Source organism: Salmo salar, chromosome 13 (genome assembly GCF_965601325.2).
Source record: "Salmo salar chromosome 13, fSalSal1, whole genome shotgun sequence".
In the NCBI taxonomy this organism is placed as follows: Eukaryota; Metazoa; Chordata; class Actinopteri; order Salmoniformes; family Salmonidae; genus Salmo; species Salmo salar.
The window spans coordinates 85,433,507-85,577,685 of NC_138303.1; the positions used below are offsets into that span (position 1 = coordinate 85,433,507).

General features: G+C 42.6%; 5 protein-coding genes across 9 annotated transcripts in view; 3 read left to right on the forward strand and 2 right to left on the reverse strand.

The window, feature by feature from the left end:
- The first annotated feature begins 2,579 nt into the window (after positions 1–2,579).
- On the forward strand, positions 2,580–28,882 carry LOC106567852 (uncharacterized). Of its 3 annotated transcripts, none has more exons than XM_014137667.3 (10): positions 2,580–2,789; positions 19,862–19,897; positions 20,055–20,166; positions 20,360–20,500; positions 20,604–20,672; positions 22,893–22,955; positions 25,468–27,084; positions 27,351–27,413; positions 28,227–28,329; positions 28,471–28,882. In XM_014137667.3, the coding sequence occupies exons 2-10, from the start codon at positions 19,885–19,887 to the stop codon at positions 28,567–28,569; spliced, it is 2,280 nt and encodes a 759-aa protein (XP_013993142.3). In that variant the 5' UTR covers positions 2,580–2,789; positions 19,862–19,884; the 3' UTR covers positions 28,570–28,882. The 3 variants fall into 3 exon arrangements, with proteins under 3 accessions (XP_013993142.3, XP_013993143.3, XP_013993144.3); XM_014137668.3 differs by having other exon boundaries at positions 2,581–2,789; positions 25,465–27,084; XM_014137669.3 differs by lacking the exon at positions 2,580–2,789 and adding an exon at positions 3,419–3,638 and having other exon boundaries at positions 25,465–27,084.
- Positions 28,883–29,019: 137 nt separating this feature from the next.
- Positions 29,020–35,559, reverse strand: plp1b (proteolipid protein 1b). Of its 2 annotated transcripts, none has more exons than XM_014137672.3 (7): positions 35,429–35,559; positions 32,779–32,965; positions 32,347–32,503; positions 31,792–31,969; positions 31,597–31,670; positions 31,324–31,389; positions 29,020–30,318 (listed from the first exon to the last, which is right to left on the reverse strand). In XM_014137672.3, exons 1-7 carry the CDS (start codon positions 35,430–35,432, stop codon positions 30,244–30,246), a joined length of 741 nt encoding a protein of 246 aa, XP_013993147.1. In that variant the 5' UTR covers positions 35,433–35,559; the 3' UTR covers positions 29,020–30,243. The 2 variants fall into 2 exon arrangements, with proteins under 2 accessions (XP_013993147.1, XP_013993146.1); XM_014137671.3 differs by lacking the exon at positions 35,429–35,559 and adding an exon at positions 33,376–33,650.
- A 1,530-nt stretch (positions 35,560–37,089) lies between these two features.
- On the reverse strand, positions 37,090–62,110 carry LOC106567851 (neuroligin-3). Of its 2 annotated transcripts, XM_014137662.3 has the most exons (7): positions 61,897–62,110; positions 58,465–59,146; positions 56,922–56,972; positions 55,397–55,546; positions 54,419–54,604; positions 41,394–42,183; positions 37,090–39,463 (listed from the first exon to the last, which is right to left on the reverse strand). In XM_014137662.3, the coding sequence occupies exons 2-7, from the start codon at positions 58,946–58,948 to the stop codon at positions 38,593–38,595; spliced, it is 2,532 nt and encodes an 843-aa protein (XP_013993137.1). In that variant the 5' UTR covers positions 58,949–59,146; positions 61,897–62,110; the 3' UTR covers positions 37,090–38,592. The 2 variants fall into 2 exon arrangements, with proteins under 2 accessions (XP_013993137.1, XP_013993139.1); XM_014137664.3 differs by lacking the exon at positions 56,922–56,972 and having other exon boundaries at positions 61,897–62,109.
- A 3,205-nt stretch (positions 62,111–65,315) lies between these two features.
- On the forward strand, positions 65,316–77,149 carry cchcr1 (coiled-coil alpha-helical rod protein 1). Its single transcript, XM_014137661.3, has 20 exons — positions 65,316–65,521; positions 65,989–66,280; positions 66,388–66,555; positions 66,727–66,844; positions 68,304–68,498; positions 68,622–68,785; positions 68,886–69,000; positions 69,236–69,337; positions 69,500–69,643; positions 69,799–69,909; positions 70,355–70,461; positions 70,727–70,839; positions 70,992–71,064; positions 71,243–71,367; positions 72,379–72,567; positions 72,774–72,875; positions 73,034–73,185; positions 73,706–73,853; positions 76,314–76,411; positions 76,887–77,149. The coding sequence occupies exons 1-20, from the start codon at positions 65,455–65,457 to the stop codon at positions 76,899–76,901; spliced, it is 2,598 nt and encodes an 865-aa protein (XP_013993136.3). The 5' UTR covers positions 65,316–65,454; the 3' UTR covers positions 76,902–77,149.
- A 19,494-nt stretch (positions 77,150–96,643) lies between these two features.
- The window catches only part of LOC106567848 (glutamate receptor 3), a 116,955-nt gene continuing 69,419 nt past the window's right edge, over positions 96,644–144,179 (forward strand). Inside the window, exons 1-3 of the mRNA XM_082960406.1 lie at positions 96,644–97,111; positions 97,648–97,806; positions 138,197–138,436. Of these exons, the coding sequence (XP_082816532.1) occupies positions 97,024–97,111; positions 97,648–97,806; positions 138,197–138,436 (487 nt within the window). The 5' untranslated portion in view covers positions 96,644–97,023. The remainder of the gene's footprint in view (positions 97,112–97,647; positions 97,807–138,196; positions 138,437–144,179) is intronic.

A 144,179-nucleotide genomic window follows, 5' to 3' on the forward strand; every position in this document is an offset into this window, starting at 1 on the left:
AAATAAGAAACTTGTGCTCACCTCAGATTAGAGTGACCTTGACCACATGTGAACAGGAAATTCACCATTTGTGTAGTCACACAAAGTAACTATTTGATTTTTGAGATAGCATCTCTTGTGTTGGAGGTATGAACAGTTTGACAACTTACCCGTGTGACAACTTACCTCGCTCTCCTCTACTGAGTAAAGGGAAATTTGCTAAATTTCTAAAAACCTGTTTTTATTTTGTCATTGCGGGGTATTGTGTGTAGATTGATGAAGAAAAAAATAAACATTTAATACATTTTGGAATACCGCTGTAACGTAACAAAATGTGGAAAAGTCAAGGGGTCTGAATGCTCTCTGAATGCACTGTAAATCACTGGGGCCTAGCTCTCTGCCATCCAGACTCCAAACTCAAGCCACGCAAGCCATAGACTGTTTTCGCTGCTTCCACAAGGCAAGCGATACCGGTGAATCAAGTCTGACACCAACAGGCTTTTATCCCCAAGCCATAAGACTGCTAAATAGCTAACTAAATAGCTACATTAACTATCTGAGTAGACCCTGGCATTTTATTTTTGTCTCTATGCACACTCACACGACTCTACAAACTCATGCACACTGACAGTTAAACACACACACACAACATGCACACATGTTTATACTGACTCTACGCACACACACTTACATATGATCATCATATAGGCTGCTGCTATTCTGTTTATCATATATCCTGATGCCTACTCACCTTACCCCACCTCTATCACTCCAGTATCCCTGCACATTGGAAATATGGTATTGGAACTGACTGATCCCTGTATATAGCTTACTTACTTTCTCGTATTCTTCTTATTTTTATTTGTGTTTTTTGTTCTACCTTATGGTATTTTAGTGCTACATTGATATCGATTATTGCATTGTTGGGCCTAGTAAGGTATTTCACTGTACTTGTGCACATGACATTCAAACTTGAAAATAACAGAGACCAGATCAGAATGTCCCAGCCTTCTCATGTGTCATAAACAATCTTCATTGTGCTCTGTCTGAGACTGATTGGCCACTGACATGAATCATCAGTCCACAGATGCAGAACATTGTCTTCATATAGTTACGTTTTTTCCTTCTGTCTTTTTTGGATACGGTGAGGTGGATTCAAATGCTGCAAATTCCCATCGAAAGCCCCAGGGCAGAGGGAGGCAGAGGGAGGTAGACTGAGAGGGGAAGTTCTACTGGTTCCATATTGTGCTTAGACGGTGGGTAGGAATGAGGGGGTGTGGGTGGATGAGGGTTTCAAGCTAGCAGGCACACAGACATTTAATGAAATAACCCACAAAGTGTATTCACTAGAGTGTTAACTGACTCATGTTGATTGGCCTAATATTAAAGCTTAGCTATGAGGGCATGGCCAGAAACCTCCCAGTAAATCCACTTATTCATGGTGTATGGGTCTGGTCTATTTTTGCGTGAGTGTGACTGTGTGTGGTGCATACAAAGAGGAAAAGCCAACACCCCTTGGCCAAGTTCCTTATGTATAAGGGGGAGAGAGAGTGGTTAGTCAAAACAGGAATGACTGTGATCAGTTTTAGGTACTTAATCTCAACACATAACATCACCAAAAACAAGACTAATGCTCAATTTAATCTGGGGCAGTTGAATGGCTATACATGAGTAGTTTAATTCAACAAGGACAAGTCAGACTAACATTCTGATAGCTCCTCATCAAGACACTAATACCTACTGGTGTCGAAAAGCCAGTCTGATTTGCTTAATTTATTCACCTGAGCCTTTAGCAATTTACTTTCTAATGATAAAAAGTTATGTGTTGACACAGAGAGCACACCAGATGGGTTAGTGTCTTAGTGACTGTTTTTTATGACTGCTGGTTAAGCAATGCATCTGGGTTTCAATCTAAACGTTTTTGAAAGCTAACCTGGTCTCAGAGCATTTTGTATTATTCTGTAGTAAATCTGAGACACTCAATTTAGTATGATATGTTACGTTTCGTATGGTACGCATTAATTTGTGGATGTCCATCACTCATTTCTATGATATGTTACAAATTACAATTCGTATTATATGTTACGAATTTGCAAAACCTACTATATGTTACGAATTCGTAAAACGCATGATATGTTGTGAATTCTAGCTAGGTGGCTAATGTTAGCTAGGTGAGTAATGTTAGCTAGACTAGGGGTTAGGGTTAAGTTTAGGGTTAAGTTTAGGAGTTAGGTTAAAAGGTTAAGGTTAGGAGAAGGGTTAGCTAACATGCAAAGTTGCTAATTAGCTAAAATGCCAAAGTTGTCAGTAATGAGATTCGAACTCGCAACCTTTGGGTTGCTAGACGTTTGTGTTGTGTTTTTTGCCTTAAGTAAACATCTGTCTTATGTAACCATACCAAACGTAACATATCATACTAATTTGAGTGTCCCGGATTTCTGTTTACTATGTTACGTCTAATCTATGAGACCAGGCTGTGAAAGCAGGAATTAGTAAGAAAAAGTGTTGCCTCATGTTATGATCTGGTTTTATCTGGTATCCTTTTGCCTCTCTAGGAATGTCTTTCAAACATACAAAGAAAAAGGAAGTAAGACATAAATAAAAAATGACAGTCACAATGCTCCCCTCTGCCCCACTCTGAGATCACTGCATGGAATACTAGCATCCAGGGGTGGTACCTGTGGTGTAAGGCAGTCTCAACCTTCCCACAGTGAGAGGCATCTGTGCTGTGTGAGAGGAGGACCTGACTTGCTACAAACCCAGACCAGGTACTGCGGCACTGCTATCATCCACAGTACTGATTCCAACAGGTGAGTTCTGCCTGCCTTTGATCTTTTAGACAACAATCTGAAGACTTTATAAAATACTGGGAGGGAGAGATTATGTTGCTAATTCAGACTGCTCTCACTGCAGAACATTTAAATGATTTACATATGCATACACATTATCTTTAAACGGATATTTATGTTGTTGCTTTTGCATTCCTTGAGAAACACTTTCAACAGGTTTCACTACAGGTTCTTAGACTTACATTTGTTTTGGTGCTGCTAGTCTTGACCATCTGTAGAGTATGAATAATCCATTACTCAGTGGAGAGTGTGTATAATGTGAGTGTGTGGATGCATACACAGTTGCCCACAATGATTGGAGTGGCAAATTGAGAATATATTTTACAACTGGTTATAGATTAATGTAAAATTTGGCAAATTTCCATTCTTTGGAGTAGAACACATGATTCCAGCATCCTTGCTTTGTTGCAGTCATTGCAGATTGTAATAACAATGTCTGGACACTATAGAGCATACCTGTTAATACTGTGTCGGGGGTAAATGTATAATTATTCCATTCATTACTGGAACAGATTTTGCCAAGTGCATCTGCGCTCTCTGTTTAGCAACAGTGTCTCTGATCAGTTTAGCAGCTGTGCGAGTGGGAGGGGCAGTTCACCGGATCTTTTTCTGCAGTTAATTGAAGATCACTCCGCGACACACGATGCAGCGTCGTTCAGCAGCAGATGACAGCCACTGTCTTGTCGTTCTCACTCATCTCTGTCATCAAATGGACTCAAACTAGCCACATGTTCTGACTGAGCTCATACAGCGATACATTTATCTCTCTTGGTTTCATACACGTCCTGACCAAACGTCCACAGCATGAAGGTAAACCCAGGGAGTTATTTCAGAACAGGGCACAATGCTTCAGGAAAACGTGCTTCGACAGTGGAAAAGTAATTCAGCTAGCAAGGCATTGTCATTTTCTAACAGGTGATGATGATAAGCAGAAATAAGGAATTCACGTTACTATCGCTCATAGTACTAAAGTAGATGTGAGTTTATCTTTCGAACAATCCCCATGTACACAGCTAATAGCTAGCTAACGTTAGCCAAACCAAGTTAGTTAAAGTAGCTACTGTACTTAGTGCAACCCTACCTAAGTAACAGTACAGATGAAGATAATTATCTGAACTACTGTATAAATTATTGTTAAACCATTCCAGGCTGGAACTGTTGCTGTTAAAGTACAAGTAATAATTTTTATTCTGGAATAAACTGATTGAAGCAAGATCCTTTTTGAGGTAAACACACTCACACAGCTTTGAGTTGCTCATCTACAGCAGGAAGCGGTCCCCTGCCTGACTGAGAAAGCAGTAGATATTATTTTCCAGTTTGGCACCACATACCTAAGTCAGGGTTCTCAACTCTGGTGTACCTAAAAAATAAAAAAGAACAAGTACAGAAACAGACCCAATTCTGAGCATGACCTCAGGGTTGCACTGTCAAAAACTGAGCCCAGAATCGACATACTTGTTGAAAACTTCAACCAGCCACACACCTCTCATTATGACTGTGCGTGTTTGTTTTCTGGTCTACATCTGTGTGATGTGATCAAAAGGTTTATTCCAGACAAAATAAGAAAATATTTCTTGTATTTTAACAGCAACAGTTCTAACCTAGACCTTTTTTTCAACAATACTTTCTACAGTAATATGTACACTAGGCCTGATAATTTTTCAATGTACTGTTACTTAGGGTTACACTATCAAAAACTGATCCTGTGTGTGTGTGTTCTCTTATACATCTGTGTGATGTGATCAATCAGTTTATTCCAGTTCAGAATTAAATTATTTATTGTATTTTAACAGCAATAGTTCCAATTTAGACATATGTAAGAGTATTTTTAATGGGGAAAAATAAACCATTAATTGTTCTTTATATGGGTATTTCATTGTTATTTGTTTTTGTCTATATTGCATTTGTTTTAGGCATAAGGGCAATTAAATGTACTGATATTTATGTATAGTTTTCATAAGCTTGGGTCCCAGGAAAGCACAGCATTTCTAATTTGGGTCCCAGGCTGAAAAACATTAAGAACCCCTGTTCTAGAGGCCTATAATAATTGGTATGTTCATGTACATCTGTACATATTTGTTGTTACATAATTTTGTGGGTTTTGCATATGTTGGTTAAATGTGATGCCGATCATTCCTTTAGAGTCCCAGAATGCGGTAACACTGGTTGCTAGTAAACTGTTGGCCCATAAATTGTTTGTGAAGTCATGGTAAAAAGATGGATGACTGACAGAATCAAAGCTCTAGATCTTTCCCTCAGGGCTTTCAGCTCCACTGAGTAATCTAATATCTTAAAAACATTCCTTACCCCTGGATACTTCAACTGGTAATTATACAGGAGACGAAAGTAAAAGGAGCACTCTGTTTCTCAAGAAACAATCTGACCCTCCTCTGAGGCCTGTAGTCTGTGGTAATAATAGCCTCACTGAACCCCTATCCCAATTTGTATATTTTTTCATAAAGTTGGTTCCTTTCCTCACAGCTTTCTTTGGCGACACCACTGACGTGCTAAAGATCCTTGAGAATGTCAAAGATGAATCTAATGACATACTTACAAACATCCCCATGCAGGAGGCCTAGAAGCCCTCTCCCACCATATACACACCCTGAAGGTCTGCTGCCCACTTCTGGTTTTATTTTGACTTTACCCGAAATGGCGTTACCTATTAACTTTTTTCAATATGCGATGGGAGCGGCAATTGTGCCACGTTATGTTAATTTGTTTATAGCTTTCTGGAAAAATAAATTAATTAAAAATGCTGTATCTAATACATTATTTTATAATATTGTCTTGTGGCGCAGATATATGGATGATATTCTGGTAGCCTGTAGGGGCACAGAGGTTCACCCACCTGAGTAGATTTGTGTTGTATGCCAACTCCCCATTTTTTTGTTTACAGAAGAGCATTGCACTTCCTATTTAACCCTTATTTTACCAGGTAAGTCGACTGAGAACACATTCTCATTTACAGCAATGACCTGAAGAATAATACAGGGGAGAGGAGGGGGAAGAATGAGACAATTGGATGCTGGGGATGATTAGGTGGCCATGATGGTCAGATTGGGAATTTAGCCAGGACACCGGGGTTAACACCCCTACTCTTACGATAAGTGCCATGGGATCTTTTTTTAATTATTGTTTTTTTAGGGGGTAGATCAGCTTTAATATTGCAGATAGATTGTAGCTTCCATCAATGTAATTGTCTGCATCATTTCCAATCCACCATATATATATATATATATATATGTATATGTATATGTGTTCTGTATATATAAATATACAGAACCAGTCAAAAGTTTGGACTCACATACTCATTCAAGGGTTTTTCTTTATTTTTACTATTTTCTACATTGTAGAATAATAGTGAAGACATCAAAACTATGAAAATTCCATATGTGTTATATGTCGTAACCAAAAAAGTGTTAAGCGAATCAAAATATATTTGAGACTCTTCAAAGTAGCCACCATTTGCCTTGATGACAGCTTTGCACATTATTGGCATTCTCTTAACCAGCTTCACGAGGTAGTCACCTGGAATGCATTTCAATTAACAGGTGTGCCTTGTTAATTTGTGGAATTTCTTTCCTTAATGCGTTTCAGGCAATCAGTTATGTTGTGACAAGGTTGGGTTGGTATACAGAACATGGTCCTATTTGGTAAAAGACTAGAGGTCGACCGATTTATGAATTTTCGATACCGATTATTGGAGGACCAAAAAAGAGCCGATACCGATTAATCGGCCGATTGTATTTTTTTTTTAAAAACAAATATTTTTAATTTTAATTTTTTTTTGCAACATATTTATTTTATTTATTTATTTATTTGTAATAATGACAATTACAACAATACTGAATGAACACTTATTTTAACTTAATATAATACATCAATAAAATCAATTTAGCCTCAAATAAATAATGAAACATGTTCAATTTGGTTTAAATAATGCAAAAACAAAGTGTTGGAGAAGAAAGTAAAAGTGCAATATGTGCCATGTTAAAAAGCTAACGTTTAAGTTCCTTGCTCATAACATGAGAACATATGAAAGCTGGTGGTTCCTTTTAACATGAGTCTTCAATATTCCCAGGTAAGAAGTTTTAGGTTGTAGGAATTATAGGACTATTTCGCTCTATACGATTTGTATTTCATATACCTTTGACTATTGGATGTTCTTATAGGCACTTTAGTATTGCCAGTGTAACAGTATAGCTTCCGTCCCTCTCCTCGCTCCTACCTGGGCTCGAATCAGGAACACATCGACAACAGCCACCCTCGAAGCAGCGTTACCCATGTTTGAAACGCTATTAGCGCGCACCCCGCTAACTAGCTAGCCATTTCACATCGGTTACACCAGCCGAATCTCGGGGGTTGAAGTCATAAACAGCGCAATGCTTGAAGAATTGCGAAGAGCAGCTGGCAAACGCACGAAGGTGCTGTTTGAATGAATGCTTACGAGCCTGCTGCTGCCTACCATCGCTCAGTCAGACTGCTCTATCAAATATCAAATCATAGACTTAATTATAACATAATAACACACAGAAATACGAGCCTTTGGTCATTAATACGGTCGAATCCGGAAACGATCATTTCGAAAACGAAACGTTTATTATTTCAGTGAAATACGGAACCGTTCCGCATTTTATCTAACGGGTGGCATCCCTAAGTCTAAATATTCCTGTTACATTGCACAACCTTCAATGTTATGTCATAATTATGTACAATTCTGGCAAATGAATTACAGCCTTTGTTAGGAATAAATGGACTTCACACATTTCGCAATGAGCCAGGCGGCCCAAACTGCTGTATATACCCTGACTGCTTGCACGGAACGCAAGAGAAGTGACACAACGTCACTTCCCTAGTTATAAGAAATTCATGTTAGCAGGCAATATTAACTAAATATGCAGGTTTAAAAATATATACATGTGTATTGATTTTAAAGAAAGGCATTGATGTTTATGGTTAGGTACATTGGTGCAACGACGGTGCTTTTTTCGCAAATGCGTTTGTTAAATCATCACCCGTTTGTCGAAGTAGGCTGTGATTCGATGAGAAATTAACAGGCACCGCATCGATTATATGTAACGCAGGACACGTTAGATAACTACACATGGTTGATGATATTACTAGTTTAACTAGTGATTATGTTAAGATTGATAGTTTTTTATAAGTTTAATGCTAGCTAGCAACTTACCTTGGCTTCTTGATGCCCTCGCGTAACAGGTAGTCAGCCTGCCACGCAGGCTCCTCGTGGAGTGCAATGTAAGGCAGGTGGTTAGAGCGTTGGACTAGTAACCGAAAGGTTGCAAAAACGAATCCCCGAGGTGACAAGGTAAAAATCTGTTGTTCTGCCCCTGAACAAGGCAGTTAACCCCCCATTCCTAGGCTGTCATTGAAAATAAGAATGGGTTTTTAATCTGACTTGCCTAGTTAAATAAAGGTGTAAAAAAAATATATATAATCGGCAAATCGGTGTCCAAAAATACCAATTGTTATAAAAACTTGAAATCGGCCATTCCGATTAATCGGTCTACCTCTATAAAAGACCAAGTCCATATTATGGCAAGACCAGTCAAATAAGCAAAGAGAAACGATAGTCCATCATTACTTTAAGACATGCAGAGGATAAATTGAAGCCTAAATAAATGCTTCACAGAGTTCAAGTAACAGACACATCTCAGCATCAACTGTTCAGAGGAGACTGTGTGAATCAGGCCTTCATGGTCGAATTGCTGCAAAGAAACCACTACTAAAGGACACATATGAAGAAGTTACTTGCTTTGGCCAAGAAACATGAGCAATGGACATTAGACCAGTGGAAATCTGTCCTTTCGGTCTGATGAGTCCAAATTTGAGATTTTTGGTTCCAACCGCCGTCTCTTTGTGAGACACAGAGTAGGTGAACAGATGATCTCTGCATGTGTGATTTCCACCGTGAAGCATGCAGGAGGAGGTGTGATGCTGTGGGGGTGCTTTGCTGGTGTCACTGTCAGTGATGTATTTAGAATTCAAGGCACAGTTAGCCAGCATGGCTACCACAGCATTCTGCAGCAATACACCATCCCATCTGGTTTGTGCTTAGTCCCACTATCATTTGTTTTTCAATGGGACAATGACCCAACACACCTCCAGGCTGTGTATTTGACCAAGAAGGAGAGTGATGGAGGGCTGCATCAGATGACCTGGCCTCCACAATCACCCAACCTCAACCCAATTGAGATGGTTTGGTATGAGTTGGACAGCAGAGTGAAGGAAAAGCAGCCAACAAGTGCTCAGCATATGTGGGAACTCCTTCAAGTCTGTTGGAAAAGCGTTCCAGGTGAAGCTGGTTGAGAGAATGCCAAGAGTGTGCAAAGCTGTCATCAAGGCAAAGGGTGGCTACTTTGAAGAATCTCAAATATAAAATATATTTTGATTTGTTTAACACTTATTTGGTGACTACATGATTCCCTATGTGTTATTTCATAAACTCATCAAAAAATGAAACTTCATCTCACTGTCAACTGTTTATTTTCAGCAAACTTAACATGTGTAAATATTTGTATTAACGTAAGATTCAACAACTGAGACATAAACTGAACAAGTTCCACAGACATGTGACGAACAGAAATGGAATAATGTTTCCCTGAACAAAGGGGGGCTCAAAATCAAAAGTAACAGCCAGTATCTGGTGTGGCCACCAGCTGCATTTTATTTATTTTTATTTCACCTTTATTTAACCAGGTAGGCCAGTTGAGAACAAGTTCTCATTTACAACTGCGACCTGGCCAAGATAAAGCAAAGCAGTGCAACGAAAACAACAACACAGTGTTACACATGGGATAAACAAACGTACAGTCAATAACACAATAGACAAATCTATGTACAGTGTGTGCAAACGTAGTAAGATTAAGGAGGTAAGGCAATAAATAGGCCATAGAGGCGAAATAATTAACATTTTGCATTAACACTGATAGATGTGCATTAAGTACTGCAGTGCGTCTCCTCCTCATGGACTGCACCAGATTTGCCCGTTCTTGCTGTGAGATGTTACCCCACTCTTCCACCAAGGCACCTGCAAGTTCCCGGACAGTTCTGGGGGGAATGGCCCTAGCCCTCACCCTCTGATCCAACAGGTCCCAGACGTGCTCAATGGGATTGAGATCCGGGCTCTTCGCTGGCCATGGCAGAACACTGACATTCCTGTCTTGCAGGAAATCATGCACAGAACGAGCAGTATGGCTGGTGGCATTGTCATGCTGGAGGGTCATGTCAGGATGAGCCTGCAGGAAGGGTACCACATGAGGGAGGAGGATGTCTTCCCTGTATTGCACAGCGTTGAGATTGCCTGCAATGACAACAAGCTCAGTCCGATGATGCTGTGACACACATGACGGACCATGACGGACCCTCCACCTCTTCCCGCTCCGGAGTACAGGCCTCGATGTAAAGCTCATTCCTTCGGCGATAAACGCAAATCCGACCATCACCCCTGGTGAGACAAAACCGTGACTCGTCAGTGAAGAGCACTTTTGGCCAGTCCTGTCTGGTCCAGCGACGGTGGGTTTGTGCCCATAGGCGACATTGTTGGCGGTGATGTCTGGTGAGGACCTGCCTTTCAACAGGCCTACAAGCCCTCAGTCCAGCCTCTCTCAGCCTATTGCGGATGGAGGGATTGTGCGTTCCTTGTGTAACTCGGGTAGTTGTTGTTGCCATCCTGTACCTGTCCCGCAGGTGTGATGTTCGGATGTACCGATCCTGTGCAGGTGTTGTTACACGTGGTCTGCCACTGCGAGGTCAGCTGTCCGTCCTGTCTCCCTGTTGCGCTGTCTTAGGCGTCTCTCAGTACGGACGTTGCAATTTATTTCCCTGGCCACATCAGCAATCCTCATGCCTCCTTGCAGCATGCCTAAGGCACGTTCACGCAGATGAGCAGGGACCCTGGGCATCTTGCTTTTGGTGTTTGTCAGAGTCAGTAGAAAGGCCTCTTTAGTGTCCTAAGTTTTCATAACTGTGACCTTAATTGCCTACTGTCTGTAAGCTGTTAGTGTATTAACGACCGTTACGCTGGTGCATGTTCATTAATTGTTTATGGTTCATTGAACAAGCATGGGAAACAGTGTTTAAACCCTTTACAATGAAGATCTGTGAAGTTATTTGGATTTTTACAAATGATTGTTGAAAGACATAATTTCACTGTGACCTGATGCTGACTGTCAGGCAATGAGGCAGGCGTTTGCTGAATGAGTGAGTGGTGGGGAGGGCAGGAGTGGTGTGTGTTGAGAGAGCACTACATTACTCAGATAACATGTGAGAGAGAGGTTGTGAGCAGATGAGCTCCCACACTTTTCAGCATGTTTTTAAAAATAGATTTAGAGTTAGACAAACTTAGTTTTTGGGACGGACATATTCTGGATGCTACCCTAAACAACATAACCTTCACTCCAAATCAAAACTCCAAACCTACAACCTGATTTTGGATGGAATTATTTGGAAGGCTTCCTACATTCAAGGATTATTATTCCCAAACTATACGTCAAATGCTCTGGCAAACAAGCAGACCTGAAAACCCCATCCAACCTGGAGCTGAGTGAGGAATGCTTAGTCTGAAGCAATTCTTTTACTTTCAAAAGCCAAGAAGAAAAATCAATTTTAGATTTTTCTTAATTAGGACTGAATGCTCAGGCTACCAAACTTTGCTAGAACAAAAAGATACAACTTCAATTAGCACTGACGTGTGAAGCAAGAGGTGTCGAAGCCTTTGAGCCCAACAAATGGTAGGCTACCCCACCCAAATCCAGAGGCCTTGAAGCCCCGTCCTGCTGTTCAGAGACCAGCCGCTGGCATTTTCACAAGAAATCTGCCTCCAGAAATAAAGACTTCACCCAAGGGGCTGTGACACCTACTCCCGTTACCTGCTGCACTGCTGCTTGGATTCCACCTGGCGATCTGTTCACCGTCTGCCCTGGCCTATCTCCCCCTGTCTGGTACTGGTAACCCCCCCCTGCACCCTCCCGAGCTTTCGCTCACCTCCAGCATACGTGCACTGTTGGGGCGAGTGACTAAACTTACAATGGTTAGCCCCAAGTCGTTATATTGAATTTTTTTCTTGTGCATTTTTAAATATAACGTGATTTGACACTTTACCTGTGCTAAATGACCTTGAGCCTTCTTGGATGGGCACTAATAATGTAACTCTATGGCAGCACCCAAGGGGCTTGAATTTTTTAGCTCTACCCTTAGATTTGGTGGTGTCGTAGTGGGACAGAACACTGAGCTAATCACGGCACAACTAGAGAACATTACCAACTCCTACGCTCCGTATTTTACGCTGGCTGCCCCACCACCACAGAAAGCACTGAGCTAGGCTGGAGCTGCCTTGGAGCTGCCTTGGTCAAAAAAGCAAAAAAGAGACCAAGTGTGTATGCGGCTTTATTAACTCAATTATTATTATTTAAAAAAATTGCAAACTGATACTTGACACGTAAGGAGAGGACCCTTTTTTTCAATTTTCGCCTAAAATGTCATACCCAAAATGTAACTGCCTGTAGCTTACGACCTGAAGCAAGGATATGTATATTCTTGATACCATTTAAAAGGATACACTTTGAAGTTTGTGGAAATGTGAAATGAATGTAGGAGAATATAACACATTAGTTCTGGTAAAAGATAATGCAAAGAAAAAAAACGTGTTTTTTTGTTCCATCTTTGAAATGCAAAGGCCATAATGTACTATTCCAGGTTAGGCACAATTTCGATTTTGGCCACTAGATGGCAGTAGTGTATATGCAAAGTTTTAGACTGATTCAATGAACCATTGCATTTCTGTTCAAAACTGCCCAAATGTGCCTAATTGGTTTATTAATATATTTTCAACTTAACTGTGCACTCCTCAAACAATATCATGGTATTATTTAACTATAGCTACTGTAAATTTGACAGTGCAGTTAGATTGTCACGAATTTAAGCTTTCTGCCCAAATCAGATATGTCTATGTCCTGAGAAATGTTCTTGTTACTTTTTTTTTAAGGGGTGGATCATCTTTAATATTGCGGATAGATTGTTGCTTCCATCAATGTAATTGTATGCATCATTTCCAATACCCTATATTTATACACATTTTACAGACACAATCTATTTTAAAATAGTTCTATTTTGTTTGTTTTTAGTCCTTCCTCTATTTCTGATGTCCATCCAGTTTGATTTCTATTTGTAACTGTGCTATTTCACAACATTTCTGAACCTATATACATTTTACAGATCTTGTATGTTTTACATTGGTTAATCTTATATGGACATTACCAAATAAATCTATATCCACAGTAAAACGAGTCCTATATCGACATAACCTGAAAGGCCGCTCAGCAAGGAAGAAGCCACTGCTCCAAATCCGCCATAAAAAAAGCCAGACCACGGTTTGCAACTGCACATGGGGACAAAGATCGTACTTTTTGGAGAAATGTCCTCTGGTCTGATGAAACAGAAATCAAACTGTTTGGCCATAATGACTATCGTTATGTTAGGAAAAAGGGGAGGCTTGCAAGCCAAAGAACACCATCCCAACTGTGAAGCACGGCAGCATCATGTTGTGGGGGTGCTTTGCTACAGGAGGGACTAGTGCACTTAACAAAATAGATGGCATCATGAGGAAAGAAAATTATGTGAACATATTGAAGCAACATCTCAAGACATCAGTCAGGAAGTTAAAGCTTGGTCGCAAATGGGTCTTCCAAATGGACAATCACCCCAAGCATACTTCCCAAGTTGTGGCAAAATGGCTTAAGGACAACAAAGTCAAGGTATTGGAGTGGCCATCACAAAGCCCTGACCTCAATCTCATAGAAAATCTGTGGGCAGAACTGAAAAAGCGTGTGTGAGCAAGGAGGCCTACAAACCTGACTCAGTTACACCAGCTCTGTCAGGAGGAATGGGCCAAAATTCACCCAACTTATTGTCGGAAGCTTGTGGAAGGCTACCTGAAACGTTTGACCCAAGTTAAACAATTTAAAGGCAATGCTACCAAATACTAATTGAGTGTATGTAAACTTCTGACCCACTGGGAATGTGATGAAAGAAATAAAAGCTGAAATAAATCATTCTCTCTGCTATTATTCTGATATTTCACATTCTTAAAATAAAGTGGTGATCCTAACTGACCTAAGGCAGGGCATTTTTACTAGGATTAAATGTCAGGAATTGTGAAAAACTGAGTTTAAATGTATTTGGCTAAGGTGTATGTAAACTTCCAACTTCAACTGTAGGTGCCTCCCACTATTTTCCTTCTCAAGGCTCTGATGAAGGTGATTCAAGCCGAAAATCAAGCATATAGTTTGTTTGTCCCGTCAATAAATCTATCAGATTTACGCAGTACCAGAGTGCTCCTTTTTTTTTTGTTCTCCCGGATCATCACCAGTTGAAGTATCCTGGGTGTCAAAAGCTGTATTGGAGGCGAAGTCAGGTGCAGGAGCGCAGAGTATAATGAACAGGCGCACTTTTATTATAATTCCAAAAACGAGAGCACTACATAAATCAAACGCACTCAAAAAACGGAACATAAAAGTAAAGCGCGTAAACTAACACACATAACATGAAACAATTACACACAAAACATGATGGGAAACAGAGGGTTAAATACAAGTAGCTTAATTGGGGAAATGAAAACCAGGTGTGTATGGAAACAAGACAAGACAAATGGATATATGAAAAATGGAGCGGCGATCACCGAACGCCGCCCGATTAAGGAGAGGAGTGACAGTACCCCCCCCCCCTTGACGAGCGGCGCGCCGACACCGGCCTCGAGGACAACCCGGAGGACGAGACGCAGGGTGATCCGGCCGGCGATGGTGTAACTCCCGCAGCAGTTCAGATCCAAAACATCTGCAACCAGAACCCAGCACCTCTCCTCCGGCCCGTACCTCTCCAAGGTACTGAAGGCCCCCCACCCGATGCCTCGAATCCAGGATGGAATGAACGATGTACGCCGGGGCGCCCTCGATGTCCAAAGTGGGCGGAGGGACCTCCAGCACCTCAGATTCCTGGAGTGGACCAGCCACCACCGGCCTGAGGAGAGACACATGGAACGAGGGGTTAATACGATAATCAGAGGAAAGCTGTAATCTATAACATACCTCGTTCACCCTCCTCAGGACTTTAAATGGCCCCACAAAACCGCGGAACCAGCTTCCGGCAGTGCAGGCAGAGGGGTAGGTTACGGGTCGAGAGCCAGACCCGGTCCCCCGGTGCGAACACCGGGGTCTCACTGCGGTGACAGTCCGCACTGGCTTTCTGGCGACGCGCGGCTCGCTGGAGATGGACACGGGCGGCCTCCCATGTCTCCTCCGCGTGCCTAAACCAGTCGTCCACTGCAGGAGTCTCGGTCTGACCCTGATGTCACGGTGCCAGAACCAGCTGGTACCCCAATACGCACTGAAAGGGGGAGAGGTTAGTGGAGGAGTGGCGAAGCGAGTTCTGTGCCATCTCGGCCCTGGGCACAAATGCTGCCCACTCCCCCGGCCGGTCCTGGCAATAGGACCGCAGAAACCTGCCCACATCCTGGTTGACTCTCTCTACCTGCCCGTTACTCTCGGGGTGAAAACCTGAGGTAAGGCTAATCGAGACCCCCAGACCATCCATGAACGCCTTCCAAACTCTCGACGTGAACTGGGGACCCCGATCCGACACTATATCCTCAGGCACCCCGTAGTGCCGGAAGACGTGTGTAAACAGGGCCTCCGCAGTCTGTAGGGCTGTAGGGAGACCAGGCAGAGGGAGGAGGAGATGACAGGACTTAGGAAAACGATCCACAACGACCAGGATCGTGGTATTTCCCTGTGAGGGAGGAAGATCCGTTAGGAAATCCACTGACAGATGTGACCAAGGTCGTTGTGGAAGGGGTAAGGGATGTAACTTACCTCTGGGCAGGTGTCTCTGAGCCTTACACTGGGCACACACCGAGCAGGAGGAGACATAAACCCTCACGTCCTTAGCCAAAGTGGGCCACCAGTACTTCCCAGTCAGACAGCGCACTGTCCGACCGATCCCCGGATGACCAGAGGAGTGAGACGTGCGGGCCCAAGAGATCAACTGGTCATGGACAGCAGACGGAACGTACATACGCCCAACGGGACACTGGAGGGGAGCGGGCTCTGTATGCAACGCCTGCTCAATGTCCGCATCCAAATCCCACACGACCGGCACTACCAGGCAGGAGGCCCGGGAGTATGGGAGTCTGATCCATGGGCCGCTCCTCTCTGTCATACAGCCAGGGCAGTGCGTCTGCCTTCTTATTCTGGGAACCTGGTCTGTAGGATAGGGTAAACACAAAACGGGTAAAAAACATGGCCCACCTTGCCTGCCAAGGATTCAGTCTTTTCGCTGCCCGGATGTACTCCAGGTTGCAGTGGTCAGTCCAGATGAAAAAATGGTGTTTAGCCCCCTCAAGCCAATGTCTCCACGCTTTCAACGCTTTAACCACAGCCAACAACTCCCGGTCCCCCACATCATAGTTACGTTCCGCTGGGCTGAGCTTCTTCGAGAAGAAACCACAGGGGCGGAGTTTCGGTGGCGTGCCCGAGCGCTGTGAGAGCACGGCTCCTATCCCAGCCTCGGACGCGTCCACCTCCACAGTGAATGCCAAAGAGGGATCCGGATGGGCCAACACTGGAGCCGAAGTAAACAGAGCTCTTAGTTGCCCAAAAGCCCTGTCCGCCTCAGCTGACCACCGCAACCTCACAGGACCTCCCTTCAGCAGTGAGGTAATGGGCGCAGCAACCTGGCCAAAACCCCAGATAAATCTCCGGTAGTAATTGGCAAACCCTAAAAATCGCTGCACCTCCTTTACCGTGGTGGGAGTCGGCCAATTACGCACGGCTGCACTGCGGTCACTCTCCATCTCCACCCCTGATGTGGAAATGCGATACCCTAGGAAGGAGACGGCCTGCTGAAAGAACAGGCATTTCTCAGCCTTGACGTACAGGTCTTGCTCCAACAGTCGTCCAAGTACCTTGCGCACCAAGGACACATGCTCGGCGCATGTAGCGGAGTAAATCAGAATGTCATCGATATACACCACTACACCCTGCCCGTGCAGGTCCCTGAAAATCTCGTCTACAAAGGATTGGAAAACTGATGGAGCATTCATCAACCCGTCCGGCATGACAAGGTACTCATAATGCACTGTGGTGGTACTGAACGCTGTCTTCCACTCATCTCCCTCCTGGATACTCACCAGGTTATACGCACTCCTGAGATCCAGTTTTGCGAAGAAGCGCGCCCCATGCATTGACTCAATCGGCGTGGCGATAAGAGGTAGTGGGTAATTGTACTTCACCGTGATTTGATTGAGACCTCTATAGTCAATGCACGGGCGTAAACCTCCATCCTTCTTCACAAAAAAGAAACTCGAGGAGGCGGGTGAAGTAGAGGGCCAAATGTACCCCTGACGCAGGGATTCAGAGACATATGTAACTGTGACTCCTGGGAAGCGCAGCGTCTGCCAGAAGATTTATCGTACAATCCTCCCGTCGATGAGGTGGTAATTTAGTCGCCTTTTTACAGAAGGCGAGTGCCAAATCGGCATATTCTGGGGGGGATGTGCACGGTGGAGTCCTGGTCTGGACTTTCCACCGTGGTAGCACCAACGGAAACCCCTACACACCTCCCTGAGCACTCTCACGACCACCCCGTGAGAGCCCTCTGTTGCCAGGAAATAGTGGGGTTATGCAGAGCTAACCAAGGAAGGCCTAGTACCACAGGAAATGCAGGCAAGTCAATGAGAAAGAGACTGATTCTCTCCTTGATTAGCCCGGACCCTAATGGTCGACTATCTAGAGCGTGTACCGGGAAGGGTCTAACTATAGGAAAAATAGGGATCCCTAACCTAATGGCTAATGCTCTGTCGATAAAATTCCCAGCTGCGCCTGAATCGACGAGCGCCTTATGCTGGGAATGTGGGGAAAACTCAGGGAAACAAACAGGCACAAACAGTTGATCAACAGAGGACTCTGGATGAGTGTGGTGCAAACTCACCTGGGGTGACGCCAGAGTGCCCTGCCTGTTGCCTCGACTCCCAGAGGAACCAACACGGCACCGACCGGCAGTGTGTCCTCTGCGGCCACAAATGGCGCACGTGATTGCTCCTCCTCCAGTCTCCCTATGAGCAGCCCCTCCTAACTCCATGGGCACCGGAGCGGGGGTGCTGGACGATGGAACCAACAGAGCCCCCTCTGGACGTCCACGAGTGACCAGCAGGTTATCCAACCAGATGGACAAATCCACCAGTTGGTCGAAGGAAATGGTGGCATCCCTGCAGGCCAGCTCGCGTCGGACGTCCTCTCGTAGGCTGCATCGATAGTGGTCGATGAGGGCCCTGTCGTTCCAGCCTGCTCCGGCGGCCAAGGTCCGGAATTCCAGGGCGAAGTCCTGGGTGCTCCTCGTTTCCTGTTTCAAATGGAAGAGCCTATCCCCCGCCGCTCTGCCCTCAGGGGGATGGTCGAAAACGGCCCTGAAGCGACGGGTGAACTCCTCGAAGTGGTCTCGCGCCGTGTCTCCTTCTCTCCACACGGTGTTTGCCCACTCCAGCGCTCTTCCTGTGAGACAGGAGACGAGGGTGGCCACTCTCTCCCCTCCTGAGGGAGCTGGGTGCACAGTGGCCAGGTAGAGGCCTAGTTGTAACAAGAATCCCTGGCACTGTGCTGCCGTTCCATCATACTCCCTGGGAAGGGAGAGACGCATCCCACTGGAACTCTCTCCGGATGGAACGGATGGAGACAACCCCGGTTGTGCTGGTCGAGGCACTGGAGAGACTTCCTGTCTCTCCCAGCGGTCCATGGTCTGGGGAATTTGCTAACAATTTACTAAATTACTCACGATAAACGTTCACAAAAAGCATAACAATTATTTTAAGAATTATAGATCCAGAACTCCTCTATGCACTCGATATGTCCGATTTTAAAATAGCTTTTTGGTGAAAGCACATTTTGCAATATTCTAAGTACATAGCCCAGCCATCACGGGCTAGCTATTTAGACACCCTGCAAGTTTAGCCTTCACCAAAATCAGATTTACTATTATAAAAGTTTGATTACCTTTTGTTGTCTTCGTCAGAATGCACTCCCAGGACTGCTACTTCAATAACAAATGTTGGTTTGGTCCAAAATAATCCATCGTTATATCCGAATAGCGGCGTTTTGTTCGTGCGTCCCAGACACTATCCGAAATGGTAAATCAGGGTCGCGCGCATGGCGCAATTCGTGACAAAAAAATTCTAAATATTCCATTACCGTACTTCGAAGCATGTCAACCGCTGTTTAAAATCAATTTTTATGCAATTTATCTCGTAAAAAAGCGATAGTATTCCGACCGGGAATCTCCTTTTCGGCAAACAGAGGAAAAATCACAAAGACGGGGGCGGCCAGGGCACGCGCCTAAGCCCACAGTCCCTTGATCGGCCACTTGAGAAAGGCGATAATGTGTTTCAGCCTGGGGCTGGGATGACGACATTCAGGTTTTTCCCGGGCTCTGAGCGCCCATGGAAGACGTAGGAAGTGTCACGTTAGAGCAGAGATCCTTTGTAAAAGATAGAGATGGCAAAGAAGTTCAAGAAATGGTCAGACAGGCCACTTCCTGTAAAGGAATCTCTCAGGTTTTGACCTGCCATTTGAGTTCTGTTATACTCACAGACACCATTCAAACAGTTTTAGAAACTTTGGAGTGTTTTCTATCCAAAGCCAATAATTATATGCCTATTCTAGTTACTGGGCAGGACTAGTAACCAGATTAAATCGGGTACGTTTTTTATCCAACCGTGAAAATACTGCCCCTTAGCCATAACAGGATAACAGAGTATAATGAACAGACACTGGGGGAAGGAATGTTTTTGGGGATTTTCAAGTCCTTCAGTCTAGCAACTGATTCCCCTTTTTTGTTTAAACTGGGCTGAAGTGCCTTTGGGTATACCTTTTTCTAATGCAATATATAGTTAGTACATACAGACTTCTGTTCTGTACATACTATGACCCCAGCCAATTAGCCAACAACCGTGTTCTTTTTTTCAATAGGAAGCAAAGACTTGGACTGGACCATGGCCACCAAGGGTGTGTTGACCTACATAACTCTGTAACTTAACACTATGTAAAACATCACTGCTCCATCATGAGCAATAGTGGTATATCAAAACACAGAATAATATAAAGTGCGTGTGTGTAATGTGTGTGCATGTAATGTGTGTGTGTGTGTGTGTGTGTGTTGTAGAAGTTAACAGAGCACAGGTGGTTCGAACCATGAAGGTGCGTACTTCCCTCAAGAGAGATGGCAGCTGGATCCGTAGAGTGACAGACCCAGATGAAGAGAAAGGAAAACCACGGTAACCCATTCCAAACCAAAATCCACCCGCTTTATGTTTTAGGAGACAATGGAGGCACATTTATCTTTGTCTAAGACATTAAGGATTTATCTAAAGCATTAATTGCAATTAACAATTGAGTCAAATTTTATATTTATGGCGCTGGTCTATTTGGAACTAACATTCCACAACCCCACTATTTTCTTCTCTCAAGCAAGCCAGAACTTCCAAAGAAACCCACTGGTCTCTTTTCAGCTGAATCCAGCCCTGTTACCTCTCTTGCTCCATGCAACCCCTACAGTCCTACAGTGACACCAGATGTTGACCCACTGACCCATAAGGAAAACACCAAATGGTAAGAGAGAAATTACCTTTGACTGTGCATGCGAGGAATCAATATTGGACAGTTATTAAAGTGCAATAACATGTCATAACTTAATTACCTCTTTCTTCTGTAGGTCATTGACATCTAGCAGGGTCGGACCCCTGGCAAAGTCCTATGTCCTCTCAGCAGCTAAGAAATTTGAGTGGGTGTTTGTGTTTTAGTGTAGTGTTTTTTTTTTTTGTATGTATATTTACACTTTTAGATTTTTTTTATCTACACATAAAACTCAGTAACTGAGTCTTTTTTCCTTGTAAAATATGAATAACATATTGTTTATCGCTTCCCAGTATCATTGTGGAATCATGTAGTAACCCAAAAGGTGTTCAACAAATCAAACCAGATGGGGTGGTGTATCGCTGTAGAATGCTGTGGTAGCCATGCTGGTTAAGTATGCCTTGAATTCTTAAAACTTTGGCCAGGTGGAAGGTAGCATCCCACCTGGCCAAAATCCGATGAAATTGCAGAGTGTGAAATTCAAACTTTCATAAAATCACAAGTGTAATACATCAAAATAAAGCTTAACTTCTTGTTAATCCAGCCGCTGTGTCAGATTTCAAAAAGGCTTTACAGCGAAAGCACGCCATGCGATTATCTGAGGACATCGCCCCGCATACAAAAGCATGAAGAACATATTTCAACCAGGCAGGTGCGCCACGAAAGTCAGAAATAGCGATATAATAAATGCCTTACCTTTGATTATCTTCTTCTGTTGACACTCCAAAAGGTCCCAGATACATCACAAATGGTCCTTTTGTTCGATAATGTCCTTCTTTATATTCATAAAAATTCAGTTAAGCTGGTGTGCTTCAGTCAATAATCTACCCAGTTTCCCTCCATCAAAATGCATACAAAATGAATCCCAAAAGTTACTAATAAACTTTTCCAAACAAGTCAAACAACGTTTATAATCGAACCTTAGGTACCCTAATACGTAAATAAACTATACAATTTAAGACGGAGAATCGTTATTGTCTTTACCGGAGAAAAATACCAAAGAATGCGCTCTCTTCCACGTGCTTGGAAACACTACAGCCAAAATGGGAGCCACCTAGAAAAACTACAATTTCTGGCTCATTTTTACAAAAACCAGCATGAATCTCTTTCTAAAGACTGTTGACATCTAGTGGAAGCCCTAGAAACTGCAATCTGGGAGGATTTCGCCTTATAATAAAAGTAACAGCCATTGAAAACAGTGGTAGGATGAAAATTGTTTTTTTTGGGATGGTTTGTCCTCGTGGTTTCGCCTGTCATATCAGTTCTGTTATACTCACAGACATAATTTTAACAGTTTTAGAAACTTTAGAGTGTTTTCTATCCAATTCTACCAATTATATGCATATCCTAGCTTCTGGGCCTGAGTAACAGGCAGTTTACTTTGGGCACACTTTTCATCAGGACGTGAAAATACTGCCCCCTACCCAAGAGAGGTTAATAAATCACAGACAGTGTCACCAGCAAAGCACCGCCACACCATTACACCTCCTCCATGCTTTCCGGTGGGAAATACACATGCAGAGATCATCCGTTCACCCACACTGCATCTCACAAAGACACGGCGGTTGGAACCAAAAATCTCAAAGGACAAAATTCTACCGGTTTAATGTCCAATGCCTGATTCACACAGTCTCCTCTGAACAGTTGATGTTGAGATGTGAATAATTTATTTTGGCTGCAATGTCTGAGGCTGGTAACTCTAATGAACTTATTCTCTGCAGCAGAGGTAACTCTGGGTCTTCCATTCATGTGGTGGTCCTCATGATAGCCAGTTGCATCATAGCGCTTGATGGGTTTTGCAACTGCACTTGAAGAAACTTTCAAAGTTCTTGAAATTTTCCGTATTGACTGACCTTCATGTCTTAAAGTAATGATAGTTCGTTTCTCTTTGCTTGTTTGAGCTGTTCTTGCCATAATATGGACTTGGTCTTTTACCAAATAGGGCTATCTTCTGTATACCCCCCTACCTTGTCACAACACAACTGATTGGCTGAAACGCATTAAGAAGGAAAGAAATTCCACAAATTACATTTTAAGATGGCACACCTGTTAATTGAAATGCATTCCAGGTGACTACCTCGTGAAGCTGGTTGAGAGAATGCGAAGAGTGTGCAAAGCTGTCATCAAGGCTATTTGAAGAATCTCAAATATAAAATATATTTTGATTTGTTAAACACTTTTTTGCTTACTACGTGATTCCATATGTGTTATTTCTTAGTTTTGATGTCTTCAATATTATTCTACAATGTAGAAAATAGTAAAAATAAAGAAAAACCCTTGAATGAGTAGGTGTTCTAAAACTTTTGACCGGTAGTGTAGTTCCGACATGCAAGTTTTCTTAGGGTATGTCTTTTCTCTTACCTTTTAGATCTCTGGATTCCCCAATGAGCGCCCCACCATTCAAAATCAGCCAGTCACATTTCCCTATAAGGTAATGTTTTCCTGATAGAAAATATACTCTCTCTCTCTCTCTCTCTCTGAAATTGCATCCACTCCGATTGATGTCGCTGCTGTGATCCCAACTGAAACTGAGTATCCTTCCATCACCCTGGGACATAATATCAACTTATCTCTAGCACTTTACACTCGTACCCGTATAGGGGTCGAAAATGGTAGATTTGGACACTGATAAGTTCCTAAATTGGAAAGTAGTGGCTGTACAGTAACATACTATTCATGACGTCAGAGTCCAGGGTCTCTCATCCCTCCTGCTAATTGGGCAACTTTTGCAAATGTTTTGTTGTCTGAGTGAGGAAAATGCTTTAAATTACGAGGACTCTGTATTTTGAAAGATGAGACGTTGAGATTATAATAAATACTGCTTTGTCATACAAGCAAGCCAAACACCCGTGAGTCCAAATGTGCACTTCACATTTACATATGATAAAACTCATGTAATATACAGTATCACCATTTATGATCACTGTTTTGAAGTACAGTTACAAGGTGACATGGCATTATACCCTGGTTTGTCCTTAACAGATTGAGCCTATGTTTGTTGTATTGTGAAGAAAATGTTAAGCGGACCACACATCTAAATGCACACGAGTCATGACTCCATTCTATGCGCACCAAAATTATAATCTACTTCTCTGAATTTCCTTGTGAAAGCCTAGCACTGAAAGATTGTCTTTTATCTTTTAGCTAGTCATGTTGGTTAATATAACATGCTTTAAAATTATGCCCAGGAGACAGGACTGACAGCTGATCGTCCTCACAGTGGCAGACCACTTGTAACAACACCTGCACAGGATCGGTACATCCGAACATCACACCTGCGGGACAGGTACAGGATGGCAACAACAACTGCCTGAGTTACACAAGGAACACACAATCCCTCCATCAGTGCTCAGACTGTCCGCAATAGGCTGAGAGAGGCTGGACTGAGGGCTTGTAGGCCTGTTGTAAGGAAGGTCCTCACCAGACATCACCGCCAACAACGTCGCCTATGGGCACAAACCCACCGTCGTTGGACCAGACAGGACTGGCAAAAAGTGCTCTTCACTGATGAGTCGCGGTTTTGTCTCACCAGGGGTGATGGTTGGATTCGCGTTTATCGTTGAAGGAATGAGCGTTACACCGAGGCCTGTACTCTGGAGCGGGATCGATTTGGAAGTGGAGGGTCCTTCATGGTCTGGGGCGGTGTGTCACAGCATCATCGGACTAAGCTTGTTGTCATTGCAGGCAATCTCAATGCTGTGCGTTACAGGGAAGACATCCTCCTCCCTCATGTGGTACCCTTCCTGCAGGCTCATCCTGACATGACCCTCCAGCATGACAATGCCACCAGCCATACTGCTCGTTCTGTGCATGATTTCCTGCAAGACAGGAATGTCAGTGTTCTGCCATGGCCAGCGAAGAGCCCGGATCTCAATCCCATTGAGCACGTCTGGGACCTGTTGAATTGGAGGGTGAGGGCTAGGGCCATTCCCCCCAGAAATGTCAGGGAACTTGCAGGTGCCTTGGTGGAAGAGTGGGGTAACATCTCACAGCAAGAACTGGCAAATCTGGTGCAGTCCATGAGGAGGAGATGCACTGCAGTACTTAATGCAGCTGTTGGCCACACCAGATACTGACTGTTACTTTTGATTTTGAGCCCCCCTTTGTTCAGGGACACAATATTCAATTTCTGTTAGTCACATGTCTGGAACTTGTTCAGTTTATGTCTCAGTTGCTGAATCTTAGGTTCATACAGATATTTACACATGTTAAGTTTGCTGAAAATAAATGCAGTTGACAGTGAGAGGATGTTTCTTTTTTTACTGAGTTTAGTTGAAGACTCTTCTTTGAGTCATGAAAGTGCATTGAAATGACTTTGGAACTGTGCACACTTTGGAGAGGTGTGGCCACCAGTTAGACCTCACTCAAACTCTTGTAATTGTTTTGTCTTATGTTGCACCTACCCTAAATTTCCCAATAATATTCTTATCATGTTACTGAATGTATCCAGAGTATTTTCAGATTTCGTTATCATCAAACGCGGCTAAAAATACAGTAAATGTAAAATGCACATAAAATCAAGTGTAATGTTTGGATTCAGTCTTGTGTCAGGTTAACTGTTGCGTCCCCACCTTTAGCCTAATCATTTTTCCATAATCTCCCTTTGAATTACTACCATGGTTATGTATATAATTTCCATATTTTTCCTGTAAAAAAATATTTAAATCTAGCCCTATCCATATAGGCCATTTCCCAGGAGGGTAAGGGGTTAATGTATTCACTATGAAGTAGCCAAGCACATCCCCAGCTCCATTAAAATTAATGTTACCTTACTTTGTTTTATGCAATAATAGATTTGGTGCACATTTAGAATATAATTGAGGAGAAATATAGATAGCAGGTGCTGTTGTTCACCCTGCCAGAAGTAGTATAATGGGTGCTTGAATCAGTTACTGCCATAAAGCGTATTTAAGTGCTAATTCTGTGTGACTGATTTACAGTAGGCCTGAGGAGTTGTCAGACGCTGTGGAGGAGTCAGTGGATACACCAACAGCAGAATCAGAAGACAAATCTCTTGGGAAACCTGTGGAACAACCTGCGGTGGAGGATTCTGTAGATGCTGGAAAATCTGTAGACGCACCTGCTGACCAACCAGAGGCAGCAGAGCCCTCTGAGACAACGACTGAGGTACCTGCATCTGTGGAAGAAGCTGTTGGAGAACTCATCGCAAAACTCACTGCAGAACGCACCGTGGGACCCACAGTGGAACCAGCAAGTGAAGTTCAATCAGAAGAGGCTGCTGTAGAATCAGTCTTAGAACCTGTAGCGAAACCTGTTGACAGTGTTTCTGAAGAACCTGCAGTTTGGCCAGCGGCTGTGGAGGCAATTGAACTTGTAGTTCAGCTTGTGGTTGCAGTTAAACCTGTAGTTGAGCCTGTGGCTGCAGTTAAACCTATAGTTGAGCATGTGGCTGCAGTTAAACCTGTAGTTGAACCTGTGGCTGCAGTTAAACCTGTAGTTGAGCCTGTGGCTGCAGTTAAATCTGTAGTTGAGCCTGTGGCTGCAGTTAAACCTGTAGTTGAGCCTGTGGCTGCAGTTAAACCTGTAGTTACGCCTGTGGCTACAGTAAACCCTGTAGTTGAACCTGTGGCTGCAGTTATACCTGTAGTTGAACCTGTGGCTGCCGTTAAACCTGTAGTTGAGCCTGTGGCTGCAGTTAAACCTGTAGTTGAGCCTGTGGCTGCCGTTAAACCTGTAGTTGAGCCTGTGGCTGCAGTAAAACCTGTAGTTGAGCCTGTGGCTGCAGTTAAACCTGTAGTTGAGCCTGTGGCTGCAGTTAAACCTGTAGTTGAGCCTGTGGCTGCAGTAAAACCTGTAGTTGAGCCTGTGGCTGCAGTTAAACCTGTAGTTGAGCCTGTGGCTGCAGTTAAACCTGTAGTTGAGCCTGTGGCTGCAGTAAAACCTGTAGTTGAGCCTGTGGCTGCAGTAAAACCTGTAGTTGAGCCTGTGGCTGCAGTAAAACCTGTAGTTGAGCCTGTGGCTGCAGTTAAACCTATAGTTGAGCCTGTGGCTACAGTTAAACCTGTAGTTGAGCCTGTGGCTACAGTAAAACCTGTAGTTGAGCCTGTGGCTGCAGTTAAACCTGTAGTTGAGCCTGTAGCTGCAGTTAAACCTGTAGTTGAGCCTGTGGCTGCAGTTAAACCTGTAGTTGAGCCTGTGGCTGCAGTTAAACCTGTAGTTGAGCCTGTGGCTGCAGTAAAACCTGTAGTTGAGCCTGTGGCTGCAGTAAAACCTGTAGTTGAGCCTGTGGCTGCAGTAAAACCTGTAGTTGAGCCTGTGGCTGCAGTTAAACCTGTAGTTGAGCCTGTGGCTGCAGTAAAACCTGTAGTTGAGCCTGTGGCTGCAGTTAAACCTGTAATTGAGGAGTCAACATCTGAACCCATCATTGAAGCTGAAGCTGTGGCTGAAGCAGCTGTTGAAGTTGTTCAGGAATTATCAGCTGCTATTGAACTTGAGGCATTAGACGTGGAGCTACCTTCTGCTGAAGTCGTGGCAGATGATATAATAGCACCTGCATCAGAACCTACACCATCCCCTTGTGGGGGTCAGGTTCCATCACTGTGAGTTTGCCCTCATATTAAGTTGTCCTAATCCTTTCCTATTAGAGACAATACAATTATTTTAAAGTCATTTGAGCGGATAAGTTAATCAGTACAGTAAACAAGCACACATTTCAAATGTACATTTACCCTTTAAGTTATTCGATACATGCATACATACAGTCAATACATGCAGTAGTAATGCAGCAAGACACCCGCATAGTATGTGCATTTTCTACATTTGGGCAGTGCAATTTTAGTGTCTATTTGTTTCTGTAATGTTTCAGCATTCAGCAACAGGAGGATGCTGAACCACAGCATCAGATAGTCCATGGCTTTCGTCACACCAAGTAAGTGTTGTCATTCTGTCCATGTTCAGACTATAGTAGGCCTAAAAGGAGCACACCTTTACTATGAGTAAGGGGAAGACAGTTTTTTTTATATTACAACAATAATTACCCCAGCATAATACTACACATTGCAGAATGCGCATTTCTCCTCATAAAAGTACAGTGGTGTAAAAATACTTTAAAATACTACTTAAGTAGTTTTTTGGGTATCTGTACTTTACTATTTATAGGTTTGACTATTTTACTTTTACCTCGTTTTACCTCGTACATTCGTTAAGAAAATATTGTACTTTTTACTCCATACATTTTCCCTGACACCGAAAAGTACTCATTATATCTTGAGTGCTTAGCAGGACAGGATAATAGTCAAATGCACACACTTATCAACAGAACATCCCTGGTCATCCCTACTGCCTCTGATCTGGCGGACTCACTAAACACAAATGCTTCATTTGTAAAAAATATCTGAGTGTTGGAGATTGCTCGTGGCTTTCTGTAAATAAAAAAAACAAGACAATGGTGCCATCTGGTTTGTTTAATATAAGGAATTTGAAACGGTTTATACCTTTACTCAATTAGAACTTTACTGGGTGACTTTTACTTGAGTCATTTTCTATTAAGGTATTTTTACTTTTACTCAAGTATGACAGTTGGGTACTTTTTCCACCACTGTAAAAGTAAACTTATTTTGTGCCAATTGATAACAATCGAGTCTGTTTTAGCTATGCCAAAGGTTATAGTGTATTTTCTATACTTAAGAAAGAGATGTTTTGACCGTACTCGATAGTGATGAACTTCCCCTCTCCCCTGCAGGGATGGCAAAGCCCTTTGTTCATACTGTGACAAGTCAATTGATGGAAATGTCAAGATCACAATCAATTACCCACAAATCTACAGCCACCCAGACTGTTTTAAGGTACAGCACCCCCAACGCTTGTCCAGACACCTCATTGTTAAAAATAAAAATCTGTCAGTGAACTGAACATTATGACACTTGTTTTTTGGTGATATGGTAGTCCTCTCTCTCCATACTGAGGGGAATATTTCCTTTTTTCAGTGCGGGTTGTGCGGTAAGGCCTTGGGGGACATGACGACCGCCATGTTCGTGCATGGGAGAGTGATCCACTGTGATGGCTGCTTTATTAAAACCATGTAGGCCCCAGGGCTTCTCATCACCTTGACACAGAGGGCACAGCAGTGTCATCCCTAGAACATCCCTGTCACCAACACAACCATTTTGACAGATTACTTGCTAACATTGTTCTTTTTTTTTTGTAAGATGTTATATTTCCAGAGTTATCATCAATTTTTCTTCCCTGACACTGAATGCCATTTTTTTGTGAATGTAAGACTTTTTTCTGTAAACAAATACTTCGTTTTTTCCCCATTTATTGTGTTTTCACCATGTGGAGGGCATGTATATCTGTAATGAGAAAAAATATATAAATGATTTATGACAGTTTCCATAATTTATGTCAAGAATTAACTTCTAATAACATTTGTCTTGTTGTTTGTTGTTGTGCATTATATTACCCATGTGGACAACCTCACTGGAAGTTTTGTTTTACCGTTTGACATTTGCATGACATTGAAATGAAGCACAATATTTTAATGCCTTAAGGCTTTGATACATTTTAATGGCTAATCAATTCAACACAGCATTATATACACACCCAATTCAGTAAATAGCATAGCAGGCCACTCACCAGCCAGAAATCCCCTGGAAATCAAACACTACAGTTTAAAAGCAGAGAGCATTAATACATATGGAGAATGAAAACTGAGTATCTTATTTAGCTTATACCTTTAGCACGTCCATAGAATTGGGTTTCCTTGCATCCCACACACAGTAATCAGTCAAAAGGACAAACAATAGGTACTACATCAAGAGTGAGTACAAAAAAGCTGCCATAAGTGCTTTAACACCCTTAGACAAGAGCGACTCCCACATTACACTCCCACATTTCACTTGAGCGTTGTGGAGAACTTTGGCACATTCTGCTGTTTGCTCTAGTTACAGTAATGGACAGCTCATTTACTAACACAATCTAAAGCAACAGGAGCTAGATCATGTTCACAATCTATATACATATCAGTAAGCAAGGCGACTGGGGTCGGTTTCTTAGTTCTGATTAGCATGGAGAGCAGCCATCTCTCCAAGTCACTCAGATTTAGAGAGCTAAATAGAGCCCACAATCTGACAATAGCGTCAGTGACACTTTATAAAAGTAAAAAAAAAAGTGTGAACCAAAACCAGAGACGCTACATCCATTGTGAAAATTAGCAACAGACATCAGAGAGTCATCCTCCTGGACTGAGAACCAAGGGTATAAGACTGGTGAGCAGGGGGAGGGGCTTAAAGTTATAACGACCCAACGTGGTCTCAGGGCAATCTGTATTATTCTCAACGTAAATCTGTGACACTCCATTTAGTATGATATATTACGTTACATTAGGTTACGTTATGAATGGAATTGCGGTCAAACAATATCATACAGTCACGGATTGCGCCCACCCCTCCTCTTTGACCAACCTCCCTACTTTCGTTTCTGTCTAAAGTAACTAGACCATTAGTCGGTATCATACATCTTGGAGGTGCTCAGAGATACATAAAGTATGGCTCTGAGGCTAGGCTGAGGTGATTAACCTGCTGGCCAGATGAACGATGTGTCAGTAATTGGAGCCCTCCAGGGAAGCAGCCAGCAGTAGGTAGGGGATCCAGGTTGCAGGTGTGTCTCACAGGGGATGGATGGAGTTCAGTGGTGTGATGTGTAACTGCCCCCCTCAGGCCCAGTCTATGGGGTGATGGAGACGTGAAAGGGCACAGTTTTTAACAGCGCAGCCCTTTCCTGCCCAGGAACCGCAGGACTGCATAGTTATATGTGGTGGCTACCACATACATAAACTACAGAGAAAGATGAAGAGTGGGACAAAAGAGAAACTATTAAAAAAATCAAAGAATTCCAAAATATGTTTTTGCAAAAGTGCAGCTTCATTCAGATGACACAATTATTCAATAGCCTCACAAGCTGATCTCTCTTCATGCACACATTGATCACTTCCATATGGGGCGGCAGCGTAGCCTAGTGGTTAGAACGTTGGACTAGTAACTGAAAGGTTGCAAGTTCAAATCCCCGAGCTGACAAGGTACAATCAATCTGTCGTTCTTCCCCTGAATAAGGCAGTTAACCCACTGTTCCTAGGCTGTTATTGAAAGTAAGAATTTGTTCTTAACTGACCTGCCTAGTTAAATAAAGGTAAAATAAATAAAATATGCCCCCACAGTTATGCCTATATAACACTAAGTCTGTTCTCTATTGGTGAGCTTTTCTCTTATGACCTGGCTGGTCTTGTCATCTTAATCATTGTTGAAAATCAATAAAAACTTAGCTACATTTTTCTATTTCTCTGTTATTATTCTTCTATGCCAAAGAGCCTCAAATTAACCCCATACCTCTTTGGTGGTATGCCTTAAACTAAGCCAAATGGAGCTGCAAAATTCAAGTCGGTAATACTTTATAATAATATAAGCCATTTATAAATGAACTAAATATTACCAAATGATGTATACATCTTTAAATGATTAGTGCATTAGTTAAACATAATAATTTTTGTAATTTTTAACTAATATAGTTACTAGTAATGTACTGATATTTAACTATTAATAATCTGCTAATAGTTTATTTACTCATTTATAAATGGTTTATAAAGGATAGCTATTATAAACTGCGTTATAAATGATAAACTCTGAACTTAAACCAAGAGGTTGACAGGCCCCATAGATTCATCAGTCTCTGAACTTAAACCAAGAGGTTGACAGGCCCCATAGATTCATCAGTCTCTGAACTTAAACCAAGAGGTTGACAGGCCCCATAGATTCATCAGTCTCTGGGTGGACGTTCTTTCTCACCAGAGCCAAGAGAGCGATCCCTGCACCAGCAAAGGCAGCAATATATAGGTCATAGGTGACGAAGAACTGCAAAGACAGAACAAGCAAATATGATCAAATACATTTTAGTACACATTATAAAACGAAGCCTCATAGAGTGCATGTATTGTACATTGATTTGCAATGCGGAATGATAATTTAGCTATGTATTTTGTGGTTTAAAGGTTACATAATCTAGGAACTCTCATTCTTTCAAAGTAGTTTTATTGTCAGACAGAGCTACCACCAATTCACCTCTTTTGTTTTGCAAATGGATGCCAAGGTCATTCCACAAGCCTTCCCTGGCATTGCATTCCAAGGCAGCAGTCCTAAAGTGAAGCTTGTCTCATTAATGTGAAATGAAGTACAGTACATTTCAAATGTAAAAATTGTATTAAAAAGAAAATAACATAAGGTGGCCCAGCTGGGCCCATCATAAGCTAAACGTACCATACTGCCGGGCATCCATGCAGATCCAGCCATGCTGGTTGATGCTGGGTGTCGTCTCAGCCAGGATGTTGATGGTGTGGCAGGTCTGTGCCATGTTGAAGAAGAAGAAGACGGGTATGGCTGTAAAGGCAAACACCGCCAGCCAGATCACTGCCAGGACGTATGTCACAATGATGAACTGTGTAGCAGGAAGCACAGTAGGAGGTCACAGGAAGTTATTGGTCAAATTCCAGGGAATCAGGATGTGACACAACATGTCCCATGAGGCCTTATTACTGCAGTAATACCCCACCACAGAGGGTAAATACTCTAACATGAGCCTAATATCCCCAGAGCATAATATATGAGGGATTCATGGATAATTAACGATTGATTAATTAACTACTCTATGAATTGTTTATGGATTGTTTTTCAACCTCTATTGCAGTGGGTGGGTTACAAGCTAGAGTACAGTAGGCTATAGTGTCAATATTATTTTAGCAACCTAACAGCGAGGTGACGTCATTCCCTCCTCCCCCCTGCCCCCTCACCTCTCTCTCCCACTCCCCTACTCACCGTCAGACTAAGGCAGCGGCCACATCTGGTGCTCCGGAACTCTCCGAAGGTCTGCTTGACGGCACTGGTGGTGTAGAATCCCTCGGCCAGCAGCAGGATGCAGTAAAGGAAGAAGAAAGAGGCCAGGCCATAGATCACGTACTGGAAGTACTTGATACTGGGAGACAAGGACAGGTCATAACAAGGAGAGGTCAGATATAAAAATTTGCTGTTGAAGGGTGGCTGCTCTCAACCTACCTAAAGGAAGGGGTACTACTACTACTACTACTACTACTACTACTACTACTACTACTACTACTACTACTAATACTACTACTACTACTGTAAGAGTCTTTACATTTATGTTGCTTGATTTGCACAACCTATCTACAAATACAAACACTTACTAGGAAGAAAATTCTACTCATCAATTAAAAGGACCACTCAACTCACAACGAGGCCAGGACAACATAGTCTTGTATGTTACGAGCGAAGTAAGTCTCGGCGAGAACCTCTGTGTTGGCCAGTGCCTCGTGCCCACAGCCACAGAACAGTGCCATGCCGGTGAAGCAGAGCAGAGTGGCCACCAGGGACGGGTAGGGCACTGCCCCCAGGCAGCGGATACAGCAATCATAACAACCTGGTGAGGGGGCATAATACATCAACACACAGGCGGCACACACCGCACACACCAACACACAGCACATCTACGCCACAGTCCAGACACCTGTCAGTCACCCTACTTGGGGAGCTGTTGAAAAGAAAGACCCCACTGTTTCTGCTGAAAATCCATCAACATCCACCAACAACTTCCATCAACAGGCATGAAAGCAACAGAAACATTTTAGCGAAACACAACAGCGAAACCAAGTGCAGCAGAGCAGCGTATCCAACCAAGTAACGTTAAAGCGTCCATACAAAACCAGCCGCCAATGACTTCACAGCACTCTCATACACTTCCTCCAATGTAAGCTGTGCTGGGGAAGCAGATAGGAAACATCCAGACTGTTAATGGCTGTATTGGTATAGGAATCAGAGAGAGAGATGCACCTAGGGCTTTGCAAAGCCAAGGCTGTCTGACCGGAAACATTTGCTGCTTTCGATCTTGTGCTCCTCAACAACAAGCAAAGAGTTTATGAACCAGTGATGCTAAAGGCTCTTCTGCAGGATATTGCAACTAAAGAACAGCTCTCTGCACTGGTTTCATCCGTGTGTAAAAGCTCCTCAGCTCCTGCCAACAGCTCACAGTTCAGCCCCTCTTCTCTCCAGAGTCCAACCCTCTTTCACCACCACCCGCCACCACAGGCGTCACCAAGAGAGGAGAGAGAGAAGAGGGCACTGAAGGATGGGCTCCAGGGGCTTAGAGAGAGAGCCTGTCTTTGTGGCGGGATACACAGTGCCCTTTGTCTTAGCTAGGAGTGGAGGAGAACAAAGGCCAGTGATGTCAAACAAACAAAGACCACACTAGCACCACCTCACACACACAAAACAAGCGCCCCCCCCCCACACACCACACACACACACACACACACACACACACACACACACACACACACACACACACACACACACACACACACACACACACACACACACACACACACACACACACACACACACACACACACACACACATACATACATACATACATACACACACACACACACACACACACACACACACAACCCAACAATCTAATAAACAAGCCATCGGGCGCCTGGGCAGGTGGGGCGGAGGTCAGGGAGTACCTCCACCACCAGGATTCTCACAGTACCGCTGGCAACGTCAGTGCTATTCACCCAGTCCAGCTACAGCTGGCTGGGACTGGTACTATGGCACCGAATAAGTGTCTATGTCAGCAGGGGGTGGGGACTGCGGTTCAAGTGTTCAAGGGTGGGAGGAAGCACAATGAATGGGTGGGGGAAACTGAAATATCTTCACAACAACCAAGTGGCTCATCAAAGTTGTATGATCTACAAACCCCATTCGGGAATGGCAAACACTGTCATGATCATACATAATAGATGACTGAGCAACTATTGCACACTGACTAAATGTTCCTGTAATATTATGGTTTCTGTGATTTTACTTGGTAGGAAGGAACAAAGTATATTAATTAAATATACTGCCATTTAAATAAAAACAGCAACAGCTGGAAAGTTGTTTGAGTCCCTGAAAATTACATCAGCTGCAGACGCCCCCTCTTCAGCTGTGCTTTGAAACGCCACGATAACCTATTAATAAAACCACAGCACAGATACCACTGAAGGATCATACCAAACTAAGTCCTTAAATCATGCTACATCTGAATCAACTGTAGTGCAGAGAAACTATTTTGTTTGAAGAAATAGTAGTGAAGGAGGAATAGTTGGTCGACTTAAACTGACTCCAGAGTCAGATCTACCGCGTGAATCAAAGGATTCCATGCAAATGTGCTAATTATGCCCTGGACAAGACTGGAAGTGTGAGAGCCTTTGACGTGATCGACCTTGCATGACCTCTCCCTGACAGCAGCCTGCGCTGGTCCTCTGTCTCTCTGAACCCCAATGAGTTCAATCCACCTTTTAGAAAATATTTGACAGATATTAGCTGTGTGAGAGCTGGTTTGATTTTAATTTTAATCTTATTGATTAGATGATGATCCTGAATGTATTTGAATCGCATGTTTTATTTTCAAGGAATTGCAATCAATATTTTGAGTAATGAGTATCAATAAGCTTAGCTTATCTAAAATGTTCCAAATTGGCTATTTAGTCTACAATATTATCTACATGCAACCTGGAATAATATATGAGCAATCCTGCCTATGTTTCTAATGTTGCAATACTACCAATGTTGTGTTATGAATAACCCATGAGGTACCCACAAGTGGACATTATAATTTTATCAGACAATCATACAATCAACTTGCAATAAAACCAGCAATTAGCACAATATTAATCAAGCCTTCATATTGTTCTCAAATGAAGCAACAATTATATTTTCTAAAATATATATATATATATATATATATATTTCAAAAGTAGATTAAATATATTCCACAGACTTTTACTATTAAGATAGTCATAGAAAATATAAAAAACTCATTAGATAACCACTTACCCATGTTCAGAAAGAGGTATGGGGTTATTGAGGTTTAGCTTGGCGGCTTTGTGACTGTGATTTGAGAAGTTATTCCCCACCACTCCTATATGAATCTGACTCAAGCTTTTGTCTGACCAACAATAGACAGACCCCCAGCTCCCAGAGCCAGCAGATCTTAAAGACACAAAGTCCCTTTTCAGCCACTACCCATCACTAATGCAGCCCTGGGTTCAACATTAAGGACAGTGCAGGGGTCAAAGACCTGTAGACCCTTGCTTTTCAGTCACTCTCATGCATAACAAGTTCACACAAACACATAGCCTTTTCTGTGTAGTACACTTGCAGCAGACTTCATTGTAAACATTGCTGTGGCATGTCTCCCTATAAATTGGCTTTGGATTTTAGGAGTAAGTTATTACATAGATACAGCTTGTATTAACTTTACAGGCATGGGTGCCCTTGATTTATAACTTGTTTTAAATGTTAGCAATCAGATACAACTCAATGAGCAGCACTTCATATCATTTCACATTTCAAAAGATATGCCATATTTTTCTACATTTCTCCTAGACTGAGTATGACATCCTGTATTCACCAATCCAGAGCAGAAACCTTATAACAATTTCCCTAAATACAATCCTATTCCTATGTGTACGGATCTACTATCTTAATTTGAACACTCTGTTTTTGCGGAGAATTCTCCAGCGCAGGAAGAAATTCAAATTATAGTGTATTTGAGGTTTAAAAAGGCTTCTAAAGTTTGTAATTTCTACTTTGAAATGTCAAACTTGATTTCCCCTAACAAAAAATGTATCAACCCCTACAAATTTTTTTTCCATTACTTATAATCAACATAATAATTCAGATTTCCTGTTGCTGCATAATTATTTTCCTGCTGTGAGAAACAGAGTGAAATTAAGATAGCAGATCTGTAGGCCTTTTTACTGTATGTGTGATCATCATGTGTGATCATGTGTGGGCTGCTGCATGGGCAGTTTATTCTCTCTTAGTAGCCAGGCTATTCATGGTCTGCATAGTATGTGTGCTGCCTATCTGAGGTACGTAAAGGGCACCACATGGTCAATGAGAGCAAGCTCTGGCTGCTGGGTGTGTTCGGCTCTTCAGAGAAGCATCTTCAGGAAACACAGAGAGATATGAAGAATATACAGACCAAAGGTATAAAACAAAAGACCTACCATGGAAATGCCACTGGACTGACATTGATTAAGTAGACTAACAAGGGGACATTGAGGGCTGGATCCAGCTGCTACTCTCCCTCCCTCCCCTCCCTCATCCCTGACCCAGTTGATGTCAAAGCCCACTCTTTACAATGGTCCCAGTGTGCAGCTGGAGCAAACACCACACTGTCTTTTTGGAGTGTGCCTGTACCCTCTTATCCTCTTTGACTTTCCCCAGTCATAGCCCTTGACCAAAAAATCAACATACAGTTACAAATGTACCATAGATTATGATAATATGCTAAAGCTGTGTCTATGTAATCTCAACTGGTCCCAGTCATATATGGGGCATTGCCCCGATGCTGAAATCCAAGCTGAAATTGTGCTGTTTGTTTTCCGTTGAAAAATAATCTTGATATGTGATACAATTGAATTAGATTGGCCATCTAGCCATATCTGACTCATAGTAAAGCTGTTGATGGATTTTGACAAGAAGACAACTCAGTTCCAAAAAATCTTTAATCAGCCCATTGATATTGAACAGTAGTATTAGTCAATTGTGTTCTATGATCGTATCAAAGAAAGCAAGATGACAATAATTCTCAGAGCGATGTGCATTCTCCCAGAATAATACTGTGAAGTGTTCACATTGAATTCAAAAGAGCCTTTCATAGTAATGCTTCAAAACGTGTTATGCTGCAAAATCTGGGTTTTGTGTAAATGGGATGAAGCCTATGGGTGAAACTCAGTTTGCTCAATCTGCAATATTTTAAGCAAAACTCTTTAAAATCTGATTGATTCAGGTAGTTTATACATACAATTGTGATATACTTAATTATCTTACTGAATACCTTTATATTCATATAGACAAATAACAATAAAAAACCTGCTGGTCTAAGTTTATTCTGTACAAACAAGCCAAGCCAATGGAATCATATCAGTTGTTTAGAGTAGGTGCCATCTTAAGCTATTCTCTGTTTATAACAAAGCAGAAGTCGCATTCGCAGTACGTGTTTAGCAAAAGAAGACACAGTTAACTGAAAAATAACAAAGGTACTTAAACAGACGACCATAGATCGGAGTACAACACTAATATGATGAAAGCCAATACTTCAAACAAATGTCTTACCAATTTACACTTTTACATTACACTTCGCGTGTGCGCAGACACACGCACGCTCACAAACATTCGCGCACGCAAACAGACACAAACACACGCACACACACACACACACGCACACACGAACGCACACACGTTGTGCATATTCAAATAGAAATATTGTTTGGATAAATGTGATACTTTTACTACAAATTGTAATCAATGTTGTAGTAAAGGTTCAATTCATCACAGTCGCCGTAACATTATTTCTCTAAGCAGAGAATGTTACAGTAACAAGCCATTCTTTAGTCAGTAAGTAAAAAATACCCTTTTAAGTTGTGAGTAACATGAGGAATATGTATAAAATAGCTTCATAACACAGATTTTCTGCTTTTTACAAATGTTCTTTCAGTCAGGGATGAGTCCAGATGTTAATTGTTCCACAAAGAATTGTTGAAAATCAAAGCAGATATCATAGTAAGAAAAAAGCTTCCCGTACAAATCCAACTGTACAAACATTATACTGAGGTCGTACAAGAAAGAAACAAATAAATGTTACCCTCAAAAGACAAGAATGGGAAATAAAAAGCTTTTTTCCCATGTTTTAACCAGCTCACAAAGGCTTTGAAAATGATTATAAGAAAATGACACTGCTTATAGACCTCCTTCTGTGAGGAAGAGGAGGCAGTAGTATATTGGCGGCAATTCTGCACCCTTCGAGCAGAAAAAGCTTTGCATGGCTCTTGCAGCATGAACATAAATTCAAACTTATCTTACCCACGCATCCCATCCCAACTACTGTTTTGTATTCATTCCTAAACTACTGTACAGCACAGCACGCACCTCAACTCACCTCTACAATCTCTGTCCCCTGTGGTCTGTATGTCATCTGTCCCAGGCTGGGTCTATACCCGGGTGGTGGAGTGGGAGTGGGGCAGGCCTGTGGAGTTGTACCCAGCTGGGAAGGTGCTGTAGGGGTGCATATTGGGAAGGCCCATCAAGGAGTTGGGGATCATGGTGATATTGTTGGGTGTCATCAGGGGGATGTCATCTGGTGAGCGGCGCAGGGTCATGGTGTAGTCCATGTTGGTGGAGAGGTGCAGGGGGTCGTGAAGGTCATGGAGGTCATGGAGGTCATGGAGATCATGGAGGTCATGCAGGGTGTCACACTGGTTCATCTGGCTGCTCTGGGTCATCTGATGGGACAGGCTCTCGTCGATGGTGGTGGTGGTGTGGCTCACTTCGTTGCCATTGCTTTGTCGCTGGGGGCTGGCTTGATGGGGGCTGCCGTGGCCATCCTGCCGGCTGCGCTTGTCCTTACGGTAGTAGAGCGCGGCGAAGGCCAGCACATTGAGGAACAGTAGTGAGGCGCCCACAGCGATGGTGACACTCAGCTCAGTGGAGTAATCTCTCGGGTTAGCCACGATCAGAGGACCCGTTTCCTCCCCATCCCCATTACTGCTGTGGGCCGTGGAGACAGGCGGACGCTTGGTGGTGCCAGTCCTCTTACCGTTGGAGTTGGTGGTGTCCTGGGGAGGGACCTTGGTGGTGGTGGAGGTGTATTGGAACATGTCATGGAGGTTATACAGGTGGGGCACCAGGTGCTTCCAGAAAGCGACCTTGGTGGCGCGGTAGTGGTCACGGATGCGAGGCTTCAGGCCAATGTGAAGGTACAGCTGGTCATGGGGGTTGTACTTGGACCAGGCCACCTCCTCAAAGCGGTTGGCCTTGGTGTGGATGAACTTGGTGTCCTGGGGAACTGGCTTGTTGGGATCCCTGCAAATAAACAGTGAAGACAGGGATCAGAGATTAACTACCCATATAGAAGACATTAAGCTTTCATTTGTTTCATTATGGGGGATGTCAACAGGCAAGTTGCGAGCTGTGAGACTGGTTGATGTAATGTCACAGTCTCTCCTCAAGGGCTCAGCATTCCCTACATCAGTGTTCCCAACTTCAGTCCTCGAGTGCCCCAAACAGCACAAATCATTGTTGTAGACCCGGACAAACTCACCTGATTCAACTCAATGAGGGCTTGATGGTTAGTTGGCAAGTTGAATCAGGTGTGCTTGTCTGGGGCTACAACAAAAATGTGTACCGCTGAGGGTACTCGAGGACTGGATTTGGGAAACACTGCCCTACATTTTTCATTGAAGCACATTCAAAACCCTACTTCTACTGAGAATCATCTACAATTCTACAGTACCTTCAGAAAGCATTCATACTCCTTGACCTATTCCTCATTTTGATGTGTTACAGCCTGAATTCCTCACCCATCTACACACAATACCCCATAATGACAAAGTGAAAACATGTTTTTAGAAATGTTTGCAAATATCTAATTTACATAAGTATTCACACCCCTGAGTCAATACTTTGTAGAAGCACCTTTGGCAGCGACTACAGCTGTGTGTCTTTCTGGATAAGTCTCTAAGAGCTTCCCACACCTGGATTGTGCAACATTTGTCCATTATTCTTAAAACAATTATTCAAGCTCTGTCAAATAGTTTGTTGATCATTGCTAGACAACCATTTTCAGGTCTTGCCATTGATTTTCATGTAGATTTAAGTTAAAACTGTAACTCGCCCACTCAGGAACATTCACTGTCTTCTTGGTGAGCAACTCCAATGTAGATTAGGCCTTGTGTTTTAGGTTATTGTCCTGCTGAAAAGTGAATTCATCTCCCAGTGTCTGGTAGATAGCAGACTGAACCAGGTTTTCCTCTAGGATTTTGCCTGTGTTTAGCTCCATTCCGTTTCTTTTTTATCCTGAAAATCTCCCCAGTCCTTAATGATTACAAGCATACCCATAACATGATGCAGCCACCACTATGCTTGAAAATAAGTAATGTGTTGTATTCGATTTGCCTCAAACATAACATTTTCTAGTATTATTTTAGTGCCTTGTTGCAAACAGGATGCATGTTTTGGAATATTTGTATTATGTACTGGCTTCCTTTTTTCACTCTGTCAATTAGGTTAGTATTGTTGAGTAACAACGATGTTGTTCATCCATCCTCAGTTTTCTCCTGTCACAGCCATTCAACTCTGTAACTGTTTTAAAGTCACCATTGGCCTCATGGTGAAATCCCTGAGCGGTTTCCTTCCTTTCCGGCAATTGAGTTTGGAAGGACGCATGTGTCTTTGTAGTGACCGGGTGTATTGTTACACCATCCAAAGTGTAATTAATAACTTCACCATGCTCAAAGTACAGAGATGAGGTAGTCATTCAAAAATCATATTAAACACTATTATTGCACAAAGAGTGAGTCCATGCAACTTGTTAAGCAAATGTTTACTCCTGTACTTATTTAGGCTTGACATAACAAAGGGATTGAATACTTATTGATTCGATATTTCATTTGGAAAAATAAAAATAATCAGAATTCCACTTTGACATCCTGGGGTATTATGTGTAGGCCACGGACAAAAAAATCTAAATGTAATCATTTTTTAATTCAGGCTGTAACACAACAAAATGTGGAATAAGTCAAGGGGTGCGAATACTTTCTGAAGGCTCTGTACATGTGAAGTGTGTCTATACTGTATATCTATAAATATTGGTTCTTCTGCACAGGCTTCAATGCGCATCTAAATATGATTAGGAAAACATTTTGGGAAAATACAGGGACACAAATGGGAAAGAATGACCCCATTATTTTACTATACAATCAAGGCTGACCAGATCTCAGTGTAATGTACTCACCCACTCTTAGCGAAGTTTGTCCAGTAGGTCATGACCACAGCGCTGAGCATGATGTCATTCCTGGAGAAGTTGCACGGGAACAGGTCAGTGGCTCCCACCATGGGGATGCCAAACACATAGGGCACCTCGTCCCCGTGGGCCGAGTCCGACCACACAGGCTTCATCAGGCTCTGGCAGTGGTGGTAGAAGGCGTAGAAGTATGTGGGCGAGCCGTAGCGGGCGTGCAGGTCAGCCGTCACCACCGAGGGCTCCACCCACTGGTGGTCAGTGAACAGGGCGACTAATGTCTTCCTCCTGGTCTCCGGGTTGTCCCTGTCAGCCCAGTCCGTGTACATGAACTTGATGGTCTCCCTCAGGGTGTCCTTCCCCTCCGGGTAGCCATACAGGCTGTCCACAAAGTCCGACACAGCAAAGTCAAAGTCGCTGCCAGATACGCCGTCCTCCAGGTCCACAACAGTCTCCACAAAGCGCAGCCCTTCCCCCTGGTTGACGCCCAGCATGATGTCATAGTTGAGGAACTCGCCCTGCTCCATCAGGATCTCGGGATCATCGGGGATGACGTCACCATCGATGACGGGGCCGAAGGCTACGTGGTAGCGGGCTGGCTGGATGTCCTGCTCCACCAGCTCTCTGGCACTCTTCTTCTGCAGGCAGGACACCATGTCCAGGGTGTCCAGCACGTTGCAGCCCACCCTCTCGGCCAGCATGCGGGTGTACTTGACAGGCTGGTAGTTAACGGCCCAGCTGGACAGGGCTGAGCCACTCTGGATGATGGCTCTGTGGAACAGGCCTGAGGAGATCACAGCACGGACAGACACAAACATAGATCAGAGGAGGGCTGTTTGGTCAACAACCATCTGAGAAAGTACATTTTTAGGCCTACCCGGAAAACATATTGGTAGCTTCATAGGATCTCTATCTAGGTTCTGATGATGAGAGGTCAGTTTTGACCAGACTTTTGATGATAATTTGTGTTCACCGCACAATTTCATCTGAGATCGTGATAGACAAACCTCATCAACATCGCTTTTTCAATCTGTGTATCTGCAGTCTCAGTTAACTTTAATTTTCCTTTAACGAAAGATAAATCACTAAATAATATCGAGGGAAAGGATGGAACTCTAAAAATGATATTAATTCTAATTGAGAGTATATAATTCACAATTAAAAATAAAGCTTAGTAAGTGGTGCATATGCAAGGTCTCAAAACATTGGCCACATTAAAAAGGGATTTGAATTAATTAAACTCTCACTCAACACAAAGGCATCATATTTGTGGCACTCATCTGTGAGAGCACTGATTTTGGGAATGAGTCAGTGACTCCACTGTGAATACACACAGTAGCCTTGTTGAAAACATCACTGACTGTTAAATGAACCTTTAAGATTACATTTTAAGAAATACTATTAATTCAACCTAACTTTGTGCAGGAATTGGTCCAGTGATCTTGATGTGGAATAGCTCTCTCTCTCTCTCTGCTGACACTCACAGCTCTCTCACTCTCTCTGCTGACAGTCACAGCATGTCCATCAGAACCAAGTGTAATGGAGGTCCGTGGACAGCCAGGCAAACCAAATAATAAACATTGACAGAAACCATGCTCCAAAATCAATACCACATCAGGGGGTGTGTGAGCAGGTGTGTATGCGATAACAGGCAGCCCTCATGCAGGGAACTAAAAACACCAGAGTAGCACACACAAAGTCAGTCATCGCATCGTGTCTCAATAGCTGCGTCCTCAGGGACACTCTTTAACCAAAGACTACTTGGCTATGCAGGGCCACCACTTTATTTGAAGGACGTGTACAGTAATTTTGAAATTTGATTGTGCATCAGAAGTTTCTCTCTATTTATCCATTAGCCCATGTCAAAAAATCTTTCAGATTGGTAAATTAGTCTAGCCAACTACCTTGTATGAATCATGATCGAATTACCGACTGTGAACGCAGGGAACGTGCCCAGTGGCGCTGACCTCCAGGGGGATATTGTTAGGCACTCAGAAATCATATTAACAAGTCATTGCAAAATGTGTATAATTCAGACCTGGGATACCTGTAGTTTAAACATAGTTTGTGGAAATGACTACTTTTTAAAGCTATTTAAATACAGATCTCAGAAAGTAACTACTTATTAAAACAATTTGAATACAGATCTGAGAAAACAAGTACTTAAAAAAATATTTGAATACAGATCTCAGTAAGGGACTACTTTTCTGAAACTATTGGATTGGCTGCCTTCAACTAATGGCAGGACTGTATCGGAACTGCATGTTGAAGATAGAATGAATTGTCACAACTTCCACCGAAGTTGTTTCCTCTCCTTGTTCGGGCGGCTTTCGGCGGTCGGCGTCACCGGTCTTCTAGCCAGCGTCGAGCCACTTTTCATTTTCCATTTGTTTTGTCTTGTTTTCCTACACACCTGGTTTCCATTTCCCTCATTATTTGTTGTGTATTTAACCCTCTGTTCCCCCCATGTCTTTGTGTGGAATTGTTTGTTGTAAGTGCTTGTGCACATGTTTACTGGTGCACGTCGGGTTTTTGTACCCATTGTTCTGTTGTATTTTTATGCCGTTGGTTTTTGGATTAAACTGCTCCGGCTACTACCTAGTTCTGCTCTCCTGCGTCTGACTTCCCTGCCACCAGTTACGCACCCCTTTACATGAATAGAGCACACACAATCTCCTATACTATTCCAATCTATCAGGCAGTCATATTTGATCTATACAATACATTTATATCTGAACATTTTGTAAATGTCCATTCTCCTGAATGTCAATTGCCCCAGGTGTACATAATCAAGTCAAACCAATTAACCAATTACATTTTGTAAGTATAAGATAAGTATAAATAAGTTGTGACACTCAACTATTGTATGGCTCTTTCAACATGCCACTGAAAAGGTCGAAAGCTGCAATTAATTTTATGATACCTGAAAATACTGCAGAGTAATTACAAGCCATTTGCAAACACTACAAACATCAATTTGGATACTTACAAAAAACTACTTGGAACCTCTGTCCATCTGAGGGTAAGTGTTCTTCTTTCAAACACACACTATACCGTCTGTAAAGGGATAGTTTTTTGATTTTCCACCTACCTTAGCTGTAGTTGATTTCCTTTCGACACTTAATAGCCATATTTTGTTACTATTAGCATTCTCAGTAACACTTAACATTAAACTGTTCTTGTGTCTGTGGAATAAAACTGTAATTACTTTTAACTACTGTACACAAGAGGAATAGTGACTGTTTCTTATTCCACTTATGTAATAACTCCATTAATATTAAATTATAAAGCCATTTCCAAAGTCCTATGTAACAACAATGTTTCTATTGTAATAATCAAAGTTACTACACATGTATAACAACTTGATGTCAAGTGTTAGTATTACCTTGTCTCATTATGAAAAATATATTTGTTAGTCATTCTGAAGCAGTAAAAGTGGTCTACTCTAATGTTGAGGTGATTCCACGTCCCTCATGTATTTCATTCAGGGCTATAGGTTATATTGAGGTTCATATCTAAGAGCTCTCCAAACCATGTACTTAAGATCATATATTTAGATTAACTGAACTGTAGTAATTTTTTTGTTCTTTATCAAATATTTGACTGCCATCAAATATTATAATTTTTTTTAAACTTGCATATTTTCAAATACCTCAAATATTAGGTTTTTATGAGAGATATTCAAAATACTTTCAAATATGATTTGTTTTTCTGAGACCTGTATTTGAATATTAATGCTGAGCGATTAACCGAAATTAGGGTTATTTTTCAGTTTTTAAACAACTAATTTATCTGGCAATTACAGTGAGGGAAAAAAGTATTTGATCCCCTGCTGATTTTGTACGTTTGCCCACTGACAAAGAAATGATCAGTCTATAATTTTAATGGTAGGTTTATTTGAACAGTGAGAGACAGAATAACAACAACAAAAATCCAGAGAAACGCATGTCAAAAATGTTATAAATTGATTTGCATTTTAATGAGGGAAATAAGTATTTGACCACCTCTCAGTCAGAAAGATTTTTGGCTCCCAGGTGTCTTTTATACAGGTAACGAGCTGAGATTAGGAGCACACTCTTAAAGGGAGTGCTCCTAATCTCAGATTGTTACCTGTATAAAAGACACCTGTCCACAGAAGCAATCAATCAGATTCCAAACTCTCCACCATGGCCAAGACCAAAGAGCTCTCCAAGGATCTCAGGGACAAGATTGTAGACCTACACAAGGCTGGAATGGGCTACATGACCATCGCCAAGCAGCTTGGTGAGAAGGTGACAACAGTTGGTGCGATTATTCGCAAATGGAAGAAACACAAAATAACTGTCAATCTCCCTCGGCCTGGGGCTCCATGCAAGATCTCACCTCGTGGAGTTGCAATGATCATGAGAACGGTGAGGAATCAGCCCAGAACTACACGGGAGGATCTTGTCAATGATCTCAAGGCAGCTGGGACCATAGTCACCAAGAAAACTATTGGTAACACACTACGCCGTGAAGGACTGAAATCCTGCAGCGCCCGCAAGGTCCCCCTGCTCAAGAAAGCACATATACATGCCCGTCTGAAGTTTGCCAATGAACATCTGAATGATTCAGAGGACAACTGGGTGGAAGTGTTGTGGTCAGATGAGACCAAAATGGAGCTCTTTGGCATCAACTCAACTCGCCGTGTTTGGAGGAGGAGGAATGCTGCCTATGACCCCAAGAACACCATCCCCACCGTCAAACATGGAGGTGGAAACATTATGCTTTGGGGTTGTTTTTCTGCTAAGGAGACAGGACAACTTCACCGCATCAAAGGGACGATGGACGGGGCCATGTACCGTCAAATCTTGGGTGAGAACCTCCTTCCCTCAGCCAGGGCATTGAAAATGGGTCGTGGATGGGTATTCCAGCATGACAATGACCCAAAACACACGGCCAAGGCAACAAAGGAGTGGCTCAAGAAGAAGCACATTAAGGTCCTGGAGTGGCCTAGCCAGTCTCCAGACCTTAATCCCATAGAAAATCTGTGGAGGGAGCTGAAGGTTCGAGTTGCCAAACGTCAGAAACCTTAATAACTTGGAGAAGATCTGCAAAGAGGAGTGGGACAAAATCCCTCCTGAGATGTGTGCAAACGTGGTGGCCAACTACAAGAAACATCTGACCTCTGTGATTGCCAACAAGGGTTTTACCACCAAGTACTAAGTCATGTTTTGCAGAGGGGTCAAATACTTACTTCCCTCATTAAAATGCAAATCAATTTATAACATTTTTGACATGCCTTTTTCTGTATTTTTCTGTTGTTATTCTATCTCTCACTGTTCAAATAAACCTACCATTAAAATTATAGACTGATCATTTCTTTGTCAGTGGGCAAACGTACAAAATCAGCAGGGGATCAAATACTTTTTTCCCTCACTGTATTTGAATTCCATTTCGTTCTGTTTTTTTCTGAGCTCAATATGCAGTTTCTATATGGATAAATCAGATCAAGCCTGAACTGTGCAATGTAGTAGGGAGTTGTAGTTTCCAACAGGCCAATATTCTACACAGTTTAGCGCAGAAAACGTGGTAATTAACTACAATGACCATAATCGATTGCACGCCCGCTTAAACTTGTCCGGTCTGTGCGGAGCAAGACATGGAGACTGAGAGAAGAGAGAAGGCCAATCGAGAGGGATAGAAAGCAGTTGCTTCGCAAGCCTGAAAATACATGATCTAAGTGATTGACAGTTGGTTTTCAGGGTCATAAAAGTATGACTTATTTACTTTGAAGAACTACTAAAATAGTGATTTTGTCAGACAGCATAGGCAGCAGCATTTTGAATGAAATAATAAAGTCATGGGGCCTCCCGAGTGGCGCAGCGGTCTAAGGTGTCACTACAGACCCGGGTTCGATCCCAGGCTGTGTCACAACCGACCGGGAGTACCATAGGGCGGCGCACAATTGGCCCAGCGTCGCCCAGGTTAGGGTAGGGCTTGTCCAGGGGGGCTTTACTTGGCTCATCACACTCTAGCAACTCCTTGTGGAAGGCCGGGCGCCTGCAGGTTGACTTCGGTTGTCAGTTGGATGGTGTTTCCTCCGACACATTGGTGCGGCTGGCTTCCGGGTTAAGCGGACGGGTGTTAAGAAGCGCGGATTGTCTGGTCATGTTTTGGAGGACGCATGACTCAACCTTCGCCTCTCCCGAGCCCGTTTGGGAGTTGCAGCGATAAGACAATTGGATATCATGAAATTTGGGAGAAAAAGGAGGTAAAACGTATTTATTTTATTATAATAATAAAGTCATAAAATGTTTATTAAAGTAAAGTAATGTGAATAAATGGTTAATAAGTGATAAGTAGAAATGGGCATTCACTACTGTTTTTTAATTTATTTTTATTTAACCTTTTATATAACTAGGCAAGTCAGTTAAGAACAAAGTCTTATTTACAATGACGGCCTACCTCGGCCAAACACTAACCCGGACAAAGCTGGGCCAATTGTATGCTGCCCAATGGGACTCCCAATCACGGCCGGTTGTGATACAGCTTGGAATCTAAACAGGGTCTGTAGTGACACTCCTAGCACTGAGATGCAGTGCCTTAGACCGCTGCGCCACTCGGGAGCCCAAACGGGACTTTCAATGTTTTTATTCTGTGTTGTTACAGCATTCAACCCACATAATGCATACTGTCAGATAAAGACAGTATATTCAGAGGGCCATAGATTACAGTCAGTGCAAGGACCTGAGCATTGAGCTGAAGTGTAGCTTCAAGCTACCAGGACATACATCACATCCACTAACCAAAGCAGACATGTCTGGAAAACAAAGGACAAATCCCACTGCTCTTTAGTCCCTTAAATTATCCACTTTGATTATACTATATGATTCACTTCTATTATTCACTTAACTGACCTTCCTGTTTTTTACTTTGTTATGATCCCATCAAACCAAATTTGGCCTGTAGTGAAACAACCTCATTTTACACAGCCAGGCAGTGGAAAAACATCTGGAAAACATTTCTCCCAGTGAATATATATATATTTTATTATATCGCCAATGGTGATCGTGGTTCTTGATTAATGCTTGAAAAATATATGATATAAAGATTTGCTTAGTCTGTCTGTATACCACAGTATCACGCTGGCTCACACAATCTCAGTGAGAGGGGCCTAAGCCGGCTCTGGTGCCTTTAGAGCTGTGGCCTGATGTAATAAAGGGCTGATTGATTAGAGGAGAAGAGGTGGTGTGTGTGTGTGTGTGTGTGTGTGTGTGTGTGTGTGTGTGTGTGTGTGTGTGTGTGTGTGTGTGTGTGTGTGTGTGTGTGTGTGTGTGGTGTGTGTGTGCGCGCGCGCGTGTGTGTTGTGGGTGATGGAAAGGCACAGACGCCACTATCTTTGTTTCAGATTGAGTGACATTCCTCAATTCATTCACAACCCTCCTTCCATTTACTCTCGTGAGGGCAAGAAAGAAATACGAGCAAATCTTTCTGAAACGCTGGGGATAAATTAGTGAGTGTAAAACAGAGTGAGGTTTAAAGATTATTATATTGATTAATAGATGCTGCATGGTATGTGCTCTGTGTACACATGTCTTGATGTATAAAATGTAAATATATAAAGTTAAATTGATAGATAGCTAGATAGTTAGACTCCATCCATACACTACCTTGAATTTATAGGTGGATCTGTTAAAGGGGTTCACTCTTTAAGAGGCAAAGCTTTTAGTCTGATTATATTTAGGAGAGGAGAACAATAGCCATCACTTAACTGTACCACTACCCCACCACCCTAGCCACATATCCAAACAATTCACTTCCTCTGAAGGACTCGATTGGATCCATTTGGAGTTGGGGCGTACCACAAATAGAGTACATTTCGCGTCCCTTTGATATTTTAAGTAGAAATTGTTTACCAATAGTGAATTTCAAAAGCCTGTTAAATTAAATGATGTGCCCTTTATTATAGACCACATGGAAAATTCGGCATTATGACATGAAGGTTTTATCCCGCTTAACCCCAAATGTATTCAAGGTTTCACTATCACTGTAAAGCTCTAGTTATATTCTTGCTTTGACAAAGACATTTCTGAAGATTTGCATTTATTTAATTTATTTATTTAATTTTAAGTCTGTCCCTCATTTTAAAGTCAACCCAGTTACGTGAACTGAACTCGTTTAAATATAAAATCAAATTTTATTAGTCACATGCGCCGAAAACAACAGGTGTAGACCATACAGTGAAATGCTTACTTACAAACCCCTAATCAACAATTCAGTTTAAAAAAATACGGATTAGAATAAGAAATAAAAGTAACAAGTAATTAAAGAGCAGCAGTAAAATAACAACAGCGAGACTATATACAGGGGGGTACCGGTACAGAATCAATGTGCGGGGGCACCGGTTAGTTGAGGTAATATGTACATGTAGGTAGAGTTAGTAAAGTGACTATGCATAGATGATAACAACAGAGAGTAGCAGCGGTGTAAAAGAGGGGGGGGGGGGGGGGGCAATGCAAATAGTCTGGGTAGCCATTTGATTAGGTGTTCAGGAGTCTTATGGCTTGGGGGTAGAAGCTGTTTAGAAGTCTCTTGGACCTAGACTTGGCGCTCCGGTACTGCTTGCCGTGCGGTAGCAGAGAGAACAGTCTATGACTAGGGTGGCTGGAGTCTTTGACAATTTTTAGGGCCTTCCTCTGACACCGTCTGGTATAGAGGTCCTGGATGGAAGGAAGCTTGGCCCCAATGATGTACTGGGCAGTTCGCACTACCCTCTGTAGTGCCTTGTGATTGGACCCCGAGCAGTTGCCATACCAGGGAGTGACGCAACCAGTCAAGATGCTCTCGATTGTGCAGCTGTAGAACCTTTTGAGGATCTGAGGACCCATGCCAGATCTTTTCAGTCTCCTGAGGGGGAATAGATTTTGTTGTGCCCTCTTCACGACTGTCTTGGTGTGCTTGAACCATGTTAGTTTGTTGGTGACATGGACACCAAGGAACTTGAAGCCTTCAACCTGCTCCACTGCAGCCCCGTTGATGAGAATGGGGGCGTGCTCGGTCCTCTTTTTCCTGTAGTCCACAATCATCTCCTTTGTCTTGATCACGTTGAGGCAGAGGTTTTTGTCCTGTCACCACATGGCCAAGTCTCTGACCTCCTCTCTATAGGCTGTCTCATCGTTGTCGGTGATCAGGCCTACCACTGTTGTGTCATCGGCAAACTTAATGATGGTGTTGGAGTCGTGCCTGGCCGTGCAGTCATGAGTGAACAGGGAGTACAGGAGGGGACTGAGCACCCCTGAGGGGCCCCTGTGGTGAGAATCAGCATGGCGGATGTGTTGTTATCTACCCTTACCACCTGAGGCGGCCCATCAGGAAGTCCAGGATCCAGTTGCATAAGGAGGTGTTTAGTCCCAGGGTCCTTAGCATATTGATAAGCTTGGAGGGCACTATTATGTTGAACACTGAGCTGTAGTCAATGAATAGCATTCTCACATAGGTGTTCCTTTTGTCCAGGTGGGAAAGGGCAGTGTGGAGTGCAATAGAGATTGCATCATCTGTGGATCTGTTGGGGCGGTAGGCAAATTGGAGTGGGTCTAGGGTTTCTGGGATAATGGTGTTGATGTGAGCCATGACCAGCCTTTCAAAGCACTCTGTGAGTGATCCGGGTCTGTAGTCATTTAGGCATATTACCTTAGTGTTCTTGGGCACAGGCACTATGGTGGTCTGCTTAAAACATGTTGGTATTACAGACTCGGTCAGGGAGAGGTTAAAAATGTCAGTGTAGACACTTGCAAGTTGGTCAGCGCATGCTCACAGTACACATCCTGGTAATCCGTCTGGCCCTGCGGCCTTGTGAATGTTGACCTGCGGAGAGCATTATCACACAGTCTTCCGGAACAGCTGGTGCTCTTGTGCATGTTTCAGTGTTCTTTGCCTCGAAGCGAGCATAGAAGTAGTTTAGCTCGTGTCCCTGGGCAGCTCTCAGCTGTGGTTCCCTTTGTAGTCTGTAATGGTTTGCAAGCTCTGCCACATCCGACGAGCGTCAGAGCCGGTGTAGTACGATTCGATCTTAGTCCTGTATTGACACTTTGCCTGTTTGATGGTTCGTCGGAGGGCATAGCGGGATTTCTTATAAGCTTCTGGATTAGAGTCCAGCTCCTTGAAAGCGGCAGCTCTAGCCTTTAGCTCAGTGCGGATGTTGCCTGTAATCTATGGCTTCTGGTTGGGGTATGTACGTACGTACGGTCACTGTGGGGACGACGTCATCAATGCACTTATTGATGAAGCCAATGACTGATGTGGTGTACTCCTCAATGCCATCGGAGGAATCCCGGAACATATTCCAGTCTGTGCTAGCAAAACAGTCCTGTAGCTTAGCATCTGCTTCATCTGATCACTTTTTTATTGATCTAGTCACTGGTGCTCCTGCTTTAATTTTTGCTTGTAAGCAGGAATCAGGAGGATAGGATTATGGTCAGATTTGCCAAATGGAGGGCGAGGGAGAACTTTGTATGCGTCTCTGTGTGTGGAGTAAAGGTGGTCCAGATTTCTTTTCCCTCTGGTTGCATATTTAACATGCTGATAGAAATTTTGTAAAACGGATTTAAGTTTCCCTGCATTAAAGTCCCTGGCTACTAGGAGCGCCGCCTCTGGGTGAGCGTTTTCTTGTTTGCTTATGGGGGAATACAGCTCATTCAATGCTGTCTTAGTGCCAGCCTCAGTCTGTGGTGGTATGTAAACAGCTACGAAAAATACAGATGAAAACTCTCTAGGTAGATAGTGTGGTCTACAGCTTATCATGAGATACTCCTCAGGCGAGCAATAGCTCGAGACTTCCTTAGATATCGTGTACCAGCTGTTATTTACAAAAATTCATAGTCCGCCGACCCTTGTCTTACAAGACATCGCTGTTAGCGTATAACCAGCGTATAACCAGCCAGCTGTATGTTGATAGTGTCGCCGTTCAGCCACGACTCCGTGAAGCATAAGATATTACAGTTTTGAATGTCCCGTTGGTAGTTTAATCTTCCGCGTAGGTCATCGATATTATTCCCCAAAGATTTCACGTTTGCTAGCAGAATGGAAGGAAGTAGGGGTTTATTTGATCGCCAATGAATTCTCAGAAGGCAGCCCGCCCTCTGGCCCCTTTTTCTCCACGCAAATCAAGGGGATCTGGGCCTGTTCCCAAGAAAGCAGTATATAATTTGAGTCGGGCTCATCAGACTCGTTAAAGGGAAAAAAGGATTCTGCCAGTCCGTGGTGAGTAATCGCAATCCTGATGTCCATTAGTTATTTTCAGTCATAAGAGATGGTAGCGGCAACATTATGTACAAAATAAGTTAAAAAATAAGTTACAAACAATGCAAATATACGAACAAAAAACACAATCAGTTGGGGCCACGTAAAACGTCAGCCTTCTTCTCCGGCACCATTTTGGTGAAACTATTCCTTTTTTAGTTGAGGATAAGGATTGTATATAGCGCATTCGGAAAAGTATTCAGACCCCTTGACTTTTTCCACATTTTGCTACGTTAATGCCTTATTCTAAAATGTATTCAGTAGTTTTTTTTCTCTCTCATCAATCTACACACAATAACCCACAATGACAAAGCAAAAACAGGCTTTGAAATGTTTGCATATTTATAAAATATAATGATAATAAATATCACATTTACATAAATATTCAGACCCTTTACTCAGTACTTTGTTTAAGGCACCTTTGGCAGCGATTACAGCCTTGAGTCTTCTTGGATATGACACTACAAGCTTGGCATACCTGTATTTGGTGAGTTTCTCCCATTCTTCTTTGCAGATCCTCTTTAGCTCAGTCCCTGCCGCTGAGAGTTCAATCTTCGTTTCATCAGACCAGAGAATCTTATTTCTCATGGTCTCAGAGTCCTTTAGGTGCCTTTTGGCAAACTGCAAGCGGGCTATCATGTGCCTTTTACTGAGGAGTGGCTTCCGTCTGGCCACTCTACCATAAAGGCCTTATTAGTGGAGTGCTGCAGAGATGGTTGTCCTTCTGAAAGGTTATCCCATCGCCACAGAGGAACTCTGAAGCTCTGTCAGAGTGACCATCGAGTTCTTGGTCACCTCCCTGACCAAGGCCCTTGTCCCCGATTGCTCGGTTTGGTCAGGTGGTCAGCTCTAGGAAGAGTCTTTGGTGGTTCCAAAGGCCACTGTGTTCTTGGGGACCTTCAATGCTGCAGACATTTTTTGGTACCCTTCTCCAGATCTGTGCCCCGACACAATCCTGTCTCGGAGCTCTATAGACAATTCCGTCAACCTCGTGGCTTGGTTTTTACTCTGACATGCACTGCCAATTGTGGGACCTTTCCAAATCATGTCCAATCAATTGAATTTACCACAGGTGGACTCCAATCAAGTCATAGAAACATCTCAAGGATGATCAATGGAAACAGGATGCACCTGAGCTCAGTTTTGAGTCCCATAGCAAAGGGTCAGAATACTTACATAAATAAGATATTTATATTTTAAATTTTTTATAAATTTTCAAACATATCTAAAATCCTGTTTTCACTTTGTCATTATGGGGTATTGTGTGTAGATTGATGAGGGGAAAATATAATTTAGTACATTTTTTAATAAGACTGTAACGTAACAAAATGTAGAAAAAGGGAAGAGATCTGAATACTTTCCGAACACCCTTTATAATGTAAAGGTAAAACTAAATAATGGCATAATACAGAAATATAATATTTTATTTTTGCATAAAAACATCAAAGTAGAAATAAAAGCAGATAACAGTAGATCTGTTTCAACACAGTGAATAAAGTCACTTCCCTGAAGCAATACTACAGAGCACAACACATTAATGTTAATGCTCCACATAAAGCTATACATTGAGATGAAGTACCAGATAATATAGTACCTAGTATGTGTCTGTGAAAACTGCAGGCTGAGGAATCACGGGGCCTGTGTGTGTTTATCAGGCAATAAAGCTATATAAAGGCATTCCCATTCGGCCTGAAATTCACTGGTGACTATCCCCATCCCATCCCCCCACCCTGTCTATACAGGTTGAGTGTTAGTCTTACCCTCAGAGTGGTGGGACAGTGTGAGCAGGCTAACGCAGGAGGCTCCAATCCCAGATCCAAAGACAGTGATGCGACCAGGGTCTCCTCCAAAATAGCCAACGTTCTTGCTGATCCAACGCAGGGCTTGGATCTGGTCCAGGAGTCCATAATTTCCTTTAGCTGCCTGGTCACCTGTACTGAGGAACCCTGAAGTGTACAGCAGAGGATATTAGTGTTATTTAACTTCTTTCTTGTCACACTTTTATCTGTGATTTACCATACCAGAGCAGGTTAAATACCTAGCTCAGTACATCATTCTCCTCCTCCTCCTCCTCCTCCTCCTCCTCCTCCTCCTCCTCCTCCTCCTCCTTTTCATAAGGATACTCTCACTGCACGGTTCCTTGAGTTGCAACCAGTCTTTTTCTCCAATATGCCTTCTCCACTATGCAGTATCAATCACAGACAGGGGGGCAGGCCCTTTCCGCCCCTCGCACAGAGATACATGAAATGTTACAGCTGTGACATCGCTCCTACAAGAAAGACTCCAGACCTTGGCTGTGATTCCTGCATCCCTTCCTATTTAAATCAGTCTTCCAGGCCTGACAAAAGCGGTCAATTTCTCTGCAGGTTAGTTAAAAAAAGATGAACAGTGTTTTGGAATATTGTAGCTTGTATACACCAAGCAGGCGATTAATAGTCCTAAACATTATCCTCTGACTGAGGATTTCTAATCTTACTCCCTCCTCAACACAATAACATACTGAAAAAGACCTTGCCTTCATAACCTGGGATTATACATTACACACCAGGAGAAAATGACTTACATAGCAAATGATAGAAATGTAACAAATTAATTTAAGTTTGAATAACTGGCATAAGCGTACATATTAATTGGATCTCTGTGTGGAGATCAACATTATGAGTAGAAGAAAATGTATCTTCTAGACTGAAAAGAAATTCCACAGACACCATTCAGAGATAGTAAGAGAATCCCATCACCTAGTACTCCGACCCTGTAGTTGAGAGTGATGACGATGACATTCCCATAGCTGGCCAGCACACTCCCATCGATCATATTCCCTGTCCCCTCCATGTAGGATCCTCCATGGATGTAGACCATCACAGGCCTAGCCTCAGTGTTCCGAATGTCTGCAGAGAGAATCAGCCATTTACTATTTGTACTGTAAAGGTTTACAGGCAAGGTAATGCAACATCAGAATACTGTAACCCCTACCAGACGGTAGACTCAGCAACATTTACACCACTAAAGCTGAAGGTAAGCTCAAGGTAATGGTATTGATTTTAGCAGATGTGCTTCGGTGATTAGGGTCTTGGTTGTGACGCACCAATGGAGACAAGAATGCAAAGCAAGGACACTATTCATACAGGCCTAACAGGGATCTATATTATGTCAATATTTTCCCCCCACAAAACTGTGTTTATACTAGAGCCTGAGCCATGTTCTAATATTCTATTATTAGCAATATACCGTTTTCACATCTAGTATCTCTAAAGTGTATCTGGTTAATACTATGTGTTCACTATGTTCAACAGAGCATGCTTCTTCAGACAAGGTGGTCGTTTCTGTGCACCATGCTCCGATCAATTCATTTGTCATAATAGTGGTTAAATTGCAGGACATGATTTTCTCTGCATCTAAAACAACTACTACTAAATATAGTTTTTTCATCAGAATGAGGCATATAAACCCTCCCCACAATATAACTGCCCTCCCCAATGAATTTTTTTTTACAAAGAAATAAATAAATTGTTCACAAAAAGAATAAGGCATATGACCTTAACTGTAAGTTCAGTGTCAATGTGAGAAAGGTGTGAGTTGCCATAAAATAACATAAGACACCCATTTCCTACATCACACTCAATCTCTTGAACAGTACGGTATGTAGTGAATAGTAATAGCTTCATCCTCATACGGTCCTCTCATGAGACCCACAGAGAGGTAGTGGAGGAGACTTTGAGATAAGATGTAGTTGGTTATAGATAGCACAGTCTGTGATCCCTAGAAGACACAGCAAAATGTTCACTTTTCAAAACATGAAGAGGTACTGTATATGTGCATTTATTGCACTCCCATTCCATTTACGGTACTATAAAATAATATCTTTGTTGATTGGTATAGCCACAAAGACATAAGAAATAACCCATGTGAGTCATTGTTCAAATGGAGTAAATTTGGGATCAATGGCAAATTGACCAGCATTTGTCTTCAAGGGGGCTGTTAGAGGACAAAATCAGTATTCAGTGTCCCAAAAAATCCATGACACAAAAAATACTGCAGATATGATATGGATGTCCAAATCAAATCAATTGAGAGTGAAATAGCGAAGACACTGAGAGAATCAAGTGACTTATAATTGACTTGGCATGCCCACTGATAAACTAAGGTTGAACCACTTCTGAGTTGTCAAAGGTAAGATCGAAGACGAAAGTCTAGGAAAATATCAAAAGTCAAAAAGTGTCCAAAAAAAAAAGTCATGCATTAAACTTTGAGCACCAAAAATACCTTCACTGTCACCATGAGAGAAATCCACTCCTTGACTCTTGCTGTGGGCCCCTAGGAATCACATCAAGGAGGAAAAAAACAAAAAAGTACAAGAGAATTCAAAAATAGCATGATTGACCACCAAGGAAGGAAGATAGTGATATCCCAATCTGTGTCTCAGAAAATCTGTCAAAAATGGCATTACTGTAAAAACAAAAGGATGTTTGTTTGCAGTAAACATAGGCTATGCAGAATTTGAGGTAAGATATGATATACTCTCCTTTTCATTGCCATGACTCAATCAGAAAAAAATTGATTTATATATTGTACAAACAGTAACTTTTGACATCAGAATGTTGATTTCTTTCATTAATGGCTATCCAATAATAACAAATAAAAAATGTATAGAAATCAATGTGTTTTTCGAATAAACATGTCATGGGTGGATGTTATTGTGTGGAATGATCTTACTCTGGATTGTTCTTAATTTCTCCCAGCAGAGACACACACACTCTCAGGCATGGATGGACGCACACACCTCTGACCGACATATATCGGTCTCTAATATATCGCTCTCTAATATATCGGGCTCTACTGTGTTTGATTTTCAAATACGATGACGATGTGATCTTGGTTTTGAGCCAACTCTGAAGTCACTTTGCTCCTTTTTACTCCTTTGTTAGCTTACATACCTTCTTCTCTACATACTTTCTTGTTGGGTTTTCTGGCACATTCCTTGGATATTCTTTTGACTGAAAAACGAATGAAAGACTACAAAATAACAGAAGGCTCTGAAAAATTGAAGAAGCATGCAGGCACCCAATTCCCAACCCGGTTTACTTTGCATCACCTCAGGAACTATACAAGGGAGGCAGTGGGATAGGGGGTTAAAGATATACATCGAATTAAATAATAATCATAATGATTTCACAATGTTGCACACAGTCCATTTTCACATGCACTCGGTCTGTATATTGTATGAGCCCTAATACTCTACAAAAGAAATGAAGGAAAGGAAATGTGTTTATCAATCACAATAGTGTTTACTTGAGACTAAGCACCTCCGAATTTGTCAAGTAAATATTGATCTACAGATCCATAGCATAGAAATATATAAATGTATTGCACCTCAGATTGTTCCACGGATAAGGCGTTCACATTGTAAACAACAGGCCTCTAGTGCACAATAATAAACATTTCACCGGCCTAACAAATGTCTGAGTCTGATTTATCATAACTATTGAGCCATTCCCAGTAGTTAGGTTAGGCCATGCTGTAGGCTATATTCTGACTTTAAATTATTAGTTGTCTGACGCAATAATAGGTTTTATATCAGTGTGTGATTTTCCCGTAGAGAACACAATGAACGGAGTCAACAGTGTAACAGGATGAAGAAGAGTTGGTGACATGACTTTGGATGAGAAAACAACTTGGGGTGGCACAAATGAGATGCACAATGACAACTGCTGCATACGCAAAACACGATGATTGCAAGGTGACAGCAAGGGTAATACAGTAAACAACATGGATTGTCCCTTTGGTCCATTTTACCCGTTCCACTCACCATCCTCTGTTGGAATATAGATGTTTAAATACAAACAGTCCTCGTTCTGATCCTGAATGAGGTTGGCCACTGTGTCCAGGTTATAGGTAAACCATATGGGCATCATGATCTCAGGCACTGTGTTGCGGATGTTCTGAGGGCACACGGGCATGAAGTGGGTAGCATTCTTGATCCCTGACCAGGAAGAGGGCTGCTCTGGGGGCATGAAGCGCTTCTCCCCGATGGGAGGGGCAGCGTATGGCACCCCAAGGTACTGGTCAACGGGCTTAAGGACCTCGCCTGGCACCGCGACCCGGAGGCCCCTCAGCTTCCCAAACTGGGTGTTCACAGTCGGGTTGAAGTTCTGGCTGGTCACCACTGTAAATGGCCAGTAGGAACATAACATCCACATTAAAAGACCACGGCGGGTGGCGATGGTTGCGGTTCCTCGCCGATTTGATAGGTGTGCAGGCAACACATGGTGCGTAAACTCTGCCAAACACATGTTCTGGGCAAGTGAGTGCCCTTGCACCACGCCAATGTACACTCGAGTGTCCTCTCAACCCCTATGACCTACTGTATTCCACTTAACCAGGCATCGCTCAACCTGCCCTGGGCTCCAATGGTTACTAAAAACAAATTAACAAAGCCCAGGTATTCACTCATCTCCAGCTCCAATTCTCATTGCTGTTCTGAAACCGAGCTGCAAACAAGAGAGACAAATGGTTAGGTGAGCAAACATCGGTGGGTTGCTTACTGCAATGCCCCTGAGTATACTGACGGGACTATGTTGCCAGATTACTTGAAAACTGGGGCTTCTAAATATATAGAGCGAGAGTTGCTCATCATCCGTATGCTTTCACAGAAGATAGGCTCCCTGTAGACAACCCACACAATCATTTCAAAGCACACTAATCACTTGGGAGAACTCAAGGGACCATTTGAACACACTACTTTGGTGAGTGAGTGGTAGTATTGTCTGTAATCCAGCAGAATGTGAATGTAAATACTGTATATGTAAATATATATCGCAGAGGATATGCTCATTGGCCTCAATTGTCTTCTTTTTTTTTACGATTTCACCTGGGACAAATATTACTCTACAAATAGGCGATATAATTTCCAGCGTCATGTTCTGTATAAACACCCTTTCATGGTTCTAGTGTGGGCTAACATTACCATGGGGAGAAGATTTGAACTATCTGAAAAAACATCTGCATCGATGAAGGCAGAATGTTGTATACTGCAGTGCATCTGGAAATAAGGGATTTAGTAGTATACTGCACATTCACTTTCTCTCATTTAAAAGACAGTAATGAACGGGACAGAAATATCAGAAAAACAACACTGATGTAACCTTTCAGTGGAAGGATGAAAAGCTGTGATGGAAGGAAGTACAGTGCCATATAATCATGTTCTTACCCATGATGCCTGCATGTGTATTGTATAGAGCCACAGCAGAATGGCAACAACAACCCTCCAGTAAAACATCTAAACAGTAGACTAAATCCTAATGAAAACAGTGAAACAACAGTGTTGCAGAGCTACAGGCAATAGAAACAGTGTAACCAGTCTCCTGGGTCATCAGGCTGGGTACTTGCTTGTCGGTATGGATGACTCCAAGAACATGCAAGCACAAGTTTGTTTCCCTAAAATAATTCCTTTAGCATTTATTGATAGACCATGGTAGAGGCACCTGAAAGTAAACCTACTCTTTTCTGGAATGAACAGATAATGATTCTGTCAAAAAACTGAAATATCTCTGAGTCCTCTACCTCTTCAAAAGTGTACAAGCTGGGTTGTGAAAATAGAACAGAAAGGAGTGGTGAATGTAGCTAGGACCATGTGTGGGTGGGGGTAGTTAACATGATAGAAAAATGTCTATCATGTCTCATTATCACCTATATAGGCTGTTTTTATTTGTTTATTTTCAACTTGTGCAATGATTGCAATTTATTGGATGATGTATGGATACAGAAACAGGCTAAAGGTTGACAAAGTAAGCCTCAGCTACTTATACTTTGAGCAGGTTAATCAGGGGGCCAGGCAAAGCTGACGAGGTGTATTCCCTAAACACATAGGATTGCGTTTAGACTAGCAGGGGAGATGGAAGAGACTTCCCGACAAGACATGAATACGAATAGATTACAACCCTCTGTCTCTTATACTTGCAATGCTGTGGGAGCTATCTGATGCCCATGCAGTGTGTGTAGCCTACATTGAAAATAAATAAATAATCCAGAGTTCTCAATATCCTTATATTAAAATCATCACTTCAAAATACTGACAGGCCAGCCCTGTGTCTAAGTCTGCAACTAAATGCTGCAACCTGTCCTACTTTCCTGAGCTGTGTGCAATTTTCAGTCCCAATGAAAAGGCTGTTGATTAAGAAAATACATAGAGAACAACAATGGTCACTTTGAGTGTAGGCCATTAGCCTAATGCTTTCGAATATACTCAAATATGTCAAATACAGACAATTAACCATAAGTTAGAGCACACTCAAAACAGGTGTGTTAACATCATGAATATAGTCTACAAATGTTGCATTTATGGGCCACAGCTGGGCAAAAAAATAATTTATGCATTTAAAGATGCGTTTGAAAAAACAACATTGTTGAGGTCCGTTATTGCGGTGACAGGCCCACAATAATGTAATGATATCAGTGGCCCTATTGGCTAAGCCAGTCATAAGCACAATTACAACCACATCCCCAATGACAACTTGTAGTGAATTACTCTACACGGGGAGTGTAATTGGACACACATGACATGCTTTGACATCTCGCCTATACATTTGTGTTAATGAATCCCAATTGCATTATAGCGATTCCAAGGTAGCAGCCTGTGACCATTGGCAGAATGGTGATGGCTAAAAGGTAACCGGAGTGCGGCGCAAATAAAGCAGTTTATTTCTCGAATCTCTGTAAGGCACGTAAGGTGCTATAGCCAAATCCGGTGCCCTTGCAATTTAATCAGTGTTAATCCTTCCAAATCGTTCAATTAGTCCAACTCGTTTTAGTGTAAAAACTAAAACATGCACGGTTACAGGGTATAAGGATGATAATGTCACAGAACACCTCGTTGAAGGTGAGCTGGTGGCATTGATTCACCAGTAATAGGCAACGATGCGTTAAAATGTCAGAGTGAAAAAGAGACTGAAAACCAGACGTTCACACAAAAGACCAAGCCACAGACAGCCCTGCTCCTCCAAATTCCCAAATAAACACCAAGGATGCGGTTGATGAATAAAACGTTGCAAATGTTGACCCTAATTATCACATGCAAAACATCTAAATATCATCAACATATTATACAATTATGTTTAGATGTGCTGCAATTAAAATACATCATATTATGAAAAGAATACCCATGATCCTGCTATGTGGGATCGTGGTGTGTAGTAAAATCTTGCCAAACCTTCATCTCATGGAAAGGGAATTTTCGACTCACCTGCTCTAACGGAGGCTCCTACTCTTCATCCCCGGTTTGCTCTTCTCCATATCATTTCGTTTTCATGGCACTACATTTCATTATTATTATTTTTTAAATCGCATGCAAATATTTTGCTTTCAATTCACATGTTCTATTTTGTCTTCTTGATTAACATTAATATATTAGCCCTCTTGGTTTGTGCGCGCGCAGCTCGTTCACGACGGCAAGGTCAGGAGCGCCCACTGTCTTCGCGTTTCTAGGCAACCATGGGGATACGCGTGAGCTGACAGACAGGCAGTAAAGAAGTAAAGGGAATGTATCTCTATCATGGTCTAATCAAAATTATGTATATTTCATTGTAATAATTAGGCTATATGGAATCTAACGCATCAGGTAGACTTTCCCCGGGTCCCTTGTGTAATCAATCAAATGTATTTCTAAAGGCCTTTTACATCAGAAGATGTCACAAAATGCTATACAGAAACACAGCCTAAAACCCCAAACAGCAAGCAATGCAGATGTAGAAGCACAGTGGCTAGGAAAAACTGCCTAATGAAAGACACAGAGTGATGCAGACTCAGGTCTCATCTAATTTAAAATTCAAATATAAGGGTCTAAATGTAGGCTGGGTGTGTGATAGCCTAAGCATAGCCAATGCTGTTTAAGGATAGGCCTATAATCTGCATTGTCTTCCTGACAATTCAATGGGAATCATTCGAAAATATTCAGCAAATTCTGCTAAAACCATGTCAACGTTTGAATGGGAAAATGGTGCTGGTAATGAATAAGGAATTTAGCCTTTGATTAGATGTCTTTACTAAAACATTAAAATGTGAATGGTCTAATATAGTAAATGGTTTATAGTTGTAAAAGAAGTTCCAATTATAAAGAGGCGCTCAGCATCACCCACCCAAACACATGCAGTATCTGGTGCTGATGCTGCGTTGGACAGCGCTCCCTTGTGGTAAGTTTAAATATCACAGCCATCGTGGGCAACTTCAGTGGGAAACGATGTTTTAAAGTAACTGTCCAGTGAAAATCTCACTTTAAAAAACTCATAATCTGTTAACGCGTACGCAAATAATGTTGTTGATTGGTCCTATACTTATATTTGTGACCAAAGTACAAATTAGAGAAAGAAATGCTTCCAAAGCCCCACATCAAACCGTTTAAAAAATAATTGCTATTTCCTCATAGAGGATGACTTCATGTTTTTTACTGAGACTTTTAATTGGCTCACTGTCTGAGCAGGCCAATCAGCTCTTTACTTGTCATTCATATTTTTATTGACCGGTATACGCCTTCACCATTTTGTTGTTAAAGTACCCCATAATGATAGAGGACTCATCTTGTATCTGTGCCATTATAGCGTCTGTGACAGCACGGGCAGCGCCAATGAGGCTCTCTCTATTTTGAAGTGGTCAATTTTCTTCTTCACGATTGGCTAATCCCTCCTGATGATCCGGTTGGACATGACTCCAACAGGGTCACTAAGAGCTGGATCAGCCAATGAAGTTGTAAGTCCCACCTAGTTGACTACATTAAAATGTTGAAAGCCTTCAATGGCGCTGCCCATGCTAATATGGCCTTTTGGCCACTAGATGCCACTATCATTCTCTATAGATGTGTTAGCTGACAAAATCACGAAAATTAAACCAAATATTTTTTTAGAACTAAACCAAGATAGACCACAGCATGTCGTTTCCAATGGGAACAAATTAGTCATAGTGGGCAGAACAAGCAAGGAGGTGGGCAGAGACAAGCCCGAGCATCATCTGCATTCCGTTAGCTAACGCCTACTTTGTGAATTGAGCGTATGCAATAACTCCATTCGCCTGAACGCACCTTCTAAACAACGCGATTTTTGAAAACCTTTGCAAATGGCAAAGTCTACAAAACTTAGTCCACTCTTTTCGGAACAGATTGTAGTTTTGGGAACAGAAAACGGTATTGAGATCAAATGTTTCGTCGATTAGAACATTTGCAGAATGTCGGCCAAAATCCATCTCGTTCCATGCTCTCCCACTGCTCGACAGTGGGCTTGTAGTGAGTGGGAACGCCAAGCGGATGCTTCACATTTATACATCCAGTGAAATATCTGTCTCATTGTTCTATCTGTGATTATACAGTATGTGCGCTTCCATGGGGCAGAAGTCAGCGTGTTGTTGTGATTCTGGACGGCCAGATTGCTAGCAAGAATAACAAGAAACTCCATGTGGGGAATCGTAAATGGCTCGTTTTATCTTGTTCTTGATACCATGTCTTTTTTTGACTGATTTCATGGCAATGCTAATATGGCAAAAATTCACTAACCAACAAGTGTAAGGATGTATTTGAGAGGAAACAAGTGCTCATTGAGCAAATTTATGTTTTCAATAAACATTGTAGACGAAATATATTTTGCATGTTGTCAACAATCAAAGCCAACCCCTTGCTGTTTTGCCCCATTGTTGTGCACACATCAGTTCTTAGGAAAAAAGAGGATCAAGCACGCCCCCATTCTCATTGACGGGGCTGTAGTGGAGCAGGTTGAGAGCTTCAAGTTCCTTGGCGTCCACATCACCAACAAACTAACATGGTCCAAGCACACCAAGACAGTCGTGAAGAGGGCATGACAAAACCTACTGTATTCCCCCTCAGGAGACTGAAAATATTTGGCATGGTTCCTCAGATCCTCAAAAGGTTTTACAGCTGCACCATCGAGAGCATCCTGACCGGTTGCATCACTGCCTGGTATGGCAACTGCTCGGCCGCCGACGCAATGCACGACAGAGGGTAGTGCGTACGGCCCAGTACATCACCGGGGCCAAGCTTCCTGCCATTCAGGACCTCTATACCAGGCGGTGTCAGGCCCTAAAAAATTGTCAAAGACTCCTGCCACCCTAGTCATAGACTGTTCTCTCTGCTACCACACGACAAGCAGTACCGCAGCGCCAAGTCTAGGTCCAAGAGGCTTCTAAACAGCTTCTACCCCCAAGCCATAAGACTCCTGAACATCTAATCAAATGCTACCCAGACTATTTGCCCCCCCCCCCCCCCCCCCCTACACTGCTGGTACTCTATTATCTATGCATAGTCACTTTAATAATTCTACCTACATGTACATATTACCTCAATTACCTCGACACCGGTGCCCCCGCACATTGACTCTGTACCGGTACCCCCTGTATATAGCCCCGCTATTGTTATTTTACTTCTGCTATTTAATTATTTGTTATTCTTATCCCTTACTTTTTGGGGTATTTTCTTAAAACTGCATTGTTTGTTAAGGGCTTGTAAGTAAGTATTTCACTGTAACGTCTTCACCTGTTGTATCCGGCGCATGTGACAAATACAATTTGACTTGATTTGATCGATATACATCAATGTTTAAAAAAAAAAATCTATTCCCGTTTACCAAAACGATTGAGAATGCAACGCCCACGCAACTACCCCATATACGTAACTACGTAAACAGGAAGAGTCGTTGCAGCGACGCATCGCCGTGAAAGTGTTGTTCAAAATGATCCCGCGCACAATAAAAAGTGTACTGTTTTGTAACTTGTTTTAGAACAGTGGTCATTTTATGATTCTCTGATGGAAAGATGCAATGAGGATGAGAAGTTGAATGCCCCGTCCGATTTTGTGGCATCAAGTGTCTCAAGTAAGTCCTAAAAAGCTAGCTAGCTAAGTTAGTTGGCTAGCTACCCGGAAGCTAACGCCAGCTGCACCTAACGTTACCTAGCACTTTTTTAGCATTGCTAACTAATTACTTAAGTTATAGAATTTTCGAAGTTATACAGCAGCATAAGTTGTGTCTTGTTGCACCAAACGTACCTAGTCGCGTATGCGCCGAACCTGTCCTCTTGGATGGCATTGGGACCATATGGAACATTTGACAAATACAATTTAATTTATATTGATGGGTACACTTGCTGTTTTTACTTCCTCCATGGGTACAGTCGCAATGGCCGCCAGTCCACCCATTATGCCACCATTGACTTGAATGGGGATGTCCATTCTATTCATTCTATTTCTATATTTGGGACAGCATCCTTACTCGCAGGTGTACTGTCACATGCTTGTTGCAAGTTAATTCTCACATACTGAATACTGCATATTGTTTTTCAGAGGGTAGTCAGAGGACCCTGATGCCCCCATCCCATTTCACCGCAAGCACCCAGTCTGCCTCCATCATAGTACCAGGGACTGTAACGGGACAAGGAACAACACCAATAAAATGGGTCACCCATGCCACAACACCCCCATCGGACTCTGGCCCTGCCAACCCATGGCTCACCATGGCTCAGGCCAAACAGGAAATTCTAGAACTACACAGAGAAAACCAGAGGATTCTGATGTTACAGGGAGACCGCTCCAGAGGAACGAAGTCAACAGAGGATTCTGCCCACTCCATAGCGAGGTCAGGTGCTGCCCTATACGCCTTGCTGATGAAATCCACTTCATTCACTTCTCACTCATGTCTATTAACATAACACCTGACCTGCTCCTCCCACCCCCCACACACAGGTCTGGAGTGAGAGGTGAGCAGGCCTCCAGGTGGGAGACAGAATGGAGACTGGACACAGAGCGTTTCCGGGCAGAGTCAGAGAGGCTGAAAGGCCAGGTAGAAGCACTGAAGGAAGTTGCAGGGAAACAGAGAGAGGAGATGAGGGACAAAGAAACTTCTCTGAACAGGTATTGTACTGTATAGACACTAACTTGTCATTATGGCATATTAGTAGCCTAGATCTTACATTCCTCATTCAATAATTCACATTTTATGGAGAAATCTGTATCCTGCTTCTATTCTAAGTAGACTGACTTAAAAAAAAAAAAGTGATATTCCCTTCCCTCTCCGTATTGCAGGCAGAGTCATGAAATGGAGGTGATGCGGGAGGAGTTATATAAGACTAAGACTGAGCTCAGCCAAGTCAGTGTGGAGCTGGTCCAAAAGAGAGAGGACAAAGAGAGACTCAGCACCCAGGTAACAGTTATTCACAAGAACTCTACATTTGTGTAGGTTGTCATCCCAGCTCACCTCTTTTATGTGTGGTAGTAACTAAGGGAAAGTTCAGTTATTTGCATCTAGCTTGCAGCAGCTGTGGCATGATTGCAAAACTATACAGTGCATTCGGAAAGTATTCAGACCCCTTGACTTTTTCCACGTTTTGTTACGTTACAGCCTTATTCTAAAATTAGTTCAATATTTTTTTCCTCATGAATCTACACACAATACCCCATAATGACAAAGCAAAAACTGGTTTTTAGATATGACATTTACATAAGTATTCAGACCCTTCACACAGTACTTTGTTGAAGCACCTTTGGCAGCAATTACAGCCTAGATTCTTCTTGGGTATGACACTACAAGCTTGCCACAACTGTATTTGGGGAGTTTCTCCCATTCTTCTCTGCAGATCCTCTCAAGCTCTGTCAGGTTGGATGGGGAGCATCGCTGCACAGCTATTTTCAGGGTCTCTCCGGTGATGCCTTTTACTGAGGAGTGGCTTCCGTCTAGCCGCTCTGCCATAAAGGCCTGATTAGTGGAGTGCTGCAGAAATGGTTGTCCTTCTGGAAGGTTCTTCCATCTCCACAGAGGAGCTCTGTCAGAGTGACCATCGAGTTCTTGGTCACCTCCCTGACCAAGGCCCGTCTCCCCCGATTCATCAGTTTGGCCGGGTGTCTAGCACTAGGAAGAGTCTTGGTGGTTCCAAACTTCTTCCATTTGAAGAATAATGGAGGCCAATGTATTCTTGGGGACCGTCAATGCTGCAGAAATGTTTTGGTACCCTTCCCCAGATCTGTGCCTCGACACAATCCTGTCTCTGAGCTCTACGGACAATTCCTTCGACCTCATGAATAGTTTTTTTCTCTGACTTGCACTGTCAACTGTTGGACCTTATATAGACAGGTGTGTGCCTTTCCAAAAATGTCCAATCAATTGAATTTACCACAGGTGGACTCCAATCAAGTTGTAGAAACATCTCAAGGATGATCAATGGAAACAGGATGCACCTGAGCTCAATTTCAATTCTCATAGCAAAGAGTCTGAATGTAAATAATTTATTATTGTTGTAATTTTTTTAATACATTTGCAAAAATGTCTAAAAACCTTTTTTCGCCTTGTCATTATGGGGTATTGTGTGTAGATTGATGAAGAAAAATTGAATCAAATTTAGAATAAGGCTGTAATGTATCAAAATGTGGAAAAAGGGAAGGGGTCTGAATACTTTCCGAATACATTGAATATTGATGGTCCAAGAAATGGTATAGAAGCCAAGTCAGGTATGCTTGCAGCCCCCAAGGACTGTAATTTTGAATCACTGCTTCAAAACAGTTATTGGTTTAAATCAATTCCCTGCTCCCAGGCTTCCACTCAAACCTCTTCTTTATTTACTACATTGACCTTGTATTGGACAATGCCTGCTCTCTGTGGTGTGCAGCTGGAGATGCTGGAGAGGAAGTCTGGGGAGGAGGCTGAGAGGCTGAGGAGGGAGGTGGAGAGGAGCAGACAGGAAACCCACAGGCTGACCAGGCAGGCTGATACAGCCAGGCTGCAGGCTGGGGAGGAGGCCAAGCAGGAGTTGCAGAAACTAAATAAGCAACTGGAGGAATCCCACAGGAGACATGAAACACAGGTAAGAATGTTTTTTTTCAGATTGTTTGAATTTCTTTCTGAACAATTTAACAAACATGTCGCAAATAATTCATTTTTTACAGATGTAAGTTTTATTGTGGATCTCTTTATTTGTTCCCTCTAGTTGCAGCAGTTGACTGCCACCCATGACACTGAATTGTCCACAGTCAAACAGATGAGCTCTGAGGTGCAGGAGAGGTTATGTCACCTGTCACAGGAGGTGACTCATCTGAAGTGCTGTCTACTGGAACTGTCTGCAGAGAGAGATGGACTGAAAGAACAACTAAGGTAGATGTTATATTTGATCCCAAAGCTTTGTAAATATACTGCTTTGTTCAATGGATGAATAAATGGATAGTATCTCATTTTTGGGTTCTTATTTTTTCAGCCAAATGGGCACTGCTTTTGAGACCCAGTCAGCAACGTTGCAGAGTCTTAGAAACTACATTGGACAACTTACCCCTGAGAGGGGGTTGGAAGAGAAACTAACTGAAACCATTCAGGTGGGGAGATTCATTGATGACATTGATTTAGATCAAGTTACTTGTGTGCTCTAAGGAAACACACAAGGAAAAAGACAGTTGGTGCTTAACCAAGCAGAGAAATTGATTGTTCTTCCAGCAAAGTCTTGCCTGTAGAACAAGGTGAATCTTGCCTCATTTAATCTGTGTGGTATGAGCATATTTTCATATTACTATGTAATAAGTAGTCAATATTCTAATCTGAATTCCTCTATAGACACTGAATAGGGAGAAGGAGGCTCTGCAAGTGACAACAGAGCTTCTGACGGTCAGACTCAACTCTGTGAACGACATATTGGCCCTACAAGAGGAGGAGATGGTAGGGAAGGTGTTTGAACCATGCTTGTGTGTTCACAGCCCTATAGCTGATGCAGAATCCTCTTATTTCTTTCAGATACTTGATTAATATCCATTCCTCCATGTGAGGGTGACTATATCTGAGTGGTTTGTGGGTTAAGTAAAGGCTTTGTCACGTTCACAGACTCTGTCAGACCCTCTCCTGAAAGCTGGGCCCAAAGCCACTCGGGTTCTGCGTTGCTGGAGAGAGAAGGTCTTCATGTTGTTGGTCCAGCTTCGCTCAAAGGATATCGAACTGAGGGGAGAAAAGGATACACTTCTCTCAACCGTATGTGATTTAGGAGGCTTATGACTTAACTTGACGAACTCCAACCACTGAAATAATGTTCAGTGTAAAATAGGCAAATTGTGATTCATGATAAGGGACATATTCGAAACGTGCAGAAAACATCCATGAGTCTATTGTGTGTCCTGTTGCTTCAGATCTCATCTCTGGAGCAGGAGGTGAAGAAGGAGAAGTACCAGTCCAGTGTGTTCCAGCACAGCCTGCAGGACAGAACAGCTGAGCTGGAGCTGGAGAGGGTGGCTAGGGAGGTGAGGAGGAGCAGGGGGACAGCCTCTGTGGGAGTATCTCAATGCATCTCTTCATAGGATGGCTTTCCTCCATTTTGTTGAGACATGATGCATCTGCTGTTGCCAGGGGGAGTTGCCAATTACCATTGTCGTGTTAGTACAGCAGAGGGCGCCACTTCTCATGTAAAACCTCTTACGCACCTCCCATCAGTATTAAGAGAATACAAAAAATGCTTCCTTTAAAAAAATGTATAACAATGATTACAATTTCCAGATTAAATACTCTCAAACAATTCTCAAAAGACACGATTGAACCCTGAAGTCAGTGTGAGATGACATTCAACTTTTTTCAGAAGTTTGACATTTAACTGTATGTAATCAAAAGGTCACTATGACCTCATCAGAAAGGAGACCCTAGTAGTTGTCTTGTGGCAGATGGGTTTTTATGTTTGTCTGGTCCTGTCAGGCCATGGAGCAGGACGTGGATACAACTAAGAGGGAGAACACAGAGCTGAAGAGCTGGAGTCAGGAGGCAGAGGCTGGACTGAGGACCATGACAGAGGATGCCCAGCGGTAAAGAGCTGACAGATAGACAGGTCCACTTGACAACCACTATACAAGTCAAGCTTCGCCTGAGATATTTAAGTTGTACTAACTGTAATTTTGTACATTGGGCACCTAATCTTTTCTAGACTTTCCCAGCTTTCACAGTCCATATCACTCATACCATCTGTTGTAAAATGTCCAATGACACAGGGTGAATTTGTGTACTACTCGATCCTACAATCCTCATTTGATGTCAAATCTTTTGTTATAGTACCAGTTCTTCTTTCTACAGATTCAGTCAGGCGTTTGAGGCTAAGATGTCAGAGGTGGAGACCGTCCAAACACGTCTGAACAGCTTTGGCCAGAGGCTGACCTTTGCCAAAAGAAGAGTGGACACAATTCAAGGTCTGTCTATAGATCTGAAATTATTTCTCCCTGCTTAACTACAGGAAATCTTACAACAGTGAGTTTAAATTGCATGTGCCCCTAGATAATTCTTTTCACTGTTTTATTCTGGATCAGTTTGACCACATATTCACTGTACTTTTGTCTCGCAGGTCTAATGATGAGGAAGGAGGCCCTACGGAGAGTGCAGCAGGCCACTAAAGCAGCCAACCCGGTCTCTGAGCGGTATGATAACTGACCACACTGGACCACCTTGGCCCTGGGTCTCCCTGAACCTGAGCTGGCAATGGCCAGTTATTAATCAGGAAAAGGCCTTGACTTGTAGACTGTTGCCTCAGTTTGTCTCTACCACTACATCTCCCATTGCCTCACTAGTTGTGCTGTCCTCTTTCTCTATTCACAGTGCCGCTGTCACAGAGCTCCAGGCAGAGCTGGCCTCGGCGTGTGAGGAGAGAGACAAGCTCAGGCAGGAGCTCAAGAGAACCCCTGAGCTCATTGAGAGTGCCCTGGCTGATGTCCGTGAACAGTGTACGCTGTTTAGTCATCTGTTCAGAGAGATTCAGACTTGCATGAATTCCTTGTACCCTGTATCTGTACCTACAGTAGATTTGCATGCACCATCAAATCAAATTTTATTTGTCATATTTGCCGAATACAACAGGTTTAGACCTTATAGTGAAATTCCTACTTACAAGTCCTTAACCAACAATGCAGTTTTAAGAAAAATAAGTGTTAAGTTAAAAATACAATATAATTAAAGAGCAGCAGTAAAATAACAGTGGCGAGGCTATATACAGGGGGTATCAGTACAGAGTCATTGTGCGGGGCACAGGTTAGTCGAGGTAACTGAGGTAATATGTACATGTAGGTAGAGTTAAAGTGACTGCAGAGATAATAAACATAGAGTAGCAGCAGCGTATAAATGGGAGGGTAATGCAAATAGTCTGGGTAGCCTTTTGATTCAGGAGTCTTATGGCTTGTGGGGTAGAAGCTGTTTCGACCTAGACTTGGCGCTCCGGTACCGCTTGCCATGCGGTAGCAGAGAAACAGTCTATGACTAGGGTGACTGGAGTCTTGGACCATTTTTAGGGCCTTCCTCCTCTTGTATATCCTGACTATGTGGTAGTAGAAATACTCAGAATACAGTACACCAGGGGTGTCAAGCATACGGCTTGCTAGGTGGTTCAAGCCGGACCGCGGGTGGTTTGAATCCGGCCCGCGGGGGGAGCAAAGTCAATCTACTTTTTAAAATAACCAAAACCAAATGAGAACAGTGTAGTAATGATAATGAACCTACATTCATACGGTTCATTGACTGTGTCCAGCTCGCTAATAATTACCGTAATGAAAGATAGAGACCGGGAGCATTGAAAATTCCCCCAATTATGGATCGAGGCCTATATTTGGCAATTTTTACAGTGAGGAAAAATAACCAATTTTCCGTGCGGCCCTTTGGACCTTGTTGAAGACTGAATGCGACCTCCTGGGCAAATGAGTTTGACACCCGTGCAGTACACCATCTGTGTTCCCCCTCTCCAGTTGATAGTGAGGTGAGGCAGCTGAGGCAGGCTGCAGAGCGAAGCAGGGGGGAAGCCCAGGAGGCCCAGGCAGCCAGAGAGGAGGCCCAGCAGAGGCTGCAGGAGGCCCACACACAGCTAGAGGAGAGCAACCTCAACCTAGAGCAGCTCCATGCACAGCTGATCAGCCAACAGGAGGCCAGTGACAGAGGTTAGAGAGGAATCAGGGCGGACTGAAGTGTACAGTGCCAGGATTCCATTGTAATTCAGTCAATTAAGTTTACTGTCTGAATTTAAAATATCTTGTGTTCTGCAAGGATTTGTTGATCTATTCATCAAATTTCAATTTCTCTTGAAATCGATGTGACCGAATTGTTGACATGTCACAAAATGTTCTGTTTGACTGTGTCCCATCAGCCCTGCGAGAGAGAGTGTCTGAGACAGAGGATCACTGTGCTCAGCAGCTTAGAGTGATGGAATCTCAACTCAACACGGCCAGAAGAGAACACACCAAAGCAGGTAGCGTACACATGACTCATTCATCACATAATGGTCATCTCAACACAAGCATGTGAAAGGGTCATGTAGAGTTCAGAGGATTCATATATGCATCTACAGAAATGTACTGTAGTGTAAATATATATGGTTAAGACTGATAGGACTCCTGTCTGTTAAAGTGGTGGCCCTGCGTCAGTTTGAGAGACAGGCAGAGAGAGAGAGGGAGCAGGAGAGAGAAGCACAATGCCTTCAGAGTGAACACACCAAGAGAGAAATCCTGGATCTACAGAAACTACTGCAAGAAAAGGACAAGGACAGAAACCTACTTTTGGTGAGTTCATTGTTTTTTTCCCATGTCTTGGTTTATTGTAAGTTAGCCACGGACCTCAGGCTTCGTTCACGTATTGTACGTTCTGAAAGCCTGGTGAACTTGTCGTCAGAAAGACGCTAAAAAGGGGTTAGTCTAGATGGAAACTAGTATTTCACATGGTTCAAGCTCTGAACAGAAACATTTCTGACTTCCAAAAAGCAAGCTGACATAAGATACAAAAAAACAATGCTACATAGGCTACTTAAACTTTGTCCGACATGGTAGAAAAAAATGAAAATGACAAACAAAAAAATGCCTCTCCTAACAGGGAATGTCATTTCTACTCAGAGCAATCAAATGTGAGCGTTGAATGCCAGCGCCTCCATCAACAGTCAACAAGACGAGTTTTGGAAGGATGGCCTCTGCGAGACTTATTGTTTACCATGTTGAGAAAGTTTAAAAAAATTGTGAAACTGACAACTATCAAGACACTTTCTTACACAGATCCATTTTCAGTATTTGTATATTTTGCCTCCCACAGGCGACTGTACGTGAGAGGGGTCTGATGAGTGAGTATAAGGCAGCTCGGACCACAGCCCTGCAGACTTCTGTGGCCTTGAAGGAGCAGCAGCAGAGACCCTCAAGGAAGAGCAACACTCTGAGAGCCAAAGACCAGCCACAGACCAGAGGTAACTTCCACCTACACACCATGTTGTCACATTGTCACTTACTTGTATTATAATCTAATACAAGTGTGTGCGTATATATAACACTTTATACACTGACTATACCAAAAATTAGGAACACCTTCCTAATATTGAGTTGCACCCACCCCTTTTGCCCTCAGAACAGCCTCAATTCATCAGGGAATGGACGCTACAAGGTGTCGAAAGTGTTCCACAGGGATGCTGGCCCATGATTCCAATGCTCCCCACAGTTGTGTCAAATTGGCTGGATGGCCTTTGGGTGGTGGACCATTCTTGATACACACAGGAAACTGTTGAGCGTTAAAAAAAACAGCAACGTTGCAGTTCTTGACACAAACCGGTGCACCTGGCACCTACTGCCATACCCCACTTAAAGGCTCTGAAATCGTTTTTCTTGCCCATTCACCATCTGAATGGCACACACATACAGTACCAGTCAAGTTTGGACACCTACTCATTCAAGTGTTTTTAGTTTTTTTACTATTTTCTACATTGTAGAATATTAGTGAAGACATCAAAACTATGAAATAACACATGGAATCGTAGTACCGTAATTTCCGGACTATTGAGCGCACCTGAATATAAGCCGCACCCACAGAATTTTTTTAAAATCATTATTTTGAACATAAATAAGCCGCACATGTTTATAAGCCGCAGGTGCCTACCGGTACATTGAAACAAATGAACTTTACACAGACTTTAACGAAACACGGCTTGTAACAAAAATAAATAGGCTTTAACGAAGCACGGCTTGTAACAAAAATAAATAGGCTTTAACGAAACACGGCTTGTAACAAAAAATAAAAATTAGCAGTAAACAGTAGCCTACCAAGAAAGTCATTGGTCACTATCTTCCTCCTCCTGTGCACTGAAACCACTGAAGTCATTCCTTCGGTGTCTGAGTTGAATAGCCTCAGAATTGCTTCATCCGATATTGGATCGTTTTCATTGTCGCTCTCGTCACTGTTTGTGACCTTAACCCGTTCGGCAATTTCATTGGTCTAATGAAAGCTTCATGCCGGCAAAAAACTGAGCACGTCACAGAATGTGTTTTTTTGAAGAACAAAAACATTTTGAAAGCGGGAAAAATCCATATATTAGCCGTGTCATTGTTTAAGCCGCAAGGTTGAAAGCGTGGGAAAAAGGTGGCGGCTCATAGTCCGGAATTTACGGTAACCAAAGTTGTGTTAAACAAATAAAATATATTTTAGATTCTTCAAAGTAGCCACCCTTTGCCTTGATGACAGCTTTGCACTCTTGGCATTCTCTCAACCAGCTTCATGGTGAATGCTTTTCCAACAGTCTTGAAGGAGTTCCCACATATGCTGAGCACTTGTTGGCTGCTTTTCAATCAATCAATCAATCAATCAAATGTATTTATAAAGCCCTTCTTACATCAGCTGATGTCACAAAGTGCTGTACAGAAACCCACCCTTAAACCCCAAACAGCAAGCAATGCAGGTGTAGAAGCACGGTGGCTAGGAAAAACTCCCTAGAAAGGCCAGAACCTAGGAAGAAACCTAGAGAGGAACCAGGCTATGCAATCTGATTGCAGCCCAACTAACTCTAATGAACTTATCCTCTGCAGCAGAGGTAACTCTGGGTCTTCCTTTCTTGTGGCGGTCCTCATGAGAGCCAGTTTCATCATACCGCTTCATGGTTTTTGCGACTGCACATGAAATGTTCCATGTTGACTGACCTTCATGTCTTAAAGTAATGATGGACTGTCTTTTCTCTTTGCTTATTTGAATGGTTCTTGGCATAATATGGACTTAGCCCTATTTGGTAAAGGCCATCTTCTGTATACCACCCCTACCTTGTCACAACACAACTGATTGGCTCAAACTCATTAAGAAGGAAAGAAATTCCACAAATTAACTTTTAGCAAGCCACACCTGTTAATTGAAATGCATTCCAGCTGACTACCTCATGAAGCTGGTTGAGAGAATGCCAATAGTGTGCAAAGCTGTCATCAAGGCAAAGGGTGGCTACTTTGAAGAATTTTATATCAAATATATTTGGATTTGTTTAACACTTTTTTTTGGTTACTACATAATTCCATATGTGCTACGGCATGGTTTTGATGTCTTCACTGTTATTCTACAGAGTAAAAAATAGTAAAAATAAAGAACCCCTGGAATGTGTAGGTGTGTCCAAACTTTTGACTGGTACTGTACAATCTATGTCTCATGGCTTAAAAATCCTTCTTGAACCTGTCTCCTCCCCTTCGTCTACACTGATTTGAAGTGGATTTAATAAGTGACATCAATAAGGGATCATAGTCTGTCATGGAAAGAGCAGGTGTCCTTCAGTATACTATTATCTATAACATGTTTATAGCAAATGTATAAAACATAGACTGAAACTGTTATTGGACTACAGTTAACATGTCTACAGACACACAGTAGTAACCAGTGAACTGTTCTGTGTGTTCCCTGTTAGACTCGCTACTGTCAGTGCTTGGGGACCTTCGGACTCTGAGTGCTGCAGTGGTCCACAGCTCAGAAGACGATGCAGAAGAGGAAGGACATGGGGACAGGGTACGGTATTCCAGAACCAGAGGGGACGACTCACTAAAGTGACGGTCCGCAATAAGTACTAGGAACTTTTTTTTTCTGCATGTTTCTTTTTTTAAATTGCGATCCATTTCTGTTTTGAGATTTGAACTTTTCAAGTCTCAAATCTTAGTTTTTTTTTATACACTCTTCATGACTAATTGACATTTCATTACGTACATGTAACTCAGACTCCATGTTGATGGTATTATGTGGGTGGATTATTTAGTGCTTTCTTAATGTCTATAAAATGGCACTGTCGACACAACGGCAATGTTCCCAGTTTGAAAATGCATTGGATTTTTGAAGATTTCATGGATCTACTTAATGTTAATTGACTTTTGGCTGACAGGCTCCGGCCGGAGGAGAAGCTCACTGACTGTGATGAGTTCATATAAGGTAGGTGAGTGTGTGGCCTGTTCTCCCAGTCTAATCAATAAGTCAATGTGCTTTCTCCCAGGGCCTCACAGCGTGACAGGAAAATCAAATGAATGGATAGCTTCGTTCAAAACAGTGTGCTGCCTTCCGCTGGAGAAGACTAAAAAACATGCTTGTTGTGACCCTGAGTGCCCTGAACTGTAGCCCTGGAGACGTGAGATTGACCTCTGCTGATGTTTCTATAGTCTTGCTAATGGTTGTGTTTATGAAGACATGGATCACCATCTTTGACAAAGTTGTGTATTTGTTTGTGATGTAATAAATTATGTTGATATTTAAAACTTTCGTTGTGTCTGGGAAGTGCTTTTTTGATGGAACTTAGAACGCGTTTCATGAAAATTTGGATCGCCTGTCCTCCATTAAGGAATGGAGAGATCGTGACAGTATGTGAAAACTCAGATGGCTCTTACTTAAAGTGACCTGGTGATTCACGGTCTATCAGAAGCTGTCATCGCCTGATTATGACTATAAGTGGAAGTCAGGCCTAACTGGAAGAGATGTTCAATTTAGTCGCTATATTTAGTGTTGTGAAAGTATGTCCTCTTTTTATGTTTTAGTGATATATATTTCCATTATCAAGCACTAGCTGGAGTGATCAATTGGCTCCAGAAAAACAACCTGGACTGCAGCAGAGAAAAATACACATGTGTATATATAAGCATTCATGATTATGATTAGCTATACTAATGATAAATTAATTGAAATGAATTTAAGTGTAGCCCTGGTTCCTGTTTGTGTCTCTTGCCATCAGCCTCTTGTTGTTTTTCCTTTTACAGAACACCATTACAGTTTCATGCAATTTATGCAGCACTAATTGGGACTGAGGCTCTCCATGCCAACAACAAACTCAATCAGGCATATCCATCAGAGGTACAATACAAATCCTGGTGTTGGGAAGGGCTAAGATAACCAAGCTATCTGTACAGTATTGACTAGCTGTAAGTGGGCGACGTGCTAGATGCTAGTGTAAAGGCAGACTGAGATTGTGAATGTGCTGGCCGTGCACGTGAGAGTGCATGATGCAGGGTGATTTGTTTCCCAGAAGGCTGTGAAGCAGCAGCAGGACCATCTGATGGATGTCTGCTTTATCTGTCCCCAGCAGTGTCCTCATCAGTGTCCTCATCAGACCCCAGCAGCTCTAAGGCATTGTATCGTTTGGTGCAGAGAGGACCCCTGACGTGACGTTTATCCTATGCAGTTAGGGGTGCCATTTTCCATTCCAATGTCCTCTCTGTCAGGTTACTGTTATCACAGAGTATGTTTAACTTCGGCTCACTGACACAAATGACTTTGATTCATGTATTGGTGATGTCGTGTTCATACACAGGTTGACATGAATGTTCTCTTTCTCTACATGTTAGCACTATAATGATGAACATTTCTGGCATGATCAATGTGGGATTGTCTGATTAGGCCTATATCTCTGGAGGACTACTCAATCCATCTAATTTAGTGGGATGCCAATCCTTTTCTTTGGATGGAGGCAAATACTAACACTAAACTCTATGTACTGATCTATAGTATAGTTTAATCGCAAATGTAATTGATAAACACAAGTACTCTAGATTCTACTCTTGTATTTCACATGCACATTACCACCTGCAGAAACATTTTCAACCAGCAGAGGGCATTGCTTTCCAATAACGATGACTGACACTGCAGATGACGTCATGTGTATCTTTCAGTGGGCTTAGTTTGGTTCGTTGCATAATGTCTTGATTTGTTATAACACTATAGAAGCACTGACACAAATTCACACTAACAAACCAAGACACAGAAACCCCCTATTACTATTGGCTGTTGGAGTGTGCTGCATTTTGCATTTTGCACCGAGGTCAGTGACTACTTCTAAAATGCATTTCTTTTACGTCAGCTTCTACAGCTTGTACCATGTTCATACTGCACATTTCCCTGAAGAAGTGACAATTCCCATTGCAATCCATTACTTTATTAGGCTTAATACAATGTCCTGTCTGAGCAAAGTGAAGTCTTTCTCCTGGTGAAACAGCAATAACATGCAGCACTTAGGCAGGAGAGGAGACTCGCCCACCAGCACTTAAAACCCTTCTATCTCTATGTTTCACTTATCCACAAATAGCCAAGTGTGCAATCTTCATGTCAGCACAGTGATAACAAGGTTCTGATGAAAAACCTACAGAAGCCACCACATTGTCTCTCTATTCATAACCAAACTGGTAAATGGATTTTATAATACATAACCTACCAGCTGAAACTTAGCAGTATATTTCAGCAGCTTCGCAAAGAATGGTGTGGTATGGTAGCAAGGTATCATAGTAGTAGCTAACTTAGGAATAATTGAATAGAGCTAGACGACATGAAATAAGCAAGGCGATAAAAAGCTTTCAATAAGCTCCCAGCCCTTTTTATTAGCAATTCAGAATTAATGATATGTTAAATAAGAAATTCCGACGAGCAGGAAGGTGCTGACCTCCTTGGCTCAGTCCTCTTCCTTACTTAATGATGCTGGGCAGCCTCCCTGTGAGCAGCTGTTGATGTGTTGGAGAGGAGGTACAGACAGATCCGTGGGGAAACCGTGTCTGCTATGGCACTGTGCTGTTTTGTGGTTAGGAAGATGATAAAATGTAGTGAAAATGGAGAAAACAAACATCTTAAACCAAAAACGAACTTGTCTTTGGACCATATGACTCATCATATACTTATATAACATGATTCTGATTAAGCATTGCCATCAGGCATCTGCAGAATTTCAACACTGATCTGTATATTTGGAATAGGCTGGTTAGTTTGTGTTATATTTACCACATAACCTGACCAGGAAAGATTCCAGGCCCTAGTTCTAATAATAACTCTAGAAAACACTGTTCAGTCTGTGTTGGCCAAGGATGTTCAGGCTGACCTGAGGACATAACAGGCATGGTGGTTTAGCTAGCTGAGGCGGAAGCTAAGGCTGATGTAATTCAGTCAGTCAGTGCAGTGCTCACCACCACCAGCGCTCCATGCTGGACCAGGACATGGTGGATGGCTCAGTGCTGTGGCAGGCCATGCTAAAGGGGACAGCAGCATGCATAAGGAGCTGTGTGGCTGGGAGGATGCAGCCCAGTAACCCTATTTATAGATACAGTAAGTCTGGGGCATTACCTTAGGGAATGGCAGCAGTGTACTGAACTGTCCTATCTTAAAAATGAACTCTAACTTTTGCATGGATAAGAAATAAACTTACACAGTACAATGTACAGCTATGTACTTTATTTTCAAACAAGGCTCCACAATACCAATAATGGAAATTAAGGATAAGTTATTATTAATAAGTTTAGAATTCTACAAGGACAGAATTCAAGGTTAGTTGAAATGGATAAACATGTATAACCCAGGTCTGCAGTAGCCTACACAGCACTGTAGGTAGAGAAGCAGTAATGGTCCAGGTCTGCAGTAGCCTACACAGCACTGTAGGTAGAGAAGCAGTAATGGTCCAGGTCTGCAGTAGCCTACACAGCACTGTAGGTAGAGAAGCAGTAATGGTCCAGGTCTGCAGTAGCCTACACAGCACTGTAGGTAGAGAAGCAGTAATGGTCCAGGTCTGCAGTAGCCTACACAGCACTGTAGGTAGAGAAGCAGTAATGAGGTTGGTTCTCATGGCCTTTATGTGTTGTCAGACTTGTCAGTCAAGTCACGTTGACCTCAGCCAAATGATTCTTGTCATGTCAGTCTATGTGGGCCCCAGATTGAGAGAACATCAAGGGCGGCCAACCTAAAGGTCCTGAAGGTCAACTAGGAACCTGCAGTCCCCAAGGGGGTTGAATCAGTTCACTGAATTTATCATTAGACTCCAATCTGGCAGAAACATCCTGCTACACTACAGTTTAATATTACGTTATAATGTATACTTTAAAAAGGTTTTATTTCTGGTTTCACTGACCGCGATCAGTTGTTCAGCTATGCCTCTCTTTCACAAATAGTTATTTAGATAGTCACGCATGCACAGTACCAGTCAACAGTTTGGGCACACCTACTCATTCCAGGGTTTTTCTTTATTTTTACTATTTTCATCATTGTAGAATAATAGTGAAGACATCATAACTATGAAATAACACATATGGAATCATATTCATGCATTTGAGCCAATCAGTTGTATTGTGCCATTTTTTGAGAAACGACAGTCCATCGTTACTTTAAGACATGAAGGTCAGTCAATCTGGAAAATGTCAAGAACTTTGAAAGCTTATTCAAGTGCAGTCACAAAAACCTTCAAGCGCTATGATGAAACTAGCTCTCATGAGGACCGCCACAGGAAAGGAAGACCCAGAGTTACCTCTGTTGCAGAGGATAAGTTCATTAGAGTTACCAGCCTCAGAAAATGCAGCCCAAATAAATTAATCACAGAGCTCAAGTAACAGACACATCTCAACATGAACTGTTCATCAACTGTTCAAAGGAGACTGTGTGAATCAGGCCTTCATGACTGAATTGCTGCAAAGAAACCACTACTAAAGGACACCAATAATAAGAAGAGACTTGCTTGGGCCAAGAAACACAAGCAATGGACATTAGACCGGTGGAAATCTGACCTTTGGTCTAATGGCTCCAAATTTGAGATTTTTGGTTCCAACTGCCGTGTCTTTGTGAGACGCAGAGTAGGTGAATGGATGATTTCCGCGTGTTTGGTCCCCACCATGAAGCATGGTGGACGAGGTGTGATGGTGTGGGGGTGCATTGCTGGTGACACTGTCGGTGTCAGCATTCTGAGTTCCTCTGTCCAGTGTCTGTGTTATTCCTTTTTATTGGCCAGTCTGAAATATGGCTTTTTCTTTGCAACTCTACCTAGAAGGCCAGCATCCTGGAGTCGCCTCTTCACTGTTGACGTTGAGACTGGTGTTTTGTGGGTACTATTTAACGAAGCTGCCAGTTGAGGACTTGTGAGGCGTCTGTTTCTCAAACTAGACACTCTAATGTACTTGTCCTCTTGCTCAGTTGTGCACCGGGACCTTCCACTCCTCTTTCTATTCTGGTTCGAGCCAGTTTGCTCTGTTCTGTGAAGAGAGCCATACACAGCGTTGTACGAGATCTTCAGTTTCTTGACAATTTCTCACATGGAATAGCCTTAATTTCTCAGAACAAGAATAGGCTGACGAGTTTCAGAAGAAAGTTATTTGTTTATGGCCATTTTGAGCCTGTAATCGAACCCACAAATGCTGATGCTCCAGATACTCAACTAGTCTAAAGAAGGCCAGTTTTATTGCTTCTTTAATCAGAACAGTTTTCAGCTGTGCTAACATAATTACAAAAAGGTTTTCTAATTATCAATTAGCCTTTTAAAATGACAAACTGGGATTAGCAACGGGCCATTGGAACAATCAATCAACCAATCAATCAAATGTATTTATAAAGCCCTTTTTACATCAGCCGATGTCACAAAGTGCTATACAGAAACCCAGCCTAAAATCCCAAACAGCAAGCAATACAGACGTAGAAGCACGGTGGCTAGGAAAAACTCCCTAGAAAGACCAGAACCTAGGAAGAAACCTAGAGAGGAACCAGGCTCTGAGGGGTAGCCAGTCCTCTGGCTGTGCCGGGTGGAGATTATCAAAGTACATGGCAAAGATGTTCAAACGTTCATAGATGACCAGCAGGGTCAAATAATAATAATCACAGTGGTTGTAGAGGGTGCAACAGGCACCTCAGGGGTAAATGTCACTTGACTTTTCATAACACAGGAGTGATGGTTGCTGATAATGGACCTCTGTACACCTATGTAGATATTCCATAAAAAATCCTGCTGTTTACAGCTACAATAGACATTTACAACATTAGCAATGTCTACACTGTATTTCTGATCAATTTGATGTTATTTTAATGGACAAAAAATGTGATTTTCTTTCAAAAACAAGGACATTTCTAAGTGACCCCAAACAATCACGGCCGGATGAGATACAGCCTGGATTTTGATTTGTTTGACACTTTTTTGGTTCCTGCATGATTCCATACAGTATGTGTTATTTCATAGTTTGATGTATTCACTATTATTGTACCATGTAAAAAATAAAGAAAAACCCTTGAATGAATAGGTGTGTTCATACTTTTGACACGTACTGTATATCCTGTTCAAAACATAGCCATTTAACACTACACTGAATCGTGATGTTGGTAACCTCTGAGCTGTAATAAGCAGCAGTACAACCAGACCTAGTTTATCTCCCAGCTATAAGGTTACAGTACGTCCTCTTATCAGGAGTCTTTTGAAGCTTGCTCCGTTTAATTACCCCACCAAAATGTTCTTAGATTCACCCGGAAATTGGGAACACCCTTTACCACCCCTCCCATGTATACAGCTCCTCCTTTTGTGACTCACGGTTTTTCTTCTTTTACAGTTTTCTACAGTATGTGCACAGTGGATATCTCATCAAGAGGAAGAGAGAGACGGTGGGATGCTTTAGAAACAGAGCATCGCTAATTAAAATTGCCAGGCTAATTTGCTCCACTCTCTAAGCACTGACACTTGGCCGGTGGGATATTCTCCATCTGAAGACAGAGATGTTGGAATCAAATTACCGTTAATATTAATCTGTGCTGCAGCACCTTAGCTCCTTGTAGTTACCAGCATGCTAGTACAGGATAAAATAGCTCTCCAACGTATGTGATATTCTGAGCTATTCTCATTACTTTAAAAGACACAGTGGTAGTTCTACTGCAGTGGTAGTTCTACTGTAGATATTCCTATTCATCTGCAATTAGAGCTAAATTGCCAGTATATCTTGCTGTCAAATGGAACTGTACCATGTAGTGGTAGTTTCTCTTCCATTAGAGGATGCTGTATGAATTATAGAGGGAGTTGATGTTGTTCAAGACAATTACTGCATCCTTCCAATTGCCCCTCTATTAAAAAATACTGTGAAATGGTGCGGAGGACAATCAGTGCCTTCCTTCTGCCAGGAAGTAACAAACCGTTGATTCATATCAAATCAAAGTTATTCGTCATACACGTCATACAGGCTATGAGGGGTGGCCAGTCCTCTTCTGGCTGTGCCGGGTGAAGATTATAACAGAACATGGCCAAGATGTTCAAACATTCATAGATGACCAGCAGGGTCAAATAATAATAATCACAGTGGTTGTAGAGGGTGCAACAGGTCAGCACCTCAGGAGTAAATGTCTGTTGGCTTTTCATAGCCGATCATTCAGAGTATCTCTAACTCTCCTGCCGTCTCTAGAGAGTTGAAAACAGCAGGTCTGGGACAGGTAGCACGTCCGGTGAACAGGTCAGGGTTCCATAACCACAGGCAGAACTGTTGAAACTGGAGCAGCAGCACGACGAGGTGGACTGGGGACAGCAAGGAGTCATCAGGTGAGGTAGTCCTGAGGCATGGTCCTAGGACTCAGGTCCTCCGAAAGAAAGAAAGAAAGAAAGAAAGAAAGAAAGAAAGAAAGAAAGAAAGAAAGAAAGAAAGAAAGAAAGAAAGAAAGAAAGAAAGAAAGAAAGAAAGAAAGAAAGAAAGAAAGAAAGAGAGAAATAGAGAGAGAGAATTAGAGAGACCATAATTAAATTCACACAGGACACCGGATAAGACAGGATAAATACTCCAGATATAACAGACTGACCCTAGCCCCCCGACACAAACTATTGCAGCATAAATATTGGAGGCTGAGACAGGAGGGGTCGGAAGACACTGTGGCCCCGTCCGACGCTGAAGGCTCTGGGCTGCAGACCACCGCTGAAGACTCCGGACTGAGAGGCGTCGCTGGAGGCCCCGGGTTGAGGAACGTCGCTGGAGGCTCCGCGCTGAAGAGCGTCTTTATAGGTTCCAGACTGGGGACCTTCGCTGCAGGCTCCGTGCCATGGGTCATCACTACTGGTTCCAAATCATGGATAATCACTGGAGGCTTTGTGCCATGGATCATCACTGGAGGCTCCGGTCTATGGGTTATCACTGGAGGCTTCGTGCCATGGATCATCCCTACAAGCTCCGGGCCATGGATCATCACTGGAGGCTTCGTGCCTTGGATCATCCCTACGGGCTCCGGGCCATGGATCATCACTGGAGGCTTCGTGCCATGGATTAACACTACAGGCTCCGGGCCATGGATCATCACTGGAGGCTTCATGCCATAGATTGTCGCTGGAGACGTCAGACCATTGACCATCAGAGGCTTCCTTCGGGGTGCTGGAACTGGTCTTACCGGACTGGGGAGACGTACTTCGGACCGCGTGCTCACAGCAGGCACCGGCCTTACCGGGCTATGGTGGCGCACTGGAGGTCTGCTTCGTGGGGCTGGCATAGGAGGTGCCAGGCTAGTCACACACACCTTCAGGCTAGTGCGGGGAGCAGGAACAGGACGTACTGGGCTATGGTGGCGCACTGGAGGTCTGCTTCGTGGGGCTGGCATAGGAGGTGCCAGGCTAGTACCACATACCTTCAGGCTAGTGCGGGGAGCAGGAACAGGGCGTACTGGGCTATGGTGGCGCACTGGAGGTAGAGTGCGCAGAGCAGGCACATGGTCCACTGGGTCTTGAAGGTGCACTGGAGGTCTGGAGCGCACGGCCTGCACAACCCGCCCTGGCTGGATATTCAACTCCGCTCGATCACTGCGGGGTGCGGGCACAGTTCGCACCGGCCTTTGTATGCGCCCTGACAACACAGTGCGCGTCACCGCAAAATACGGTGTCTGCTCCATCACTTGCTCCTCATAATAAGCCTGGGAAGTTGTCTCAGGACTCCATCCTGACCCTGCCCAACTCCTCTTGTGGCCCCCCCTCAAAAATGTCTGGGGCTGCCTCTCCGTCTTGCCTTTAGGTGCATTTAGAGCCTCCTCTCGTCGCCGCTCTGCTCTTAGTGCCTCCACTTCTTCCCATGGACGGCGATTCCATCCCTCCTGGATCTCCTCCCATGTCCAGGATCCCTTGCCGTCCAATATCTTCTCCCATGTCCATTCCTCCTGCTGCTCCTTCTTCCGCTGCTTGGTCCTTCTTTGGTGGGTGGTTCTGTCATAGGCGTCGTAAGGGACAGACCAAGGCGCAGCGGGTATAGTGCTCATCTTCTTTCTTTATTTAGAGTGAACACTCAAACAAAATAAACAAACGACCAAACAGTTCCGTAAGGCACACGGCTATACAGAAAACAACCACCCACAAACCCAAAGGAAAAAAGGGCTGTCTAAGTATGGCTTCCAATCAGAGACAATGAAAGAAACCTGCATCTGATTGGAAACCATACTCGGCCACACATAGAAAACGAACATAGAAAATGAAAACTAGAACAAAACCCCTCTAAATAAACCAACCCCAAAACACACAAAAACAACACCCCCTGCCACGCCCTGACCATACTACCATGACAAAAGACCCCTTTACTGGTCAGGACGTGACAATATTCTTATATTCTTCAGTGTGTATATATACAGAACCGGTCAAAAGTTTGGACACACCTACTCATTCCAGGGCTTTTATTTATTTTTTACTATTTTCTACATTGTAGAATAATAGTGAAGACATCAAAACTATGAAATAACACATATGAAATCATGTAGTAACCAAAAAAGTGTTAAACAAATCAATATATATTTTATATTTGAGATTATTCAAAGTAGCCAACCTTTGCCTTGATTACAGCTTTGCACACTCTTGGTATTCTCTCAACCAGCTTCATGAGAATGGAGCCTGGAATGCATTTCAATTAACAGGTGTGCCTTGTTAGAAGTTAATTTGTGCCAATCAGTTGTGTTGTGACAAGGTATTTTTTATTTAACCTTTATTTAACTAGGCAAGTCAGTTAAGAACAAATTCTTATTTACAATGACAGCCTAGGAACAGTGGGATAACTGCCTTGTTGAGGGGCAGAACAACAGATTTTTACCTTGTCAGCTCGGGGATTCAATCTAGCAAACTTTTGGTTACTGGGCCAAAACTCTAACCACTTGGGTGCATGCCGCCGCAGGTAGGAGGGGTGGTATACAGAAGATGGCCCTATTTGGTAAAAGACCAAGTCCATATTATGACAAGAACAGCTCAAATAAGCAAAGAGTAACGACAGTCCATCATTACTTTAAGACATGAAGGTCAGTCAATATGGAACATTTCAAGAACTTTGAAACCATCAAGCACTATGATGAAACTGGCTCTCATGAGGACCGCCACAGGAAAGGAAGACCCAGAGTTACCTCTGCTGCAGAGGATAAGTTCATTAGAGTTAACTGCACATCAGATTGCAGCCCAAATAAATGCTTCACAGAGTTCAAGTAACAGACACATCTCAACATCACCTGTTCAGAGGATACTGTAAGTCGCTCTGGATAAGAGCGTCTGCTAAATGACTAAAATGTAAATGTAAAATGTGAATCAGGCCTTCATGATCGAATTGCTGAAAAGAGACCACTACTAAAAGTCACCAATAATAAGAGGAGACTGGCCTTGACCAAGTAACAAGGAATGGACATTAGACCGGTGGAAATCTGTCCTTTGGTCTGATGAGTCCAAATGTGAGATCTTTGGTTCCAACCACTGTGTCTTTGTGAGACGCAGAGTAGGTGAACGCCATCCCATCTGGTTTGCACTTAGTGGGACTATCATTTGTTTTTCAACAGGACAATTATCCAACACACCTTCAGGCTGTGTAAGGGCTATTTGACCAAGAAAGGAGAGTGATGGAGTGCTGCATCAGATGACTTGGCCTCCACAATCACCTGACCTCAACCCAATTGAGATGGTTTGGGATGAGTTGGACTGCAGAGTGAAGGACAGGCAGCCAACAAGTGCTCAGCATATGTGGGAACTCCTTCAAGACTGTTGGAAAATAATTCCAATTGAAGCTGGTTGAGAAAATGCCAAGAGTGTGCAAAGGGGTCATCAAGACAAAGGGTGGCTACTTTGAAGAATCTCAAATCTAAAATATATTTAGATTTGTTTAACACTTTTTTGATTACTATATGATTCCATATGTGTTTTGATGTCTTCACAACCTTTCTACAATGTAGAAAATATTAAAAATAAACAAAAATCCTTGAATGAGTAGGTGTGTCCAAACCTTTCAACTGGTACTGTATATGACTCAATAACAGTAATACAACAGTGCTTGTTATAAGACATCCAGGCAGATTCCAGGGCTGGCATTTAATTCAGCCCCATTTGACATCTAGGTAACACTTTGCTTGATCCACCTGGCCATCATCAGCCTTTACAACTCTAAAATAACCATGATATTACATCTACGATATCAGCCCGTGTCTACTGTGATGTCAAATGATCTAACAAACTACCTGTAAGCAAGATTGACACAAGCTATCGGTCAGTGGTTATAACAGTGCCATGTCATTAGGCTGGTATACAATCCCTTAGGTTGATTCCATTGCTTCCATGAAGGACTACTCCAGGACTCCTTCATTAAGCTCTCTGTTGTCTCCCCAGCACAGTTGTGAGAGCTGCTCCACAGCTCTTCTGAAGACCAGGTGTAACATAGTGATTACTTTGAGCTGTGTAACCAAACAAGTGTCCTGAGAGGGCACACCTGTGGCTGGTTTTTCTCCACTTGGCTGGATGCTGAGAAACATGTTGGCAAGCTGCCACCCTGTTTCTGGCCCTGCTGAAACGCAGCACTATCTGCATGCAACGGTATAGCCATCTCTCATGCTGATGTCCTAATCAAAAGAGTGTGAGGCAGCATCTCACAAGACAAATTTGCTCTGTTGTTTCTATTGAATTATTGAGAGAGAGAGCACTTCCCGTGCTCTTTGCCCTCTTATACATACTATAGCATACATAGCTGTGACAATATGCATGCACTTAGCTTACCTCACAGTTACCTCACAGTTTTGACATTTCCAGAACATTACCAGCATATTTCCTGGCAGCACTACTGATAAAATATAGAATATATTCTTGGCAATGGAATATGCCTTGACATTTGACTTTCATTTGTGCTATTTTGCGAGCGAGTATTCCAAATCGAATACCGGTAGGTTGTACAGACGAGCCAGGATACTTGTGAAAAGTATTTTTCAGAATCCTCCCCAATTTTCTCAGTCTCAGTCTGTCAAGTCCTGGGGTGGAATACATGAGACTGAACATTAGTGCATAAGCCTGAGGCCTTCACTCCTGAAATCCGGGCATTGCCAGCGATGAGATAAATGGCGAAAAGGAAACACATTTTGTCAATAACAACCTGGTGGCCAGCTCTATCATCTTATTGGCACAAAAAATGTGTATGTTTTGTGGAAAGTGAAAATGTGATTTTTTTTTCAGAGCCCTTTAGTGAAGGAACATAACTGAGTCCAGATCATTTGCCAGAGGAGTTTATAGGAGTTTCAGAGACTGAGAGGAATCCAAACCGCAGCCCTTCATCTGCTTCAATGTGTTCTTTTATCCTCTGACCTTTCACTACAGTACCCTAAACAGAGGACATAACTTAAGTCTGGACATAACTTGTTTTTGCTCCTCTTGTTGTTATACGGTCAAAAACAAAATACACCTTAATGTTAAACTCAGGCTGATGTAAAAAGGGCTTTATAAATACATTTGATTGATTGAAATACATTTGATTGAGGTATCAGGTGAACAGAAACATAAATCCATCCTTGTAATAGGTACATGCAACAAACTGTACAATTGACTATTAGGCACATGAACTCAGCATTAGGACATCTATGACAGTATTTGTTGATTCTATGGATTTAAGTCGTTTTTTAGATGCAGTAGGCTACTACTATGACTTCCCCATCTTAGCATGTCTTTCTCTCTGAAACCAACCAAACAAAAGTGGCATAAAAATAAAATAAAATACGTGGGTCATATTCTGCTCTGCTGGACAGCCCCCCCCATCAGACTACACCTCATGCTCTCTTCATTTCATCTCTAATACCGAAGCTAAACTGTATGACAGGAGATCGATCCACTGTGCACTGTTTAAATAGAGAGACATTGTTTACCAGTGGATTTTTCATCTTTAATTAGCCAACGCCAACCCTAATTTGCCTGAGGAAAATTAGGCTGCTCATGCATCAGAGCACTTCTGCCGTGCACTTGCCAGTTTCTCTGGCAGGCTTTGGCCCTAATGTGGACTTGAATGTAAAACATTGAACCGCTGCGAACAGTCACATGCCTAGCAAGGCCCACATCCAATTTCACAGGGTAATGAAAGGCAAAACACGCGATGTGAAATAAGCAAGCCTTCATCCTCAGACACACAGGCAGCACCTAGCTAAGAATGCAGACAGAAAAAAGATTTGTATGTTTTCTTTATGTCATCTGCTTTTCTGTGAGCCTTATCTTATCTCAAACAGTTGCTTCAACAATGGTTAAACAAGTTGACAAAAATAGCAAACCTACTGTATGTCCGCCCCTAATCTACAATCCTATTCCATTACATTACATAATCCATTAAATGAAAGGGCAAATGATTGAGAAGAAACCAGCTGGAGAAACAAGTAGGAAGTAAAATTACTTTATCTGGATTTAATTGCTATAGATTCCAGATGGGTCTCAGTCTGACTGTAGTGGTTTGCACTCTGGTCACAGTGCAAATACGGAACAATGCATTTGCCTGGCTGGCTGTATAGGCCAGTCCACTTCTTCAGGCTTACAACTTGTGTGTAATTCCGTGGGTTCTAACAAACCATTACCAAAGGAAAACAACATCTCACTTAATCTATATTGACAGCTTTATATTGACAAGCTGAGTCAATGACGTATTAGATGTAATTTCCTGGAACAGGGATTTGGCTATGTGTTGGAGATCTGAAGCACTCACTGAAGAGATGAAAGGTGGCAACTGCTTTTAAGAATCACATATCCCTAAAGAAAATACTACCCTGCACACAAAATCTTACCATGGAGACAGCTTTTGATCAAACTCCTGATGATTGCCTCCCGAGTGGCGCAGTAGTCTAAGGCACTGCATCGCAGTGTCACCACAGACCCGGGTTTGATCCAGGCTGTGGTACATAACTGGCCGTGACCAGGAGTCCCATAGGGTGGTGCACAATTTGCCCAGCGTTGTCTGGGTTAGGGGAGGTTTTGGCCGGGGGGGCTTTACTTGGCTCATCGCGTTCTAGTAACTCTTTATGGCGGGCCGGGCACCTGCAGGCTGACTTCAGTCGTCAGTCAAACAGTGTTTCCTCCGACACATTGTTGCGGGTGTTAAGAAGCGCGGTTAGGCGGGTCATGTTTTGGAGAACACATGACTCGACCTTCGCCTCTCCTGAGCCCGTTGGGAGTTGCAGCAATGAGACAAGATCGTAAGTGTATCGCAATTGGATATCACGAAATCGGGGAGAAAAAGGGGGTAAAATATATATATATACAGTTGAAGTCGGAAGTTTACATACACTTAGGTTGAAGTCATTAAAAGTCGTTTTTCAACCACTCCACAAATATCTTGTTAACAAACTATAGTTTTGGCAAGTCGGTTAGGACATCTACTTTGTGCATGACACAAGTAATTTTTCCAACAATTGTTTACAGACAGATTATTTCACTTATAATTCACTGTATCACAATTCCAGTGAGTCAGAAGTTTACATACACTAAGTTGACTGTGCCTTTAAACAGCTTGAAAATTCCAGAAAATTATGTCATGGATTTAGAAGCTTCTGATATTTCAAGGCCTACCTTCAAACTTTCAAGGCCTACCAACTGTGGCTCAGTTGGTAGAGCATGGTGTTTGCAACACCATTGTTGTGGGTTTGATTCCCATGGGGGATCAGTACGGGGAAGAATAATTTTTTTAATGAAATGTATTCACTACTGTAAGTCGCTCTGGATAAGACTGTCTGCTAAATGACTAAAATGTAAAAAAAAAAATGTAAATGTAAACTTCTGATATTTCAAGGCCTACCTTCAAACTCAGTGCCTTTTTGCTTGACATCATGGGAAAATCAAAATAAATCAGCCAAGACTTCAGAAAACAATTGTAGACCTCCACAAGTCTGGTTCATCCTTGGGAGAAATTTCCAAACGCCTGAAGGTACCACATTCATCTGTACAAACAATAGTACGCAAGTATAAATGCCATGGGACCACGCAGCGTCATACCGCTCAGGAAGGAGACACGTTCTGTCTCCTAGAGATGAATGTATTTTGGTGCGAAAAGTGCAAATCAATCCCAGAACAACAGCAAAGGACCTTGTGAAGATGCTGGAGGAAACAGGTACAAAAAGTATCTATAGCCACAGTAAAACAAGTCCTATATCGACATAACCTGAAAGGCCGCTCGGCAAGGAAGAAGCCACTGCTCCAAAACCCCAATTGAAAAGCCAGACTACGGTTTGCAACTGCACACTTTTTGGATAAAGAGTGTTCTTTTTGGAGAAATGTCCTCTGGTCTGATGAAACAAAAATAGAACTGTTTGGCCATAATGACCATTGTTATGTTTGGAGGAAAAAAGGGGATGCTTGCAAGCCAAAGAACACCATCCCAACTCTGAAGCACGGGAGTGGCAGCATCATGTTGTGGGGGTGCTTTGCTGCAGAAGGGACTGGTGCACTTCACAAAATAGATGGTATCATGAGGAAAGGAAATTATGTGATACATTGAAGCAACATCTCAGGACATTAGTCAGGAAGTTAAAGCTTGGTCGCAAATGGGTCTTTCCAAATAGACAATGACCCCAAGCATACTTCCAAAGTTGTGGCAAAATGGCTTAAGGACAACAAAGTCAAAGTATTGGAGTGGCCATCACAAAGCCCTGACCTCAATCCTATAGAACATTTGTGGGCAGAACTGAAAAAGTGTGTGCGAGCAAGGAGGCCTACAAAACTGACTCAGTTACACCAGCTCTGTCAGGAGGAATGGCCAAAATTCACCCAACTATTTTGTGGGAAGCTTGTGCAAGGCTATCCAAAACGTTTGACCCAAGTTAAACAAATTAAAGGAAATGCTACCAAATACTAATTGAGTGTATGTAAACTTCTGACCCACTGGGAATGTGAAGAAAAAAATAAAAGCTGAAATAAATAATTCACTCTACTATTATTATATGAAAAACTGAGTTTAAATGTATTTGGCTAAGGTGTATGTAAACTTCCGACTTCAACTGTATATATATATAGAATATAACTTGTGATGATTACAAATCTACTAATGTCTCCACCAACCAGTCAGGCCCCCAGCAGGCAGAAATAAGGTTACCAGACAAACATGGTGGTAGAGATCTGTAACATAGTGGTGACGTTCTTACTGCATCTCTATGGATGATGACATGTGTGTGTCTCTTCTGTTGGTTAACTGGGATTAAATAAAACATATTAACATTTAAAGAAAAGAAAATAGTTCCCTGTGACAGTATGTAGCCTGGGGATATGGTTTGTTTGTGTGATGTCATCACAGAGCTGAAAAAAGCTATCTTTTAAAAAATTAGACTGTGCCATTAATTGTACTAGCCATATGGTCTAGTGTCTGAATGGCATGTTCACTTAAATTCCTTAGGAGGTGCTGGAATGGCCCAGTAGTATTTACACTCAGTGGGGTCTTGTTGAATACACACACAAATTGTGTGTGTGCTCGCGCATACTTGTGCGTGTGTGTTTCATTATAATATGATGAAAAGCTAGCTTCGCCAGAGATATGCAGCCTTCTTTGCATGCTTAGGATAGTTTGAAGAAAATGGCTCAGGCTAGCATAGTAGGCCTTTGTCTGCACCGAATCTCTTTTTAAAATGAAGCACATAATAAAAGTACATAGCAGCAAATAATGAAACACCAACAGTACACACATTTAGATCAGTGATGGGCAACTGCGGCCCGCAGGCCCCCTTTTTGAAGGCCCGCCTTGGAACTCAGTCAGGGTTTCAACTTACTGTTGCAAAGTAGAATAGTAGAATACACAAGATGCAATTTCGAAATATGGTTGTGCTTCAACAGTTTTTCTCTTGTTACAGTATGTCAGTCACTGATAGCCACTCAATTAGCCCATGTCAGCTAAAATGTTTTAGATTAGTAAGTTAGTCTAGAGAAAAGCTTTCTAAACTTGTAGTAATCAAGGTCGAATTAGAGCCCCAGGTGACCCCATTGATTTTGTTAGTCAGTCTCACTCAGATATCATATTCCAAACTGCAAACATTTCTCTCCACCCTATGGCAAAATTAGTAGAATTGCATGAAATTAGCTGTAAAACTGCTAATGTTCCTCTCCGCCGCATGGCAAAAGGAGTAAAATTGCACAAAATGAACTATAAAACGTAAAAATGTGCATGAAATTAGTTATAAAATTGCCAAATCTTCTCTCCGCCCCATGGCAAAATATGTATAATTGAAGCAAACTAGCTTCAACATTTTCTCTACACCCCATGGCAAAATGTGTAGAATTGCACGATGCAGCCCCCCATGATGACTTCAGATTTTTTGTGGCCCTAACCCCAATCAGTTGCCCATCCCTGATTTAGATCGTGAATTCACTACTGCATGGAAAAAATACTCAGCTGGCTGCTCATTGTTTAAAAACCTAAAGCACATTTTCATGTCTTCAGAGAGTGTGTGAGCACAGACAGGCCTCAGTGTCATGCTGCATCTCCCCCTGACTGCCTGTCTCATCTCCTCTTGCTCCGCTCTTCTCCTTTCCCTTCCCATTCTGTTTAGCTTGACCGTGGTTTCCTTCTTCTCCCTATTCTTCCCTGCTGAGATGTTTCAGACGTCGTATCATCATTATCACCTCACCATTCTCCTTTCAACGGTTCATTTCAGAGTGGTCCTGTATATTATATCTGGGTGAGTTTGTCTCTGATGGCTCTCATCATGATGACATACACACCTCAGTGAACGTAAAGCGGCAGCTTTGCCACAAGCTCAGTCAAATTAAGTCTGAGTTTGTTTTTGAGCACACAGGAACAAATGTAATAATTTTACACAGCCGAGCCGAAAGTAGATTGTGTAGTTCATCAAATCTATGAGGTCTTACAGAAGCACAGAGTGTACAAAATATTAGGAACACCTTCCTAATATTGGGTTACACACCCTTTTTCCTTCAGAACAGCCTCACTTCGTTGGGGTCTGGACTCTACAAGGTGTCAAAAGTGTTCCACAGGGATGCTGGTCCATGTTGATTCCAATGCTTCCCACAGTTGTGTCAAGTTGGCTGGATGCCATTTGGGTGGTGTTCCTAATGTTTTGTACACCCAGTGTACATGTTCTAAAGCAAAATCACTTTTGCTCCTGGAAGGAAATCACCCAACATTTGTGCAGCACAGCACCACTTGTAATGTGGTCTGTGTGTAGCTTGTGTAGAGGAGTCAGGTGCAGGACAGCAGATATGAGTAAATAAACTTAATTTACTCAAAATAGACAAATGTAATACAATAAAGCGAGCCCACATTACGGACCGTCTTACATACAATCAATTACTCACAAACAAACATGGGGGAACAGAGGGTTAAATAATGAACAAGTAATTGGGGGATTGAAACCAGGTGTGTAAGACAAAGACAAAACAAATGGAAAATGAAAAGTGGATCGGCGATGGCTAGAAGGCCGGTGACGTCGACCGCCGAACGCCACCCGAACAAGGAGAGGGACCGACTTCGGCGGAAGTCGTGACACCACTGCTCTGGCCCTAGTACAGTGATGAACTGTAAATCAACATCAAAGTTGTAATGCCAAGCATTAAATCCCTCTGATTAATCTGGGTCAATACAGTCTGACCTGTTCTGCTAGGCTGGGTCTGCATCGGCCTCTTCCTAACAGAAAGCGGTAATGATTAGCTGACTTGCCTTTGGCTCTTCAACAGTACACACTGACTCTCTGAACAAAGAGCTTCAATAATGTAATCTATATCTTCTTATTCATAACCAGGCTACAGTGGATTGATATAGCTGTGCTGGAGTGTGAATTATCATTGTTTTGAAGGATCACATGAACTACAGTATACACTGAGTATACCAAACATTCCTAATATTTAGTTGCTTTCAACTGGATTCACCTGGTCAGGGTATGTCATGGAAAGAGCAGGTGTTCTTCATGTTTTGTATACTTAGTGTAGTGGGTGGCTGTATGCTACAGTATGTACTGTATAGAGGTTATAGAAGATGATTGATACCTTTATAACTGCACTAAGTCCCTCAGCAAGCAGCAGTGTGCAACTCCTCTGCAATACTAATGAACATTTCCAACCTGCTGGAGGCAATAGCTCTCCAGCGCTGGGAGGGATTTCACTCCCCAGGATGGAACATCACATCCCTTTTCTCTTGGTGCCTGCCTGTGACTGGAGGCACAGTCGGGCTTGATGAAAAGGGGTCGGATGGTGTGGGTCTGATAGGGCGCTGCAGCAGCACCTGTTTCACATTACACTGTAACCCCAGAATGAAAAACTGACAGACTCAATCACATTCACTCCAAAGATACTGACAGGCAGGCAGCGCAGAAGACTGCAATCATGGGAGGAATTATTTTAATGAAAACCTGAAGTGGCACTTATTCACTTTCATTGTCATAGGAACTATTTTGATGGGAAATATATTTGACTGACTCATAGGACTTGAAGTCTACCTAACTCCTGGGCTGGGCCTGGGGTACTTACAGGTTTAGTTCAGGAGATAAAAACACCTTGTCATGTCTTCAGGAATATCTCCAGAGACTAATTTCACAGGAGATGAAATGGTCACCAATTTGCCTGGCATTCATTTAATATAACTGTCATATATTTAGGAAAATCACATAGCCTAATGCTTAATTTTTCATATAGAATCATTACTTCTTCTCCAGATAGGCTATAGAACATGCATTAAAGAATACCAAAAATGTCACTTTCCCTCAACTAGCCCACTTGACTACAGAGTAGATACCATCATATCTGGACTCGCTTTGTCTGTGCCCCATGCAGACAAACACTGTATAGCTGTGCCCGCGCTGATTCTTCCCAGCCCACATGTCTGCAGTGGCGGCACGGCGAGGAAGCTGTTAGAATTCAACGTCAGATCAAGTATAATCAACGCCCCCCTGCTGGCTCAATTGGATCCTTATTCACAAAAAATATAATCTTCTCGCTCCGCAACCATCTTTGAGAAAGTCTGTGCCTTTTTTCTCAACGGAAGAAGATTCGCTCTGCTGCAGTTCGGCTCGCAGTTCAATGTATGTCACTCGTAGTCCACAGTGAGAGGCTGAGAGCTCCTTGCACATCTGGCGGATTTTCTCTGCGAATAGGCTTGTCTACCTACATGGTTTCCCTGTATCAGATTCGTTTGAAGAGTTAAATTCAGAGGTCTGATAAAATGGGGCATCGCATAATAGCGACTGTCCTTTGTTTTGTGTGGCTTTTTTGTAAATCGCATGGAGCGTTTCCAAACCAGATAAATATAGGTAAGTTATATTTGAAATTACTAAAATGTTTTTTCTTTAGCCTAAAAAGAAAACGAGATAAATGTACATTAAAAGCTTGTGTGATGTTGACTTCATTTGCACTGATTATTATTTGCATAATTCATTGTCAAGTTCATCAGTCATACCCTAAGGAGAGGTAGCAGACTAGCTAAGAGAAACAATGCGCTTAAGAGTGGGGGGAGGGTATAAAAAATAACCAAAAGTTGCACATACTTACCTATTTAAATATCTTCATGTAGAACTTTCCACCACTTCACTGGGCAGTATAGATTATACATTAACAAATGAATCACAGTAGAATGAATTGGTTGATGTTTATTCTAGATAAAGCAATGTTCATCCAGTTAGTAATGTGAAATAACTTGGGGCGGAAAATAGGACTGATCATTTGTCGTCAGTGATAGAAAATCATTTATAAGGGCTGATATTGATGTCATACTATGTTTTCATGAAACAGAATAAGAGGAACTAAGCTATGCAATTCTTCCCATTCTCCTCTCCTCTTTCGTTTATAGGTGGGCTTTTTATGCGCTCTACAGTGCAGGAGCACAGCGCCTTCAGATTCGCTGTTCAGCTGTATAATACCAATCAAAATGTGACGGAGAAACCTTTCCATCTCAATTATAATGTAGACAACCTCGAATCATCCAACAGCTTCTCCGTCACACATGCGTGTGAGTACCACGACACTAAATGATGGCAATGTATTTCATTTAATTAACGAGGGCACTGCTTCCCCCCCACCCTCTCAATATATTATGAGCTGCTACTGCACCGACTTGGGGGCTATATCCACAGTGGCATTGGCTTGACGCCTATGTAAATTATGTCTGCTTTAATGCAATATTATATTGATTGTTGGCTAATTGCTATAGCATTAGAAGACAATCATCCCACACATGTCTTCTGAGCTGTCACTGCACATGGCTTTGCTGATGGTAGGGTATAGGGTTGGCTCAAATTGAAGAGAACAATTCCAGAAAAACACTGAACCATCCACATGAAAACATTGCAATGCTGTTGTGTGTCAATGTCAGCTTCATGAGCTTTTAAGTGGCATAAGAACAAGTTATTTCAGAGCCTGAGGATATACAGCTTATTTCAAGCTGGAGTGATTGTTAAAGATTCACAATATGGTTGATCTTTTATAGTTTATCTGTTCATTCTTTCCTTTCCGGATATTCTATATTTTGTATGCAAAACACTTTTTCACACCACTGTGATTGTCAAAGAAAGTTGGACTATTCTACAAGCCCTAGTTCCTTTCAGATGAAGCCGTAGATATTCCAAAGAGGTGGTTGTTGCAGAAATTGCTGTATAGTCTAATAATCAAAACGACGTATTCAGTTCTCTGTTATATCCCATTTTTTTGTGAGTTACCTACACTGTAGTAGATAGAAGTGATATTTAGTTTTGTCATGCACAGTACACTAGTCAAGTGTGTACATTAAGAGCATTTAAAAAGAAGAGGTTATGGTCAGCTAAGTCTACACTAAATTGAAAAACATTATGTCTAAACTGCATAGCAGTTATCTTGACACGTGAAGCACAATGGTACACAGGTACAGATGTTTCATGTATACGAAGACACACAGTAAACTTGTCATGTCTGTCTGTAGCTGGGATATTTCACAAAATACTTGAAATAATGTCATTGAGAATATCACAGTTATCATCGGTAGGAAATGCTTCTCGATTCTTTGGATACTATTCAACAGAGGCTGCTGTTGTTCTGTTGGAAAACTATGTTAATATTTCTCTGAACTGACAATTCCACATTCCTCTGGCAAAGATGCTTCTCTCTACCTTGTGTTGTAGCTGTGGTATAAAAAAAAGTTAATTAATGGCATTTGACAGTGTTACATCTCCTATTTTAGTTGCTGTTCACTTGGGACACTATTGTAAGGTCACAGCGATAGGCTTGTAATGAGGGTGCACATGAATAAGCCTGCAGTGTATCTCACTGTTGGGCTTTATTTAACCCCCCACCTCTGGTTGCATCATTTTGCTATAGCCTACGCTGTAAGTTGTTGAATTTACTTTGTACCAATTCCCTTTACTGTGACTGTGAGGATAGCTTTGGTAAAATCAATTTCCTCTATTAGATTTGTAGAATGAATTCTCATTCATTTCTGGAACTGACTAGTTAATTTGATTGCCGGGGTGGAGAAATTGACCTATAATTGGAGCGAATGGATGGCTTTTAGATATTGCAGGATTCATGAAATGCCTCCTGTTGCTATAGTGATCAATATGACAGAATATGGATATCTGCCACATGACTGACAAGCAGGTATGAGCCTTTCTGCCAAGCAAAGCTAAGTAAAGTAAACATGTGCTCTGTGCACATTTCAGTTGCACATTTTTCCATTGTGATTAGATGCAGTATTTGCTGTTTCTAGTTTGAGTAAATGTAATGTTTTAAATTCAAAGAGGAGCCAATGCCAATCTCAGTTTGATGCCAGCTAGCTATCCCAAGAATAAACGTTTTTTGCTTCAGCAAGAAACTCAGACGTAATTTACCTGAACTGCATTCAGCTCAATATTGCAGTGTTTATTGAAGACAATAACCTATAGATTGCTTTTCTTTCTTTTTTTTAACTGAAATAAATATATTTATCTGTTTGCTTATTTAATATTCGACATGTTGGAGTGTATTCTGATGTCAGGTCTTTGCATTTGCTTTTGTCGAATGGCATGCGATGGGACCCTCTGGTTCATTCTAGATGAGAATGGTTGTGGACAGGGAGTGGGCTTCCAAAATCGTACTGCCTTCCTCTGGCAGCATTGGATGTGTCTGGGAGCCACAGGGACTGTCAGAAGCACTCTTTTGGCATGTTAACTTTTCACTAACTGTACTTCTCTAAGGATGAGGAAGACTATTCAAATATGTGTCAGCAAATAGAATTAGCCACTCAGATGGTAGTGTAACTCAATAAAGAGAAAAAATATGAGGAAATCTGGAGCTTGTTTGATGCCTTTGCGGGCTCATCTATTAAAGTGCAAAATCATCTCTTGTTGTGATGATTTTGTACTTACAAATTGACATCTGTCCTTCTGTGTGGTTTTTGTGTATTGTGGTATTTCCGTTTGTTTAAAACCATGTCTGTTAATGGCATGACACAAATGAAAATCTGAAGGGAACATTATAAGTCGGACTTCCATGAAGCCTTCATAAAGCACTCATAACACCACCAGTGCCATGATATAATACAAATCTGTTTATGTCACTTTCCCTTTGAAATTGACATCAGAAGAAGAAGAGGGAGAAAATAGAAGAGTAGCCAACTTGGAAAACCTTTGACTTTGACCAGAGGGCCTACACAGCCTGACATTTCAATGTGTAGCACTTTAACAATATTCATGTTTTTCACATTTATTAAATTAGAGCCTTCATGTATGTATTTCTAAATTACATTTTTTAAACATTTTTAGTCATTTAGTAGACACTCTTATCCAGAGCAACTTACAGTAGTGAATACATTTCATAATTTATTTTTCCTGTACTGGTCCCCCGTGGGAATCGAACCCACAACCCAGGCATTGCCAACACCATGCTCTACCAACTGAGCCACACGGGACTGTGAATTGAAGGTTATAAAACATTTATTTTACATTCAGTGCTTTGAACTGTATTTCTATATTTTAATTGCTAATTGGATTACAATTGCGCATAATGATGATTCGTTTTTCACTTTTCCAACTTTTGTGTCTTACTGTAATTTTTCTTTTTTCATCTATTTAGCATTAGAGGGCAAATATGGAGAAAAGTTACCTCATCAGACACTAACATTGTTGGACAATAACACAGTTATTATTATTTATTAGTCACACTTTTTAATGTCAGATGAAATTATCAAATGGATGATATGTATATACAGTGCATTCAGAAATTATTCAGACCCCTTGACTTTTCCACATTTTAGTACGTTACAGACTTATTCTAAAATTGATTTAAAAAAAAATTCTCTCATCAATCTACAAATAATACCCCATCATGCCAAAACAAAAACTGGGTTTTAGAAATGTTTGCAAATGCATTAAAAATAAAAAACTGATATCACATTTACATAAGTATTCAGACCCTTTACTTAGTACTTTGTTGAAGCACCTTTGGCAGCGATTACATCCTCGTGTCTTCTTGGGTATGACGCTACAAGCTTGGCACACCTGTATTTGGGCATTTCTCCCATTATTCTCTGCAGATCCTCTCAATCTGTCAGGTTGGATGGGGACCGTCACTGCACAGCTATTTTCTGGTCTCTCCAGAGATGTTACATCGGGTTCAAGTCCGGGCTCTGGCTGGGCCATTCAAGGACATTCAGAGACTTGTCCCAAAGCCACTCCTGCATTGTCTTGGCTGTGTGCTTTGGGTCATTGTCCTGTTGGAAGGTGAACCTTCACCCCAGTCTGAGGTCCTGAGGGCTCTGGAGCAGGTTTTCATCAAGGGTCTCTATGTACTTTGCTCTGTTCATCTTTCCTTCGATCCTGACTAGTCTCCCAGTACCTGCCCCTGAAAAACATCTCCACAGCATGATGCTGCCACCACCATGCTTCACCGTAGGGATGGTGCCAGGTTTCCTCCAGACGTGATGCTTGGCTTTCAGGCCAAAGAGTTCAATCTTGGTTTCATCAGACCCAAGAATCTTGTATCTCATGGTCAGAGTCCTTTAGGTGCGTTTTTACAAACTCCAAGTGGGCTGTCATGTGCCTTTTACTGAGGAGTGGTTTCCGTCTGGCCACTCTACCATAAAGGTCTGATTGGTGGAGTGATGCAGAGATGGTTATCCTTCTGGAAGATTCTCCCATCTCCACAGAGGAACTCTGGAGCTCTGTAAGAGTGACCATTGGGTTCTTGGTCACCTCCCTGACCATGGCCCTTCTCTCCCCGATTGCTCAGTTTGGCCAGATGACCAGCTCTAGGAAGAGTCTTGGTGGTTCCAAACTTCTTCCATTTGATTGATGGAGGCCACTGTGTTCTTGGTGACCTTCAATGCTGCAGAAATGTTTTGGTACCCTTCCCCAGATCTGTGCCTCTACACAATCCTGTCTCGGAGCTCTATGAACAATTCCTTCGACCTAATGGCTTGGTTTATGCTCTGACATGCACTGTCAACTGTGGGACCTTATATATAGACAGGTGTGTGCCTTTCCAAATCATGTCCAATCAAGTGAATTTACCACAGGTGGACTCCAATAAAGTTGTAGAAACATCTAAAGTGTGATCAATGGAAACAAGATGCACCTGAGCTCAATTTCTAGTCCCATAGCAAAGGGACTGAATACTTATGTAAATAAGGTATTTCTGTTTTTATTATTAATACATTTGCAAAGATGTCAAAAAACCTGTTTTTGCTTTGTCATTATTGGGTATTCAAATCAAATCAATCAAATCAAATCAAAGTTTATTTGTCACGTGCGCCGAATACAACAGTTACAGTGAAATTCTTACTTACAGGCTCTAACCAATAGTGCAAAAAAGGTGTTAGGTGAACAATAGGTAAGTAAAGAAATAAAACAACAGTAAAAAGACAGGCTATATACAGTAGCGAGGCTACATACAGACACCGGTTAGTCAGGCTGATTGAGGTGGTATGTACATGTAGATATGGTTAAAGTGACTATGCATATATGATGAACAGAGAGTAGCAGTAGCGTAAAAGAGGGGTTGGTGGGTGGTGGGTGGTGGGACACAATGCAGATAGCCCGGTTAGCCAATGTGCGGGAGCACTGGTTGGTCGGCCCAATTGAGGTAGTATGTACATGAATGTATAGTTAAAGTGACTATGCATATATGATAAACAGAGAGTAGCAGCAACGTAAAAAGAGGGGTTGGGGGGGGGTCACACAATGCAAATAGTCCGGGTAGCCATTTGATTACCTGTTCAGGAGTCTTATGGCTTGGGGGTAAAAACTGTTGAGAAGCCTTTTTGTCCTAGACTTGGCACTCCGGTACCGCTTGCCATGCGGTAGTAAAGAGAACAGTCTATGACTAGGGTGGCTGGGGTCTTTGACAATTTTTAGGGCCTTCCTCTGACACCACCTGGTGTAGAGGTCCTGGATGGCAGGCAGCTTAGCCCCAGTGATGTACTGGGCCGTACGCACTACCCTCTGTAGTGCCTTGCGGTCAGAGGCCGAGCAATTGCCGTACCAGGCAGTGATTCAACCAGTCAGGATGCTCTCGATGTTGCAGCTGTAGAACCTTTTGAGGATCTCAGGACCCATGACAAATCTTTTTAGTCTCCTAAGGGGGAATAGGCTTTGTCATGCCCTCTTCACGACTGTCTTGGTGTGTTTGGACCATTCTAGTTTGTTGTTGATGTGGACACCGAGGAACTTGAAGCTCTCAACCTGCTCCACTACAGCCCCGTCGATGAGAATGGGGACGTGCTCGGTCCTCCTTTTCCTGTAGTCCACAATCATCTCCTTAGTCTTGGTTACGTTGAGGGATAGGTTGTTATTCTGGCACCACACGGCCAGGTCTCTGGCCTCCTCCCTATAGGCTGTCTCATCGTTGTTGATGATCAGGCCTACCATTGTTGTGTCGTCTGCAAACTTAATGATGGTTTTGGAGTCGTGCCTGGCCATGCAGTCGTGGGTGAACAGGGAGTACAGGAGGGGACTGAGCACGCACCCTTGAGGAGCTTCATTGTTGAGGATCAGAGTGGCAGATGTGTTGCTACCTACCCTCACCACCTGGGGACGGCCCGTCAGGAAGTCCAGGATCCAGTTGCAGAGGGAGGTGTTTAGTCCCAGGATCCTTAGCTTAGTGATGAGCTTTGAGTGTACTATGGTGTTGAACGCTGAGCTGTAGTCAATGAATAGCATTCTCACAAAAGTGTTCCTTTTGTCCAGGTGGGAAAGGGCAGTGTGGAGTGCAATAGAGATTGCATCATCTGTGGATCTGTTTGGGCGGTATGTAAATTGGAGTGAGTCTAGGGTTTCTGGGATAATGGTGTTGATGTGAGCCATGACCAACCTTTCAAAGCACTTCATGGCTACAGACGGTCTGTAGTCATTTAGGCAGGTTGCCTTTGTGTTGTTGGGCACATGGACTATGGTGGTCTGCTTGAAACATGTTGGTATTACTGACTCAATCAGGGACATGTTGAAAATGTCAGTGAAGACACCTGCCAGTTGGTCAGCATATGCCCGGAGCACACGTCCTGGTAATCCGTCTGGCCCCACAGCCTTGTGTATGTTGACCTGTTTAAAGGTCTTACTCACGTAGGCTACAGAGAGCGTGATCACACAGTCGTCCGGAACAGCTGATGCTCTCATGCATGCCTCAGTGTTGCTTGCCTTGAAGCGAGCATAGAAGTGATTTAGCTCGTCTGGTAGGCTCATGTCACAGGGCAGCTCGTGGCTGTGCTTCCCTTTGTAGTGTTGATTGATGAGATTGATGAGGATTTATTTATTTTTAATCAATTTTAGAATAAGGATGTAATGTAACAAAATGTGGAAAAAGTGACGGGGTCTGAATACTTTCCGAATGCACTGTATGTTCTTTCATCGCAGAAGATACTCTTTATTCTCTCACCTCAGCCTCACTCGATAACCCTTTAATGCGGGATGATATGTGGATCTGCTGCTACTCATTCTTTAATGCATTCTCATGCTTCCTCAAAACATCTGCATAACAGATGGATATTCAGTTTGAAGATGGAACATAGCAGATGTCTCCCACTTAACGAAAAAAAAAAAAAAATTATATTCAAGAGACCTGAAACATGTAAGACCGGATTGTATGCATCATGTTAAAAGTGGGACAATGCTAACAAAACAACCATCTGAGTTGGTGGAAAACGAGTTGCATTATTCAAATTCTTTTCAAAGGATTTTCTCTAGTGAGAAAAGTAATGTGGTGTCTCACTACACACACAAAAATGAGGGTTCCTCACGGGTTCTTTGGGAAGGGCGATGGTTCTATGTGGAACCATACTGACCCAAAGAACCCTTTGAGCCCTTTAATGGTTCTTTGCAGTTCAAAAGGGTTATTTCCTATTTTAGTTAAAGTTAAAATGTAGGGGCGGTGGCTCATTCAAATATTTTAGGGCGTAGTTTGCACACAGCTCTTTTTGTTCAATCGTGAGAGTGTCATTCCAGTTGATCTAATCTGATATGTTATGCTATTACACGGCCAGTGACAAAGTATTTTGAAAGACTTATAGTTGGCCTGTGTCAAATGAGAACCGTTGACTAAGTGAGTAGTTCTCAGTTCTCTCCTCGGGGACCCAAAGCCGTTCCAGAGCTAGCACACTTGATTCAACTTCTTAATAAACACAATAAGAAAACCTATGGAATTTTAACAATACAGTATAATATGGCTATTAAACCAGAATAAATAAACCTGTATGGTTCTAAAAAATAACTTTCTTTCTAGAACCATTCTCCATAAAGGTTATAAAAATAATCATAAAAAAGGGCTCTATATGCAGTAGCCCCAAAAAGTGTCCTAACCTTAGTGGAACCCTTTTTGGTGCTATATAGAAACTTTTTTAATTGTTCTTTATAGAACATTAGGAAAGGGTTATTTATAGCACCATACAGGTTCCATTTTAGTATTGTTCTTAATAGAACCTTAAAAAAAGGTTCCATAAAGCACCAGAAAGGGTTCCACTATGGTTACAAGTCAAATAACCTTTATTTTGCACTATATACTGTAGATCTATATGTTTTTAGTGTGTATAGAGGGTGCTATAATTTCTTGATGTTAGATATTCTTTTGTAAATGGCACTTTTTGGGATTTGTGGTTGTCTGTGGAGACTGTGTATCTTAAAAAAAGGCACATCCATCTATAAAGGGTTAAATCAATGTCTTTGAATCACATGATCGAGTCAGGCGATGTACGTATAGATAAAAAATAAAAAGAGTCATAACATGTGTAAAGACTTCTCGATTAGGAGCCATTTGTTAGAAGTGGCAGTCAGACAGGGGCTGTGATTAGAATAATGTCAGTTATCCTGGTTGGGTCAGGATGTAATGATAGTCACAAATCCCCATCGGCCATTACTGTGTTATTGGCTGAGAAAATCAATAGGCTGAAGGCCACAGGACAAGACAGCAGTGTTTGGTGTAGTGTGTTGTGCTACACTGTGTTGGTGTGAAGAGATCAGCTCTCACTGCCCATATCATTCTCTCAACATCTCCAGATATGTGACAGAACAGAATTAATTTCACTAGAGCTTTTTATTATCTCAGAGTGTAGGCTACAGTTCTCTCAGAAAAATATGAGCCCCAGAGAGTTTGACCCATATTGCTGTACGGTACAACACCAACCTACAGACAAATGTACACAGATAAACATATACAGTTGAAGTCGAAAGTTCACATACTCTTAGGTTGGAGTCATTAAAACGCGTTATTCAACTACTCCACACATTTCTTGTTAACAAACTATAGTTTTGGCAAGTCGGTTAGGTCATCTACTTTGTGCATGACACAAGTAATTTTTCCAACAATTGTTTACACACAGATTATTTCACTTATATTTCACTGAGTCAGAAGTTTACGTACACTAAGTTGACTGTGCCTTTAAACAGCTTGGAAAATTCCAGAAAATGATGTCATGGCTTTAGAAGCTTCTGATAGGCTAATTGACATCATTTGAGTCAATTGGAGATGTACCTGTGGATGTATTTCAAGGCTTACCGTCAAACTCAGTGCCTTTTTGCTTGACATCATGGGAAAATCAAAAGAAATCAGCCAAGACCTCAGAAAAAACATTGTAGACCTCCACAAGTCTAGTTCATCCTTGGGAGCAATTTCCAAATGCCTGAAGGTACCACGTTCATCTGTACAAACAATAGTATGCAAGTATAAACACCATGGGACCACGCAGCCGTCATACAGCTCAGGAAGGAGACGTGTTCTGTCTCCTAGAGATGAACATACTTTGGTGCGAAAAGTGCAAATCAATCCCAGAACAACAGCAAAGGACCTTGTGAAGATGCTGGAGGAAACAGGAACAAAAGTATCTATATCTACAGTAAAACAAGTCCTATATCGACGTAACCTGAAAGGCCACTCAGCAAGGAAGAAGCCACTGCTCCAAAACCGCCATAAAAAAGCCAGACTACAGTTTGCAACTGCACATGGGGACAAAGATTGTGCTTTTTGGAGAAATGTCCTCTGGTCTGATGAAACAAAAATAGAACTGTTTGGCTATAATGACCATCGTTATGTTTGGAGGAAAAAGGGGGATGCTCGCAAGCCGAAGAACACCATCCCAACCGTGAAGCACGGGGGTGGCAGCATCATGTTGTGGGGGTGCTTTGCTGCAGGAGGGACTGGTGCACTTAACAAAATAGATGACATCACGAGGAAAGAAAATTATGTGGATAGCAACATCTCAAGACATCAGTCAGGAAGTTAAAGCTTGGTCGCAAATGGACAATGACCCAAAGCATACTTCCAAAGTTGTGTCAAAATGGCTTAAGGACAACAAAATCAAGGTATTGGAGTGGCCACCACAAAGTCCTGACCTCAATCCCATAGAAAAATTGTGGGCAGAACTGAAAAAGTGTGTGCGAGCAAGGAGGCCTACAAAACTGACTCAGTTACACCAGCTCTGTCAGGAGGAATGGGCCAAAATTTACCCAACTTATTGTGGGAAGCTTGTGGAAGGCTACACGAAACGTTTGACCCAAGTTAAACAATTTAAAGGCAATGCTACCAAATACTAATTGACTGTATGTGAACTTCTGACCCACTGGGAATGTGATGAAAAAAATAAAAGCTGAAATAAATCATTCTCTCTACTATTATTCTGACATTTCACATTCTTAAAATAAAGTGGTGATCCTATCTGACCTAAAACAGGGCATTTTTACTAGGATTAAATGTCAGGAATTGTGAAAAACTGAGTTTAAATGTATTTGGCTAAGGTGTATGTAAACTTCCGACTTCAACTGTACATAACCCACTGGGGTCAGACATCAATTTATCGTCTAGTTTTAATTTGAGTTGTGAACTAACGTGAATTGAATGTAAAATCACAAAACATTTCACCATGGCATTGGATTGTGAAAAAAAAAAAAGTTATTATGTTGATTACGTTGTTCAAATCCAATGTTGATAGAATGTTTGCCTCTTAGGCCCCCTACAGTCTCAATTGACAAGTCACATTTATTTATTATGCTTTTTAAAAATGTTTATAAATCAGTTCTCCAATCAATGCAGGGCACCCCAGTTACCCACGTCAGCCTCCTACCGCCTCTCCTCCCCTCGGCTGATGGTTAGCAGAGCGGCAGCAGGCAGCAGCAGGCTGTCTACACTCATTGAGTGCGGGCTCCTAAGTCTTCCTGTGGTTGGCACGTGCAGTGAAAAAATATAAAATATATACATATATTTCTTTTTTTTTTTACATTGCTCTTAATTTATTTTATTTTGCTGCCTCTTGGGCCCCCCACAGGCCTGGGTAAGCCCCTGCATTAAGCCGGCCCTGGTCCCAGATTCTCAAAATACTTCTTACGCAAAACCTTAAGAAGCTTCTTAAGAAAGAAAAATGAATATCTTAAGATTGAATGATTTTCTTCTAAAATATCTTCTTACAAATCTTAAGATGTTTTTTCGCTAGGCAACCATTTTAGCTAGCTATTTAGCTAGCAATGGCAATCATTTTACCATATTTCCTACTGAGTTTACTGTTCTATGGGTTTAAAATAATCAATACTGAAACTTTCAGATGAAGTTTGTGAGTGAATTAAACATGTTAAATTGCTTTCATGAGCTTTTTCTCTCACTGCCCTGAGTTTAAGACAAAGGTTTAGCCATCTTGGAATGAAGAACATTTCCAAGAACTTTCTTTTCAAGAATCTAATTTATTCGTAACTTTTTGCTTAAGGAGAAACATAAGAAATAGCGCAAGAACATTTCCAATAAACTTTTTGAGGAATAGCAACTTTGTTTAACTTTCTTCTTAAGTCTATAGATGGCAGTTAAGAAGACATTTCTTCTTAATAAGAAGGTTTTGTGAATCTGAGCCTTGGTTACAATATTTAGTTCAAGTTAATATATTGCTATGGTGTTACTATTTGTTCATAGGATCTGGGCAGTGCAGTCAGTGTTATTGCACATTACTATCCAATTTAACTGGCCGGAATTTAACTGTGATCTCTTGCTGTGAAACACCTTGCCTCAGGCTGAGTTTGGGGTATATTGTGTACCCTGATCCAGACATAGGAGGGTTATATTGTGTGCTTTAAAGTGGAACTGACAGGGTTTTAGCAACATGAATTGTAAGGTTCTGTATTTATTTTCTTAATCAACCTTGTGTTCTGTTTTGTTGTCTTCTTGAACGTAGCCTTGTCTTTCATTTTTGTTCATTGTTTTCACCTGTGTTAGTTACTCACCTGGTCTCATCAGCTTCTTATTTAGTTCAGTTCATTCTGTTTGTGCCTTTGTGAGGTATTGTTCGTTTTGACTCTACTAAGCCTTTTCCTAGCTCGTTTGTGAGAACCAGTTATAGCCTTCAGTCCTAGTTTTGATTCACCTGCCTGTTTGCCTACCTGTGTATGACCATTGCCTGCCTATGACCACGATTCCTGCCTTCTGCGAAGGCGAAATAAACACCTGCCGCGCTCTGCACGTGAATCTACACCTTGTTCTCCCTGAGTATTCATTACATGAATCTTATTAAAATCTGTTCATATTCACACGAGAAAGAATATGACAGCTTTTTTCTTCGGACAAGCGAGCACTTATATATGGTCATTTTCACACCTTCATAAATTCATAGAATGTTTGGGAATTATGTATAGTGAGGCATTTGTGAAAATTCCATAGCAATAGAGTGGGAAAGCAGCCATGCGTTTGGACAATTAATGTATATTGCAGTAAATAAAACCTAATAAAAACATCTGTCTTGTCCAGGACCAGAGTCTACACAGACTGGTGTGCCATAGCCAATCAGAGCTACACTAGCCCTATTTTAGATCGTATTCGCCAAATGCTACAGAATACACCTGAATGGATTTCTGCAAATATGTAAATACCACGGGCGTCCTCTTACATTTGGGAACTTCACATTCCTATAGATCAAACAGCCTTGAAAAGGTAGGTTCTCTCCATTAGTTGCCTATGCACAACATCTAATGCTAGCCAGCGTGAGATAAGCTAAAATCTAACGAGGGAACGTTAGAAAAACCCTCTCAAACCTTTTCAGCTAGTTGGCCATCAAAATTGCACTGATAAACGATGGGGAATAGCAGCCTGCTTATTTTTAATTTTTGTTGCACTGCATGGATCACCGGTGCTGTTGAATGCAGCATTGCTGAATGGTGCACTCAAAATGTATTGTAGTTGAGTTGCCAGACTAGGTTACTGTTCAAATGTTGCTGTAATAGGCCTACATGTTTCTCCTTTGCATGGTGTTTTGTTTTTTGGTTATTCATTGTCAAGCTTTAAAAACCGAAGCCAGACTGCAACATTTTAGTAGCCTAGTTAGGACTATAGCATGTGTCTGTCTGTACACGTTCCCTCTGCTGCGCGCTGTAAACAAGACACACGAAGGCAGCGCAATTGAAGTTGAATTCACTGATACAAGCAGTAAAACATGGCACAGACAGACATGGCAGCTCTGCTTCTAGCTCCTAAGCAACTTTGTTGTATTTTGTTTTTTTGTGTGTTATTTCTTACATTATTAGCCTCGAATGTTTTATTGTGTTATTACTTACAGCCGCAAATAACTTTTGGATATCAGAGCGGGGGTAACTCACCAGCATTACAACCAGAAATACGACTTTCCTGAATTGGATCCTTTGTTCGTACCCCTCAGGGCAATTTTACTTATCCCAGAGGCTACTCCAAGATGCTACTGGCGGAGAAGAGGTATTCAGAGTGGACTTCTAGTGCGACTCAGGAAAAGTGCACAGCATCCACCACTTCCAAGTATTTTACTCGCTAATGTTCAGTCCCTGAACAATAAAGTAGACGACCTCAGGGCGAGGATCTCCTTCAATAGAGACATAAGGGACTTTAACATACTCTGTTTCACGGAATCATCTCTCTCTCCGGATATACTGTCCCTGTCCATACAGCCAGCTGGGTTCTCAGTACATTGCGCAGACAGGAATAAAGAACTCTCTGGGAAGAAGAAAGGCAGTAGTGTATGTTTCATGAGTAACTACTCATGGTGTGATTGTGATAACGTACAGGAACTCAAGTCCTTTTGTTCACCCAACCTAGAATATCTCATAATCAAATGTCGACTGTTTTACCTCCTAAGAGAATTCTCATCAGTTATAGTCACAGCCGTGTACATTCCCCCTCAAGCCGATACTACAACTGCCCTCAAGGAACTACACTGGACTTTGTGCAAACTGGAAACCACATATGCTGATGCCGCATTTATTGTAGCTGGGGATATTAACAAAGCAAATTTGAGGAAAATGCTACCGAAGTTCTATCAACACATTGCCTGTAGTACTCGCGCTACAAAAACTCTGAACCATTGTTACTCTCCCTTCCGGGATGGCTACAAGGCCCTCCCCGCTCGCCCTTCGGCAAATCAGATCACAACTCCATTCTGCTCCTCCCTTCCTATAGGCAGAAACTCAAACAGGAAGTACCCGTGCTATGGTCTATTCAACGCTGGTCTGACCAATCAGAATTTATGTATCAAGATTGTTTTGATCACGTGGACTGCGATATGTTCCGGGTTACCTCTGAGAATAACATTGACATATACATGGACACGGTGACTGAGTTTATCAGGAAGTGTATAGGGGATGTTGTTCCCACTGTCACTATTAAAACCTACCCAAACCAGAAACCGCGGAGAGATGGCAGCATTCGCACAAAACTGAAAGTGCGAATCACCGCATTTAACCACAGCAAGGTGACTGGGAATATGTCGAATACAAACAGTGTAGTTATTCCCTCCGTAAGTCAAAACGTATGGGGCCGGGTCTACAGACCATCACAGATTACAAAGGGAAAACCAGCCACGTCGCGACATCAACGTCCTGCTCCCGGACAAGCTAAACACCTTCTTTGCCCGCTTTGAGGGTAACACAGTGCCACCGACGTGGTCCGCTCCCAAGAACTGTGGGCTCTCGTTCTCCATGGCCGACGTGAGTAAGACATTTAAGCGTGTTAACCCATGCAAGGCTGCCGGCCCAGACAGCATTCCTAGCCGCTTCCTCAGAGCATGCGCAGACCAGCTAGCTGAAGTGTTTATGGACATATTCAATATCTCCCTATCCCAGTCTGCTGTCCCCACTGGCTTCAAGATGTCCAGCATTGTTCCTGTACCCAAGAAAGCAAAAGTAACTGAACTAAATGACTATCGCTCTGTAGCACTCACTTCTGTCATCATGAAGTGCTTTGAGAGACTAGTTAAGGATCATGTCACCTCCACCTTAGCTGACACCCTAGACCTACTTCAATTAGCATAGCGCCCCAATAGATCCACAGATGATGCAATCACCATTGCACAGCACACTACCCTATCCCATCTGGACAAGAGGAATACCTATGTAAGAATGCTGTTCATTGACTATAGCTCAGCCTTCAACACCATAGTACCTTCCAAACTCATCATTAAGTTTGGGTCTGAACCCTGCCCTGTGCAACTTGGTCCTGGACTTCCTGACGGGCCGCCCCCAGGTGGTGAGGAAACAACACCTCCACTTTGCTGATCCTCAACACAGTGGCCCAAATACTACTGTACTTTAGTCAATGCCACTCCGACATTGTTCGTCCTAATATTTAGATACTTCTTAATTCCATTCTTTTACTTTTAGATTTGTGTTTATTGTTGTGAATAATTAGATATTACTGCACTGTTGGAGCTATAAACACAAGCATTTCGTTACACCCGCAATAACATCTGCTAAATATGTGTATGTGACCAATAAAATGTTATTTGATTTGACAAGGGTGCGTGCTCAGCCCCCTCATGTACTCCCTGCTCACCCATGACTGCATGGCCACGCACACCTCCAACTCAATCATCAAGTTTGCAGACGAGACAGCCTACAGGGAGGAGGTGAGGGCCATGGCGGAGTGGTGCCAGGAAAATAACCTCTCCCTCAACGTCAACAAAACGAAGGAGCTGATCGTGGACTTCAGGAGAAAACAGAGAGAGCATACCCCTATTCACATCTACGGAACCTCAGTGGAGAAGATGGAAAGCTTCAAGTTCCTCGACGTACACATCACTGACAATCAGAAATGGTCCACCCACACAGACAGTGTGGTGAAGAAGGAGCGACAGATTTGTGTGTATTGTTGTGAATTGTTAGATACTACTGCACTGTTGCAGCTAGGAACACAAGCCTTCACTATACCCGCAATAACATCTGCTAAATATGTGCATGTGACCAATAAGATTTGATTTGATTTGATCAGGCTGTAAAACTGTTGACTAATTTATACTCACTTGTGTGTCCTGTTCGGCCCACGGGCCTTGTGTTTGACATATGTGCGCTAGCCTATTAGCCACGTTATGACTGACTTGTGATCATTGCCCTAGCTAGTTTCATTGTATTGGCATTCCCAGCCTTAGATACTGTCGTCTGTTTTTGTTCAAAATATTGAGTCCTTGAAACTGAAACAGTGCATCCTGAATGGCTGGAGGCAGCAAACAATGTACCTGTGATTTAAATCCTGATAGCAATATTTTGGAGACTACTAAGAAATGTATTGGTGAATTATATTAATCATACATTGAACTGCATTCATCTATTCTGCCAACAATGCCTTAAGGTACGTCATGGAATTTTGAGTCGAATATAATATATTTTTAAAACCTCTTATGAAGTTGGTTTTGAAGCATAAACTGGGAATTTGATATTTTTTTAAATACAAAGTAGTTAAAACACTGTCAATTCCACTTTAAGGCTGAGGTCAGGGCAGGGAGAGAGAAAGGGTGGAGGGAGACACTGAGTCACAGTGGGATGGAAGTTTAGATGTGCTGTAGACAGTGGACATGAATCAAGTCTATCTGGAAAGTGGCAAGTCTATGTGGAATTCCAGGCTAGCACTAGTGGAACTGGGTTAGTAGCCACCATACATTTACATAAGCATGTTGTTATTATAATCGCACCACTTTGTCAGTTAGATTGAAATAAGTAGAGACAAACCAAAGCTATTGTCTTGATATAATGTACAAACACTTTACAGGCTCAAGGCTGACAGTGCATCTGGCACTAAAAGGAGGAATAGTCCCAAGCTGCTCTGTGAATATATACTATAAACACAGTAAAAAGCCACATCACGCATCTTTTAGAACTTACTCTATACCCAAAATCTAAAGTAAAAGCTGCAGGGTTTTCATGCACCACATTTTCTTCTGAGTTACACTTCTATTTGATCATGTTATAATAGCAGTATATTATTTATATGGCGTCGGAAAGGAGCTCCTAATCTCTCCCTGCCCTGCATATGACTCAACCAGCACAGTGCTTTTAAAGCACCTTAAAGCGCTCTCATATTGGACATACAGCACTGAGCAGTCCCACTGAAGCACCAATACCAGCAGTACCATCTGATTGGCATCTGCTCCAGGTGTTATCAATTAGATTACATCAGACTGATGATTAATGGCTGTAACAACATTAGTGGTTTGATTAGCAGTCAACGGGGGTTTTTAGATTTTTAAGAAAATGTATTAAATATCACAGTTACATAAGTATTCAGACCCTTTACTCTGTACTTTGTTGAAGCACCTTTGGCAGTGATTACAGCCTCTAATCTTCTTGGGTATGAGGCTACAAGTTTGGCAAACCTGTATTTCTGGAGTTTCTGCCATTCTTCTCTGCAGATCCTCTCAAGCTTTGTCAGGTTGGATGGGGAGCGTTGCTGCACAGCTATTTTCAGGTTTCGATCTGGTTCAAGTCCAGGCTCTGGCTGGGCCACTCAAGGACATTGAGACTTGTCCTGAAGCCACTCCTGCATTTTCTTGGCTGTGTGCTTAGGGTAGTTGTCCTGTTGGAAGGTGAACCTTTGCACCAGACTGAGGTCCTGAGAGCTCTGGAGCATGTTTTCATCAAGGATCTCTCTGTACTTTGCTCCGTTCATCTTTCCCTCGATCCTGACTAGTCATTTCCTCCAGAAATGATGCTTAGCATTCAGGCCAAAGAGTTCAATCTTGGTTTCATCAGACCAGGGAATCATGTTTTCATGGTCCTTTAGGTGCCTTTTGGCAAACTCAATGCAGGCTGTCATGTGCCTTTTACTGAGGAGTGGCTTCCATCTTGCCACTCTACCATAAAGGCCTGATTGGTGGAGTGCTGCAGAGATGGCTGTCCTTCTGGAAGATTCTCGCCTCCACAGAGGAACTCTGGAGCTAAAAGAGTGACCATCGGGTTCTTGGTCACTGACAAAGGCCCTTCTCCCCAATTGCTCAATTTGGCTGGGTGGCCAGCTCTAGGAAGAGTCTTGGTGGTTCCAAACTTCTTCTATTTAAGAATGATGGAGGCCACTGTGTTCTTGGTGACCTTCAATGCTGCAGAAATGTTTTGATACCCTTACCCAGATCTGTGCCTTGACACAGTCCTGTCTGGGAGCTCTACCAACAATTCCTTCCACCTCATGGCTTGGTTTTTGCTCTGACATGTACTGTCAATGGTGGGACCTTATATAGACAGGTGTGTGCCTTTCCAAATCATGTCCAATCAATTGCATTTACCACAGATGGACTCCAATCAAGTTGTAGAAACATCTCAAGGATGATCAATGGATACAGGATGCACCTGAATTTTGTGTCTCATAGCAAAGGGTCCGAATACTTATGTAAATAAGGTATTTCCGTTTTTTAATTGTTATAAATTTACAAAGATTTCTAAAAGCCTGTTTTTGCTTTGTCATTATGGAGTATTATGTGTAGAATGGTGAGGAATTGTTTTATCATCCATTTTAGAGTAAGGCTGCAACATTAAACACAATTTGGAAAAAGTCAAGGGGACTGAATACTTTCCGAATGCACTGTATCTCCATGGCCATATGGAGGTGTTTGTCATTAGCTGAGCATGGCCATGGGCATAGCTCAAGGACAATAACATAGCTCAAGGGTCATGTTTGAACTCCACCTGGCATCCGTTTTATAGAGGCAGCATTGCGGTTTAGCAGCACAGGGACAACACAATGCCAGTACCACGCCATCTCCTCCTCTTTAACTGCCCTGGGTACCTGTGAGAGGGAGTTTGTGCCATGAGATTAAACACAACAAAATACCAGCTACATGTGGAGTAATTTAGAGGTTTATAAGGGTTGAGAGATTGGGGATGAGACAGAGAATAGTGGGGATGCCAACTGATATACTGATAGAAAAGATATTTGGTGCTGTTAACACTATTGGGAGGAAGAAGGAATGTTCTGTACCTTTTGTTCATTCAGAGGAATGTGTCTTTTGTTTATAATCCTTTACTGCCTGGGTCTGTGATATTTCCTCTTGGTTCATAGAGGATGGTGGCCAATCTGCAGCCTACATCTAGTGGAGAATAGATGGTAATGAGATACAGCTTAATCCATTCTGTTCACTGGAGGGCAAATTCAACAAACTGCATATTTAATACCAATATCAAAAGGCACACTTAGAGTGAACCTGAGCATGGAGGTTGCTGTCAAAGACATATTTGTCTTTTGAAATATAGAATTTTTTTTAAACAGCAGTTTGGTGGTCTTGTTATTCTATTTAAAACATCTTACCTCCAGCCTTGATATACTCTTGACCAGAGACGATCTTATGTCTCCTCTCAAGAGTTATTCTAGTTTGATTATTTATCTATCGCTTGGATCTCCCGTTGTAGCAATTGCTGTTATGGCCCAGAAAAAGCAGGAGCCCATGGAAACACTTATTCCCTGCAGCAGCATGCCCTATATAAGATATAGATCAGACATACCAGGGGTCACGATGGGTCAACTGCATTCAAATTCCTTTTACAATATGGCAGAGAGAGCACAGCAGCCGCTGTGCCTTTTTATCCAATAGAATGGTTTGGAGGAAAATTGGATGTCTTCAATCTAATGTCAATTATTCTCCCAGCTCTGTGAGAGCATGGGTTGCCCAGATAGGGGATTTAAGTCCCATTGCTACTCTGAGTGCTGCTCATTTTTGCAGACAACCTCATGAATGATGGACCAGCACTCGTCAAATATGTTGACCCCAGAGAATAGCAGCCTCGGTAGAATGTCTGGCTCTCTCACCTGGAACCAGACTCATTTAGGATCTGATTTAGTGGCAGAGTAGGAAGTGTATTTACAGACCGCAGATAATAATGTTAGAATATATAATTAATTCATTTAATCAGAACCAGGTCAGAGTGGTGGAACCTACTGTAAGATGTAATTATTTATATAGATAGAACCTTCCTTCCACAGTATACCATGCTCATTGATTTTCAATCCGCTCAGTGAGAAACACTGTAATGATATTTTTAGCAAACAAATAAATAGAGCATGCTTGAATTAGTAATGGTCAAGAAGTTGTCCTTGTGGAATGATTGAGTTTTGAGATGTAAAAATAGAGATGATTTTCAATGGTCTGGACCAGTTCACAGTGACAGTCCTTGACCCAGATAGAATGAAGATGGATAAACGACAATTCCCTTGAGGCACAGGGGTATCTAGTGGAGAGTAATGTGACAGTATGCCTCTTTTTTTTACCTCTGTTTCATTTGAAAGTTGAATTTGGGGATCACTCGGACAGACTGAGAATCTTTCCCAAAATGTGTCCTTTTTGTTATGATGTACTGACAAAAATGTCTGAATTTCCAGCCACTAATGCCAGATCTTTGTTAGTTTGGATGCCTTGCCTCAGGTTGGCAAGCATTCATCCCAAATTTTGTCATGGGGTTATCATTTGATAGCTTTAAAAAATACAGGAGCTTAAAAAATACTAAAGAATCTGTTCTGACTGAAAATCCTCATGTGGAACACGGATTTCTCTATAGCACAATTGTGTGTGAGCAAACACCAGTCAACACATACTATATGTATACCCGAAGGTGTTTATTTGACAACGGTGAGCATATTTGAATGATTTTCAGTCCTTCCATGAATGCCTTGCAAGCCAATCCAAATTGGTGTCCACAGTTTGTTCAAACTTTACCATGGACACATGGTAAAAACATGGTGCTGGAGGGAATAGCAGCTGTTTTACGGGCTCCTGACCAATTGTGCTATTTTGTGTATTTCTTATGCAGATCTTAACTGTTTTTGTACATAATGTTTCCGCCTTTGTTTCCTATGACCAAAAAGCTTCTGTACATCAAAACAGCTATCACTAACCTCGATAGGGATGAGGACTACTTCAATGAGTTGGAGGTGAAGGACATATTGATTATCCCGGACCAGGCCCATATACTGGACACTCAGAGAAGGAGGAGACGGTACTATAGAGGTCGACGAGACTATCAATCAAATTTATTTATAAAGCCCTTCTTTACATCAGCTGATGTCACAAAGTGCTGTACAGAAACCCAGCCTAAAACCCCAAACAGCAAGCAATGCAGGTGTAGAAGCACGTCGGAGAGTGGATAAACCTCCTCTACCTTCTGTTCTATTGGCGAACGTGCAATCACTGGAGAATAAACTGAATGAGCTCCGTTCGAGACAATCCCATCAATGTGATCTGAGTCGTGGCTGAACAAGGACATGGAAAATATATATCTAGCTGGTTTTTCTATACATCGGCAGGACAGAACGGCAGCGTCGGGGAAGCTCAGGGGAGGGGGTGTGTGTCACTTTGTTAACAACTGTCACGTTCTTGAAAATGATTGGACCAAGGCGCAGCGTGAGTATAGTTCCACATATTTATTTAAGTGAAACTAACAAAACAAAATAACAAAACTTACAAAGACCGTGAGGACGTAGTGCCCAAACACACTAACAATCAATCAATATCCCACAAAACACAGGTGGGGAAATAACTACCTAAATATGATCCCCAATCAGAGGCAACGATAAACAGCTGCCTCTAATTGGGAACCATATTAGCACCAACATAGAAATAGACATACTAGATCACCCCCTAGTCACGCCCTGACCTACTACACCATAGAGAACCAAGGGCTCTCTATGGTCAGGGCATGACAACAAAAGCTGGTGCGCAATCTCTGATATTAAGGAAGTCTTGAGGTTCTGCTTGCCTGAGTTTCCTTATGATAAGCTATAGACCATACTATTTACCAAGAGAGTTTTCATCTATATGTTTTGTAGCTGTCTATTTAACACCAAAAAAAGGATGTGGGCACTAAGACTGCACTCAAAGAGCTGTATAGGGTGTCACGTCCTGACCATTATAAGGGGTTATTTGTTATTGTAGTTTGGTCAGGACGTGGCAGGGGGTGTTTGTTTTATGTGGTTCGGGGTTTATTGGGATATGTGTTTATATAGAGGGGTGTTTGTTTAGAGTATTCCGGGGTTTTTGGTTATGTTCTATGTTTTGTATTTCTATGCTCTGTCTATGTTGTGTATTTCTTTGTGTTGGCCAAGGTATGGCTCTCAATCAGGAACAGCTATACATCGTTGTTGCTGATTGGGAGTCATACTTAGGTAGCCCTGTTTTCACCTGTCCTTTGTGGGAAGTTGTTTTTGCACTGCTAGGGTTAGCCTGCAAAACTGTTTAGCTGTCGTCCGTTTTGTTATTTTTGTTAAGTGTTCAAGTTATTAAAATAAAACGTTAAAATGAGCACTCAACCCGCTGCGCCTTGGTCCATTACATACGACGACCGTTACAAGGGCCATAAGCAAACAAGAAAATGCTCACCCAGATACGGCACTCCTAGTGGCTGGTGATTTTAATGCAGGAAAACTGAAATCCGTTTTACCTAATTTATACCAGCACGCCAGCTGTGCAACTAGAGGCAGAAAAACTCTAAATCACCTTTACTCCACACACAGAGATGCATAAAATGCTGTCGCTTGCCCTCCATTTGGCAAATCTGACCATAATTCTATCCTCCTGATTCATGCTTTCAAGAAAAACTCAAACAGGAAGTACCAGTGATGCGCTCAATACGGAAGTGGTACGATGAAGTGGATGCTAAACTACAGGACTGTTTCGCTGGCACAGACTGGAATATGTTCCCGGCATTCATCCGATGACATTGAGGAATTTACCACATCAGTCACTGGCTTCATTAATAAGTGCATCAACGACATCATCCCCACAGTGACCGTGCATACATATCCCAACCAGAAGCCATGGATTACAGGCAACATCCGCACTGAGCTAAAGGCTAGAGCTGCCGCTTTCAAGGAGAGGGACACTAATCCAGACTTTAATAAGAAATCCCGCTACACCCTCAGACGAACCATCAAACAGGCAAAGCTTCAATACAGGACCAAGATCGAATCCTTCAACACTGGCTCTGACACTCGTCGGATGTGAAAACTATCACGGACTACAAAGGGAAACCCATCCCGAGCTGTCCAGTGACGAAAGCCTACCAGACAAGCTAAATAGCTTCTATGCTCGTTTCGAGGCAAGCAACATTGAACCATGCATGAGAGCACCAGCTGTTCCGGATGACTGTAATCACGCTCTCCATAGCCGATGTGAGTAAGACCTTTAAACAGGTTAACGTTCACATGGCCGCAGGGCCAGACGGATTACCAGGACGCATACTCAGAGTGTGTGCTGACCAGCTGGCAAGTGTCTTCAATGCCATTTTCAACCTCTCCCTGACCCAGTCTTTAATACCAACCTATGTTTCAAGCAGACCACCATAGTCCATGTGCCCAAGAACACCAGGGTAACCTGTCTAAATGACTATCGCCCCGTAGCACTCACATCTGTAGCCATGAAATGCTTTGAAAGGCTGGTCATGCCCTCCAAGCTCATCAACACCATCATCCCAGACACCCTGGAACCACTCCAATTCACCTACCGTCCCAACAGATCCACAGATGACACAATCTCTATTGTATTCTACGCTGCCCTTTCCCACATGGACAAAAGGAACAACTACGTGAGAATTCTGTTCATTAACTACAGCTCAGCGTTCAACACCATAGTGCCCTCCAAGCTCATCACTAAGCTAAGGACCCTGGGATTAAACACCTCTCTCTGCGGGTAGGCAACAACACATCCGCCACGCTGACGCTCAACACGGAGGCCCCTCAGGTGTTCGTGCTTGGTCCCCTCCTGTACTCCTTGTTCACCACGACTGTGTGGCTGCACACGACTCCAACGCCATCATTAAGTTTGCAGACTACATGACTGTGGTAAGCCTGATCACCGACTGCGATGAGACAGACTACAGGGAGGAGGTCAGAGACTTGGCAGTGTGGTGCCAGGACAACAACCTCTCCCTCAACATCATCAAGACAAAGGAGCTGATCGTGGATTACAGAATACGGAGGGCCGAGCACACCCCCATTCACACGGACGGGGGTGTAGTGGAATGGGTTGAGAGCTCCAAGTTCCCTCTGTGTCCACATCACTAACGACCTATCATGGTCCAAACACACCGACACAGTTGTGAAGAGGGCACGACAACACTTCTTTCCCCTCACAAGGGTGAAAAGATTTGTCATGGGCCCTCTGATCCTCAAAAAGTTATTCAGCTGCACCATTGAGAGCATCTTGACTGGCTGTATTACCGCTTGGTATGGCAACTGCTTGGCATGCGACGCTACAGAGGGTAGTGCATACAGCCCAGTACATCACTGGGGCCGAGCTCCCTGCCATCCAGGACCTCTGTATCAGGCGGAGTCAAAGGAAGGCCCTACAAATTGTCAAAGAATCCAGCCACTCATGTCATAGACTGTTCTCTCTGCTACTGCACGGCAAGTGGTACCGGAGAGCCATGTCTGGGACCAAAGAGCTCTTTAACAGCTTCTACCCGAACAGTTAATCAAATGGTTACCCAGACTATTTGCATTGACCCTCTTTTTTATGTATTTTTTGCACTGACATTCTTGCACTGGCTCTATGCACACTCACTGGACTCTACCCACACACTCACACATACTACACTGACACATACTACACTGACACTCCAAGACACAAATACAGTACATAAACACACACACACACACACACACACACACACACACACACACACACACACACACACACACACACACACGCATATTGACGCCACACACTCACACATAGAAACACTTTCACTCTCCACATACGCTGCTGCTACTCTGTTTATTATCTATCCTGATTACCTAGTCACTTTTATCCCTATCTACATGTACAAATGACCTCTACCTCGTACCCCGGCACATTAACTCGGTACTGGTACTCGTTGTATATAGTCTCCTTATTGTTATTTTATTGTTTTACTATTTCATTTTTTTTCTTATTTGCTAATATTTTTTACTTTTTAACTCTGTATTGTTGGGAAAGGGCTGTTAAGTAAGCATTTCACCATAAAGTCTACACCTGTCGTATTCGGCTCAAGTGATAAATAAAAATGTATTTGATTTGATACTGTATGCTTTTGATGTGACCTTCACTTAGAGACTGCAGCATAAATATTGTGTTATGTAATATTTTCTCCCCTTTGTTTTGCTAAAACAACATTTCCTGTTCATTAGTGAGTCCATTGACCTCTCCTTGATATTAGACTCTGTGTTTATCAGTAACCATAAGTTGCAGTACTCCGTCATCTACGCCTAGGGGTTGTTGGAGAAAGGAAATATTGATGCTGGCTACCAATACATACACCCAACCACACCCATACCAGAGGTAGATCAAGCACCATTAATGACAGGGATTTGGGTAATGCAGACGCTGGGAGTCAGGAAGCAAGTACAGGGGGAGAATTTAATAATAAATAGAACAATACAAATCAAGAGTAGTGTCTGGACATGAGAAACATAACTAATACTGCCTGGGGACAGAACCGAAGGGAGTGACAGATATAGGAGAGGTAATCATAGAAGTGATGGAGTCCAGGTGAGTCTCATGAGGTGCAGGTGCGCGTAACGATGGTAACAGGTGTGCGTAATAATAAGTAAACTGGCGACAATGAGAGCCAGAGAGGGGGAGCGGGAGTAGACGTGACAATTTGCATAATTACAATGATGTTGTTCACAGGTACAGTATATAGGAATTCATCTGAGTGTCCTCAATCAATTCCTTTGTCAGTCTTTAAGACAGATAAAAGTTGCATAGGATGTCTGCACCGGGGGATTATGCATTTGGATCACTACAAAGTTAGTGGCTGATATCGTGACAGGTTTTAACATCCCCAGTTTGGAACACAGTAGGAGGACACATCTCACACCTGACTAGACAAACATATTCTCCTCAGCATGTGGTGGATTAAGCCCATATAGAAAGTGAAGTGGCTGATGATGGATTTTGACATCAATACATTGAATCACGGTGATTGATAAACAGAGACCATAACATATACTTATGAAAGACTGTAACCTTGCCCATCTCAAAATGAAAGACATAGCCCCATCCAGATACAAGACACAGTAGTGTTCTATTTCATTTGTGCTTAACCCATCCGCAGTCCTGTACACACAGTTCTAACACATGCAGCAGTATGTTCTGCCCACAGTACACATGGTGGAAATGGTGAGGTTGTAAAATGGCATCAGCGTTGGGTGATCCTGAGGGCGAGTCATTGGGTTGTGCAGTGCCCCTTTCATCCTGTTCTTCAGAATGTGCATGAATGTCAGCGTGGCAACCAAGCGAAAGGGATCTCTACTGACAGGTCACAATGGCCCCCTTCGCCGCTGAAAGATTTTTCACTCTTACACAACACACTTTATCACAGGCCCACAGAAAGCTAGCTACAGCAGCACACAATAAAGCTCTGAAGGTTGCGCTGTGCTGTGATTCACTATTATCTGAGATTATTTTAGGACAACAAGCTATGTGCTTCACATTGAGTAGCCTAATGAAAAATAAGCGAAACATACCATTGGGCCAGTGAATAATTTAGCGGTGCTGTTTTTATAGCTTTCAAGGACTCACATGTACCTCGTTCTTAATTCCACTTGGCATTTGTACTGGGTTTGCAGATGCAATTACTTGATACATGAAGAGCATCACGTTATGGCCTCAAATACAAATTAAATGATGATGAATTTTGAAACCACAAAGGATAAAAATGTGATCATATGCTTGATGAAAATGTTGTCTTACTAGAATCAGCTCATGTTCATTCATAACCCCCATGGAAGTTTGTTAGTTTATTCAATATTTTAGTACATTTTTAGGATACGCATCCTTTTGAAATTAGTTGTCCAAACTGACACTTGTGTCATCTCATATTTGACATACAGTACAGTAGCATGATATGCGTTTCATAATGTCTATTGTAGAGGAGTGTGTTGGTGGATTTTAAGGAGATTAAAGAAAGTATTTGATCCTGTGAGTAGCAGGCAACATTCCAAGTTGACTTTTCATACTGGGTTTCATGGTGCTGATGCACAGCCCTCTGGAGTCATGAATTCCTCCCATTGCAATCGCAATATTTCACGCGTCTGAACGAGTGTCAGTGGTGGTGTTACTACAGTGCTGCTTCACATGCACAATTATTGAATCCCTTAACCCTTTCCTCACAGGAGGCAATGTACAACACATTGTAAATCATCAGAGTGCAACATTTATCTTGTGAGTCTCTCTTGTGATTTCTTCCAACTCTACAGTCAAGGGCTTTGGTGCAGATCTAGCAGCGTTTCAAAAAGCAATGACTTTAAAGAACATGTATCAAGCATGTTCTCCTCTCCTTCCCCTGCTCTTCATAAACAGTCTGGTCCTGTTGTTCCTGCAATATGCAAAGCGTGTGTGGGTGGGGGGTTAGCTGTGTTGCTGTTCCTCCATGCTGGAATATTAAAGCATAATTCTGTCATACAGAACCACAGTAGCCGGCAGTGCTGTTTGTTGCTCGCTCAGGCTGATCGTTTTACTTGTGGGCTGCATAAATACACCAGTAGGTCTGAGATTAGGCATAATCCACCTCAGATGTGGTTTGAGGATACGAGTGGAAACACAGGCAGACCATTGGTGCAACTTCATGTTATTTAAATATTCTGCTGAGAGATGTATCCCAACCAACATCTCACATTGGTGCCTGAGGCCTGCATAATGCCTATTTTCAATCATATAAACAGAAAACCAGTTTTTGTAACATACAGTTTTGTTACAGTACTATTCCACATCTCTAACATGGGTATTACAAAAGCGGAAGCACCCTCTGTGTATTTGTGTAGTATGTCATGTTTTGTTTGCATTCAGGGACTTTTTACAGCCTGATAATAACTTTGGTCTTTTGTGACTTTATGATAAGATTGGACTAGCGATGACAACTACCCTCCGGGTGGATTAAGTACAACGCACAGCAAATGCGTCATAAAATGTCTCTCTGCTTTTCGACTGTATCTGATGAATAACCATATCAGCGCCTGGACCTGGGGAATTGAACTGTTCCTTTTACATTTTTCTATCGCGCTACTTTTAGGGAGCACATGACAGCACGGAAACGTTCAAGACATGAGTGTTACGAAACAGTTAAACATGTTGACACAAAAAACCAAGAGAAGAGGCAGCCATGAGAAACTAGTTCATTATTCAGTAGAACCAGTTCATTCCCTCTCCCTGGAAAGAGACATAATTGTCATGGGGAGCGGATTTCAGAGTACCTGACATCTTCAAACATAAAATCCTCATAAGGCTGAGACGTGAGACCCCACACACTGCTTCCACTTCACACATCTGTTAGTTGAACTGGATTAGGATGTCCAAGTCAGGGCCATATGGAGTTACAGCTGGTTACAACCACAAAAAACACTCACGATACATCATCTCACTGCTTATTATGGCATTACAGATAGATCGGATTAATGCACAATTTCATTTGGTTTAATATATGTAGTAGTAGTTGTTTATTTAAAGGGACCATATGCAAGTAAAAACATACATTTCAGACAGTGAAATATGATGTTTGCACCAGAGTTAGCTAAACACAGCTATTTTTCATACACAGTCCCTAAATAAACATAACTAAATATGTGATCCTCTATGGCTCAGTTGTTAGAACATGGTGCTTGCAACTACAGGATAGAAGGTTCGATTCCCGGGATGACCAATACTTAAAGTGTATGCACGCATGACTGTAAGTCGCTTTGGCTAACAGCGACTGCTAAATGGCAAATATTTTAAACATAGCTAAATATACATTCATATCACTCTTACATCAAATATAACAAATAATACAATAAGTACAGGTACATAAAACACATTGTACATAAAACAGTACATAAAACACATTGATACTTGAGTGCATTAAGAATTAGTCAATGTGTTCAGGGTTGATGCGCCTTGATCCATGCTTTGACCTCCATGGAGCAGGAAAAATTGCAATTTCAAAGCTAATTACCTCTAATTCTCCACATTTTGACATGGGACTGAGTGAACATGTTCAGGTTAAAACAGATTTCCTTCAATTATACACATTTTGCCATGGCTTATGCCTTGTTATTATGCTATCTGAGTGACTCAAACATTATAACAAAATCAAAATCATTATAATCAAAATCATGCTAATCAAAATCATGCCATGACATTTTGGGAATTTTAGATTCTCCCTGACTGTCTAGTTTTTATTTTGGTGATTGTTAGTTCTTAAAAATTATCTTATAAAAAAAAGATATTGCTCCATTATCTTTTCTACATACTTTATATCTGGTTTTAGTGGTTCAAGTTTACACTGAAAACGTTTTACCATCCCGAAAAAAAATACAAGCCGCTGCTAAATGCATATAGGGGAAACACTGGTCTTCTCTTGTGGAGTTCCGCGTGACTGCTGTTTTGTTCAGAGCTTAATATTACAAAATCTTTCAGATGTGGGGGTGCAGGATTTTTGATAATCTTATAAACTAGAAAGACATGTGAGAAAAAAATTAAGTTGTCAAAATTTAACAGATTGTACATGTGGAGAATTTTACAGTGGTGGTAATAATGTGATTTCCTGTCCAGGATCTTCAGTGTTTCTTTATATAGAGATTGAACGGGTATCATTTATGTTTCATTGGCTTGTGACTGGCTGGTGATAAAATAGGACAGGTGGGAAAAGATCATTGCATGTAAATACATTTTGGCTGCCTCTGTAGAGCATGAGTTCCTGATGTATTGGACATTTTAAAGACTATATATGATTTTGATGGACATCTTTTTAATGTGTTTTTGAAAGTTCAAAGTAGGGTCTAGGATAATGGCCAGATATTTAAACTGTTCATTTTATTGTCCGTGGAGGAGTATGTCCGGGTTAGCATACTCCTCCTGTTTTTTTCCACATTGAGGGTGAGACAGGAATGTTTGAGCCATTCAGCCACTTTCACCAATGATGCTGTTAGTTTGCTTGCCACTTCATCAGCATTTTTGCCATGGGTATAAAAAACTGTATCATCCGTGTACATTTGTATATCCACACCTTGGCACACAGATGGAAGGTCATTAATATAGAGACTGAAAAACAAAGGGCCCAGAATTGATCCCTGTGGAACTCCCATAGTGCAATCCCTTGGTGATGATAGTTCACCATTTATTTGAACACATTTCATCTGTTCTGCCAGATAAGACTCAATCCATTTTAAAGCACTTGTTGATGTTGAAGTTAAATAGCTTGGAGAAGAGGACATTGTGGTTAACAGTGTAAAAGGCTTTTCTGAGGTCGAGGAGAACAGAATCTACAACACCCGCTTTTATACAGCTTGGCCTTGATCATCTCTAGGAGATACCAACATGCTGTTTCTGGAGAGTGGTTGACCCTAAACCTAAACTGCATGGGGTGAAGGGGAAAGCTACCCATTTTCAGGTGGGCTGTTAGCTGTTCAATTACCACTGTTGTACTGCTCCGTTATTTGCGTGTTTGTGACCTGCTTGTTAGCTTGCACCATTCTTGCCATTCTCCTTTGACCTCTCTCATCAACAAGCTTTTTTCGCCCACAGGACTGTCGCTGACTGGATGTTTTTTGTTTGTCGCAGCATTCTCTGTAAATCCTATATACTGTTGTGCGTGAAAAGCCCAGGATGCCGGCCGTTTCTGAGATACTGGGTCCGGCTCATCTGGCACCGACGATCATACCACACTCAAAGTCACTTAGGTCACTCGTTTTGCAAATTGTAATGTTCAATTGAACAATAACTGATTGCCTGTCTGCCTGCTAGATATAGCATGCCCCGTGACTTTCTGTATGAGCGATCCATTTTCGTGAACGGGGTAGTGAACAGTACTTAATAAACTCTTAATCCTTGGCTTTAGAGTTTGACACAGAAGATATGAGATTATGCACCTTCCCTTCAATTGTCGTCACCAGGTTCAAAATTCAAAAAGGCACTCGTACATCTGAGCTATCTTTTTTAAATAAGATGAGAAAAAAAAGAAACCCGCACACTGCTCTTGCAAGATACGTAAAGCATAATAAAGAGCAGGGATCATAGCAAGAGCAGTGATACTAGCAAGAGCAGTGATACTAGCAAGAGCAGTGATACTAGCAAGAGCAGTGATACTAGCAAGAGCAGGGATACTAGCAAGAGCAGTGATACTAGCAAGAGCAGGGATACTAGCAAGAGCAGTGATACTAGCAAGAGCAGTGATACTAGAAAGAGCAGGGATACTAGCAAGAGCAGTGATACTAACAAGAGCAGTGATACTAGCAAGAGCAGTGATACTAGCAAGAGCAGTGTCCAGGTTTGTTCTTTTTTCTCGTCCCTGGTGACATTCGTTGCAAGGGTTGATAGTCTGGTCTCTGATGGTAAATTGTTGGCCCAATTTAAAACTGAATCAATTAAGTATTTATTGAAAGTGGTAGCGATGACAGAGTTTTTGTCTTGGAGACTCCCATCGACCTTCAGGTGTAGGTCACCAGTCTTGACATGGCCTTCTTCAGTCAGTTTATCAAGGTTTTTCTATGTGAGTTTGCCGTTGCCTTTGGCCTCCTTGATGGTTTTAAGAAAGAAATCAGCTTTGGCTTTCCTAAAACTCTTAGTCCTTTAATTTCTCAGTCCCTTGTAAACTGGTCGGTCAACCTCTAAGCCAGATTTTTGTGATTTCTTCAGAGCAGCATCTCTCTTCTTTATCAGGTGCCAAAGGGTGCCATTGAACCTGTTTTTAGTTTGATTTGTGAGGGACTTTCCTTGAAAATTTGCTATGGATTCAACGAATTGTTGTAATTTCATTGCAGTCTTTTTCCAAATTTACACCAGAAATGATTGTACTATATAAAACACAAATCAATTATATAAAGACAGTGGAAATGGACTCAATCTCATCGAATACATTTCTCTTCATTGGACAACCAGTAAAAATAAAGGTTGAAGAGAATTTTTCTTCTTCTAAAATATCATTTTTTTTCTAAAACACAATCATTATTTAAAAGTGGCCTCTTTTGGGATAAGAGGAAGAAGTATGTATTTATTGTGTAACACAGGGGTACTGGCATGCTTTAAGCTTGTCTTGAGAGCAGTGAAATCCCTTTGAAGCATAACAGCAACATAATGTACCATTGGTTCTGTTGTCTGCCTAACAGTGATTCCCACATTACAGTAGCATAAATATGTTCCACCTCCAAAATAATTTCACATGCAGCAGTTATTAAGGCTGCCTTTGAAAATATACAAGTTGTTTATCTTTCTCAATAAGTATACCATAAGAGTATTATGTCTTTCATCTATTTGTATTTTTGGGGCATGTTTTGAGCTGTTGGGAGTTGTTTTTCTGTTATTTTATATTGCTTTGCCTAACTTCAAATAGTGTGTGTGGTGTATGTGTGTGTCAACGTGTCCATGCATCTGTGTGTGTGTGTGTGTGTGTGTGTGTGTGTGTGTGTGTGTGTGTGTGTGTGTGTGTGTGTGTGTGTGTGTGTGTGTGTGTGTGTGTGTGTGTGTGTGTGTGTGTGTGTGTGTGTGTGTGTGTGTGTGGCGCGTCCGCATGTGTGTTCAGCAGCTGTTGTGTACTGTGCTCTACTCTATCTTGTCCCTGAACATGTGGCCCTTGGACAGGTATTCCCATGGTGATTAGAGCCGAACCCTAGGCCCCTGGCCTGCCTCTCACCCAGGATGCCTCTCTGAAGGAGGGTGAGGTACCTCCAGCAGTCAACACTCTCCCCCTTGCTGGCTCCCAACACCGACAGTAGAATGCAGCCAGCCCAGTGCCAACACTGAAGTTGTTGGTCTTAGGCAACTTCAGAATAACCTCACCATCAGGCAACAACATGTCTAATCAGCCATTGTTCCAGAGGGTGATGCAGTTGTCCATAGTAAGCCCACATCCACTGTCTGTTGGCCCTCAGACCCAGGAGGGTGGCCTCAGCAATGTCATAGAGCCTTGGTATGCCTTAATTAGCCCGTATCTCCCTCTTACTGCTCTATTCAGTCACATAAATGGGGGATTGATTTTCTGGCTGCCTTACTGATGCATCTGGTGTTACCGTAGCTGGGAAGGACAGCAGCAGCAACTTGAAGAGAAAGCCTGTTGGTTCTGTTCTGTTAGCCTCTCCTCCCCTGCCTTCAGTGATAGCAGCTAGCACTTAAAGAATTCACTTTGCAGGCAGGTTGCCTGGGCTTTGCAGTGCATAGCATTGATACAGCTCCATCCTCACCTCACTGAGTGGTATGTAAGACTCACAGTAGATCCACCAGCTGCCTGTAGGGGAGACCTTCTGAAGTGCAAATCACCAGGTTTCTGGAAAACATGACTGAACGCTGGGGCCACTGGGACCGCGGCAACCACCCATTACGTATAATGAGTTGTCGAGAGAGGGAGCAACAGAGAGATGGAGAGAGAGACTGTCTGTCATTCAGTAAGGAACGACAGACAGTCTCAGACAGTGAGGAGGCTAAATAGAAGAGAGGAGAGAGGGGGAAGAAAGTATGTCAGAGAATACTTAGAGAAAGTAAAGAGAAAAGTAGTGAAGGGATTTTTCATTGGTCTGTGTTATTAATCATGCTCCTCTGTGGTATTATTTTGAGCGGAGGTGCACAGACCTGTGAGCGTATAGAACAGAGCTGTGAGCGTATAGAACAGAGCTGTGAGCGTATAGAACAGAGCTGTGAGCGTATAGAACAGAGCTGTGAGCGTATAGAACAGACCTGTGAGCGTATAGAACAGAGCTGTGAGCGTATATAACAGAGCTGTGAGTGTATAGAACAGAGCTGTGAGCGTATAGAACAGACCTGTGAGCGTATATAACAGAGCTGTGAGCGTATAGAACAGACCTGTGAGCGTATAGAACAGAGCTGTGAGCGTATATAACAGACCTGTGAGCGTATATAACAGAGCTGTGAGCGTATAGAACAGAGCTGTGAGCGTATAGAACAGACCTGTGAGCGTATATAACAGAGCTATGAGCGTATAGAACAGACCTGTGAGCGTATAGACCAGAGCTGTGAGCGTATAGAACAGAGCTGTGAGTGTATAGAACAGAGCTGTGAGCGTATAGAACAGAGCTGTGAACGTATAGAACAGAGCTGTGAGCGTATAGAACAGAGCTGTGAGCGTATAGAACAGAGCTGTGAGCGTATAGAACAGACCTGTGAGCGTATAGAACAGAGCTGTGAGCGAATAGAACAGAGCTGTGAGTGTATAGAACAGAGCTGTGAGCGTATAGAACAGAGCTGTGAGCGTATAGAACAGAGCTGTGAGCGTATAGAACAGACCTGTGAGCGTATAGAACAGACCTGTGAGCGTATAGAACAGAGCTGTGAGCGTATATAACAGAGCTGTGAGCGTATAGAACAGACCTGTGAGCGTATATAACAGAGCTGTGAGTGAAAATAGAACAGTATAACAGTGCCTGTGGTTTTTATTCTAGGCGTGAAGATATTTCAATGTCATGTTTATTTATTTGATTTAACCTTTATATTGACAGGGAGTCAATGCTGATACGAAGGTCTCTTTTCCAGACAGGCCCTGTATAGCACCACAATCCACATCAAAATACAATAAACACATTAAACTACACATTCATATACACATTAAAATACACTTTATTATACACAATGATACACAAAAAGCAAAACACTATTATAAAAAACGGTCACGTTATTCAGCAAAAAAGGTCCCGTAACAAGTGTCAGAAATGCCCTAGACCTAGAGGCGTGTCTAGACGATATTAGGCTACACTGATAACTCGTGATTGGCTGCCAAATGTATAGGTGCCCCCATAATATTTAAATTGAGGAAGTGTTATCATTATCATTATTATAGCAATCCGTGGTGGAAGACCCTTCTAATAAAAATGCCCCCCATCCTGCTGATTTGAGCTGATGAACAGTATTTGCGCTTGAGGTTATGGGTGCGTTATAAATTCGCTCTGGCTATCTACTCCGATTTCAGAGCACTCTAGTCTGAGGGTGCCAGAGCGCAGAATAACTGATGAATTTACGAACGCTCAACACTTAGTTGAATATAGCCGGGGTCAGTAAATGTCGTCCAAAAAAGCTTAATTAAATTGTTGCCAGCAGCACAGTTGCAGTCGCCAACGCTCTGGATAACATGAAAACAGTCTAACCATCTCTGCTAGGGCGAGTAAATTGGTCAGAGTGAGGTGTTTTCTCATTTGAGTCTGGAAGTAGACAGCAAGCAAGCCAACGTTTGGCAGTTAGCTTGGGATTGACTATCGTTGTTTGGTCAGAACGCTCGGATCATCTCAACTCCTCGGCCAGAGCGTCCAGTGTGCGTGTGCGCTCTGAACACTCCGAGAGCGAAACGCCCTGAATTTACAAACGGGCAATCTGACAACAGCACTCTGAATTTACAAACGGGCAATCTGACAACAGCACTGTGAATTTACAAACGGGCAATGGATAATAGTTTAGCCATACACATTGATAGCCTAATCTATACTTGAATATACGTTTGGTGAGTTTATGAGGCATCGCTAGACAAGACATTGCGAGATACAGATTATATTGCCTATGCGCACTGTTCCGACTGTCTGTCTGCCTGTCTGTCCCTCGCTGGGTCGCCTGTTCTTTCTCTTCGCGAGTGTGTGTTCAGTCTTCGGTCTGTTGCGTGTAGAATAGTTTACGGTAGCCTACTACACATTGATAGCCCCTACTTATTGAAATTGCAAGACATTGCAAGCCATGAAATGGCAAGATACAGCTTTTGATTACCGATGCACGGTTCTGACTCTGTCTGCCTGGTGTCGGTCCAGACTCATACTTATCCACCACACATTAGCCATTTCTAGGTTCTGTAGGCTCCAATATCATTCTCAAAACAAAGCCAACAGATGCCTTGACTAACGTGACAGTACAGTTACTTCAAAGCAGAACAAGACTCCTCTGCCCCTTCAATTTCCTGTTAGAAGTGCTAAAAATGTAATCTCTCATTATAAATACAGTATGATGTGCCACTCCCCTCTCTTTCCCTCACTAGTTTGCTCTTTCTTTGTTGTGAAAGATGTGAGTTTATTGTCTTGGAAGTTAAAGCAACTACTCAGTATCTTCCGTTGCAGTCGAGGAGGAGATTTGAAGGGCAAGGAGACAAGGAATCGATTACTCTCCACCGCTAAGCACATGCAGTCAGGAGCGGAGGAGAGGAGAAAATGTGCGTCTTAAAAAAAATATTATTTTGTATTTATTTTTTGCTATTCAAACGATTATAACGGTGACTGCAGGAGCGATTAGCATCATTTGGTGTAGTAACCTGCAGCTAGGCCATGGTACAGTACAGGGGCGCAACTTTCACTGGGGATGGGGGACATATCCTCCCACATTCTGAAATTGCATTTTTGCCCCCCACACAGTTTTATAGTAGGAATGTGCCTAATATTTATTATAATAATAAATGTAAAAAATGTTCCCCCCACTTCTAACACCAAAGTTGCACCCCGGGTACAGTATACATTGATAGCATGGAAAATGTATATTTTTTTTTAATGTAAATTGAAAACCAATGCTTTAGAAGGGAATTCCATCTTTTATCACCAGAGCCTGGCTCCCTTGGTATGCAGTGGAGACAAAAAGTATTTGTCTTGAATCCAAATCCATAGACTTGGAATTGGTAGTCTTTAAAAAGAATTGTGTCTCAGTTGCATGTGTGTATTATTCGATATACACTATATACAAAAGTTTGCGGACACCTCTTCCAATTAGTGAATTCGGCTATTTTAGCCAAACCCGTTGATGACAGGCGTATGAAATCGAGCACACATCCATGCAATCTCCATAGACAAACATTGTCAGTAGAATGGCCTTACTGAAGATCTCAGTGACTTTCAACGTGGCACCGTCATAGGATGCCACCTTTCCAACAAGTCAGTTTGTGAAATTTCTGCCCTGCTTGAGCTGCCCCGGTCAACTGTAAGTGCTGTGAAGTGGAAACGTCTAGGAGCAACATTGGCTCAGCCGAAAAATGGTAGGCCACACAAGCTCACAGAACAGGACCAACTGTAAAGTTTGGTGGAGGAGGAATAATGGTCTGGGGCTTTTTTCATGGTTTGGGCTAGGCCCCTTAGTTCCAGTGAAGGGAAATCTTAACGCTACATCATACAATGACATTCTAGACGATTCTGTGCTTCCAGCTTTGTGGCAACAGTTTGGGGAAGGCCCTTTTCTCTTTCAGCATGACAATGCCTCCGTGAACAAAGCGAGGTCCATACAGAAATGGTTTGTCGACATCGATGTTGAAGAACTTGACTGGCCTGCACAGAGCCCTGATCTCAACCCCATCGAACACCTTTGGGATGAATTGGAACTCCGACAGCGAGCCAGGCCTAATCGCACAACATCAGTGCCCAACCTCACTAATACTCTTGTGGCTGAATGGAAGCAATGTTCCAACATCTAGTGGAAAGCCTTTCCAGAAGAGTGGAGGCTGTTATTGCAGCAAAGGGGACCAACTCTATATTAATGCCCATGATTTTAGAATGAGATGTTCGACGAGCAGGCATCCACATACTGTTGGCCATGTAGTGTACTTTTGGCCATGTAGTGTATCAGATCTTTGAGCTGAGTGTGTGTGTGTGTGTGTGTGTGTGTGTGTGTGTGTGTGTGTGTGTGTGTGTGTGTGTGTGTGTGTGTGTGTGTGTGTGTGTGTGTGTGTGTGTGTGTGTGTGTGTGTGTGTGTGTGTGTGTGTTAGTTTCTGTGTGTGTGTGAGTCGTATCGACATGGTTGTTTTTATGCAGACGGTGGGCTGGGTTTGAGAGAGGCTGTGATAAATGATGGTTCTAGCAGTGCATGGGAATCTGCTCTGACATTTTCTCATATGCCTGTCTCCAAAGCCACAACAAAGGGAGTAGAACCCATTCAATTAAAAAAGGTCCTTCAAGTCTGCAGAAAAAAACCTGGGGAAAGAATATGATTTGAATATGAAACAATGCCACAACAGCCTCATGTTGAGTCCTGCCACGTCCCGTGGTTTCAACCTCATCTGTCGCTAGTTATATCATGCAGATGTAATGTTTTACCTTCACAAAGACACCTGCTGTAGCAGAGTCATTATTCTGGTGCTGCCCCTGGCCCCAGAACAAACACACATTCATCTGATGTGTGCACAGACCAAAGGAAAAGGCCATGAATGGATGGATGATAGGATGATGGATGGATAGATGGTTGAATTGAAGCATGATAGATGGGTAGAGAAATGTGTGGATGTTTGAGTGAATGGTTAGCTTGATGGAGGAATGAGGCAGAGATGCCTTTAAACCAGTGTTGTATAACATGCAGCATTGAACTTGAAAATAATACTTGAAGATTACAGAACCGCGAAATTATTCAGGTGTGCCTCCAGACTTTGAAATAAGCCTGCTCTCTTTTTACCAATCCATTCCAAATGTCAGTCTTTATAGTTTTATGCAGTATCTATGCTGTGGTTTTTCGAAGTTTTCAAGAGATTTGAGGTTTAGACCCCTATTGATTCCATAAGCTCTAGAGCACTGCATTCCTTTTCAACGATTATTTCTTTCATTTTCTACTTTTGCCGGTCAGTCAGGTGAAGAGAGGAGAGGAGAGTACACTCCACGGAGGGCAAAGCGCTTGAGGGATCAGCCAGATGGTGTGGCACAGAAGAGTTGTTATTCAGGGTTCACAAACGTCCATCCCACTTACAACTAACATCTATAGGAGAGAGAGAGAGGGAGGGTCCGGGAGCTTGTTTAAAACCTTTTGTACAGTCACATGAGAGGTTTGTTCACTCATTTGTTTTGTACAAATAAAATAAAATATTTATACCTTGTTAGACCAAGTATCCAGTGTGTTCATAGTGTTTATAGCCAGAGCTGTTTTCATCAGTCCCACATATGGCCCTAGATAGCAGCTTGTTACAAATCAGTTTATACTGCTGCGACCAGTGAGCACAGTGTCACGCTGGTATGAATGATTCAAGAGACAGGCAGAGGAATGCGTAACAGGGTTTTTTATTTTACCCAAATTACAGTGTGCCGTGTAATGGCACGAGGACAAAGACCAAACAAACACGTAAAAGTACCCCCCCTCCTCCCCTCCCCTCCCCTCCCCTCTGACGTGCTGCACTAGCACGGCCACGGCCTCGAAGATGATCACAGGAACGCAGTGCGGGTCGATCGCGACCAGATGCAGCTGCCGAAGTTACGTCGGCGTCGGACGGACCAGTAGCAGTGGCGTCAGACTGCCCGTTTGTGGCTGCTGAAGTTGTGGAGGCGCCTGACGGACCGGTCGTAGCGTCGCCGGACGGGCCATTCCAGCTGTCTCCCTCAATGGTCGATTATTCTGTCACGCTGGTATGAAGAGATTCGGGAGACAAACGTGGGAATGCGTAACAGTTTTTTTTACTAAGCCCCAAATTACGGTGTGCTGTGTAAAGGCACAGGGATGAAGACCAACCAAACACGTAACAAAAACACAGGGTTGAAACCCAAACAAAAGTGCGAGGAGTACCTTGAATAAATAACACACGCGCACAATGATTAACACACGGGACGAGACCCGTAATCATCTGCGCAGTCCACAAGGGCACGAAAGCCCAAAACACACAGCACACGTACTCACACACGCACCAACACACATTGTAACAATAATCGACAAGACCATGGAAACCAAAGGGAAGATATATACAAATACTAATCAGTGGGAAAAGAGGACAGGTGTGCGTGATGAAAGTTCCAGAGGGATCCGTGATTCACAATCTAATGCTGCAACAACGCCTGTCTGCGTCCTGCATGGTGGAAGGAGGAATTTGTCTCTTAAGAGCAGTGGCCAGTGCACTGATTTCCCCCATTAGTTGTATTAGTTCTAGTTGATTAACCAAGCAGATAGGTTGACTCCAAGGAGAAGTGAAGGGCACAGAGAGGCAGAGAGCATTGCCATGGGGACCGCACATCCCACACAGCTGTCCTTTATTCTGAATGGTCACGGTTTATTTCCCTATTTAGATTAATGCCTGTTTAAATGAATAAATAATAGTTCATTTTCTACACATTAAATGTGATTTCCCCTGAATTCTCAATTACTCCACCATGACAACTATTTTGTACAATATTCTGATGAATCCATTCTCTCTCTCTCTCTGATTGGTAGCTATTATTTTGAGATCTGACCAGTCTGTCAGGCTTGGTGTTATGTTCTATGGCTGCCGGGAGAGATTTGGCCCTGTTGGACTGTGTGTGTGGTTGACTGTGTTCTGACCCTCACCTGGATATCTGAATGTGGGAAGAAATGCCTGGAGGCTTGGTCGACTTTGATTTTAGCCTCACCTAACTGTACTGTCTGTATTTTATATCCAGTGCTGTGTACTGACGGTGCTGTCTGTCTGTCTGGTAGGTTGACTGTGTTCTGAGTTCTGTCCCTCACCTGAGCTTACTCAAACAGACTGTCTGTCTGTTTGTATTTCTAGGCTGACTATGTTCTGACCCAAAGCTGACTGTTCTGTCTGTCTGTCTGTCTGTCTGTCTGTCTGTCTGTCTGTCTGTCTGTCTGTCTGTCTGTCTGTCTGTCTGTCTGTCTGTCTGTCTGTCTGTCTGTCTGTCTGTCTGTCTGTCTGTCTGTCTGTCTGTCTGTCTGTCTGTCTGTCTGTCTGTCTGTCTGTCTGTCTGTCTGTCTGTCTGTCTGTCTGTCTGTCTGTCTGTCTGTCTGTCTGTCTGTCTGTCTGTCTGTCTGTCTGTCTGTCTGTCTGTCTGTCTGTCTGTCTGTCTGTCTGTCTGTCTGTTTCTCCAGTCTGCTCCCAGTTCTCCAGAGGAGTGTACGCCATCTTTGGCTTCTACGATCAGAAGTCCATGAACACGCTGACCTCGTTCTGTGGGGCTCTGCACACCTCCTTCATCACACCCAGCTTCCCCACCGATGCCGACGTGCAGTTTGTCATTCAGATGAGGCCTCCTCTACGGGGAGCTGTCCTCAGCCTGCTGGCCCACTACAAGTGGGAGAAGTTTGTCTACCTCTATGACACCGAGAGAGGTAAGAGACAGCCTGTCTGACAGTCTGACAGCCTTCCATCCACACACAATGGAATGCTGCATATAGAAAAGGGTCTCTGTGGTTAACCCTTAGCCTGGCTTCTTTATTTGTCTACCTCTATGACACCTGGAGATAGCTAAGAGACAGACTGACAGACTGATGGACTGACAGACTGATGGACTGACACTGTACTATATACAGTATGTATGCTCTCTGGTTATAACCCATAGCCTGACTTACTGTTATGTTCAGTGTATCATGAGAGAAATATGTCTATTTGATGTTGCTAGACCCATCAGACCAGCTCATATTTGATTCTAGGTTCAGACCAGCTCATATTTGATTCCAGGTTCAGACCAGCTCATATTTGATTCCAGGTTCTGTGTTAAGTGAAAATCCAGTTTGACGGACAGGAAAAATAAGAGGTGCTCCTCTCTCCTCACATCACGTTAAACCATTAAGTATTTCATTATTTCCCCTCAGTGTGGAAATCCTCTCCCCAGTTCTCATTCCAAGAGTGGTCTATCTAAGACCTTTAAATCTGGGCCTGTAATGATGCCAAAGTGTTTTATTGTCTGGGAGGAGGTTGAATGCTGCTTGGCTTCCACAGGGCTCCGTCTGCTTCCGGAAATGAGTCCAAGACAGGTACTGTTATGTGTTCTTGTCGCTGTGACTGTTGCTGTACTGTAGTGTAACTCTGAGGAGATCCCTCCATCTGTACGGTACCAGCCTCTAATCCTCTGAATATAATTTCGACTCTAATTGGATTATATAAAGAATGAGCCACAACATACCGTGACTTTTCCATGTCCTTCATGCACCCCCCTCCTCTCTTCTCCGCTGTACCCCAGCAGCAGCGGTGGGCTGACGGAGGGAGCTAACGGAGGTCTCCATCCTGCTCTGTGAAGGTCAACATCTGGAGAGTTCAGCTTTAAGATGGAGCACTAATGACACTCCAATCTGTCAGAGTGGGATATTCCTGGTCCTGGACCAGGCTACTGTACTGTAAGGCTGGCTGTAGAGAGGGTATTCCTGGTCCTGGACCAGGCTACTGTACTGTAAGGCTGGCTGTAGAGAGGGTATTCCTGGTCCTGGACCAGGCTACTGTACTGTAAGGCTGGCTGTAGAGAGGGTATTCCTGGTCCTGGACCAGGCTACTGTACTGTAAGGCTGGCTGTAGAGAGGGTATTCCTGGTCCTGGACCAGGCTACTGTACTGTAAGGTTGGCTGTAGAGAGGATATTCCTGGTCCTGGACCAGGCTACTGTACTGTAAGGCTGGCTGTAGAGAGGGTATTCCTGGTCCTGGACCAGGCTACTGTACTGTAAGGCTGGCTGTAGAGAGGGTATTCCTGGTCCTGGACCAGGCTACTGTACTGTAAGGCTGGCTGTAGAGAGGGTATTCCTGGTCCTGGACCAGGCTACTGTACTGTAAGGCTGGCTGTAGAGAGGATATTCCTGGTCCTGGACCAGGCTACTGTACTGTAAGGCTGGCTGTAGAGAGGGTATTCCTGGTCCTGGACCAGGCTACTGTACTGTAAGGCTGGCTGTAGAGAGGGTATTCCTGGTCCTGGACCAGGCTACTGTACTGTAAGGCTGGCTGTAGAGAGGGTATTCCTGGTCCTGGACCAGGCTACTGTACTGTAAGGCTGGCTGTAGAGAGGGTATTCCTGGTCCTGGACCAGGCTACTGTACTGTAAGGCTGGCTGTAGAGAGGGAGAGACAAACTGTACTGGAGCAGGTATTCTGTTTACAATACCATGTTCTTGCTGTAATTAGAAACCGGGGATAGGACAAAATGCTGAGGCTGACAGTTACACAGCGTTTCTCACTTGTGTAAACCAACCATTTGCTATTCACCATAGTGTAAAACTATAGTGTATGTCCTCTGTAGACCATAGTGTAAAACTACAGTGTATGTCCTCTGTAGACCATAGTGTAAAACTATAGTGTATGTCCTCTGTAGACCATAGTGTAAAACTACAGTGTATGTCCTCTGTAGACCATAGTGTAAAACTATAGTGTATGTCCTCTGTAGACCATAGTGTAAAACTACAGTGTATGTCCTCTGTAGACCGTAGTGTAAAACTATAGTGTATGTCCTCTGTAGACCATAGTGTAAAACTATAGTGTATGTCCTCTGTTGACCATAGTGTAAAACTATAGTGTATGTCCTCTGTAGACCATAGTGTAAAACTACAGTGTATGTCCTCTGTAGACCATAGTGTAAAACTATAGTGTATGTCCTCTGTAGACCATAGTGTAAAACTACAGTGTATGTCCTCTGTAGACCATAGTGTAAAACTATAGTGTATGTCCTCTGTAGACCATAGTGTAAAACTACAGTGTATGTCCTCTGTAGACCATAGTGTAAAACTATAGTGTATGTCCTCTGTAGACCATAGTGTAAAACTATAGTGTATGTCCTCTGTTGACCATAGTGTAAAACTATAGTGTATGTCCTCTGTTGACCATAGTGTAAAACTATAGTGTATGTCCTCTGTAGACCATTTCCAGTTTTTCCTCTGGCTGAGGGAGATCTTAGTTGCCTTTATCCTCGGTGGCCCAAGGGAGGTTCCTATAACCAAATGTTGAGCTTTTAGGAAATAATTAGCGTTCTAAAATATACTGCTCAAAAAAATAAAGGGAACACTTAAACAACACATCCTAGATCTGAATGAAAGAAATAATCTTATTAAATACTTTTTTCTTTACATAGTTGAATGTGCTGACAACAAAATCACACAAAAATAATCAATGGAAATCCAATTTATCAACCCATGGAGGTCTGGATTTGGAGTCACACTCAAAATTAAAGTGGAAAACCACACTACAGGCTGATCCAACTTTGATGTAATGTCCTTAAAACAAGTCAAAATGAGGCTCAGTAGTGTGTGTGGCCTCCACGTGCCTGTATGACCTCCCTACAATGCCTGGGCATGCTCCTGATGAGGTGGCGGATGGTCTCCTGAGGGATCTCCTCCCAGAACTGGACTAAAGCATCCGCCAACTCCTGGACAGTCTATGGTGCAACGTGGCGTTGATGGATGGAGCGAGACATGATGTCCCAGATGTGCTCAATTGGATTCAGGTCTGGGGAACGGGCGGGCCAGTCCATAGCATCAATGCCTTCCTCTTGCAGGAACTGCTGACACACTCCAGCCACATGAGGTCTAGCATTGTCTTGCATTAGGAGGAACCCAGGGCCAACCGCACCAGCATATGGTCTCACAAGGGGTCTGAGGATCTCATCTCGGTACCTAATGGCAGTCAGGCTACCTCTGGCGAGCACATGGAGGGCTGTGCGGCCCCCCAAAGAAATGCCACCCCACACCATGACTGACCCACCGCCAAACCGGTCATGCTGGAGGATGTTGCAGGCAGCAGAACGTTCTCCACGGCGTCTCCAGACTCTGTCACGTCTGTCACGTGCTCAGTGTGAACCTGCTTTCATCTGTGAAGAGCACAGGGCGCCAGTGGCGAATTTTCCAATCTTGGTGTTCTCTGGCAAATGCCAAACGTCCTGCACGGTGTTGGGCTGTAAGCACAACCCCCACCTGTGGACGTCGGGCCCTCATACCACCCTCATGGAGTCTGTTTCTGACCGTTTGAGCAGACACATGCACATTTGTGGCTTGCTGGAGGTCATTTTGCAGGGCTCTGGCAGTGCTTCTCCTGCTCCTCCTTGCACAAAGGCGGAGGTAGCGGTCCTGCTGCTGGGTTGTTGCCCTCCTACGGCCTCCTCCACGTCTCCTGATGTACTTGCCTGTCTCCTGGTAGCGCCTCCATGCTCTGGACACTACACTGACAGACACAGCAAACCTTCTTGCCACAGCTCGCATTGATGTGCCATCCTGGATGAGCTGCACTACCTGAGCCACTTGTGTGGGTTGTAGACTCCGTCTCATGCTACCACTAGAGTGAAAGCACCGCCAGCATTCAAAAGTGACCAAAACAGCAGCCAGGAAGCATAGGAACTGAGAAGTGGTCTGTGGTCACCACCTGCAGAACCAGTCCTTTATTGGGGGGTGTCTTGCTAATTGCCTATAATTTCCACCTGTTGTCTATTCCATTTGCACAACAGCATTTGAAACGTATTGTCAATCAGTGTTGCTTCCTAAGTGGACAGTTTGATTTCACAGAAGTGTGATTGACTTGGAGTTACATTGTGTTGTTTAAGTGTTCCCTTTATTTTTTTGAGCAGTGTATTAGACCACATTTGGGCTAAACTACATTCTGCCCTTTTTTAGATGTATTTTTGAAAGGTCTGGTGATGGTGAGAGCTATTCACTGTATTGTGATCGTGTACTGGTTTTATATACAGTAGAGTGCATTCAAAGTGCTGTTGAGCCTACGTTGAGACAGCTTAATTACAGTGCTTTGTAGAGGGTTACTTGCTGGCTTACCTTACTAAATGCAGTATAACTTGGGTGCTTTATCCATCATCTCATCAAACCATGTTGTGTGTCATTCAACTAGAAAAAGACAGCTCACTTCTAACCCCTTTTTCTCACTGAGTTTAAGACGTTTATTTAAAAAAATGCTTGTCTTTTTAATCTTCCCTCTCCATCAGCACAGCACACCAACCTAATTGAGATGTTAGTAGCTACCACCCTGCCCTTATGGTGTTCCAGATGTTTTATCCCTTCCTAAACCATGTTAAGACAGTGCCAATTGCTTTGAAATTGGGGGCTGCATGTCAGAAGCATGGACACGGGCCATGTGTCTCAGTGTCTGTGTGTCTGCGGCAGGCCGTACCAGCGGATAATTGCTTGGCTGCTGTGGTGGAGGAAAGGTGATTACGAGGTTTATTGTCTCTCCCGGGCAAAATCAACCTTCCTCCATGTGCCTCCTGATTCACCCCTTACAGCTCTACTTGACTTATGGAGGCCCTTCCACCTACTGCGTCTGGATCAGATCGCCGCCATCTGTAACATACTCCCATTTCCACAGAATGACATGAAACAATAAAGGGAAAAACCGCGTAAAAACTCCATCCCGCCAGACGGATAACAGGAGAGAAGAGCCCCATCAACTTACTGTGGTATTTTGTGTCATAGGAAATAGATTTTTGGAAAAGCAATAGATGAAGCTTTTTTGGGGTCTAATGGGTCTTTGGCCTACAGCAACATTGGCACTTTAGCCACTGTAGTTTGGAGTCTTACCCCACATGCTGTGCTGTGTATGCCTTACCTACAGCTTGTGTTTTCTCTGAGGCAAGAAAGGCTAGAGAGCCCTCCTGCTTCTCCTGTTCCCAGAACCCCTCACTGTTCTGTTCCCCACATGGATTAGGAGATGTTGTTTAGGCTTTACAGTGATCACCACCCATCTAAATTCCACATGTTTTAAAAAGGACATTCTAAATGCCATTTTACTATTAGGTACAGTGATATTGACTCCCTGTTACAACAACAAGAGGGAGCCATTTGAAATTGGGAAGGCTCTTAAATTCGGAGACAGGAGCAATTTCTGCTTGTATTGACATCCCGTGACAGAGTATGATAGCATTAGGGCACTAAAGCAGAGAAAAATTCCAGTGGGATGATTTCTCCATCACTGATGACAAAGCCACCAAACACACCTGGACACTTAAAAAAAGAGACCGAGAAATATACATGACTCTAGTCCCTTTTTCCCCACAAAAAGCATGAAAATGGGAATAGTAAGGGATGCAAACTCAGTCTCCTGGATCGCAGTGTGGTGAACCCTATCATGGCTGAAAGTCTTGCTCAGGCTCTGAGACAC

Coding starts and splice junctions, on each gene's coding strand:
- cchcr1 (XM_014137661.3), top strand. CDS start 65,455: ATGGAAAGATGCAATGAGGATGAGAAGTTGAATGCCCCGTCCGATTTT. Junction 69,644..69,798: donor AGGATACACTTCTCTCAACC/GTATGTGATTTA, acceptor CTGTTGCTTCAG/ATCTCATCTCTGGAGCAGGA. Junction 70,840..70,991: donor AAGAGTGGACACAATTCAAG/GTCTGTCTATAG, acceptor TTTGTCTCGCAG/GTCTAATGATGAGGAAGGAG.
- LOC106567851 (XM_014137662.3), bottom strand. CDS start 58,948: ATGTGTTTGGCAGAGTTTACGCACCATGTGTTGCCTGCACACCTATCA. Junction 42,184..54,418: donor ACTGTCCCACCACTCTGAGG/GTAAGACTAACA, acceptor TGATCTCCTCAG/GCCTGTTCCACAGAGCCATC. Junction 39,464..41,393: donor ACAAACTTCGCTAAGAGTGG/GTGAGTACATTA, acceptor GTTTATTTGCAG/GGATCCCAACAAGCCAGTTC.
- LOC106567852 (XM_014137668.3), top strand. Junction 20,167..20,359: donor GAAGAGAAAGGAAAACCACG/GTAACCCATTCC, acceptor TCTTCTCTCAAG/CAAGCCAGAACTTCCAAAGA. Junction 27,414..28,226: donor CATGGCTTTCGTCACACCAA/GTAAGTGTTGTC, acceptor TCTCCCCTGCAG/GGATGGCAAAGCCCTTTGTT.
- plp1b (XM_014137671.3), bottom strand. CDS start 33,415: ATGTTTCCGGTCAGACAGCCTTGGCTTTGCAAAGCCCTAG. Junction 32,504..32,778: donor TATGTTGTCCTGGCCTCGTT/GTGAGTTGAGTG, acceptor CTTGTCTCCCAG/TATCAAGTACTTCCAGTACG. Junction 30,319..31,323: donor GGATCGCTCTCTTGGCTCTG/GTGAGAAAGAAC, acceptor CTTTCTCTGTAG/TTTATGTATGTGGTAGCCAC.